Genomic DNA, 144,179 nt, shown 5'->3' with positions numbered 1-144,179 from the left:
CCGCAGACATTGTGTTACCGTGCTTGGTAACATCCTCAGTGCAGCCTCTGATGAAGTGCCGGTGTGTTTTCCAGCCTGGTTTTTAAACTCTGGGGTCCATTGTGATGGATTGCCTCACTTCCGGGTTTCCTCCGTAAAGGAATGTAAAAGGGGTCAAGTTCAATGTGTTTATTAATAGCATGTATCATGGAGTGCCATGCTTCCAGGAATTCTCGTGCCTGTCTCTGCCTAGCATGTCCCAGGGTCTTGGTGTTGTCCCAGTCAAAGTTGTGGTTCTCCTTGTCCATGTGGATTGAGATGAGTGAGTATTGGTCGTGTCTTTTTGTAGCCAGTTGGTGTTCATGTACTGTTGTTGTTAGTTTCCTTCCTGTTTGTCTGATGTAGTGTTTCTCCCAGTCTCTGCAGGGGATCTTGTTGCTGACATTGGTCCTGTCCATGGCGGGGAGCGGGTCTTTAGTTCGGGTGAGCACTTGTTGTAGGATTGATGTGGGCTTGTGTGTCACTCTGATGCCCAGTGGTCGTAGGAGTCTTGTGGTGAGCGCTGATGCGTTCCTGATATAGGGTCGTGTGATGATTGTGTCAGACAGTGTAGAATCTTTCTGATACTGTTCCTGTAGGCATCTCCTGACCCACTCCTTTGGATATCTATTATCCTTGAACACTTGGAAGAGGTATTCGTCCTCCTCTTGGCATAGTTCCATGTTGCTGCAGTGTGTTGTTGCCCCTTTAAATAGTGTTTGCACGCAGCTTCATTTGTGTGTGCTGGGATGGTTACTATTGAAGCTCAATACTTGGTCTGTGTGTGTGGTTTGTCAGTGTACTTTTGTTTGCAGCTCCCCATTTGTCTTGTGCTCTACTGTGACGTCCAGGAATGGGAGTTGTTTGTTCTTCTCCTCCTCTCTGGTGAATTTTATTCTGGTGATCCCTTCTGGAGCCTACAGAGGTACAAAGCCATTCAATTTCCAACCAGTGCTCAGGTACAGAAATACCAAGCATTCCACACTGTTGTGCTACCTGCAAACCTGTTTTACCTTTGGATGTAAGAACATTCACACCACTTGTTATACTTAACAAATACCCATTCAAGGGTGGGACTGGACATTGCAAACCATTCAAAACTAGTCAGCTTAATCGAAAAGCCATTCACACCAACCTTAGTGATCAGGAAGCTCATTCAGAACTGAGAGGAGGAACAATAGTTCGGCAGCCAAAACCAGATGTGGCAGGAGATGAGGCAGCCTGCAGTTGGGTACAACTGGAGACCCCGAGCCCAGAAATATGCGTTGTGTTATCAGTAACACGCCCCCATTCCAACTAGATGTGTGCTTTGAGCTGGACTGTGCGCACTCCCAGTGTGAACAGTTTGTGAGAGGAGTTCAAGAATCCAAACAGGCAGCAGACCCTACATATGAAGGAATGTTTGAGCCAAAGACACAAGGAAGGGGAAGGAGATTGGTCCAACTTGCCAACCCAGAGGAAAGTTCTCACAGTTGCCTCTGAATCAGGGACCCTCCACACCAACATCATCAACCGACCATGAACCTCCCATGAACCTGCTTTATGTTTGTTCAGTCTGTTTTCTGTGGTCTGATCTGATTCTTATTGAATCAATATGCTTCCTGGTTTCTTATTGGATCAGTCTGATTCCTGTTAGTCCTGAGGTAGGGTCAACATATCTCAAATATTAAGTCCACTTTGTTTCCTCATTTGCTGCCATACCTACTGAGTTTCTCTTCAAATGCTGTTTTGGTTTCAGATCGTCTACATCTGCACTTCTTTCTTTAATTTTAGTTTCAATTGCTTCATCTATTTCACTCTGCCTCCAGCTGGTTTCCTCTCTTCTTTAGGTTCACTCCCCAAACTGTTTTTGAGGCCTGACTCCTGTTGTTTCACTTAACCTCTTGTTGTTCACTTTGCCCACTGTTGGTTCAGTGCTTCCTGTTGCTTCCAGTTGCCTCCAATTTGCTTCCTGTTTGTTCAGTTTGTTCACTATTAACCTGATCTAGTTCTTATTGAATCAATACATTTCCAATTGGTACTGTTTGTCTACGGTTGATTCAGTTCAATACCTAATGGTTCAGCTTGCTATATGTTGTTTCAGATCACTTCCTTTTGGTTCAGCCTTAATCCTGGTGGATCAGTTTTCCTTCAGTTGGTTCAGTCTATTTCCTGTTGATTCAGTCTGACTCCCATTGTTTCATTCCACTTCCTGTTGGTTCATTGTATTTCCTGGTTTTTCTTTTCACCTCCGATTTGACAGCACAGTGGCACAGTGGTTAGCACAGCTGCCTCACAGCACCAGGGACCTGGGTTTGATTCCGCCCTCGGATGACTGTCTGTGTGGAGCTTGCACATTGTCCCTGTCCCTGTGTGGGTTTCCTCCTGACGCTCCGCTTTCCTCCCACCATTCAAAAATGTGCATACCTGGTGGATTGGCCATGGTAAATTGCCCATAGTGTTCAGGGATGTGTAGATTGGTTGGGTTACAGGGGGATGGGTCTGGATGGGATGCCCTCAGGGTTGGTGTGGACTTGTTGGGCTGAGGGGCCTGTTTCCATTGCAGGGTTTCTATGATCTTGACCAATCTGCCTCCGATTAGTTCAGATTGGACCAAAAGAAGACAATCTCCCTCACATTAGAGGGTGATACAAGAATGTAGGTCAGTGAGTAGAAGATGATAGAAGAATCTTGGTTAGTGAGTAGAGGGTAATGGGAGAACATAGCTCAGTGAGTAAAGGATGATGGGGGAAATGTAGGTCAACGAATAGACAGTGATAGATGAATGTAGGTCAGTGAGTTGAAGGTGATAGAAGAATGTAGGGTAGTGACAGTAGGGTAATAATGGGAAACTAAGTCAGTGAGTAGAGGGTGAGAGAGAAATATAGGTCACGAAGTGGAGAGTGATAGCGTGGCAGGTCAGGAGGTAGAGGGTGATGGGGCAATGTAGGTCATTAAGTAGCAAGTGAGAGGGAAATATAGATCTGTGAGTGGAGGGTGTTCAGGACTTGTAGGTCAATGAGTGAAAGGTGATAGAGTAATGTAGATTAGTGACGGGGTGATAGGGGAATGTGGTAGGTTGAATAGAAATAGATAGAGAAATGGACCTCTATATTGAGCAGAGGATATGAGGGAATGTAGGTCAGTGAATACAAGATGTTAGGGGAAACATAGGTCACTGAGTAGAATGTGATAGAGCAAGGCAGTTCAGTGAATATTTATTATAGAGTAATGCACGTTAGTGATTCAAGAGTGTTATGGTAATGTAGATTTGTGAAGAGGTTGGTCAAAGACGTTCAGAGTGCGAAGGTTGATAGAGTAATGTGAGAGATCAGTGAATGGAGGTTTTTTTTTAAAATTTACTCATAGTATATAGATATTGTTGACTGGCCAGCTAACTGTTGCCTATCCTTGATGAGCTACCTTCTTGGCCCACTGTAGTCAAAACATTGACCAAGAACACCATTAGTGAGGAATTCCAGGATTTTGACCCAGCTACAATGAAGGAGCAGCAATATATTTCCCAGATAGGACAGTGATTGGCTTGGAGGTGAACTTGCAGCTGGTTGTGTTCCCACATATCTGCTGCCCATGTCTTTCTGGATGGTAGTAGTTGTGCAATTGGAAAGTGCTGGCAGGGAATCTTTGGGGAATTTGCAGCAGTGGTGTACAAAATTGCAAAGTGCATCAACAACTTGATTGAGCCACATTCTGCTGACGGTTATTGCAGCTTTGCCCATTCAGTCAGCACTGTCACAGAAAATGATGCAACTATTGGGGTACTCCAAGTTAGGCCAACAAAAATGACAGAGATTTTGACAGGGGGAAATCCGTACTGAGGCAGAACATTCCATTAGCAGTGAAGTCCCAAGTGGTAACTCTTATTTTATAAGAATGGTGCACATAACTGGGTAAACTATTAATTCTCCTGAAGTAATTGTCCCTGCTGGGAAATGGCTATCAGAAAGATGTTATTACGTTCCTCAACTAAACTTTCTGGATTTTCTGTGCAGGACTGGTTTGTTTGGGTATTCTTCATTGCAGTCTCTCATCATGTGAAAGTGGAACAGAAATTGAAAATAGCAAACAACAGGTTAGCTATCAGCCAGGAAACCCGAGAAGGACCTCGCGTCATTACAGTAAGGAGAGTGATATGTCTCCAAAAGCCTCCCTGGAGAGAAGGGACTGACTTTCAAAAGGCTGTCCAACTGGTTCCCTATAATGTCAGGGGAGCAGGAAAGCTGACGTTTTGGGAAAGGGTCCAGACTCGATCCCCTGATGCTGCCTGGCCTGCTGTGTTCCTCCAGGTCCACACCATGTTGTCTCAGACTTCAGCATCAGTGGTTCCTACTATCCCTGTAATGTCAGTTGGACATTGCCAGCAAACATAATTGACTTTGGGATTAATTGTGCACTAGAGAGAGAGAATGAGAAAATAATGCTTGTCACAAATATGCCTGTGAAAGAAAAGTATATCATTCAACACCTTTCATATCAAATCTTTATTTTTGCTATACATATCCTTTTCACATTACAAACGTACCTTGACACCCAGATATTGAAATGAATGTATTTCATCCATATTGCATATATTTAATAAAAAATACTTGGTCCCAGCAATAAACAATACAAATTAGAATTAGCTTCTCTATAGAACAGCACATACCAGATCAAAAGTTTAGTGACTGATCACTCTGGTTCATAAGGGATATGTTATTTAAAATCAGAGAACAGGACAGTGCTGGATGGCAGCTCAGACCTCTTTCAGGGCATCCATGCTTGAAGGAGTCTCCTTCCAGTGAGGGGGCCAGGTTGCCTGGATACTGGGTCGCTCCTTCACTCGATTGTAATAATCGAGCAGATATGGATATCTCTTCCGCGACAGTCTATAATCCAAAGTTTAAAAACAAAAAAGTTAAGAGTTTTGGTATTACAGGTTTTAAATCAAGTCATCTGGTCTTCAGAATTAAGACATTTCCTGCCTGTTCATGTGAATGCCTAAATGCCTTTTAAAACTTTGCTATTGGTCCTGCTTCTACCACCTCCTCACAGCACATCACAGGCACCTATCACTCCGAGTGTGGAAAACTTTCCTTGCACACATCCTTTAAACAGTCCTTCCCGCTCCTGCGCGCGCCCCCCCCCCCGCCCCACCCACCCACCCCCACCTCAAACCTATGCACACTAGTATCTGACATTCTCCCCAGAGTGGCAAAGCAACTGACTGTCCACCCAATCCATGCATCAAATAATTTTATACACTTCAATCAGGTCATCACTCAGATGACCTCAGCCTCCACTGCTCTACCAGGAACGTTGTGCACTAGAGAATGAGAAAATAGTGCTCGTCACAAATATGCCTGTGAAAGAAAAGTATATAATTCAACACCTTGGGGGCGGCACGGTGGCTCAGTGGTTAGCACTGCAGCTTCAGTGCCAGGGACCCAGGTTCGATTCCAGCCTCAGGTGACTGTGTGTGGAGTTTGCACATTCTCCCCGTGTCTGCATGGGTTTCCTCCGGGTGCTCCGGTTTCCTCCCACAGTCCAAAGATGTGTAGGCTAGGTGGATTGGCCATGCCAAATTGCCCATAGTGTTCAAGGGTGTGTGGGTTATAGGGAGATGGGTCTGGGTGGGATGTTTCAAGGGGCAGTGTGGACTTGTTGGGCCAAAGGGCCTGTTTCCACACTGTAGGGAATCTAATCTAAAAAAGAATCTTTATTTTTGCCATACATTTCCTTTTCGCATTACAAACATACCTTGACACCCAGATATTGAAATGAATGTAGCTCATCCATATAGCATATATTTAATTAAAAAAAAACTTAACAGTCCCAGCAGTAAACAATACAAATTAGAATTAGCTTCTCTCTACGGAACAGCACATACCAGATCAAAAGTTTGAGCGACAATGATTGCTCTCGTTTGTCCAACCTGTCCTTATAGCTAAAACATTCCAATCCATGCAACATCCTGATAAACCTCTTTTGCAATCTCCCCAAAGTCTCCATGTCCTTCACGTAGTGATTGTTGTGAGGTCAACCAAGTGGATCTCAGAATGGGAGTTCCCTGTTCAAACCAGATTAACATCCCCAATCAGGGATCCCTGGCAGACAGATAAAAGCAGGAGTGGCAGACATCCAATTCACTCTGACAGCTTGCTCTGAAGGAGCTAGATCTGTGTCATGTACTGTGCACATGTAAATAAAAGGGTGACTTGGTGACAGGAAACTGGCCTCTGGAGTGATCTCAATGGCAATAAGTGTAAAGTATTCTCCTGAAGGTATTTGCTTGCAACAGTCATCTTTGAGTTAGGATAAGCATTTCTGGCATCATACTGTTATTTGGGAAGCTTGACTCATTCAATCCTGCTGAAGACTGACTCAGTATGTGGAAAGGAAGTGCTATTTTTGCCAGGCAAATGAAAAGTAACAAGTAATTCTCCTGATTGCTCGTGGACCCACAGTTTTTTCCATTATTAGGAGGCCACCTTTCCGAGGCATGGGATTACTAAAACCTTAAGAGTTTATGGATTTAGTTAAGGAATATTACGATTCAAAACCTCCTCTCATTCTGAAACACTAATCAATTTTACTCAATAAAACCAGAAATAGCTGAATCCATATCAGGAATTTTGAGCAATTTAAAATCAACTGGCAGAAGCATGTGCCTTTGGTTTAACCCTTAACAAGATGCTGAGAAACTCTTTGGTATGTAAGATGAATGACATAGCCATGCAAAAGCACCTACTATTTTATCAATGGAAAATGCGGCAAGTCGAGCCAACGAATTGCAGGATTTCTGATGCAAATAGATACCCTTACCAGTCTGACTAAACTTGGGGAATACCACTTGGGTGAAGGCAATTGCAGTCCCACTCAGGACATACCCTGAATAGAGGGACTCTAGATCAGCCCAAGTAAAACCCCAAAATAAAGCCAAGCCTTGGCTAAATGATTAAAATTTAGATTCAGGCAGGCAAGACATTGTAGTTGCTGCCAGTAAACGAATGAGACAGCAAAAATAAAAAGTCCCACACAGACACAAGTAGAGTAAGAAAACTTACAGGCTGATATCTAGGAGAGCACGCTCCTTGGAGAATCCACCAACATCTGGTTTGCAACAGTTAAATTGCTTAACAACATCCACATCAGAACCAATATCTGATTGAAATGGTGACCTGGTTCTAATGGAAGTTGATACTGTTTCAGTGATGGCAGAAACAATCTTTAACAAAATTCGTTCTAGACTCCAACCCTCGAGCTTGTGCAAGACCTTAGCTAGACTGAATACTGTATTGGGGAACCTTTATAAGAGAAGAGTAGAAATTTTGTTCCATTCTCTTACGAGAAGCAGCCAGTTCAGTTACCACCGATTGTTGTAAAAGGCTCGGGCTCAAGCTTGGAGTGAAATTGGTTGGTAAAGAGTCACCGAAGGGAGCACAGTGGCTCAGTCGTTAGCACTTCTGCCTCACAGCACCAGGGACCTGGGTTTGATGCCACACACGGGTGACTGTGTGAAGAGTTTGTACGTTGTCCCAACATTTGTATTTCCTCTAGGTACTCCAGTTTCCTCCCTGAGTCCAAAGATGTGCAGGTTAGGTGGATTGACTATGGGAAATATGGTGTTACGAGGATAGGGTTGGGGATTGGGTGGGGGGGGGCGGGGTGGTGAGGAGGTGTTGTCTGGATGGGATGTTCTTTGGAAGATCAGTGTGGACTCGATGGGCCTACTTCCACACTGTAGGTTTTCGATGATTCTAGATTGGATCAACATTTATCAATTAAAAAATGGCTACCTGAGTAAAGTCCTCAATAAATACCCATGAGGATTTTCAGGAAGGTCTAGGGACTATCAAAGGAAACGGCCACCTTGCATGCTGACCAGGAAATAATCCCACAATTCTGCAAGGCCCACCCACTATTTGCCAGAGGCAGAAATCAGGAGGCTGGAAAGCAAAAGAATCATCAAACTCGTCAGTTTGCGAAATGGGCAGTACTGATCATACTGACTGTGAAGCCTGGATTGGTTCACCTTTGAGGATTTTAAACAAGCAGTAGAACCCTTTTACAGCTGGATAAATACCCAACCCCTTGTCTAGAGGAGTATATGCAAAATTGGCAGAATGGCTGTCCTTCACAAAACTGGATATGAACCCCTCCCCACACTGCATCCCAAAACCAGCCCAGCCTGTCTCCGCTTCCCTAACGTGTTCTTCCTCTCACCCATCCCTTCCTCCCACCTCAATCCGCACCTCCATTTCCTACCTACCGCCTCATCCCACCTCCTTGACCTGTCAGCCTTCCCTGGACTGACCCATCCCCTCCCCACCTCCTCACCTATACTCTCCTCTCTACCTATCTTCTTTTCTCCCCATATTCGGTCTGCCTCCCCCTCTCTCCCTATTTATTCCAGTTCCCTCTCCCCATCCCCCTCGCTGATGAAGGGTCTAGGCCCAAAACGTCAGCTTTTGTGCTCCTGAGATGCTGCTTGGCCTGTGTTCATCCAGCTCCACACTTTGTTATCTTGGAATATGAACCATGTTTAGTTGCAATAACATTTAGATGAGGATTCCTGGAAGTCTGTCACAATTGATACCCATAAGGATTTGTACCAATATACAAGACTGCCATTTGAGATATCATTAGCCTGTGCCATTTTTCAGCAGACAATGGAAAACATTTTACAAGGTCTACTCCATGTCACCAAAAAGTTTCTCCCAGGCAGGTGTGCATGTTACAAAGGAAAAATGAGATTTCCAGGCACCCCAAGTGCCTCATTTGGCTACAGAGTTGACAAGACCAGGTTACACCCGTTGGAAGATAAAGTGAGGGCAATCAATGGTGCATCCCACATCTTTCCTTGGGCTGGTGAATTATTGCAGAGAGCTCACACATAAACTAGCCTCCAAGATAACAAAGTGTGAAGCTGAATGAGCACAGCAGGCCAAGCAGCATCTCAGCAGCACAAAAGCTGATGTTTTGGGCCTAGACCCTTCATCAGAGAACCTTCACCACTGTCTCCTGGCACCTTTGAATGAACACTTTTTTCAAAATGTCAGCCTTGGAAATGGTCATGTACCCAGTCCATAGCTGCTTTTTCACTTACATGAAAACTATCATCCTCTAAGGTGTTGGGCACAATATGATCCCAAGCATGATCTCATATTGACACGTGATGCCTCCCCATCCAAATTATTTCACATAAATGACAAAAAGCAGTGGGCCTAGCACCAATCCTCCAGTCTGAAAAGCTTGGCAGTGGGGTGGTTTTAACTCAGGTGGCCCAACAGAAAGGAATGGCCAGTAGTGTATGCGTTCAGGACTTCAGCTAATGCAGAGCATAAATACGCCCAGATAAAGGAAGGAAGGTTTGGCAGTCACATTTCAAGTCAAAGTTCCACCTATGCCTTTACTGATGCAAATCTGTAATAGCAGCAGATGGCAAACCCTTGCTAGATCTACTTAAGCATGACAAGGTTGCGCTGGCCAGGGTTTAAGGCCAAATTCAGTTGTGGGCTCTAATACTAAATGCATCTAATTACAAGTTGGAACACCATCTGGGAGGCCACGTAGCAAATGCAAATGCATTGAGCTGCCTCCCACTGGCAGATAACACCACTGGTGGTACCGCCACTGGAAAGTCTGTGATGGTTTCAAATTTTCTGGACCCACTTCCAGTCATAGCTGACAATATCATACTGTGGATGCAAAAATAGTTGGTCATGGCAAAACTGGTGGCAATGGGGGGAAAACAAAAGAGCCACCACAATCAAAGTCAAGATCTTTCTGGATCCGGTGGGACCAGTTCACAGTAGAAGATGGCATATTATTATGAGGAGCAAAAGTGATTGTCCTGAGCAAACATTGCCGCCATATACTGGCTGGACTCCACCAGGATTATCCAGGGATTTTCAAAATGAAGATGTTGACAAGGCGTTATGTCTGGTGGCCAGGATTGGATGAGGCATTGGCGAGGCAATGTCTAGAATGCTAACAAGAACAAAATTACCACCAGCAGCTCCCACAGTCATGGGAATGGCCGGGTAAACATGCACTTGGTGGCAAAGTTCAGGACAATCACTTTTGCTCCTTTTGTGGACTCAATGGTCTTAGTCATCATGAACATCCACTCAAAGTAGCTGGGCATGCATAGAATTCATTCGTCAAACACTTCTTTCAATACACTGACTCCTGGAAGTGTGGGTCACAAATAATAGACCATCATTTACTAGAAATGCTCAAAATCCCTGCTAAAGTCAAATAGTAGAAATTGTTTAAGGACACTCCAGACCATCCATCATCCAATGGTCTAGCAGAAATATCAGTCCAAACTTTGAAGGCAGGCTTTAAAAAAAAAACAAACATTCTACAGCTTCATGTGATACCAAACTGTCCTGGTTCCTATTTGATCTATGGACCCTCCCTTTTGCAACTACAGGGATAGCTCCAGTAGAGTTGCTAATGGGGATTAGACTTAAACTTAATTGACATTTTTTAAAATAAATAACAAGGAGGATTGAGGAGGGCAGGGAGACCAGAATTGAATGCAGCATTCCAAAAGTGGCTGAACCAATGCCCTGTACAGCTGCAATAAGACCTCTCGATGGACTTCAGTTTGGCATTGAACAAGTTTCTGCAAAGTAAACTGGTTAGCAAGGTTAGATTATACAGAATATGGTAAGAGACTATCCACTTGGATATAGAACTAGCTCAAAAGTTAGAAGACAGAGGGTAGTGGTGAAGGGTTGCTTTTCAGACTGGAGGTCTGCGACCAGCTCTGTGCAAAAAGGATTGGTGCTGGGTCCACTGCTTTTTGTCATTTATATAATATGATCTGGATGGGAATATCAGAGGTATGGTTAGTATGTTTGCAGCTAACACCAAAATCGGTGGTGTAGTGAACAACAAAGAAGGTTACCTCAGAGTGCAACGGGACCTTGATCAGATGGGCCAGTGGGCCAAGGATTTTGCAGATGGAGTTTAATTTAGATAAATGAGGGGTATGGAAAGGCAAATCAAGGCAGGGCTTATACACTTACTGGTAAGGTCCTGGAGACTGTCGCTGAACAAACAGACCCCGAGTGCAGGTTGATAGTTCCTTGAAAGTAGAGTAGCAGGTAGACAGGGTAGTGAAGGCGGCGTTTGGGATGCTTGCCTTTATTGTTCAGTGCATTGAGTACATGAGTTGGGAGGTCATGCTGCAGCTGTACAGGACATTGGTTCAGCTACTTTTGGAATGCTGCATTCAATTCTGGTCTCCCTGCTGTAGGGAGGATGTTGTTAAACTTGATAGGGTTCAGAAACTATTTACAACGATGTTGCCAGGGTTGGAGGGTTTGAGCTAAAGGAACAGGCTGAATAAATGGGGCTTTTGTCCTTGGAGTGTTGGAGGCAGAGGTGTGACCTTAGTTTATAAAATCATGAGGGGCATAGATAGGGTGAATAGTCAATGTCTCTTCTCCAGGATAGCAGAGTCCATAACAAGATAGCATAGGTTTAAGATGAGGGAGGAAAGATTGAAGAGAAACCGAAGGAGCAACATTTTCACACAGAGGATGGTGCATGTTTGGAATGAGGTGCCAGAGGAAGTGGAGGAGGCTAGTACAATTACTCAGCACCAGGTTAAATTTGAGCTTCCTGAACATGGTGGGGGGAAGAAGGGTTGGGTGGTGGTTGGTTGTGGCAATGAAACAGCATCGTAAACACCAATGCTGGGCAGAGGACACTGCTAAGTCAGAGAGAAAGTTTACTTCAGGGGACCAAGTCCAGTGAAGGAGCTACAGGAATGGCCCTGCATGAGTCAGAGGCAGGGTCGACACGTGCACAGGTCCAATGATAGATGATGTTCAGTAGGTGCAACAGTCCTGAACAAGCACGCGGCCTAAATGTAAGCTGCAAACTTGCAAATGGTGCCTGGTTCTATAACAGGCTATCCAAGTGTCCCCCAAACCATGGGTTCTCCCCCTCTATCAAGCATTGAAGTTGCCTCAGCATCTGAGATGGGCATGGCAGACATCACTGCCTCAATGCTTTTACCATTTGAAGAATACATTGAATTCCGTGACCCCCCCCCCCCCCCCCCACTCCCCCCCACCACCACAAGATGCTCCGGGCGCAAGAGGTGAGCTATTGTGCGTTACACACCACCCATATCTGAGGCAGAGTTGGAGGAATCTGGCCCAGTGCTAAAACACCCCAGAAGAAGCTACAAAACAAAAAAAAACTGACCTATGTCCTTAGACTCAGAAGGGGAAAGATGTATTGATTGTAGCAAGGTCATCAAGTGAACCTCATAGGAGTTCCCCGATTGGGCCAGATTAACAGCCCCAGTCAGGAAGCCCTGTCTGCAAGGAGTTCACTCAGTTTCTTTACCATCTTACCCACTTGTGTTGGCACTTGTAGGGAGCTCCAGGCTTGCGCCCAGAGATTCCTCTATGTGTCATTGCTCCTACAGATTATGCCATTTACTGTACACTTTCCTCCTACATTTTGCAAGGCCAAATGCATCACTTCACACTTGCCTAGATTAAACTCAAATTGCCATTTCTCTGCCCAACTTTCCAAATGATTTATATCCTGCTAATCTTCCTCATTATCCAACTGTTCCCCAAACCATGGGTTCTCCATGGCTTTCATATCGTCTGCTAACTTATGAATCAGACCACTGAAATTTTCATTGAAATTATTTATGTGTTACAATTACAGGAGGTCCCAGCACTGATCTTGGTAGAACATCACTGGTGACAGGACTCCAGTCAGAAAAACACTGCTCCACAACTACCCTTGGTTTTCTATCACCAAGCCAGTTTTGTATCCAACCCGCCATCTCACCATGTGGAATACTATTCTGGACCAGCCAACCATGAGAGTCATAGTGTCCTACAGCATGGGAGACAGGCCCTTCAGCCCAAATGGGTCCATGCCAATCAAACTGTCCATCCACACTAACCCCATTTCCCTGCACTTGGCCCATATCATTCTATACCATGTATTTGTCCAAGTGCCTTTTAAATGTTGTTAATGTACCTGTTCTAACCACTTCCACTGGCAGCTCATTCCATATGCATAACACCCTCTGTATAAAAAAAGTTGACCCTCAAGTTCCCAATGTATTCTTTCCCCTCATACCTTAAACTGATGCCCTCTAGTCCTCAATTTCTCAACCCTGGGAAAAAAACTGAGTGCATTCACCCTATGCATGCCTCTCACGTTCATAGACATTTCTATAAGATTCCACCACCCCCAACCTCTATCTCCTGCACTAGAAAGATAAAAGGTCCTAACTTGTTCAACCTCTCCCTGGATTCATGCAATCTAACCTTCCAGAACAGCCTACTATGTGGAATCTTATCAAACACCTTACTGAAATACACGCAGGCTACATCTACAACCTTGCCCTCAAAGGACTGTAATAAGTTTGCGAGGCATTATCTCCGACGCACAAAGCTACCCTGCTTACTTCCAACTTACTCCTGTCTTTCAAAATACATGCAAATCTTATCCCTCAATCTTCTCAAGTAACTTACCTACTCCAGATGTTAAGCTTACTGTCTATAATTCAGAGATAGTTAGACGCTAGAGGTGGTGTAGAGCTGGATGAACACAGCAGGCCACGTAGCATCAGAGGAGCAGGAAAGCTGACCTTTCAGGTCTAGACCCTTCTTCAGAAATGGGGGGAGGGGAATGGGATTCTGAAATAAATAGGGAGGGCAAGGGGGCAGATAGAAGATGGATAAAGGAGAAGATAGGTGGAGAGGAAACAGACAGGTCGAAGGCAGGGATGGAGCCAGTAAAGGTGAGTGTAAGTGAGAAGTTAGGGATGGGCTAGGTCAGGTCAGAGAGGACAGGGCAGGTCAAGGAGACAGGATGAGGCTGTTAGGTTGGACATGAGGGTTGGACTTGAGGTGGGAGTGGATAGGTGGGAGGACAGACAGGTTAGGGAGGCACGGTCAAGGAGGGCTGGTCTTGGGATGCGATCGGGGGAGGGGAGATTTTGAAGCTTGTGAAGTCCACATTGCAGCCCAATAGTATCAGGGTTCCCAAGCGAAACATGAGGTGCTGTTCCTGCAACCTTCGGGTGGCATCACTGTGGCACTACGGGAGGCCCACGATGGACATGTTGTCCAAGGAGTGGGAGGGGGAGTTGAAATGGTTCATGGCTGGGAGGTGCAGTCATTTGTCGCAAACCAAGCATAGGTATTTCACAAAGCGGTCCCCAAGCCTCTGCTTGGTTTCCCAGATGTAGAGGAGGCCACAACGGGAACAGTGGATACAGTATACCATATTAGCAGATGCGCAGATCTATAATTCCTAGGTTTTTCTTTGCAGCCCTTCTTGAGTAAGGGTACAACATTCGCCACCCTCCAGTCTTCTGGGCCCTCACCTGTGGCGAATGATGCAAATATATCAGCCAGGGTCCCCGCAATTTCTTCTCTAGCCTCTTGCAGTGTCCCTGTCAAATGTTCTTGTAAAGTCTACGTAGACAAAATCTACTGCCCTACCCTCAAACTATCTTAATTTCATCAAAACAAATAATCAAGTTTGAGAGACAAAACCTCCCAATGTAAAGCCATGCTGACTGTCCCTAAAGTCTTTTCTTCTCCAAATCAGAATAAATCCTATCCCTGAATAATCTACTCCAATAATTTCCTGGCCACTGATGTAGTGCTTGCTGGCCTGTAATTTCCTGGATTATCCCTGTTGCTCTTCTTTAACAAAGCAGCAATACTTGCTATTCACCAGTCTTCTGGGACGTCACACGGCTAAAGAGGAGTCAAAGATATCAGTCAAAACGCCAGTAATCTCTTCCCTTACCTCCCTCAGTATCCTGGGATAGATCCCATCAGGCCCTGGGGGATTTAGCTACCTTAATGTTTTTCAAGATACTCAACACCTCCTCGTTCTTAATGTCGGCATACCCCAGAATTTCAACAGACAACTCCCCAATCTCACCATGTACGTCCTTCTCCTTGGTGAATACCAATGTGACGTACTCATTAAGGACTTCACCCACCTCCTCTGCCTTGTTGTGGACCCACCCTTTCCCCAGTTACTCTCTTGCTCCTAATGAACATATAAAATGCCTGGGTAGTCTCCTTACTCCTATTTGCCAAGTACACTCATTGGCTCCTTCTAGTCTTCCTAATTTCTTGTTTAAATTATTTTCTGCTTCCTTCATATTCCTTGAGACCCTTGCCAACAATGTGTACTCTAGCTAACCCACTGAAACACTGATCCAAGACAGGCGTTTCTATGGAGATATTTCACATTCAACGATAAAACAAACACAGTCAGTGACTTACCCAAATCGGACACAGAGGGCCAGGTGTGGGAACAGCATGACATCAGCCATGGTGAAGTTTTTCCCTGCTATATATGATTGGGGTCCCATCTGAAAACAAAACAAAGAGATTATATTTGTTCACTGACAAACCTAAAACATTAGCTCTCTCTGTCAGACAGTTCCAATTCTAAGCATAAGTTCAAGTGTAAGTTAAAAATGTGAAGTGATTCATTTGGAAGGTTGAATTTGAATGCAGAATACACAGAGTTAATGCCAGGATTCTAGGCAGGATGGAGGAACAGAGGGATCTTGGGGTCCCTGCCCACAGACCCCTCAAAATTGCTAACAATGTTGATAGGGTTGTAAAGAAGGTACATGGTGTGTTGGCTTTCATTGGCAGGGGAATTGAGTTTAAGAGCCAGAAGATTATGCTACACCTCTATAAAACCCTGCATAGGTCACACTTGGAATATGGTATTCAGTTCAGGTCGCCTCATTATAGGATGTGGAAGCTTGAGAGAGGGTGCAGAAGAGATATATCAGGATGCTGCCTGGACTGGAGGGGAGGTCTAATGAGGGAAGGTTGAGGGAGCTGGGGCTTTTTCAATTGGAGTGAAGAAAGATGAGAGGAGAACAAATAATGACAGGCATTGATAGAGTGGGTAGTCAGGGACTTTTTCCCAAGGGCAGAAATGGCTATTACGAGGGGGCATAATTTTAAAGTGATTGTGGAAGGTATAGGGGAGATGTCAGAGGACGTGTGTCTATTTCAATGCCAGGAGTATCCAGAATAAGGTGCATGAACTTGCAGCATGGGTTAGTACCTGGGACTTCGATGTTGTGGCCATTTCGGAGATGTGGATAGAGCAGGGACAGGAATGGTTGCTGCAGGTTCCGGGATTTAGATGTTTCAGTAAGAACAGAGAAGATGGTAAAGAGGGGGGGGTGGGGGGGGGGGGGGGAGGGGGGGAAGGAGGTGTGGCATTGTTGGTCAAGGACAGTATTACAGTTGCAGAAAGGATGTTTGGGGACTTGTCAACTGAGGTAGTATGGGCTGAGGTTAGAAACAGGAAAGGAGAGGTCACCCTGTTGGGAGTTTTCTATAGGCCTCCGAATAGTTCCAGAGATGTAGAGGAAAGGATAGCAAAAGATGATTCTCAATAGGAGGGAGAGACACAGGGTAGTTGTCATGGGGGACTTCAACTTTCCAAATATTGACTGGGAACACTATAGTTCGAGTACTATAGATGGGTCAGTTTTTGTTCAGTGTGTGTAGGAGGGCTTCCTGACACAGTACGTAGACAGGCCAACAAGGGGCGAAGCCACATTAGATTTGGTACTGGGTAATGAGCCCGGCCAGGTGTTAGATTTGGAAATAGGTGAGCACTTTGGTGATAGCAATCACAGTTCTGTTATGTTTACTTTAGTGATGGAAAGGGATAGGTGGATACCACTGGGCAAGAGTTATAGCTGGGGAACGGCAATGACAATGAGATTAGAACATAGAACATAGAACATAGAACATAGAACAGTACAGCACAGAACAGGCCCTTCAGCCCACAATGTTGTGCCGACCATTGATCCTCATGTATGCACCCTCAAATTTCTGTGACCATATGCATGTCCAGCAGTCTCTTAAATGACCCCAATGACCTTGCTTCCACAACTGCTGCTGGCAACGCATTCCATGCTCTCACAACTCTCTGCGTAAAGAACCTGCCTCTGACATCCCCTCTATACTTTCCACCAACCAGCTTAAAACTATGACCCCTCGTGCTAGCCATTTAGGTAAGAGATTAGGTAAGATTTAGGGAGCATAGGATGGGGAAGGAAACTGCAGGGGATGGACACATTAGAAATGTGGAGCTTATTCAAGGAAAAGCTCCTGTCTGTCCTCGATAAGTATGTACCTGTCAGGCAGGGAGGAAGCGGTAGAGCACGGGAGCCTTGGTTTACGAAGGAGGTGGAATCTCTGGTCAAGAGGAAGAAGGCGGCTTATGTTAGGATGAGATGTGATGGCTCAGTTAAGGCACGTGAGGGCTACGAGGTAGCCAGGAAAGACCTAAAGAGAGAGCTCAGAAGAGCCAGGAGGAGACATGAGAAGTTGTTGGCAGATAGGATCAGGGTAAACCCTAAGGCTTTCTATAGGTATTTAAAGAATAAAATAATGACGAAAGTAAGATTAGGGCCAATCAAGGATAGTAGTGGTAAGTTGTGTGTGGAGTCAGAGGAGGTAGGGGAAGCACTAAATGAATATTTTTCAACAGTATTCACTCTAGAAAACTACAATATTGTCGAGGAGAATACTGAGATACAGGTTACTAGACTAGGTGGGATTGAGGTTCACAAGGAAGAGGTATTAGAAATCCTACAGAGCGTGAAGATAGATAAGTCCCCTGGGCTGGGTGGGATTTATCCTAGGATCCTCTGAGAAGCCAGGGAGGAGATTGCCGAGCCTTTGGCATTGATCTTTAACTCGTCATTGTCTACAGGAATAGTGCCAGATGACTGGAGGATTGCTAATGTGGTTCCCCTGTTCAAGAAGTGGAGTAGAGACAACCCTGGTAATTATACACCAGTGAGCCTTACCTCAGTTGTTGGTAAAGTGTTGGAAAAGGTTATAAGGGATAGGATTTATAATCATCTAGAAAAGAATAAATTGATTAGGGATAGTCAGCACGGTTTTGTGAAGGGAAGGTCGTGCCTCACAAACCTTATTGAGTTCTTTGAGAAGGTGACCAAACAGGTAGATGAGAGTAAACCGGTTGATGTGGTGTATATGGATTTCAGCAAGGCGTTCGATAAGGTTCACCACAATAGGCTATTGTACAAAATGCGGAGGAATGGAATTGTGGGAGATAATGCAGTTTGGATCGGAAATTGGCTTGCTGAAAGAAGACAGAGGGTGGTAGTTGATGGGAAATGTTCATCCTGGACAGCAGTTACTAGTGGTGTACAGCAAGGGTCAGTGTTGGGTCCACTGCTGTTTGTCATTTTTATAAATGACCTGGATGAGGGCGCAGAAGGATGGGTCAGTAAATTTGCAGACGACACTAAGGTCGGTGGAGTTGTGGGTAGTGACGAAGGATGTTGTAGGTTGCAGAGAGACATAGATAAGTTGCAGGGCTGGGCTGAGAGGTGGCAAATGGAGTTTAATGCAGACAAGTGTGAGGTGATGCACTTTGGTAGGAGTAACCGGAAGGCAAAGTACACGGCTAATGGTAAGATTCTTAGTAGTGTAGATGAGCAGAGAGATCTCGGTGTCTATGTACACAGATCCTTGAAAGTTGCCACCCAGGTTGACAGGGCTGTTAAGAAGGCATACAGTGTTTTAGCTTTTATTAATAGAGGGATCGAGTTCCAGAACCAAGAGGTTATGGTGAAAGTGTACAAAACTCTGGTGCGGCCGCACTTGGAGTATTGCGTACAGTTCTGGTCATCACATTATAAGGAGGATGTGGAAGCTTTGGAGAGGGTGCAGAGGAGATTTACTAGGATGTTGCCTGGTATGGAGGGAAGGTCTTATGAGGAAAGGCTGAGGGACTTGAGGCTGTTTTCATTAGAGAGAAGTTTGAGAGGTGACTTAACTGAAACATATAAGATAATCAGAGGGTGAGATAGGGTGGATAGGGAGAGCCTTTTTCCTCGGATGGTGATGGAGAGCACGAGGGGGCATATTTTTAAATTGAGGGGTGAAAGATATAGGACAGATGTCAGAGGTGGTTTCTTTACTCAGAGAGTAGTAAGGGTATAGAACGCTCTGCCTGCAACGGTTGTAGATTCGCCAACTTTAGGTACATTTAAGTCGTCATTGGGTGAGCATATGGATGTACATGGAATAGTGTAGGTTAGATGGACTTCAGATCGGTATGACAGGTCGGCACAACATTGAGGGCCGAAGGGCCTGTACTGTGCTGTAATGTTCTATATTCTATATATACAGAGAGTGTTGGTTGCGTGGAATGTGCTGCCAGCAGCGGTAGTGCAGTCAGATATGTTGTAGACATTTAGGCGCCTCTCTGACAGGCACATGGATGATAGTATAATGTAGGGTACACAGCGTAGTTTGAACTTCATAGGATAAGAGGGACAACAGCGTGGGCTGAAGGGCCTGTACTGTGCTGTTCTATGTTCTAAAACCTGAGGATTTGCTGCCATCAGTTTTGCTTGGAACTGCTTATAGAATGACCCTAGCAGAGGGGAATGGAATCAGATGGAACAGACAGTAACAGAACCCAGTTTGCCAACAATTAGTTCAAAGGCAATTCCTATTCCCTCTGCAGTTGAATGCAAAGAGCAAACAGAAGGAGCGTTATCACCGTTTTATTCAACGCAGAAACTGATAAGCTCCCAGAAGATTCCATCCATAATTATATACACGCATCAGTAAAATGAAAATGAAGGCAAGTTTAAATTTAAAGCAAAACATTAAAAGATGGTAACAATCTGCCATCGTACACTAGATAGATTGCAGGTTAATGAAGATAATGATTCAAGCCCCAGTTACTGTGCCACCAAGGTTCAGCCTGCAAAACTACAACAGAATTTTGGGTTCGTATATGGGAATACTACAGCACGTGTAACTGAATGACATAAGAGTTACTCTCATTAGTTAGGCCACATTTGGAATATTGCACGTAGTTCTGGCCACCACACTACCAGAAGAATATGGATATTTTGGAAGGGATGTAGAAAATGTCTACCAGGATGTTGCCTGGTCAGGAGGGTTTTAGTTGCAAGGAGAAGTTGGATTAACTCAGATTGATTGTTTTCATGGAAAGACAGAAGCTGAGGGGCAAACTGATCGCGGGCTACAAAATTCTGAGAGCCATAGATAGGGTACATGGTCAGAGGCTTTTGACCAGGGTGGAAAGGTCAACTACAAGAGCACAGATGCAAGGTGAGAGGGGTTAAATTTAAGAAAGAAGTGCAGGTAAATCTTTTTCATAGAGAGGGTGTTGGATGCCTGGAATGCACTCTCAGTGGTGATGTAAGCAGGCACATTAGCAGTGTTTAAGATGTATTTTGATAGACACACGAACAGGAGGTGAACACAGGAATGGAAACCACATTTGGGCAATAAGTAGTAGGTTTAAATAAGGATTAGAAATCGATGCAGGCATGGTTGGCCAAAGAGTCCGTTCCTGTGCTGCATTGTATTGTACTATATTATATTGTGCCAATCATATCCAAGACATTGTTTTGAAGTCAGTCCAGGCCAATGGGATGAAAGTCTCTTGCCAACTGACTGTAGGAAACTTAGTCTAATACAATTGTTCAGTTTCAAATCACATTCCTCTTGCTGTGTGAAACAGGATTGGTCAATCTCAGACCCATTGCGAGAAACAAGATTGGTCAGTCCCCATTTCTGACCTCTCACTGGGTGAAATAGGATTGGTCAGTCTAGATCCCTTGTTATCAGAGATAATGGGAACTACAGATGCTGGAGAATCCAAGATAAAGTGTGGAGCTGGATGAATACAGCAGGCCAAGCTTTTGTGCTCCTAAGATGCTGCTTGGCCTGCTGTGTTCATCCAGCTCCACACTTTGTTATCTCTAAGTCCCTTGGTGCCCAGTTTTGAGATGTGAGATCTGTTCTGAATCTATCCCATTCAACAACAGCACAATGGAAAGGGGGTCTTCATCTCCGGGCTGTGATGTTAATCACTCCTTTAGTGTCCAAAGCTGGCAAAGGTGATGGCTGAGGATAAATAGCTCTCTGTGGCAAACTAGACATTCACATATTATCCAACTAACTGGCGTTCATCCACCTCATTCACTTCCTCCACCACTGATGCTCAGTACCAGCAGTCTGTACCATCTACAAGATGCACTGCAGTGAGTCACCAAGGGTCCTTTGACAGTACCTTCCAAACCAATGACCACTATCATCTAGAAGAACAAGAGCAATTGATACATGGGAATGCCCACCCCATGAAAATTCCCTTCCCATTAACACATCATCCTGACTTGGGTCAAAATCCTGCAAGTTCTACCCCGAATGACATTTTGGGTGTCCCTAACTAAAAGGCCACAGTGGCTCAAGGAGGAAGCTTCAGTCCAACTAGGAATGGACAATAAATCATCTGCCATAAGTATCCATAAGCAAATCTAAAACAAACCAAGCTCAGCTAAAATTTTGCAATCTCAGTTTGGAAAACGTAAAATGAAGTCTTGCCTTATTTCATTCCGAAATGGCTAACTTTGATCTGAAAAATGGACAGCATGGTGGCTCAGTGGTTAGCACTGCTGCCTCACAGTATCAGGGACTGGGTTCAATTCCATCCTCTGGCGACTGCCTGTGTGGAGTTTGCACATTCTCCACGTGTCTGCATGTGTTTTCTCTGGGTGCTCCAGTTTCCTCCCAGAATCCAACGATGTGCAGGTTAGGTGGATTGGCTATGCTAAATTGCCCATAGTGTTTGAAAATGAGTCTTTGGGGCTGCTCTTCAGAGAGTTAGTGCGGACTTGTTGGGTTGAATGGCCTATTTCCACTGTTGGAATTCTATATTTAAAAAAAGAAATGCACCACCTCATTTTCAACTCTCTGTACACAGGATACCCTCTCTCTCACCTCCTTTTCTGATTTTAGACCCTTCAGTTATTTCAGCCTTCTAAGGTCTCAGTTATGGGGGGTACGGGCCTTGTTTGTGCAGTCAGTCCTTGTAACATCATCCACTAACCCTGAATATCATTTAATTGAATCAGTGCTAAGTATCTTCCAAAGCTCATCTCTCCTTCCTAAGGTGTGGTGTGTCAAGCTGAATACAATACTACAGGTCAGTTATAATTCCCACTCTATACTGACACATCACATGCTGCTCATTGCATTGCAGTTTCTTTTGAGATAAGGAACCTACCTTCCCCAGATATCCTTCCCAGAGGGTAAACTCCGACGTCAATGCAGCTTTATTTCTTGCCAGTGCACTTTCGTGTCGCTCTGGTTCTGGGACCCTCCAATTGTAGAAAGCATAATCAGCTGCAGATACAATAACAATCAAGTTAGCATGGGTTCTGCTCCCCAGAACACTGAGAAAGCCGTTCCCCACTAGATACTGTCAAACTGTAACAGTTTCATTGTTACGTGTTTAAGTTACTCATCGCTTACTGTCAAATTAGAACAATTCCTGCAATAGGGACCAGGATAAACAAGTCTCTTGCCTTTTCTAATAAAAGAACTCCCAACTGGGAAGGCCGTGTTCACCCAAATACAATTTTCTGGACCAGAAATGTTTGCTGAGCATTGCTGAGAAAAGTTGTATGAGGGACTGCTGAGGCCTGACAGGCTGGAGCTAGATCTAGCTTCAAGGAATTGGTGGAGACAGGACTATGTCAGATGAACCATTTCATAGATTCATAGCTTCATACAGTGCAGAACAAGTTTTCGGCCGATCGAGTCAGCCACGAAACAACCACGAAAGGGACACAATCCCAATTTCCTGTACTTGGCCCATCTTTCCTCGGAGTCCCTTTCCCTTTTTCCTAAAACAATGCCTTCTCGCAACTGACCTCTCAACCAAAGGAAACAGCTGTTCTCTATTCGCCCTGTGCATACCCATTAATCTTTCATACCTCAATCATGCGAACATCACCACCACCACATCCTCCCCATCCTCCCCAGTCTCTGTTCTAAAAGAAAACAGTCCATGCCTATATAGTCTTTCCTTACAGCTCAATTTCTCCACCACAGGCAACATTCTGGTAAGCCTCCTCTCACCCCATCTAGTGCTATCACATCCTTCATGTAGTGAAGTGAACAGAATTGCACACTGTGCTCCAGCTGTGGTCTGACCAATGCACTGTACAAATCCAACATGACCTCGTTGCTCTTATAGGATCCTTACTTCATGGAATCTCTTCTTGTTCTCATTCTGAACAAAGCGTGTTTTGTGCAGTCACCATGCAAGTGGGTTTCTGAATACCCCTCCACTTCATGTTCATTATCCTCCCTTCCCCTTCTATCTTGTTCCACCACTTTACCCTCCCTCACCATCCTATGCTCCCCATCCCTATATGCTTCTTTGCCACTTTACCCTCCTTTCCTTCTGCTTGACCATCCTCTGCTTTTTGTACCCCACTTTCCCAGTCCCCTTCACCTTCATCCTGGCTCATTCACTCCTTGTTTCCCCCTCACCTGCCTTTTCTCCATCACTCTTTGCTTCCTCCAACCCACACCTCATCATCCTCTCAACAATATCCAGCACCACCCACCCTCCCAACACATGTTCCTTCCACCTCATCACCCTTGTTAACAATATTCCAGTTCCCACAACAACTCCACCACTGCCTCCAACCCCTGACCAGAACACAAGCGAGTTGCCCAGGCTGAAAGAACTGCAACAGTGACAATGGCTCAGGATGAGGAACTTACCCATCTTCTGATGCAGAGTTATAACCTCAAACATTCTCTGGTAGACCAGAGCCTGTTCTGCTGGTGCATCTGGGATCAGTTGGTTGCCTTGGGATTTGTACTGACTCTAAAAGGTGGAGGAGGAGAGAAATGAGAAATAAAGGTCAGATAAGTATGCAAGGCAATCCGGAGGAATTTTTTTTTAAGAGCTATTTGAATACATGTGCTTTCCAGTTCATGCAGTGAGCTAGGACACAAACTCAGACAACTGGATATTTCTGCACCAGGACCTGGTTTATCTGGCAGTGGTTAAATTGACAGAGATGAAGTTGCCAACTCTACAAGATATGTTTCACAAAGTATCATCTATTGGTCTGATGACTTCAAGAACTGTTGAAATTTGTACATTTAGATCACACAGAATTAATAATTTCTTATATAAGCACAGGAATATTCCAGCCAGTTTTAATCAGGTTTCAAAACTAATTTGGATGTTGGTCTATGATTTGATGTAACATTAAAAAAGCAATCAATTTATGAGTGATAATGGGAACCTCAGATGCTGGAGAATCCAGAATAACAAAGTGAGAAGCTGGATGAACACAGCAGGCCGAGCAACATCTCAGGAGCACAAAAGCTGACGTTTCGGGCCTAGACCCTTAATCAGAGAGGAGGATGGGGAGAGGGAACTGGAATAAATACGGAGAGTGGGGGAACCAGACCGAAGATGGAGAGAAAAGAAGATAGGTAGAGAGGAGAGTATAGGTGAGGAGGTAGGGAGGGGATGGGTCAGTCCAGGGAAGGCGGGCAGGTCAAGGAGGTGGGATGAGGTGGTAGGTAGGAAATGGAGGTGCAGATTGAGGTGGGAGGAAGGGATGGGTGAGAGGAAGAACAGGTTAGGGAGGCGGAGACAGGCTGGGCTGGTTTTGGGATGCAGTGCGGGGAGGGGACGAGCTGCGCTGGTTTTGTGATGCAGTGGGGGGAGGGGAAGAACTAGGCTGGTTTTGAGATGCAGTGGGGGAAGGGGAGATTTTGAAGCTTGTGAAGTCCACATTGATACCATTGGGCTGCAGGGTTCCCAGGCGGAATATGAGTTGCTGTTCTTGCAACCTTCAGGTGGCATCATTGTGGCACTGCAGGAGGCCCATGATGGACATGTCGTCTGAGGAGTGGGAGGGGGAGATAAAATGGTTCGTGACTGGGAGGTGCAGTTGTTTGTTGCGAACCGAGCGGAGGTGTTCTGCAAAGCGGTCCCTAACCCTCCGCTTGGTTTCCCTAATGTAGAAGAAGCCACAGTGGGTGCAATGGATACAGTATACCACATTGGCAGATGTGCAGGTGAACATCTGCTTAATATGGAAGGTCATCTTGGGGCCTGGGATGGTGGGGAGGGAGGAGGTGTGAGGACAAATGTAGCACTTCCTGCGGTTGCAGGAGAAGGTGCCGGGTGTCGTGAGGTAGGAGTTAAGTGTGGAGCGGACAAGGGAGTCACGGAGAGAGTGGTCTCTCTGGAAGGCAAACAAGGGTGGGGATGGAAAGATGGCTTGGGTGGTGGTGTCGGGTTGTAGATGGCGGAAGTGTCGGAGGATGATGCGTTGTATCTGGAGGTTGGTGGGGTGGTATGTGAGAATGAGGGGGATCCTCTTGGAACGGCTGTGGCGTGGGCGGGGTGTGAGGGATGTGTTGCGGGAAATGTGGGAGACGCAGTCAAGGGCGTTCTCGGCCACTGCGGGGGGAAGTTGCGATCCTTGAAGAACGTGGGCATCTGGGACGTGCGGGAGTGGAATGCCTTATCCTGTGAGCAGATGCGGCGGAGGCGGAGGAATTGGGAGTAGGGGATGGAATTTTTACAGGAGTGAGGGTGGGAGGAGGTGTATTCTAGGTAGCTGTGGGAGTCAGTGGGCTTGAAATGGACATCAGTTACTAGCATCTGCAGTTCTCATTATCACTGATACAATTGTAACCTCACTGCGAAACCTCTTCCAGGGATGCCTAACCTGAAGAAGTTACCCTCCGGACCAACCTCAGGGAATCTCTCTCCCACTGCAACACTCTTGTAATCTCGACAGCCTTGAAACTGCTCGACCATGTCCTGAAGCCAACCAGGTACCACAGTCACATCACCTTCCTCAGCACCTGCCTACGGAACTGGATCATCCCCAGTGGACTACAGACTACATTCAAGTCTTCCCAGTTTGGTCCCAACCGTGACCACCTCTACACCCAGAACATTCAGACCCTTCAGAAGCGTTTCTCCCTGCGAGTCCTGAAACAGACACTCGCAGCCATGCGCCAGCATCTCCAGGCACTACAATCCGGCCTGCCCCAGCTCAGAGTCTCCCTCTCCCAGACCTGCAAAGGACCTTTCCTGTTTTTTTATCCTCTGCAGGATCCACGGACTGAACACCCAGTTCCACTCAGCTTTACTGGACACCAAAAACGCTAAGTACAACAAACTCACTGGCTCCTGCCACCTTAAAAAGGATTCCTGCACCTCCCTAATCCCGAGCATGTCCCTGCCCCTCCCCCACCATTGACCATGAGGACACGGTCGGTGACCCCACCGATGATGTCACATCCGCCACCGCCGGGCACACCACTTCCAGGACCACGAACGCGGCCGCTGCTGTAGTCACCACCTCCACTTCCAGAACCCACACCACAAACATCTCCCTCACCCCTGCTGCTGCCTCTCATCCCGCTTCTCCTGATGCCGACGGAGCCCCGCCCACAACCTCCACAGCCTGCAACCCCAGAGAAGACAGCCACACTGAGCCCTGCCGCATCTTCACCATCCCCCCAGACCTCCCACTGACTGAGGACGAACGGTCAGTCCTAAGCAAGGGGCTCACGTTTGTCCCTCTCCACCCACACATCAACGAATACCAGTCACATTTGGACATAGGCGGCTGAAAAACTGCTCTTCACCTCCACGCTTACTTCTTTAACCGGGAGCCTAACCCTCCCTCCACTGACCCCTTCACCCGCTTCCAACACAAGTCCTCCTCCTGGACACCACCCCCAGGCCTCCCTCCCTCGACCTCTTCATCTCCAACTGCCGTCGAGACATCAACTGCCTCAACCTCTCCACCCCCTCACCCACTCCAACCTCTCCCCTGCAGAATGGGCAGCCCTCCGCTCCCTCCGCTCCAACCCCAACCTCACCATCAAACCCGCAGACAAGGGAGGCACAGTGGTAGTATGGCGCACTGACCTCTACATCGCCGAGGCCAGACGCCAACTCTCCGACACGTCCTCCTACTGCCTCCTTGATCATGACCCCGCCCCCGAGCAGCAAACCATCATCTCCAACACCATCCATGACCTCATCACCTCAGGGACCTCCCACCCACAGCCTCCAACCTCATTGTTCCCCAACCCCGCACGGCCCATTTCTATCTCCTTCCCAAAATCCACAAACCTGCCTGCCCTGGTCAACCCATTGTCTCAGCCTGTTCCTGCCCCACCGAACTCATCTCCACCTATCTGGACTCCATTTTCTCCCTTTTGGTCCAGGAACTCCCTACCTACGTCCGTGACACCACCCACGCCCTCCACCTCCTCCAGAACTTCCAATTCCCTGGCCCCCAACACCTCATTTTCACCATGGACGTCCAGTCCCTGTACACCTGTATTCCTCATGCAGATGGCCTCAAGGCCCTCCGCTTCTTCCTGTCCCGCAGGCCCGACCAATCCCCCTCCACCGACACCCTCATCCGCCCAGCCGAACTCATCCTCACCCTCAACTTCTCTTTCAATTCCTCCCACTTCCTACAGATAAAGGGGGTGGCCATGGGTACCTGCATGGGCCCAAGCTATGCCTGCCTTTTTGTCGGTTACGTGGAGCAGTCCCTCTTCCGCACCTACACAGGCCCCAAGCCCCACCTCTTCCTCCATTACATTGATGACTGTATCGGCGCCGCCTCTTGCTCCCCAGAAGAGCTCGAACAGTTCATCCACTTCAACACCTTCCACCCCAACCTCAAGTTCACCTGGGCCATCTCCAACACATCCCTCACCTTCCTGGACCTCTCAGTTTCCATCTCAGGCAACCAGCTAGAAACCGATGTCCATTTCAAGCCCACTGACTCCCACAGCTACCTCGAATACAACTCCTCCCACCCACCCTCCTGCAAAAATTCCATCCCCTATTCCCAATTCCTCCGCCTCCGCCTCATCTGCTCACAGGATGAGGCATTCCACTCCCGCACGTCCCAGATGCCCACGTTCTTCAAGGGCCGCAACTTTCCCCCTGCAGTGGTCGAGAACGCCGTTGATCGCGTCTCCCGCATTTCCCGCAACACATCCCTCACACCCCGCCCACACCACAACAGCCCAATGAGGAACCCCCTCATTCTCACATACCACCCCACCAACCTCCAGATACAACGCATCATCCTCCGACACTTCCGCCATCTACAATCCGACCCCACCAACCAAGCCATTTTTCCATCCCCACCCTTGTCTGCCTTCCAGAGAGACCACTCTCTCTGCAACTCCCTGGTCCACTCCACACTCCCTTCCAACTCCACCACACCCGGCACCTTCTCCTGCAACCGCAGGAAGTGCTACATTTGTCCCCACACCTCCTCCCTCACCCCCATTCCAGGCCCCAGATGACCTTCCATATTAAGCAGATGTTCACCTGCACATCTGCCAATGTGGTATATTGTATCCACTGCACCCAGTGTGGCTTCCTCTACATTGGGGAAACCAAGCGGAGGGTTAGGGACCGCTTGGCAGCACACCTCCGCTCGGTTCGCAACAAACAACTGCACCTCCCAGTCACGAACCATTTTAACTCCCCCTCCCACTCCTCAGACAACATGTCCATCATGGGCCTCCTGCAGTGCCACAATGATGCCATCTGAAGGATGCAAGAACAGCAACTCATATTCCGCTTGGGAATTCTGCAGTCCAATGGTATCAATGTGGATTTCACAAGCTTCAAAATCTTCCCTTCCCCCACTGCATCTCAAAAACCACCCTAGTTCTTCCCCTCTCCCCCACTGCATCACAAAACCAGCGCAGCTCGTCCCCTCCCCGCACTGCATCCCAAAACTAGCCCAGCCTGCCTCCGCCTTCCTAACCTGTTCTTCCTCTCACCCATCCCTTCCTCCCACCTCAATCTGCACCTCCATTTCCTACCTACCACCTCATCCCGCCTCCTTGACCTGTCCGTCTTCCCTGGACTGACCTAACTCCCTCCCTACCTCCTCACCTATACTCTCCTCTCTACCTATCTTCTTTTCTCTCCATTTTCGGTCTGCCTCCCCCTCGCTCCCTATTTATTCCAGTTCCCTCTCCCTCAGCCTTCCTGCTCCGCTGATGCGGCTTGGCCTGCTGTGTTCATCCAGCTCTACACCTTGTTAACTATAACTTCAAATCAGCTCTGATGAAGAGTCACCTAGACTTGAAAAGTTAGCTTGCTGTCTCTGCATAGATGCTGCCTGACCCACTGTGATCTTCAGCATCTGTTGTTTTCAGAAAAGGCAACTATAGCTCAGTTAGGCTAATATTTGCCAGAGCCTATTATAAAGGATATAATAACATTTAGAAATATATAATATGACCAGGGTCAGCATGACTTCATGAAGGAGAAAACATGCCTAACAAATTTATTGGGGTTATTGGAGGAACCAGGGAATAAAAGAGAAAACAACAAAAGGGAACCAGTAGACATTATATTTGGATTTCCAAAAGGCATTCCGTAAAGATATTGCGCATAAGGTTACTTACTAAGTTCGAACCCATGGTGTTTCTTTATTCATTCATGGGATGACGGCATAGCAAGCAGCATTTATTGCCCATTCCTAATTGCCCAGAGGCAGTTTTATAGACAGCCACATTTGTGTGGGTCTGGAGTCACATGTACTTCAGACCAGGTAAGGATGGCAGTTTCCTTCCCTAAAAGTGCATTAGTGAACCAGATGGGGTTTTTCCTGACAATCAACAGTGGATTCACAGTCATCGTTAGATCCCTAATTCCAGATATTTATTGAGTTCAAATTCCACTATCTGCCATGGCAGGATTTGAACGCAGGTCCTCAGAACATTCCGTGAGACTCCAGATTAATAGTCCAGCATTAAAACCACTAGGCCATTGCCTCCCTTAGGGTAGGGGGTAATAGATTAGTACGGATGGAGGATTAGCTAACTAACTGAAGACACAAATTTGGGATAAAATGGGCAGATTTAGGATGGCAACCTGTAATTAATGGGGCCATAGGATTGAGCTGGGGACAAAATTGTTTACAAAATGCGAATGAATTGGATAAGGGAAGTAAGTGAATGGTTGTCAAGTTTACAGATGGCACAAAACAATAGGTGGGAAAGCAAGTGGTTAGTACACCACAAGTAGCATTCAGATGGATACAAACAACCAAAGCAAGTAGGCAAGTGCTTGGCAGATGAAACACTGAGGGAAAATGTGAAGTTATGCATTTTGGCAGGAAGAATTTTAAAAAGCTAATTATTTTAACTGAAGGCAGACAATAGGAAGCTTCCACACAAAAAGGATTTAGGGGTCCTCGTGAATGAATCATAAAAAAAAACAACATCCAAGTTCAGTAGATGAACTGCAGTCAACAGGGAAGGCAAGTGGAATTTTGGCCTTTAATGTAGAGGAAATGGAATTCAAAAAATACATCTTGGTCAAACTATACTAGTTAGACTAAATCTGGAATACTGTGAAGAATGTTTTGTCCCATATCTAGGTAAAGACATGCTGGCTTAAGAGGCGTTCCAGAGAAGGTTCAATAGGCTGATATCAGGCATGGAAGAATTTTCTTACAATAGAGAGATTAAGTTGGGTTTGTATTCATTGGAGGGCAGAAGATGAGAGGCAAACTTAATGAAACATGAAATATTCTTAGATGGTTTTGACAGGGTAGATGTAGAAAGGCTGTTTTCTTTTTGAAAGGGTCTAGGACCAGTGAGCATAATCTCTGAGCAAGCCCATTTAAGACACAGATGAAGAAGAATTTCTACTCTCAGAGGGCAGTGAATCAGTGGAATTCTTCACCACTGAGGGATATTGAAGCTGGGCAATTAAGTATATTCAAGGCTGAGACAAACATTTTTTAAATAATAGGAAAAAGATAGAAGAGTGGGCCAGGATCATCAGGTCAGCCATAATCTCACTGAAAGGAAAAAGAAAACAGATTTGATGGAGCAAGTAGCTTAGTTCTGCTTTACCAGAGGTTGACAAATATCTGAACCCGATTTTGATATAAAGACTAATAAAGATATTAGACTCCAAATTCAGACTCCTACCTGTATCTTCATACAGGCCTTTAATTTGGACCTGCTGTCCAACATAAACACTCTCCATGGTAGGTCAGTCCTCCGCAGAAGATTGTGCTGGCACCATAGTACAAAACTCATTCCCATTGAGCTACCAGTGCAGTTCAACATCAGAAAACATCAGAAATAGTCAGTAGGCCAGGAAGTGCTCTCAGGAAGGGAAAGAGAAAGACAGGAACACTGTTCAAGTTTCAGGTCATCAGGGCAAACAAAATTTAGAAAGTGAACAGGTCTAAACCTAAAGAGAGAGTTCAAAAGAGCCAGGAGGAGACATGAGAAGTTGTTGGCAGATAGGATTAGGGTAAACCCTAAGGCTTTCTATAGGTATTTAAGGAACAAAAGAATGACGAAAGTAAGATTAGGCCCAATCAAGGATACTAGTGGTAAGTTGTGTGTGGAGTCAGATGAGATAGGGGAAGCGCTAAATGAATATTTTTCAAAAGTATTCACCCTAGAAAACGACAATGTTGTCGAGGTGAATACTGAGATACAGGCTACTAGGCTAGGTGGGATTGAGGTTCACAAGGAAGAGGTATTAGAAATCCTTCAGAGGGTGAAGATAGATAGGTCCCCTGGGCTGGATGGGATGTATCCTCAGATCGTCTGGGAAGCCAGGGAGGAGATTGCCGAGCCTTTGGCATTGATCTTTAACTCGTCATTGTCTACAGGAATAGTGCCAGATGACTGGAGGATAGCAAACGTGGTTCTCCTGTTCAAGGAGGGAAGTAGAGACAACCCTGGTCATTATACACCAGTGAGCCTTACCTCAGTTGTTGGTAAAGTGTTGGAAAAGGTTATAAGGGACAGGATTTATAATCATCTAGAAAAGAATAAAATGATTGGGGATAGTCAGCACGATTTTGTGAAGGGAAGGTCGTGCCTCACAAACCTTATTGAGTTCTTTGAGAAGGTGACCAAACAGGTAGATGAGAGTAAACCGGTTGATGTGGTGTATATGGATTTCAGCAAGGCGTTCGATAAGGTTCACCACAATAGGCTATTGTACAAAATGCGGAGGAATGGAATTGTGGGAGATATAGCAGTTTGGATCGGAAATTGGCTTGCTGAAAGAAGACAGAGGGTGGTAGTTGATGGGAAATGTTCATCCTGGACAGCAGTTACTAGTGGTGTACCGCAAGGGTCGGTGTTGGGTCCACTGCTGTTTGTCATTTTTATAAATGACCTGGATGAGGGCGTAGAAGGATGGGTTAGTAAATTTGCAGATGACACTAAGGTCGGTGGAGTTGTGGATAGTGACGAAGGATGTTGTAGGTTTCAGAGAGACATAGATAAGCTGCAGAGCTGGGCTGAGAGGTGGCAAATGGAGTTTAATGCAGACAAGTGTGAGGTGATGCACTTTGGTAGGAATAACCGGAAGGCAAAGTACAGGGCTAATGGTAAGATTCTTAGTAGTGTAGATGAGCAGAGAGATCTCGGAGTCTATGTACACAGATCCTTGAAAGTTGCCACCCAGGTTGACAGGGCTGTTAAGAAGGCATACAGTGTTTCAGCTTTTATTAATAGAGGGTTCGAGTTCCGGAACCAAGAGGTTATGGTGAAGCTGTACAACTCTGGTGCGGCCGCACTTGGAGTATTGCGTACAGTTCTGGTCACCGCATTATAAGAAGGATGTGGAAGCTTTGGAAAGGGTGCAGAGGAGATTTACTAGGATGTTGCCTGGTATGGAGGGAAGGTCTTACGAGGAAAGGCTGAGGGACTTGAGGCTGTTTTCATTAGAGAGAAGAAGGTTGAGAGGTGACTTAACTGAAACATATAAAATAATCAGAGGGTTAGATAGGGTGGATAGGGAGAGCCTTTTTCCTAGGATGGTGACGACGAGCACGAGGGGGCATAGCTTTAAATTGAGGGGTGAAAGATATAGGACAGATGTCAGAGGTAGTTTCTTTACTCAGAGAGTAGTCAGGGAATGGAACACTTTGCCTGCAACAGTAGTAGATTCGCCAACTTTAGGTACATTTAAGGCGTCATTGGATAAGCATATGGATGTACGTGGAATAGTGTAGGTTAGATGGGCTTGAGATCAGTCTGACAGGTCGGCACAACATTGAGGGCCGAAGGGCCTGTACTGTGCTGTAATGTTCTATGTTCTATGTAAACCATGTACCGAGGCAGGGAAGTAGAGAATGAAATACAAGAGAAGCTCAGTGATAGGTAGAAGGCTGGAAGGACTAAATAATAAAAAGGAAACATAGAAATGATGCAGAGGTGCCAGTGTTGGACTGGGCTGGACAAGGTCAGAAATCACACCAGGTTACAATCCAACAGGTTTATTTGGAGCGTAGTCCCATTATCAGATGAAGTGAGAAGAAAAGCACAGAACACTGAATGTATTCAATAAACCGAAGATGCTGCTAAATCTTTAATCAGTTAGAAGGTTTTAATTGATTGTTATGTATATGTAAATCTCTGACTTCCTTTCAATTCACTGTCCTGAGAGGACTGAAAAGGTTTTATCAGGGTAAAGAAGAGGTGACATATTAGGTCAGATAATGCATGTTAGCTGTGAGGACTTGTTTAGAATTGGTTTGTTTTCTGATTTGGAGTCAGGCTGGTTTGATTTCTAAAGTAGGAATTTTTAAAATGCCACATGACTGTTTATAAATTGTGCGCTTTTTGAACAAATTTTTAAAAAAATGCAAATATAAATTCACCCCACAGATTTATATACGTGTGTGCATGTGTGTTTGGGGGGAGTGGGGAAGAGAACGAGTGTAGGTGACCTCAGTTGTTACCTCTTTTTTACACTGATAAAACCTTCAGTTCTCTCAGGGCAGTGACTTGAAAGAAATTTGGGGATTTATACGTACATATTAATTGATTAAAGCATTCTAACTGATTAAAGATTTAACAGCATCTTATGTTTTTTGAATACATCCTTAAAAGTTGTGTGACCTTTTAACTTAGAACTTCTGTGTTCTGTGTGCTTCTCACTTCACCTGATGAAGAGGCTACACTCTGAAAGCTTTTGTTTTCAAACAAACCTGTTGACTTTAACCTGAAATAAAAACATGCTTTGATATTTCTATGAATGATAGCACCGGGCAAAAGACAGACAAGATGAGGGTGGAAGAGGAATAAACGGGAAAACAGTATAATTGTCAAGAGCTGCAATGTCAGCTACTATAAGAGAGAGGCCGAACACTAAACTCCCTGACACCGCCTCCTAATTCTCTCAGGGCGTGGCCAAGGATCAAGCCATTGTTTCTAGTCCCAGAGGATCATACAGCTGCTGTCTCATGAGAAAGAGATGAGCCGATGGTGGATGAACCCAAGGGTCACCATGTCTCAGGTGAGAGTTGAGACTGAGATGTTGGGAGTCCTTCATGGTGAGCTCAGTCAGGATGTGAACTGAACTCACTCTTTGGTGTCAGTCTCTATTACAAATCAGCCATCCAGCTGATTGAGCTAACCTGACCCCATGTTGTTTCGAAGGAACTGTCAGTGCTCTCATCTCCTGTGGTCATCTGCCTCCAACACAACAGACCCTAATTTCACTTCAACCTTCTTCCCAAGGTCATAAACAGGGCTGGTGTGGCACTTCCACAATTTCAACCTGTTTTCTCTAGTGACAAGATTCTTTTTCTACCTCAACTCCCACCTCACTTCCTGTCCAGACTCATTCTGCCAATATCCCAGGATCTTCCAAAATATTCCAGCACGTTTTCTTTGTTTCCATACCACTGACACCCCCACTCCCTCACTTGTGTCCCCAGTCCACTGACTGTATCAGCACCACATCTCACCTTGAACTGAAAAATTTCACCAACTTTGATTCCAGTTTCAGGAAGAGAAGCAAAGCATGAAAACTCGAAAGTGACGTGCTGTTATTCTACGAGCAATTCAATAGGAGGGCCAGCAGTATGTTATAGAAACAAGGAACTGCAGATGCTGGAGAATCTGAGATAACAAGCTGTAAAGCTGGATGAACACAGCAGGCCAAGCAGCATCAGAGGGGCAGGAAAGCTTTTTGAAGAAGGGTCTAGGCCCGAAACGTCAGCTTTCCTGCTCCTCTGATGCTGCTTGGCCTGCTGTGTTCATCCAGCTTTACAGCTTGTTATTTCATGCTATTTTTCCTCCGTAGATGTGTGTCCACTTTTCGACCAATAGCTAGGAGAAGCTCAATGACAGCCTTAGTTATTCCCACTTGGAGTATTTCCAGCAATTCCCGACTTACATTACAGATTTCCGGCAATCTGCGCATTTCACTTTCGTGCAATTTTAAGACTTCCGGGTTCGCGTGTATCGAGTGAACCATCAGGGAGCCTTGTATGGTCTCGGAACGAAAAAAAAATCGCAGATCGTCTAAGCGTGAGACGACTGGCAATTGACGCTGTGACTTCTCGTTTTGGTCTAGTTGACTCTTACCTCCAGGTACATGCAGGCTGCGAAAGACTCGTTCACGATGTTCCCGTTATGCTTGAAGCTTGGGAGCTGAAATATATTTTTGAAAAAGGGTACAGATTGGAACTAATTACTTTACAAGGCCGAAAATCCCGCACAGGTTTCAACGAAAGAATGGCTAGAAAGTTGTACCTCCCGATTTAAAAAGTTTCGCAACAGCGAGCTGGGGCGGATATACTGGATTAAAAGTGACTATATCTTTTCACAGGCTATGAATTGATGAGAGAATTCTGCCGAGGTTATTAAGATGGTTATTACTTGTCCTCTGGGGTTTATAGCCAGCACGTCCGGTGACTTATGCTCCTGTTTGTCAAAACTCAGCAATTTCTGCGGGATCCCAAATAGTTTCTTCTCTTGCAAGGCGATCATGATTCTCCAGCAGGGAGGGGAGCCCGAGCCCCAGTAAAAGATAGTATTTTTGTCGGCCATTATGCAACTCACGCACACTGTCTCCACGCTAAACCCTTTTGTGCACTGTTATCACTGCACCAACCGTTTTATCTCAGCCTAAAGTCAGCTGATCAGCAACAATATCGCAATTCAGGAAATGACATTGCAAAAATAAATCAAAAAAGTAGTGTGCCCATTCACCTGGATTAAATATTGCAAAAAACTTGGCTTCCATTGATCAGATCGTTTTGCTGACAGTGACTAAGTCTCTGTGAGAGAGACTAGGACTACCTGTTGGCCCACAATAATATAAGAGCAAGGAACAGAAGCCCTTTAGCCCATTGATGCCATTCAATGATGGCATAGTTGATCTGATAATCCTCAACTACACTGTCCTTCTTTTCCCCTTCACCCTTGATATCATTATTATTAAAAATCGATCTCAGACATGAAAATAATTAATTACTCCAGCTTCAGCAATCCTCTGCAGTGATGAATTCCACAGATTCACGATGCCAAGAGAGGAAATTAGTCATCTCTATTTTAAATGGGCAACCCCTTATCCGAGATTATGCCCTCTGGTCCTAGGCTCTCCTAAAAGAAAAAGCAACCTTTCCATATCTACCATGTCAAATCCTCGAAAAACCTGGAAAGTTCCAATGATGTCATCTCTCATCCTTCTAGATCTCAATGAATACAGGACCAATGTACTCAAACTCTCCTTATAAGGCAATCTGACCATCAATGAACCTTCTCTGGACTGCTTCCACTGCTAGTGTTTCTTTCTTGGCATAAGGGGCCCAAAACAATTTGCAGTATTCCAGATGTAGTATAGGAACTCCCTACCTATGTCCATGACACCACCCATGCCCTTCATGTCCTCCAGAACTTCCAATTCCCCAGTCCCCAACACCTCATTTTTACCACGGATGTCCAGTCCCTATACACCTGCATTCCCCATACAGATGGCCTAAAGGCCCTCCGCTTTTTCCTGTCCTGCAGGCCCGACCAGTCCCCCTCCACCGACACCCTCATCCGCCTTGCTGAACTCATCTTCACCCTCAACAACTTCTCTTTTGATTCCTCCCACTTGCTACAGACAAAGGGGGTGGCCATGGGTACCCTCATGGGCCCAAGTTATGCCTGCCTCTTTGTAGGTTACATGGAACAATCCCTCTTCCATAGCTACACTGGCCCTCCGTTACATTGATGACTGTATCGGCGCGCCTCGTGCACCCATAAAGAGCTCGAACAGTTCATCCACTTCACCAACACCTTCCACCCCAACCTCAAGTTCACCTGGACTATCTCTAACACCTCCCTCACCTTCCTGGACCTCTCTGTTTCCATCTCAGGTAACCACCTAGAAACCGATGTTCATTTCAAGCCCATCGACTCACACAGTTACCTAGAATACACTTCTTCCCACCCACCTTCCTGCAAAAATGCCATCGGCTATTCCCAATTCCTTCACCTCCACTGCATCTGCTCCCAGGATGAGGCATTCCACTCCCGTACATCTCAGATGTCCTCGTTTGTCGAGGACCGCAACTTACGCCTGGCAGTGGTCAAGAACACCCTTGACCATGTCTCCCGCATTTCCCGCGACTCATCCCTCACACCCACTCCCTGCAATAACCACCAAAAGAGAATCCCACTCATCCTCACGTACCATCCCATCAACCTCCAGATCCAAAACATCATCCTCTGACACTTCAGCCATCTGCAGTCCCGATCCCACCACCAAAGACGTTTTTCCCTCCCACCCTTGTCTGCCTTCTGGAGGGACCACTCCCTCTATGACTCCCTTGTCTGCTCCACAATTCCCTCCAACCCCACCACACCCGGCACTTTCCCCTGCAACTGCAGGAAGTGCCACACCTGTCCCCATACCTCCCCCCTCACCTGCATCCCAGGCCCCAAGAACACTTTCCATATCAAGCAGATGTTCACCTGCACAGCTGCCAATGTGGTATACTGCATCCGCTGTTCCCATTGTGGCCTCCTGTACATTGGGGAAAACAAGTGGAGGCTTGGGGACCGCATTGCAGAACACCTACACTTGGCTCGCAACAAGCAACTGCATCTCCCAGTCGCAAACCATTTCAACTTTCCCTCCCATTCCGTAGACGACGTGTCCATCCTGTGCCTCCTGCAGTGCCACAACGATGCCACCTGAAGGTTGCAGGAACAGCAACTCGTATTCTGTTTGGGTACCCTGCAGCCCAATAGTATCAATGTGGATTTCACAAGCTTCAAAATCTCTCCTCCCCCTACTGCATTCCAAAACCAGCCCAGCTCATCCCCGCCTCCCTAATCTGTTCTTCCTCTCACCTATCCCCTCCTCCCACCTCAAGTCACACCCCCATTTCATTCCTACTAGCCTCATCCCGCTCCTTTGACCTGTCCGTCCTCCCGGACTGACCTACCCCCTCCCTACCTCCCCACCTACACTCACCTCTACTGACTCCATCCCTGACTCCTTAACCTGTCTGTCTCCTCTCCACTATCTTCCCCTCTCTCCATCTGCGATCCACCTCCCCCTCTCTCCCTATTTATTTCAGAACCCTCTCCATCTCCCCCTTTCCTGGTGGAGGGTCTCGGCCCGAAATGTCATCTTTTGTGGTCCTAAGATGCTGCTTGGCCTCCTGTGTTCATCCAGGTCTACACTTTGTTATCACGGATTTTCCAGCATCTGCAGTTCCCATTATCTCTGATTAGCGCCTTGTATCATTTTGGCAACCTGCCCTACTTTCATATTCCATTCCCCATGAAATAAAAACAAACATTCCATTTGCCATCCCTGTTACCTGGTGAACTTGCACTACATGCATGCTGAAGACTTTACAATTAATCAAAATGTTTGACTTTGAATATCATGCAATAAGCAATTATTACCTTCTGTCATCAAAATAGGGACACTTCCTATGCGTCATAAGACCCCTGATTACTTTGTATGAACTTGCTCAGACTTGTTATGACCCACCCCTGGAGACCTGAACCTGGACCTTCTGGGCCCAGAGGTAGGAAGATTATGATTGCATCACAAAACCATTTACCACCTCCTGCTCCTCTCTTCCACCCCTAGGCAAGATTTACACAGGAGTGCAGCACAGTTCTGCATGATTACTAGCTCATGTTACATAGAAAAACTAAACTGAAATGGTCTCACACGGGTAGAGAATTACACAACTCTCTACAAATACTGGCAAATTGTGTTAGGGACCAATGTTTTGAGAAGAAGCAGTCTGTCTGTCTCTGTGACAACTGAGTGTTTGAAGGTTTGCCCAAGCTTTCTGGAGGTAACAGAAATGCATTCCAGCCTGTACACTGGTTTTCAGTTAACAATGACAGGAACAGTGGGCTACTGCATCAATGAGGAAATGGATACTCAAGGAAAGAAATAAAACTATTGCGAGCATTTAAACTTGACCAAATTAAAGGACACATAACATCCAAATCACGTAATCAAAGCAACATGTAACAATTACGCTGGGTTTAAGGTGGATCTGTGGAAAGAGAAACAAAGTTCACATTTCAGGTCTGGAGATAGTAGGAACTGCACATGCTGGAGAATCTGAGATAACAAGGTGTAGAGCTGGATGAACACAGCAGGCCAAGCAGCATCAGAGGAGCAGGGTCTAGTTGAAACTTCAGCCTTCCTGCTCCTCCGATGCTGCTTGATCTAATGTGTTCACCTTGTTATCTCACATTTCAGGTCAATGTCTTTTCATCAGATTGGAAGAGTGAGATAGGTTTTATAACACAACTGGAAAAATGGGAGGGGGAAAAGGAAGAAGAAATTAAATCATAAACAAGCAAGACAAAAGGAGGTGGTAACAGAATAGGTAAAGGAGGTGTTCATGGGGGAAAAATTTGAAGATATTCCTAAAAACTGTGGAAGTAAATGTTCAATCCCAATGGAATCCTCATCATTAACTTGCTACATAAGTCAATGTGGAGTCAGCAAACCCTTTTCTAAATTCTGGCACAGGTTGTGGGCAAGGCTGGCATTTGTTATCCATACCTAACTGCCCTAGAACTGATTGGCCATGTCAGAGGTCAGTCATCAGTTAACTACACCATTGTGGAGTGGGAGTCAAATATAGGCCAGATCAGCTAAGGACAGCAGATTTTTTTTCCCTTAATGGATATTTGTGAATCACGGTGGCTCAGTAATTAGCACCGCTGCCTCACAGTGCCAGGAACCTGGGTTCAATTTCACTGCTGGGCAACTGCCTGTATGGAGTTTGCGCATTCTCTGTGTGTGTGTGTTTCCTCCCATAGTCCAAAGATGTGCAGGCTAGATAGATTGGCCATGCTAATTTGCCCATAGTGTTCAGGGATCTGCAGGTTAGATGTGTTAGCTATGGGAACTGTCGGGTTACAGGGAAAGGGGTGGGGGATTTGCTCTATCTGGGATGCTCTTCGGATGGTCAGTGTGGACTTGCTCGGCTGGTGGGCCTGTCCCATCACAGTGGGGATTCTATGTTTGTTCTCTACATTAGGCAATGGCTATATGGTCGCCATTAGATAAGCTTTATTTTTTATTCCAGATTTTTAAATCAACTTCAAAGTTCACTACCTATGACAGCGGGATTCAAACACACTTCCCAGAACATTAGGTTTCGGTTCTGGATTATTTGTCCAGTGACTCAACCATGTCGCCACTGCATCCCCTAGACTAAAACGCGTGAAAAACGCTGCCTTTTAAAGGTGTACAAATGAAATTTTAAAAAGCCACAAGCATAAAAGAAAGCAAAAAAAAATTATAGGAATAAATAATTGTGTCAATAACCACTGCACACTCCAGTCCCTGTCATACCTACAGCTCATGCAAGTGTGAATTGTAACAGAGACATTGGCATTGCAACTCGACTTCAGAAGAGGTAGGCAACCAGAAGGATCCCTTCACCTCCCAGCAGGCCTGTCCAATATGCAATTGGAAGTTGACATGCATGGTTTCATGATCCCCACTCCAAACAAGGTTACTAACTACATGGAGAATAGGCTGCTGATGGGAGTGGTGCTGTTGATGTCTGGTGTGCTAAACACTACCTTGCAGAGGTTGAGTGCCAACACTCGCCAACCACGGGTCCATAACTCCACCAGCAAACATCAGGCTGTTGATTCCAGAACTATCACTGACTTCACCTTGTTTAGAAACTTCCTCTTTGTAGCTTCCCACATTGTTGTGCCCCAACCTGCACAGACTGCTTCTACCTCCTTACTAAAATCCACAAACAGGATTGTGGCAGACCCAGGATTTCAACATGTTTCTGTTTCACTGAGATAACAAGGTGTAGAGCTGGATGAACACAGCAGGCCAAGCAACATCCCAGGAGCAGGAAAGCTGATGTTTCGGGCCTAGACCCTTCTTCAGAAATGGGGGAGGGGAAGGGGGTTCTAAAATAAATAGGGAGAGAGGGGGAGGTGGATAGAAAATGGATAGAGGAGAAGATAGGTGGAGAGGAGACAGACAGGTCAACGAGGTGGGGGTGGAGCCAGTAAAGGTGAGTGTAGGTGGGGAGGTAGGGAGTAGTTGGGTCAGTCAAGGGAGGGTCCAGTTCCCGTTGTGGCCTTCTCTACATCGGGGAAACCAAGTGGAGGCTTGGGGACCTCTTTGCAGAACACCTACGCTCGCTTCACACTAAACAACTGTACCTCCCAGTCGCGAACCATTTCACCTCCCCCTGCCATTCTGCAGCTGACATGTCCATCCTGGACCTCCTGCAGTGCCACAATGATGCTACCCGAAGGTTGTGGGAACAGCAACTCATATTCCACTTGGGAACCTTGCAGCCCAATGGTAGCAATGCGGACTTCACAAGCTTCAAAATCTCCCCACCCCCAAACACATCCCAAAACCAGCACAGCTCATCCCCACCTCCCTAACCTGTCCTTCCTTCCACCTATCCCCCCCATCTCAAGCCGCACCCCTAACTCCTACCTACTAACCTCATCCCGCCCCCTTGACTTGTCTGTCCTCCATGAACTGACCTAACTCCTCACCTACACTCATCTTTACTGGCTCCATCCCTGCCGCTTTGACCTGTCTCCTCTCCACCTATCTTCTCCTCTGTCCATTTTCTATCCGCCTTCTGCTCTCTCCCTATTTATTTCAGAACCCCCTTGCCCTCCCCCATTTCTGATGAAGGGTCTAGGCCCGAAACATCAGCCTTCCTGCTCCTCTGTTGCTGGTTGGCCTGCTGTGTTCATCCAGCTCTACCCCTTGTTATCTCAGATTCTCCAGCATGTGCAGTTCCAACAGTCTCTGTTTCACTGAACTTATTTATTCCTAACCTACTCTTTTCGTCCACATATCATCCAGACATTTCCCACTTAGGTTCATGACTGTTCTGATACATTATATTGAAAATTGCAGAACCTCCTGAGTGCCCTTTTCATGCAATCCTTCAACAAGTCCTCTTCCATCAATGTTCTTGATGAACTTAGAAATAAATTGCAGGCCTAACATGAAGTACTGAGAATATTGGCTTTTGAATGAGTACAGAAAGCATATGAACAGATCAAATATGTAGGTGGGGAGAAACAATGTCACTGCAAGTGAATACAGTTGAGATCAAGGGTCATAAATATGGATAGGAACAGGGCATGAAACTAACTCCTGAAATGAATGTGCATGGATCTAAAGAACTAAAGTTCAGAAAATATCCAAGTGCAGAAGCTCTGGAATCAACAAACCCACAAAGATACTAATAATAAGACCATAAGACATAGGAGTGGAAGTAAGGCCATTTGGCCCATCAAGTCCACTCCGCCATTTAAATCATGGCTGATGGGCATTTCAACTCCACTTCCCTGCATTCTCCCTGTAGCCCTTGATTCCTTCTGAGATCAAGAATTTTGTCGATCTCTGCCTTGAAGGCATCCAACGTCCCAGCCTCCACTGCACTCTGTGGCACTGAATTCCACAAGCCCACCACTCTCTGGCTGAAGAAATCTCGTCTCATTTCAGTTTTAAATTTACCCCCTCTAATTTTAAGGCTGTGCTCACGGGTCCTAGTCTCCCCACCTAACGGAAACAACTTCCTAGCATCCACCCCTTCTAAGCCATTCATTATCTTGTAAGTTTCTATTAGATCTCCCCTCAACCTTCTAAACTCTAATGAGTATAATCCCAGGATCCTTAGCCGTTCATCATACGTTAACAGAAGACCAACAGAAGACAGCGAGTGGTAGTAGAAGGAAAATATTCTGCCTGGAAGTCAGTGGTGAGTGGAGTTCCACAGGGCTCTGTCCTTGGGCCTCTACTGTTTGTAATTTTTATTAATGACTTGGACGAGGGAATTGAAGGATGGGTCAGCAAGTTTGCAGACGACACAAAGGTCGGAGGTGTCGTTGACAGTGTAGAGGGCTGTTGTAGGCTGCAGCGGGACATTGACAGGATGCAGAGATGGGCTGAGAGGTGGCAGATGGAGTTCAACCTGGATAAATGCGAGGTGATGCATTTTGGAAGGTCGAATTTGAAAGCTGAGTACAGGATTAAGGATAGGATTCTTGGCAGCGTGGAGGAACAGAGGGATCTTGGTGTGCAGATACATAGATCCCTTAAAATGGCCACCCAAGTGGACAGGGTTGTTAAGAAAGCATATGGTGTTTTGGCTTTCATTAACAGGGGGATTGAGTTTAAGAGTCGTGAGATCTTGTTGCAGCTCTATAAAACTTTGGTTAGACCGCACTTGGAATACTGCGTCCAGTTCTGGGCGCCCTATTATAGGAAAGATGTGGATGCTTTGGAGAGGGTTCAGACGAGGTTTACCAGGATGCTGCCTGGACTGGAGGGCTTATCTTATGAAGAGAGGTTGACTGAGCTCGGTCTCTTTTCATTGGAGAAAAGGAGGAGGAGAGGGGACCTAATTGAGGTATACAAGATAATGAGAGGCATAGATAGAGTTGATAGCCAGAGACTATTTCCCAGGGCAGAAATGGCTAGCACGAGGGGTCATAGTTTTAAGCTGGTTGGTGGAAAGTATAGAGGGGATGTCAGAGGCAGGTTCTTTACGCAGAGAGTTGTGAGAGCATGGAATGCGTTGCCAGCAGCAGTTGTGGAAGCAAGGTCATTGGGGTCATTTAAGAGACTGCTGGACATGTATATGGTCACAGGAATTTGAGGGTGCATACATGAGGATCAATGGTCGGCACAACATTGTGGGCTGAAGGGCCTGTTCTGTGCTGTACTGTTCTATGTTCTATGTTCTATGTTCTAAACCTACCATTCCAGGGATCATCCGTGTGAATCTCCGCTGGACCTGCTCCAGGGCTAGTATGTCCTTCCTGAGGTGTGGGGCCCAAAATTGGACACAGTATTCTAAATGGGGCCTAACTAGAGCTTTATAAAACCTCAGAAGCACATCGCTGCTTTTATATTCCAACGCTCTTGAGATAAACGACAGATCTCTGCGGGTAATGATGATGCGGGCGGTATAATGGAAATTAGATCAAATACTCATCAAAATAGATAGGACATTAAACATGGTGTTTACACCAGTAAGTATTCAGTGAGGTTTATGAACAGATAACCACATGCTAAAATCATTGGAAAGCCTGCAAAGATTTACAACTGTTTTACTGAATTGCAGTTCAGTAAACACCCGTTTCTACCCTTCTCTTTTGGGTCCTTTACCTATCCAGAAGTCAATTCCCCGATTGCGAAAAATCCGATCACTTTATTGAGAGATCCGGAGAGATACAAAATTGCTCAGTTGTCAGCAGTTTTTAATGTGTTGATGATACAAAGAGAGTCCAGTAGAGGGCAGTGTGTGAAAGCGACCTCGAAGAGAAAGTCGAACCTGTCACTGAGTAGCAACTGAGTAGCAGAAGCAAGTCCATAACGATCATTGTTGATGAGGTGTATCTTACGACGGTGGCATGATACTAGACAAAGCAGCAATCGATCTTAAGAAGGGTCACTGGATCCAAAATGGTAACTCTGCTTTTTCTCCACAGATTCTGTCAGACCTACTGAGTTTTCCCAGAAATTTCTATTTTGTTTCTGATCTTCAGCATCTGCAGCTTTTATTTGTTCAGTAATCGATCATGCTGATTGTGATGAGTCATGAAGGAAGACAAGGAAGTAGTCATTTACGACTGTAACCAGGATAACATCAGTGCTGTACGGGTGGTCTGAACATATTTAACGTACTGTTATCCACATAGTGAATCAGGCAGAAGATATTTCTAGATTTACAGTTGTTGTATTATTATTGTTGTAAAATATAGTTCAATGTCAATATCAGTTTCCATCAGAAGCCAACTGCCATACTGGGGAAAAAACCATGCTCTTTAGTAAATATGATGGAGAGGTGCCGGTGTTGGACTGGGGTGGACAAAGGTTATGGTCTAACAGGTTTATTTGAATCACACAAACTTTTGGAGCACAGCCCCTTGGTCAGGCGCAGTGAAAGAGAAGACCACACAGACACAGAGTTTATGGGTAGAGATCTAACCTCACCAGTCAGGTTGTTAAACTCCTTAAAATATTAGTACAGTTTTTAATTGTTTGTAGTACTTCCATCTACTAACCACTTTCATATCTATCAGCACACTCGTAATACCTGTCATCATCAGTTCTGAGGAAGGTTCACTGAACCCGAAATGTTAACTCTGTTTTCTCCTTCACAGATGCTGCCAGACCTGCCGAGCTTTTCCAGCAACTTTGTTTTTATTCTTGATTTATAGCATCCACACTTCTTTGGTTTCTACCTGTCATCATTATCTCCACACAATGACCCTCTTATGGCACAGTGGTGGTCTAAGAAGCCCAGGTTTCAGTTTCACCTGCTCCAGAAGTGTGAAATAACATTTCTGAACAGGTTGATTAGAAAAATAGGTTAAATGAAAAATTGAAGTCTGTACCAACTGTCTGGCTGGATTCACGGTGTCCTGACCTTACCTTTACCTTGTCCATGACCTTGGTAACTGTCATTTTCAACTGTTGATCTTGTTCTATGCCCTTAACTGCCTGTTTATCCTTGACTTCATTCCAGATCAGGTGCAACTGTTTACTCAATTCCCCGACATATACACTGATTTTACTGTTAAGTGGTCCCACATCAGCCACACTGGTAATTATTCTTTCTAGAAATTAAATGGCTTGACCAGTCATTAATTCCAAGGGTATGATTCCCGTAATCTTATTTCGGATAGAACATAGAACATAGAAAAGTACAGCACAGTACAGGCCCTTCAGCCCACAATGTTGTGCCGTGGAATAATCCTAATCCAAAAGTAAAATAACCTAACCTATATTCCCCTCAATTCACTGCTGTCCATGTGCATGTCCAGCAGTCGCTGAAATGTCACTAATGACTCTGCTTCCAAAATACTGGAAAGAATAACTGGGATAACTGGAAAGAGTATCCAAATACATAGCAGGAATGTTACCCACTATTCCCGACTCTTGGATGATCTTTGTAATGGAGGTTTAATATTCTATTCATTCTTTAAACCATGGCAGAGCTGCATGGATATGGCATAATTTTTGTTCAATTTCCATTTGCTTGCATACTTCCTTAACAACTTTACCCATGAAATGGATCCTTTGGTCTGAATCCATTTGGGTGAGAACTCCCAATCTGGGTATGATTTCCTCTGCTAATATTTTTGCTACATATCGGACAGAGTATATAGAATTGGAATTTTCCATTTAGTGGATAAATGGAATTACGGTCTTTATAAAGTAGATGTCAAGTAATTGATTCAGAGATAGTAGGAACTGCCGATGTTGGAGAATCTGAGATAACAAGATGTAGAGCTGGATGAACACAGCAGGCCAAGCAGCATCAGAGGAGCGGGAAAGCTGACATTTTGGGCCTGGACCCTTCTTCGCAGTCTGAAGAAGGGTCCAGACCTGAAACGTCAGCTTTCCTGCTCCTCTGATGCTGTTGGGCCTGCTGTGTTCATTCCATCTCTACACATTGTATTCTCTGTAAAGTAATTGATACTCATTTTTCAGCCCTATTTTTACCCATTCTTTGTACCAGTCTATTTTGAAGTGATTTCAGGATATTCTCACACATCTATGCAGTATCCCAATAACATGCCACACATTCTTGATTCTTTCACGATGTCATCAACAGATGTGAAGTTTTTACTTATCTCTTCCTGGATGGTCCCAATGCCTCGGGGTTAGCTCGATTTTCAAATTCAGGTTTCTTAAAAAGACAAGGACACCAAGAGAAAGCTGAGGTAACAAGGTGTAGAGCTGGATGAACACAGCAGGCCAAGCAGCATCAGAGGAGCAGGAAGGCTGACTTTTCGGGCCTAGAACCTCCTGCTCCTCTGATGCTGTTTGGCCTGCTGCGTTTATCCAGCTCTACACCCTGTTATCTCAGATTCTCCAGCATCTGCAGTTCCTACTATCCAAGAGAAAGCTATCAGTTTAGTACTCTCATTTCATTATTTTCTGGAATCCTTTTAAATCCCAAGTAACTGTTCTCTTTAAATATTTTAGAATGCAATAATATAACTTTTTTTCGTGTGTCCAGACTTTGAACTTCTAAAATACCTGACACTCAGTCTGTTCTATGTTTTCACGGTAGTGTCCTATATTGAGGTATATTGTTAACAAACAACTTGGTGGGTTAAGGATAATTTATTTTCAAAGGGATATGGTGTTTTTAATCCATCATTGTGCCGTGACACTGAAATTAACAGGCAGACTCGGGAGTTCTTCAACTGCCTTGCTGTATCTGAAAACAAAAATCAAAATCCATTCATCTTGCTTGAGGAAGAATGGGTTAATTAATCATGTCAAAAATTCAGAAACTCCAAATTTATAAATTATTGAGCACTGTATGTTCTCAAGTCTTTCGAAGTCAATTCTCTGCTGATTTAAACATGATGAGGCAAAAGTATTGGACGTAATTACATCATCACTCTCTTCCTTCCGTAATGAGACAGAAGCCATATGTTGTAGTTTTTCAGAACAAGGGGGAAACTACATTCATTGTAGGTTTGAATTTTATTTTCAAACTCTTTGACAGATTTTTTTTCAAAGAATAAAATGTTGCAAAATTTCAGCTTTTTCTTATTTTGTCTCGAGAATCAGTTCACACCAATGGACATACAATACGAGCAAAATTTTATTATCCAGAATTATCTCCAAGGCAACCAGGGATTATTCACCTTCCATCATCACCTCCCCCTCTCTCTATTTATTTCAGAGTTCCCTTCCCCTCCCCCATTTCTGAAGAAGGGTCCAGACCCGAAACGTCAGCTTTCCTGCTCCTCTGATGCTGCCTGGCCTGTTATGTTCATCCAGCTCTACACCTTGTTATCTCAGACTCCAGCATTGGCACTTCCTACTATCTCCTCATGGCTAATAAATTCTGGCCAGCCAGTGATGCCCACGTCCCACAAGTAAATAAAATAATATTAAAATAATATTTGGAAGTTCACTCTGACCAGAGAATGAAATTTTAAACTTGCCAATTCAATCTTAATAATTTTGAAGATCGTTATTTATTTAAAACACTTCCCTTAAACTAAATAGAAAGCAAATTGCACAGCATTGTAAGGCAGAGGAAATAAATTTGCTTCATTTGTTGGATCTTTTTTCTTCAATTGACTTTATACAAATGTAATTAAAGAAGTAAATTTTCACCTGATTTCAAATAAACGTTTTGCAGCAGTTTTTTTTAAACGATCACACTTAGCTCCTTAAAGGGATACATCACTACAACCTCAAAATTTTAATCAATTTGCCTTTCACGACATTTTTTTTAATCTTGGAGTATCATAATAACATGTTAAAATTCCAATGCTGAATGTGTCAGTGAAATCTGCAATTTATCTTTGTATTTTTTTTAAACTGACACAGTCACATTACAATCACATCCACACTTTCATATCTCCATTCCCCACTGCGCTATGAACCCCTATAAGTTACAAACAAAAGGTACAAACACATCTCCAGATCTCGAGCTCCAGAAAAGAAGCACAAGTTACATCTAAAGCATTTGACAACTAAGGAGCAGAAACAAATACAAAACCAGATCACAAGGGGTTAATATTCAGTTCATTGACTGCAGGGACTCAAGATATTCATATTCAAACAGGACAGATATATTACGGCAACAAAAAACAAGAACATTCTTGTGATTTTTTTTCTTTTTTTCTTCAGCGAAGCCTTCTAGACACTTTCTTCCAATTTCAGATTTTAACTTTATGCTTCAATCTTTGTTATTGCTGGAAAGGTACAGAAATGTTTATATTTATAATTAGAAACACCAAGCAAAAGTACAGAAGCAAAACAAGAGCTTGCCTCCTCCATCGTGGCTGTAGCAGTCAAGAAATTGAGGTTGGAGCATCAGAAATTAGAATTTCAAGATAAGAGAAAGTTAGAGAGTGAAGGAGGAGATGGGACAGACAGGACAGGGAGAGGGAGGAATGGGGAAAAAAGAAACAGAAAGAAAGGGAATTTCATGAAAAACAGCAGAAATGGGAGTTTGAACAAGGATAGCTTGAGCTCAGAACAGCCTTCTACCAGGTGTCTTGATGACACTAATGTCACAGACTTCAGGGAAAAGGCACCTCAATCATTTAGTTTTTAAATTTGGAGAGGCAGAGGAGGAAGCCTTCTTCATCTCTTCCAAGTGGTAGCACAACAGTTAAAGTGGGCAGAACAACGTTGGTCATTTTTGGGGAGAAGGTCTTCTGGAAAAAGCATAAGGTTTCATCAAGGGGATAGTACCACTGATTAGGAGGCAGTAAAAAAAGGATATCATAAGTGCCGGTTTGTGCCAAAGGCATAGCATCTAAAATTCTATACCCTCAGGAAATATTCTGAACAGATGTAACTAGAATTTGAAAAGCTTAAGCAGCTTGCTTTCGACCAGTAAGTATGGCGCTGAAGACAGAGCCTCTCACAAAAAACACTCCGCAAAATGGTTGGGCCCTGGGGAGGGCTGCTGAACAGAAACACCTGGAGTTGCAAGTGCATAGTTCCTTGAAAGTGGTAGACCGAGTGGTGAAGAAGGCATATGGCACATTTCTGAAGAAGGGTCCCGACCCAAAATGTAAATTTTCCTGCTCCTCTGATGCTTCCTGCCTTGCTGTGTTCCTCCAGCTCCACACTGTGTTATATTTGGTACACTTGCCTTTATTGATCAGTGCATTGAGTGTAGGAGTTGGGATGTGACTTTACGACAGTACAGCTAAGGCCTCTTTTAGTAAACCACATTCAATTGTGGTCTCTCTGCTTTGGAAAAGATGGTGTTAAACTTGACAGGGTTCAGGCAAGATTTACAAGGATGTTGGGAGAGTTTGAGCTGGAGGGAGAGACTGAATATGAATCATAGAATCCCTAAAGTGTGGAAACAGACCCATCGGCCCAAGCAATCCCCACAGTATCCTATCCAGCTATAACCCACCTAATCTACACATCCCTGAACACAATGGGCAAATTAGCATGGCCAATCCACCTAGCCATGGACATCTTTGGACTGTGGGAGGAAACCAGAGCACCTAGAGGAAACCCACACAGGAGAATGTGCAAACTCCACACAGACAGTCGCCTGAGGGTGGTATCAAACCCAGGTCCCTGGCGCTGTGAGGCAGCAGTGCTAACTACTGAGCCACCGAACCACCCCTCCTGGTATGCTGGGGATGTCTTCCCTGGAGAGTCAAAGGCTGAGGGGTGACCGTTTAGGAGTTTATAAAATCAAGAGGGGCATGGTTAGGGTGACTAGACAAGGTGTTTTTCTCCCAAGGGTACGGGAGTTCAAAACAAAAGGGCATAAGTTTAAGGTGAGAAGGCAACGATTTAAAAGGGACCCGAGGAGCAACTTTTGCACGCACATGGTGGTGCATGTATAGAATGAACTGCCAGGGGAAGTGGTGGAGGCGGATACAATAACATTTATAAAGCATTTGAATGGATGTATGAATAGGAAGGGTATAGATGGCTATGGGACAAATTGGGCTAGATTATTTAGGATATCAGGTTGACATTGATGATTTGGACTGAAAGGTCTATTTCTAAACTGTATGACTCTATAAATGATTGGCATTGAGTAATTTAAAAACTCTTGTTCCTTCCGTTAACAAAACACTTGAGGAACAGAGACTGAGTGAGTCGAGGCAGGGTGCCACACTTTCTGATGATTATGAGTTGATCCACAAACCACCCTGTTCGAGAAGAAATCCTCCCCAGCCACCGCAAACAGACTGGAAAAGATAAAGATGGGGGCCAGTGATAGAAAACCGATCTTACAGCCAGAAATCTGCTTGATGTGAAAAGTCTTCTTGGGGCCTGGGATGGGGGTGAGGGTGGAGGTATGGGGGCTTGTGTAGCACTTCCAGCGGTTGCAGGGGAAAGTGCTGGGTGTGGTGGAGTTGGAGGGGAGTGTGGAGCGGACAAGGGAGTCATGGAGAGAGTACGCCCTCCAGAAAGCAGACAAAGGTGGGGAGGGAAAAATGACTTTGGTGGTGGGGTCAGATTGCAGATGGCGGAAGTGTCGGAGGATGATGCTTTGGATCCAAAGGTTGATGGGGTGGTATGTGAGGACAAGGGGGATTCTCTTTTGGTGGTTATTGCGGGTTTGGGGTGTGCCACATCAAGCAGATGTTGACCAGCACATCTGCCAATGTGGTATACTACATCCGCTGTATCCATTGTGGCCTCCTCTACATTGGGGAAACCAAGCGGAAGCTTGGGGACCACTTTGCAGTACACCTACGCTCGGTTCGCAATAAACAACTGCACCTCCCAGTCGCGAACCATTTCAACTCCCCCTCCCATTCCTCAGACAACATGTCCATCCTGGGCGTCCTGCAGTGCCACAACGTTGCCACCCGAAGTTGCAGGAACAGCAACTCATATTCCGCTTGGGAACCCTGCAGCCCAATGGTATCAATGTGGATTTCACCAGCTTCAAAATCTCCCCTTTCCCCACTGCATCACAAAACCAGCCCAGCCTGTCTCCTCTTCCCAAACCTGTTCTTCCTCTCACCCATCCCCTTCACCCACCCCAAGCCACACCTCCATTTCCTACCTACCAACCTCATCCCACCTCCTTGACCTGTCCATCCTCCATGGACTGACATATGCCCTCCCCACCTCCCGTCCTATACTCTCCTCTCCACCTATCTTCTCCTTTATCCATCTTCGGTCCGCCTCCCCCTCTCTCCTTATTTATTTCCGAAACCTCAACCTTCCCCATTTCTGATGAACGGTCTAGGCCCGACACGTCAGCTTTTGTGCTCCTAAGATGCCGCTTGGCCTGCTGTGTACACCCAGCTCGACACCTTGTTGTCTCGGATTCTTCAGCATCTGCAGTTCTCCTCATCGCGGATGTTTTGACTGTTTGTTAACCCGGCAACCGGCAGTGCGCATGTGCATGGTGAAATGCCGGCGTTCGTTTCGGGGTGGGAACTGACAGAGAGAGGGAGAAAAAAAAGGTGCCGCGGGGCACTGTGGGTTGCTTGACGGTTTGTTTCCCCAGCAACCGGCAGCGTCCTGCGCTTCGAGAGCGACGGTTAAACAGTGAGTGTGAGGGGGAAGAAGAGGGCCGGGGGTGGGGAGTGGTGGTGATGGTGGAGTAGTGGGGAGGAGGGCATTATGTGTAGGGGGGAGTGATGGAGGAGGGCATTATGTGTAGGGGGGAGTGATGGAGGAGTAGTGGGGAGGAGGAGATTGTGTGTAGGGGGAGTGATGGAGGAGTAGTGTGGGAGGAGGGCATTATATGTAGGGGGAGTGATGGAGGAGTAGTGGGGAGGAGGAGATTGTGTGTAGGGGGAGTGATGGAGGATTAGTGGGGAGGAGGGGATAGTGTGTAGGGGGAGTGATGGAGGAGTAGTGGGGAGGAGGGGATAGTGTGTAGGGGGAGTGATGGAGGAGTAGTGGGGAGGAGGGCATTATGTGTAGGGGGAGTGATGGAGGAGTAGTGTGGGAGGAGGGCATTATATGTAGGGGGAGTGATGGAGGATTAGTGGGGAGGAGGGGATAGTGTGTAGGGGGAGTGATGGAGGAGTAGTGGGGAGGAGGGGATTGTGTGTAGGGGGAATGATGGAGGAGTAGTGGCGAGGAGGGGATTGTGTGTAGGGGGAGTGATGGAGGAGTAGTGGGGAGGAGGGGATAGTGTGTAGGGGGAGTGATGGAGGAGTAGTGGGGAGGAGGGGATTGTGTGTAGGGGGAGTGATGGAGGAGTAGTGGGGAGGAGGGGATTGTGTGTAGGGGGAGTGATGGAGGAGTAGTGGGGAGGAGGGCATTATGTGTAGGGGGAGTGATGGAGGAGTAGTGGGGAGGAGGGGATTGTGTGTAGGGGGAGTGATGGAGGAGTAGTGGGGAGGAGGGGATTGTGTGTAGGGGGAGTGATGGAGGAGTAGTGGGGAGGAGGGGATTGTGTGTAGGGGGAATGGTGGAGGAGTAGTGGTGAGGAGGGGATTGTGTGTAGGGGGAGTGATGGAGGAGTAGTGGCGAGGAGGGGATTGTATGTAGGGGGAGTGATGGAGGAGTAGTGGCGAGGAGGGGATTTGTGTGTGAGGGGGAGTGATGGAGGAGGGGATTGTGTGTAGGGGGGTGGATGCGTAGTGGGGAGTAGGGGATTGTGTGTGGGGTGGTGGTTGAAGATAAGTGGGGAAGGGGATTGTATGTGAGGGGCAGTGATGGAGGAGTAGTGGGGAGGAGGGGATTGTATGTAGGGGGAGTGATGGTGGAGTAGTGGGGAGGAGGGGATTGTGTGCAGGGGGGAGTGATGGAGGAGTAGTGGGGAGGAGGGGATTGTGTGTAGGGGGAGTGATGGAGGAGTAGTGGGGAGGAGGGGATTGTGTGTAGGGGGAATGATGGAGGAGTAGTGGGGAGGAGGGGATTGTGTGTAGGGGGAGTGATGGAGGAGTAGTGGGGAGGAGGGGATTGTATGTAGGGGGAGTGATGGAGGAGTAGTGGGGAGGAGGGGATTGTGTGTAGGGGGAGTGATGGAGGAGTAGTGGGGAGGAGGGGATTGTATGTAGGGGGAGTGATGGTGGAGTAGTGGGGAGGAGGGGATTGTGTGTAGTGGGGAGTGATGGAGGGGATTGTGTGTAGGGGGAGTGATGGAGGAGTAGTGGGGAGGAGGGGATAGTGTGTAGGGGGAGTGATGGAGGAGTAGTGGGGAGGAGGGGAATGTGTGTAGGGGGAGTGATGGAGGAGTAGTGGGGAGAAGGGGATTGTGTGTAGGGGGAGTGATGGAGGAGTAGTGGGGAGGAGACGATTGTATGTAGGGGGAGTGATGGAGGAGTAGTGGGGAGGAGGGGATTGTGTGTAGGGGGAGTGATGGAGGAGTAGTGGGGAGGAGGGGATTGTGTGTAGGGGGTATGATGGAGGAGTAGTGGGGAGGAGGGGATTGTGTGTAGGGGGAGTGATGGAGGAGTAGTGGGGAGGAGGGGATTGTGTGTAGGGGGAGTGATGGAGGAGTAGTGGGGAGGAGGGGATTGTGTGTAGGGGGAGTGATGGAGGAGTAGTGGGGAGGAGGGGATTGTGTGTGAGGGGGAGTGATGGAGGAGGGATTGTGTGTAGGGGGGGTGGATGCGTAGTGGGGAGTAGGGGATTGTGTGTGGGGTGGTGGTTGAAGATAAGTGGGGAAGGGGATTGTATGTGAGGGGCAGTGATGGAGGAGTAGTGGGGAGGAGGGGATTGTATGTAGGGGGAGTGATGGTGGAGTAGTGGGGAGGAGGGGATTGTGTGTAGGGGGGAGTGATGGAGGAGTAGTGGGGAGGAGGGGATTGTGTGTAGGGGGAGTGATGGAGGAGTAGTGGGGAGGAGGGGATAGTGTGTAGGGGGAGTGATGGAGGAGTAGTGGGGAGGAGGGGATTGTGTGTAGGGGGAGTGATGGAGGAGTAGTGGGGAGAAGGGGATTGTGTGTAGGGGGAGTGATGGAGGAGTAGTGGGGAGGAGACGATTGTATGTAGGGGGAGTGATGGAGGAGTAGTGGGGAGGAGGGGATTGTGTGTAGGGGGAGTGATGGAGGAGTAGTGGGGAGGAGGGGATTGTATGTAGGGGGAGTGATGGAGGAGTAGTGGCGAGGAGGGGATTTGTGTGTGAGGGGGAGTGATGGAGGAGGGATTGTGTGTAGGGGGGTGGATGCGTAGTGGGGAGTAGGGGATTGTGTGTGGGGTGGTGGTTGAAGATAAGTGGGGAAGGGGATTGTATGTGAGGGGCAGTGATGGAGCAGTAGTGGGGAGGAGGGGATTGTATGTCGGGGGAGTGATGGTGGAGTAGTGGGGAGGAGGGCATGATGTGTAGGGGGGAGTGATGGAGGAGTAGTGGGGAGGAGGGGATTGTGTGTAGGGGGAGTGATGGAGGAGTAGTGAGGAGGAGGGGATTGTGTGTAGGGGGAGTGATGGAGGAGTAGTGGGGAGGAGGGGATTGTGTGTAGGGGGAGTGATGGAGGAGTAGTGGGGAGGAGGGGATTGTGTGTAGCGGGAGTGATGGAGGAGTAGTGGGGAGGAGGGGATTGTGTGTAGGGGGAATGATGGAGGAGTAGTGGGGAGGAGGGGATTGTGTGTAGGGGGGAGTGATGGAGGAGTAGTGTGGGAGGAGGGCATTATATGTAGGGGGAGTGATGGAGGATTAGTGGGGAGGAGGGGATAGTGTGTAGGGGGAGTGATGGAGGAGTAGTGGGGTGGAGGGGATTGTGTGTAGGGGGAATGATGGAGGAGTAGTGGCGAGGAGGGGATTGTGTGTAGGGGGAGTGATGGAGGAGTAGTGGGGAGGAGGGGATAGTGTGTAGGGGGAGTGATGGAGGAGTAGTGGGGAGGAGGGGATTGTGTGTAGGGGGAGTGATGGAGGAGTAGTGGGGAGGAGGGGATTGTGTGTAGGGGGGAGTGATGGAGGAGTAGTGGGGAGGAGGGCATTATGTGTAGGGGGAGTGATGGAGGAGTAGTGGGGAGGAGGGGATTGTGTGTAGGGGGAGTGATGGAGGAGTAGTGGGGAGGAGGGGATTGTGTGTAGGGGGAGTGATGGAGGAGTAGTGGGGAGGAGGGGATTGTGTGTAGGGGGAATGGTGGAGGAGTAGTGGTGAGGAGGGGATTGTGTGTAGGGGGAGTGATGGAGGAGTAGTGGCGAGGAGGGGATTGTATGTAGGGGGAGTGATGGAGGAGTAGTGGCGAGGAGGGGATTTGTGTGTGAGGGGGAGTGATGGAGGAGGGGATTGTGTGTAGGGGGGTGGATGCGTAGTGGGGAGTAGGGGATTGTGTGTGGGGTGGTGGTTGAAGATAAGTGGGGAAGGGGATTGTATGTGAGGGGCAGTGATGGAGGAGTAGTGGGGAGGAGGGGATTGTGTGTAGGGGGAGTGATGGAGGAGTAGTGGGGAGGAGGGGATTGTATGTAGGGGGAGTGATGGAGGAGTAGTGGGGAGGAGGGGATTGTGTGTAGGGGGAGTGATGGAGGAGTAGTGGGGAGGAGGGGATTGTGTGTAGGGGGAGTGATGGAGGAGTAGTGGGGAGGAGGGGATTGTGTGTAGGGGGGAGTGATGGAGGAGTAGTGGGGAGGAGGGCATTATGTGTAGGGGGAGTGATGGAGGAGTAGTGGGGAGGAGGGGATTGTGTGTAGGGGGAGTGATGGAGGAGTAGTGGGGAGGAGGGGATTGTGTGTAGGGGGAGTGATGGAGGAGTAGTGGGGAGGAGGGGATTGTGTGTAGGGGGAATGGTGGAGGAGTAGTGGTGAGGAGGGGATTGTGTGTAGGGGGAGTGATGGAGGAGTAGTGGCGAGGAGGGGATTGTATGTAGGGGGAGTGATGGAGGAGTAGTGGCGAGGAGGGGATTTGTGTGTGAGGGGGAGTGATGGAGGAGGGGATTGTGTGTAGGGGGGTGGATGCGTAGTGGGGAGTAGGGGATTGTGTGTGGGGTGGTGGTTGAAGATAAGTGGGGAAGGGGATTGTATGTGAGGGGCAGTGATGGAGGAGTAGTGGGGAGGAGGGGATTGTGTGTAGGGGGAGTGATGGAGGAGTAGTGGGGAGGAGGGGATTGTATGTAGGGGGAGTGATGGAGGAGTAGTGGGGAGGAGGGGATTGTGTGTAGGGGGAGTGATGGAGGAGTAGTGGGGAGGAGGGGATTGTATGTAGGGGGAGTGATGGAGGAGTAGTGGGGAGGAGGGGATTGTGTGTAGGGGGAGTGATGGAGGAGTAGTGGGGAGGAGGGGATTGTGTGTAGGGGGAGTGATGGAGGAGTAGTGGGGAGGAGGCGATTGTATGTAGTGGGAGTGATGGAGGAGTAGTGGGGAGGAGGGGATTGTATGTAGGGGGAGTGATGGAGGAGTAGTGGCGAGGAGGGGATTTGTGTGTGAGGGGGAGTGATGGAGGAGGGATTGTGTGTAAGGGGGTGGATGTGTAGTGGGGAGTAGGGGATTGTGTGTGGGGTGGTGGTTGAAGATAAGTGGGGAAGGGGATTGTATGTGAGGGGCAGTGATGGAGCAGTAGTGGGGAGGATGGGATTGTATGTAGGGGGAGTGATGGTGGAGTAGTGGGGAGGAGGGGATTGTGTGTATGGGGGAGTGATGGAGGAGTAGTGGGGAGGAGGGGATTGTGTGTAGGGGGAGTGATGGAGGAGTAGTGGGGAGGAGGGGTTTGTGTGTAGGGGGAGTGATGGAGGAGTAGTGGGGAGGAGGCGATTGTATGTAGGGGGAGTGATGGAGGAGTAGTGGGGAGGAGGGGATTGTGTGTAGGGGGAATGATGGAGGAGTAGTGGGGAGGAGGGGATTGTGTGTAGGGGGAGTGATGGAGGAGTAGTGGGGAGGAGGGGATTGTGTGTAGGGGGAATGATGGAGGAGTAGTGGGGAGGAGGGGATTGTGTGTAGCGGGAGTGATGGAGGAGTAGTGGGGAGGAGGGGATTGTGTGTAGGGGGAATGATGGTGGAGTAGTGGGGAGGAGGGGATTGTGTGTAGCGGGAGTGATGGAGGAGTAGTGGGGAGGAGGGGATTGTATGTCGGGGGAGTGATGGAGGAGTAGTGGCGAGGAGGGGATTTGTGTGTGAGGGGGAGTGATGGAGGAGGGGATTGTGTGTAGGGGGGTGGATGCGTAGTGGGGAGTAGGGGATTGTGTGTGGGGTGGTGGTTGAAGATAAGTGGGGAAGGGGATTGTATGTGAGGGGCAGTGATGGAGGAGTAGTGGGGAGGAGGGGATTGTATGTAGGGGGAGTGATGGTGGAGTAGTGGGGAGGAGGGGATTTTTGTGTGTAGTGGGAATGATGGAGGAGTAGTGGGGAGGAGGGGATTTTGTATGTGGGGAGTGAAGGATGAGGAGTGGGGAGGAGGGCATTTTTGTCGGGAGTGGTGGAGGAGTAGTGGGGAAGGGGATTCTCTGTGAGGGTGTGATGGAGGAGCTGGGAAGGAGAGGAATCTGTTGTTGGTGGATGAGTATTGGGGAGGAGTGGATTGTGTGTGTGGGTTTGGAGGAATCGTGGGAAGGAGGCGATTGTGTCGGGGGAGTGGAGGAGGGGATTGTTTGGTGGGGTGGGGGAACAGTGGGTAGGAATGGATTATGTCGGGGTGAAGTTGTGAACTGGGGAGGTAGGTGAGTGGATTGGCTTGGAATGGACAGGAGTGGAGGGATGTAAATTGGAGAGAGGGGCAATAGAATAGACATGGCAAGGAGAGTAAAGTGGAAGGGGTGTCATTATGAGGACAGGCATGTAAAGGCAAGGATGGGGTGTGATAGGGAGGAGGGGAAGGCAATGGTGAGAGGTGATGTGGAGAGGTGGCTAATGGGGAGAAGGAGGGGTTTAATGGGAGGGGTATAATGAGAAGAAGGGATGTACGTCAATTGCTTAGAAAGGAGGAGCAGGTGGATATAGGCGAGGAGGGTAATCATCAGGCGTGTAGGGATTGATGCAGTTGTAACAGAGGAGGAAAGGGGAGAGGTGTAACATGTACAAGGGTACAGTATGAGGTTAATGTGAAGGAAAGGAGTGGAGGAGGTAATGTGGCGGAGGAGGAGGGTCGGGGTCTAATGGGGACCAGTTGCAGCATGGTAATGAGAGGGATGGGGAAGGTGGGGTGCAGTTGGCAGGAGGAGGGATCAGTTTGGAGGTAATGGAGGGTGTGGAGTGGAGGGTTATTTATTGGTTGATGGGTAGGGAGGGGAGGAGGGTAATGGCAAGAAGGAGCGGTAGGTAATGTTGAGGAGAGGTGTGGCCTTTGTTAATGGGGGAGAGAATAGGAAGAAGAGGGTTGTAGGTGAATGTATAGTAAAGAGGAGGTGGGAAGGAGCAGTGGTCGGAACTGGTGGGAAATTGGGTCTTGGGAATAGGAGTGGTAAGAGACGATGGTGTAATGGAGTGAAGGGGATAGGAACTGAGGCAAGAATAGGAAGGGGAGGCGGTTAATAGGGAGGAGGATGGAGGAGTTAATTGGGAGGGAAGGCTGACAATGAAGAGCAGGGGTGGTGGTGAAGAAGGCAGAAGAGGGGATTAATCGGTAGCATGGGAGGGGTGTACAGGGTTGGAAGGATGGAATGTAATGGCAGGAGGTAATGGGTCGGGTGGGAGTCTTAATGTAGGGAAGGGCCAGATGATTAATGTGGAGGAGAGGAATGGGAAAAAGGGAAACAGAGAGGATAATGTAATGGCATTAGGAGGAGGGCAGGATACAGGAGTACTGGGAAGGAAGTGGGGTGAAGGGATGGGTTGGTAACAAAGAGGAGTGAATTGGTGTGTAATGGGGAGGTGGGCAGTGGAGGTGAGGGGTTAATGGGGGCGAAGAGAGCAGGGGACAGCAGGTGGCCAATAGAAATGGGAAGGGCGGGGAAAAATGGGAGTGGAGGGAAGGGGGATTGATGGGGAGAGTACGGAAGGGGGTTAATGGGGAGAGGGGTATTTAATGGTTGAAGGGTTTGGCTAGTGGGAGAGGAGAAAATAGGGAGAGGATGGGAGAGGGTGTGTGGGGAGGATGGGAAGAATATAATGGGAAATAGAGACGACGGTCAATGGGTAGGAAAGGAGGGGTGGTGGTTAAGGGGAGGGGAGAGGAGGATGGTTAATGGGGTGAGGAGAGGAGGGGCGTTAATGGGGTGAGGAGGGGGGGTTAATGGGGTGAGGGGGAGGGGTGTTAATGGGGTGCGGAGGGGAGGGGGCTTATTGGGGTGTGGAGGGGAGGCATGTTAATGGACTGAGGAGGGGAAGGGGTTCAAGAGGCAAGGAGGGGAGGGGGTTAACGGGGTTAACAGGTGAGGAAGGAAGGGGGTTAACAGGTGAGATGGGGAGGCGGTTTACAGGGTGAGGATGGGAGGAGGTTAACAGGGTGTGGAGGGGAAGGTGTTAACAGCATAAGGATTGGGACAAGAGAGGAGAGGAGGCGAAGGAACATGACGGGGAGAGGAGAGAAGGCAAAAAAGCACGATGGGGACAGGAGAGGAGGGGAAGGAGCATGATGGGGTGACGAGTGGAGAGAAAGGATCACAACGGGGACAGGATAGGGGAGAAGGACAAGGGACACAACAGGGACAGGATAGGGGAGAAGCAAAGAGGACAGCACCGACAGGGACAGGATAGGGGAGAAGGGCAAGGGGCACCGACGAGGACAGGATAGAGGAGAAGGGCAAGGGGCACCGACGGGGACAGGATAGGGGAGAAGGGCAAGGGCCACCGACGGGGACAGGATAGGGGAGAAGGGCAAGGGGCACCGACGGTTACAGGAGTGGAGAGGAGGGATATGACAAGGAGAGGAGAAGAGTGGTATGACAAGGACAGGTGGGAAGGATTAAGATGAGACAGGGAGGGGATGGTTATGACAGGGCAAGGAGGGGATGGGGTGGGCAGGGCTACAACAGGTCAAGGAGGGATGGGTTGGGAAGGTGTACAACGGGGCAAGGAGGGTTGGTGAGGGGTACCACAGGGCAAGGAGGGGAGGGGTATTGCAGGGAAAGGAGGGCAGGGGTGGGGAACGACAAGGAGAGGAGGGGAGGGAGAGGTATGACAGGGAAAGGATGGGAGGGTGTATAACTGGGAGGGGAGGGGTTACTCGGGGAGGATAAGACTTGGAGGGGATATGACAGGGACTGGAGTTGGGGGGGCACGACAGAGAGAGGTTTGGAGAGGAGGCGATGCATTATGACGGGACGAGGAGGAGAGGAGGGGTTACAATGGGGAGGGGAGGGTTTAATGAGTGAGGCAGGAAGGTGACGGTTTTAATGGAGACAACAGGGGTGTGGAGGGGAGAGAGTTAATCTGGAGGGGAGAGGAGGGGAGGGGATGATTAGGGAGGTGGGAACAGGTATAACTTGCAGATAGGATGAGTGTAATTGATAGGAGGAGATGAAGATAATGTGGAGGGAGGTGCAGATGGGTAAAAGGGAGGAGGGTGACTATGAGGTTGGGAGTGGATTTCGCGGGGGGGGGCGTGGGTAAATTATGGGGTAGTGGTAATAAGGGGAAGCAAGGTAATAGGAGGAATTGAGGTGATAATGTCGCAGAAGCCTGGAGATATAATCGGGATGAAGGGAGGGTAAATGAGGGTTAATTTTCAGGTGGGGAGGAGACAAGGTTAATGGGAGGAAGGGGAGGTGAAAGAGTGTAGAGGAGTTTGTGGTGATGGGAAGGTGGGGAGAGAATGGATTTAATTGGGAGGAAGGAAGTTGGTTATGGGGAGGAGAAGGGAGGCAAGGAGAGTAATGGAGAGGCAAGGGTGATAACAAAGAGGAAGTGGAGGGGTTTGATCGGAAAAGAAAGGCGTGGTTTGGAAGTGGGAGGAGGATAATGCGTAACTAATAGAATTGTTGGAGACAGCTGGAAGGAGAGAGGCAGACAAAGGGAATGAAGTCACAGAGTGAGGGATGGGGACATGGGTGGGATCAAGGAAGGGAAATGGACAGAATGAGGTGGGATGAGGGCAGAGGTAAGAAGGGTGTGGGGGCAAGGTTGGGAGGAGGGGGTCAGAGGGAGAAAGAGTGGACAATAGAAGGAATTACATACAATGAGGATAGCAAGGGAGCAGATGTCAGAATATTCAAAAAGACTGGTTTAGCCTCCGGCATTAGCCATGGAATGGGACAAAGTTGGTGATCAGGGAACTGACCACATAGTTGGGAATGAAGACAGTAGCTTCAGTCTTCCAAATATTTAATTGAATATGATTTCTATATTATGACCATATAAGTTAGGAGTTGTCATTGGACCCTTTGCACTACCGTTTGATAAGATCACAACTGAACTGATTGTGGTTTCTACTTTCACCTTCTTCCTTTATGTCTGCCACCCATAGCGTGTAACTCCTACTTCAATCAATAATTTACTTAATTCAACCCTAGAAATATTCAGTACCCAACCTCTTCCACATTCTCTTTCATGTGTCAATATCCACCCTGTCAAAACCTGTCAACATGTTAGACCATAGAGCAGTACAGCGCAGTACCCTTTGGCCCATGGTAACAAAGTGTGGTACAGGAGGAACACGGCAGGTCATGGCTTTGACCCATGTTGTTGTGCTGAACATGACACCAAACTAAACTGATCCATTCTATGCACAATCTTGTGCGTCTCTAAAATCCCCTTGAACATTTAATTAGCTTAAATGAATCCTCTCTAGTATTAGACATTTCAACTCTTGGAAAAAGATTCTGGCTGTCAACCTTATCTGTGCCTGTCATAATTTTGTAACCTTCTTTGATATCTCCCTTCAGCTTCTGCCAGTCCAGAGAAAACAACCCGAGTTTGGCCAGCCTTTCCATGTTCTGTGTTTTAGTAAGGTTACTGCTGTTTCATCTGAACTCAATTGGATACTGGCCCGATCTTTGTAATCTGTGAGGAGGACAGTGTGGAACTTCAAAAGGACCTTGACAGGTTGGTTGAGTGGGCAGATAGGTGATAGATTAGAGATAATGGGAACTGCAGATGCTGGAGAATCCAAGATAACAAAGTGTGGAGCTGGATGAACACAGCAGGCCAAGGGTGTGATATTGAAGCAGCATTTTAGGACCACAAAAGCTGACGTTTCGGACTTCAATCCTTCAAGGGTCTAGATCTGAAATGTCAGCTTTTGTGCTCCTAAGATGCTTGGCCTGCTGTGTTCATCCATCTCCTCACTTTGTTATCTAGGTGACAGATTAGGTTCATTGAAAGACAATATAAAATATGGGTACAAGTCTAAAAGGGGGTGCAAGAGCAGAGAGGCCGGGGCGATTATGTGCACAGATTATTGAGGATTGCAGGATAGGCACAGTGAGCATTTAATAAAGCAGACACTCTTCTTGAATTTATTAGTTGGGGCACGAAGCTCCAGTGCAAGGGGGTGATATTGAACTTGTGCAAGACATGTTAGGCTACAGCTGAGGCTGAGAGGAGATTTCATGGAGATTTTCAAAATCAGGAGCAAGCTGAATAGAATAGATAGAGAGAAATTGCTCCCACTTTTAAAAGGGAAAAGAAAGAGTGAGCATAGATTTAAAGTGATGTGGCAACAAAGCAAGCGTCACGTGAGAGAAAAAAAACTTAACACATGGAGTAGTTAGGGTGTTTAATGCCCTGATTGGAAATGTGATGGAGGCAGGTTCATTTGAGGCATTCAAGAGAGCACTGGGTGATTATTTGCATAGTAATGGTGTGCATGGATATGAGGAAAAGTCAGGAGATTGTGTTAGTTAATACATCAAGTGCAGGCATGATGGGTCAAATAGTCCCCTTCTGCATTGTTGCAATTCTGTGATTCTTCCCTCATAAGACAACTTTTCTATTACTTCAGGAAGCAGTCGAGTGAACTTTCTCTGAACAGCTGTGTATCTGTTTGTCTTTGCAGTATTGGTATATCTGATTGCTGGTGTTGCAGTAGATGTGGATCTGACTGCTTTCTTTTCAGTATTCATGTATCTGATGTTATCTTTTCGGTATTGGCGCATCTGCCTATTGTCTTTTCACTACTTCTGAATCTGACTGCTAGCTTTGCAGTATTGATGTATTTGATTGGAGTCTTTGTAATATTGGTGTATCTGACTGCAGTCTTTGCTGAATGGTTCTATCTGATTGTTTCCTCTGCAATATTGGTGTGTTTAATTGCAGTCTTTGCAGATTTGGTGGATTTGATGGCAGTCATTGCAGCATTGGTGCATTTGTCTGTCCCCTTTTCAATATTGGTGTGCGTAAGTGTAATATGGTCTCAGTGGATATGATTGCAGTCTTAGTGGATCCTACCGCAGCCTTGCAGTATCGGTGGATCTGGTTGAGATGCTGAAGTTACACAGCTGGTTTTGATTAAAAAAAGTAATACTTCATAAAACATTATTTGAAAATCAACTTAATGCTCCTTTTGTTTTGTTGTTGACTCAGTTACAGATAATTTATTTTGATGCAAATGTCAACAATGGGAGACGGCACAGATCAAACAGAGTTTGAGGATTACCAGGGTGAGTAAAAGGGAGCAGCTTTTAGAAATGGTGGACACCTTTGGATCTAAGCAGTTGCTGCACACTAGTTTGTGTCAAAGCACAACTATCTCCAATGACATCTTTTCAATAATGTAACTCTGATGTGAGAACATTCCCAATAGACCTACAAACAGATTGCTGAAGAAACTGCGTTGGTTTAGCAGCAGCTGTGGAGAGACAGTTCTGAGTCCAGAACTGCAAAGAACAATATTAGTTTCATCTCACTCTGGAACATTTTTCTAATTTTGTAAACAGTCTTAATTTAGAACATAAATTTGTAATTGTGCGCTTGCGCATTAAGTCATTTCAACAAGCCATTTTTGAAAATATATTTTGTATCTAGAAAAAGATTAGGATCATATTTTCTACTTTTAACTGGACTATTTTCATGGTGAGAACTAACTGTTGGAGCATTTAAATCTTTCTGCTGATGAAACTGCATCATTCGGAAACATGTATTCCAAATATGCGTGTCTGCTATAATTCAGATGACTGATATTTTTTTAAGAGTGAACAAAATGCACGAAAAGTTAGTGGAAGAATTTTCTGTGGTAACATTCAAAAAGGAATTGAATGAAAACGGGAAATATAATGAACCTATGCTGTAACCTAATTGAACTCAGTTCTGAAGAAGAGTCACACTGGACTCAAAATGTTAACTCTGTTTCTCTGTCCACAGCTGCTGCCAGACCCATTGGGTTTTTACACTATCTGATTTATCTTTAGTTCAGTCTTCAGCTTCTGCAGTATTTTGCTTTTTTCCTGACAGGTATTCCATTATTTACCCAGTATTCCTGCAACATTGATATTGTGTATAGTGCGGTCATCAGCTCTTCTGCATTTCTGAACAAAAGGAAATTGATTGATGATTGCAGAGCTCCTAGAGATGCAAAAAAAATCTATAATCTTACAGCACTGTAATAGGTAGCAGTGTTACAATCAAGCCTAACATTTCAGGAACAATAAACACCATAGGGTGGTCCCACAATTAGTTAAGATATAATCCATAGTCCATTCAATACTAATCTATCCGACCTCCTACACAGGAACACACTTCTGGATTAGCTGAAATTTGCAGTACAGAAGGAGGCAATTCTGCCCAACATGTCCATAGAGTCATACAGTGCAGAAAAGGCCATTCTATCCATTGAGTGTTCACAACATAACTACCACTAAAGGCATGATAATCCGAATTTCCTGCACTTGACCCATATCCTTGAATGTTATGATGTTTCAAGTGCTCAGCCGAATACTTTTTAAAGTTCATAAGGTTTCTATCCCCCGCTACCTTCTCAGGCAGTGTTTTCCAGATTCCTACCACCCTCTGAGTAAAAAGGTTTTTTCTCAAACCCCCTCTGAATTTCCTGCCCCTTACCCTAAAACTATGCCCCCTTCTGACTGACCCCCTCAATGAAGAGAAATAGCTGCACTCTATTGACACTGTCAATATCACTCATAATCTTATACATCTCAATCCAGTCAAGTCAATGAAGATCTGAATAGACTACTCCCATTTCATAGCTTTCAATTCATCCCTGGAGGCTACAGCAATGCAAGAGAGTACATGCATGCTGCTTAAATGTTATGGGAGCTTCTGACTCAAGCATCCTTTCAGGCAGTGAGTTCCAGACTTCTACCTTCTTCTGAGTGAAAACTTTTCCTCAAATTTCCTCTAAAATTTAAATTTAAAATTAAAATTTCCTCTTAAATTTAAATGCCCTGTTAATTGGCGCCTCTGCTAATGAAAAATGTGCCTTCCTGTGCTCCTCATAATCTTATACTCCTCTATTGTATCACTTCTCAACCTTGCAAAAGCAACTCCAATCTTTCTTTGTAGGTCAGGCCTGGCTGTCCAGCCAGGCAGTATCCTGGTATATCTCCTCTGCACCTCCTCCACTGCAATCACATTTTACTTACAGTGTGGTGGTCAGGACTGCACATAGTTTGGCAGTTGTGGTCTAACCAGCAGTTTACAAATTTTATAACCCTAACTCTAACCTCCTTGCTCTTGTATTCTGTATCTTGGCTAATGAAGGCAAGTATGCTATATGCCATTTTAATCCACATCTACCTGCAATGTCTGGGGATTTGAGTAAATTCCTCTAATTTTCAGTACTTTCCAGAATTTTTCCAGTCATAGGCTAATCTCTTGCCTTGTTAGTCCTCCCCAAGTATATTACCTCACACTTACTGCTGTGTCCATCTGAGCGGTATGTTGATTTCCTTTTGCAGTTTACAGCTATTCTTCTCACTATTTACCACTCTACCAGATATTCTGTCATTGGTGAACTCCTTGATTATGCCTTTCATGTTTTAGTCCAAATCATTAATGAACACAAACAGCAGAAGTCTCAGCTTTCAGCACCAAACCCTGCTGAACCCCACGGTTAACAGATGTCCAGTCACAGAAACATCTGCTTCCTGTCTTTCAGCCAGTTTTGGATCCACTGTGCCACTTCATCTTGCATCCCACCGGCTCTTACTTCCTTAACCAGTCTGTCATGAGGGGCATTATCAAAAGCTTTGCTAAATAAAAGTTTGTGAAAACCGTATCAAATGCATTATCTTCATTAACACTTTTACTTCCTCAAAAACTTAATCAAATTTGTCAAGCGCAGATGTTGCTGGGTACGGAAGGTTTGAGTAATAAAGAAAATATGGATAGCCTGGAAGCCTAGGAGGTTGAGAGGTGACCTTACAGAAGTTTATACAATCATGAGGGGTATAGCTAAGGTTAATGGTAGGTGTCTTTTTCCATAGAGTGGGGATTTCAAATCTAGAGAGCACATCTTTAAGAAGAGAGATGTAAAAAAGATGAGGGGCAATTTTTTTTACATGTGGAATGCACTTCCTGAGGAATTGATGAACGTGGCACAATTACGTTTAAAAGACCAAAAGAATTGTCGATACTGTAAATCAGAAACAAAAACAGAAGTTGCTGAAAAAGCTCAGCAGGTCTGGCAGCATCTGTGAAGAAAAAATCTGAGTTAACATTTCGGGCCTGGTGACCCTTCCTCAGAACTGATGGTAGGTGGTGAAACGTCAGGTTATATGCAGAATATAGGAACAGGGCTGGGTTCGGGAGTAAACGATAGGATACTGTCTAAAGAGAGAGAAGAACAGTTGGACGCAAAGGAGTTGATAATGATCTGGCTGCGAGGTTGAGTAGTTGTTAATGGGGACTGTTGGTGACTAACAACAGGTGGTGCGTAATGGCAGGGCATGTGATAACAAGGCCTGGTGTGTGAGGTAGGGGGCTAGGACATGGGGGAGTTTAGGCCCTAAAATACTCAAACTTGATATTGAGTCCGGAGGGGTGTAGGGTCCCCAAGCGGAAAATGAGGTGGTGTTCTTCCAGCTGGCGTTGAGCTTAGCTAGAACACTGCAGCAAGCCAGAGACAGAGATTTTGGCCAGGGAACAGGGTGGTCTGTTGAAGTGGCAGGCAACAGGTAGCCTAGGGCCTTTTTTGTGAGCAGAATGTAGGTGGTATGGTGGCTCAGTGGTTAGCACTGCTGCCTCACGGTGCCAGGGACCTGGGTTCACTTTCACCACTGGGTGACTGCCTGTGTGGAGTTTGCGCATTCTCCTTGTGTCTGCTGGGCCCTCCAGTTTCCTCCCACAGTCCAAAGAAGTGCAGGCTATGTGAATTAGCCATATTAAATTGTCCACCTGTAGATTAGGTGGGTTGTGGGGGATGAGTCTGGGTGGAATGTTGTGAGGATTGGTGTGGACTTGTTGGGCCAAAGGACCTGTTTCCACACTGTAGGGATTCTATGATTCTATGTTCTGCGAAGTGGTCAACCAGTTTACACTTAATTTCCCCAGTGTAGAGAAGACCACATTGTGAGCAGCAAATGTAATAAACCAGATTCTGGGAAGTGCAGGTGAAGTGTTGCTTCACCTGGAAGGTATCTGGACCAGGAGCAGGTAGGTGGGACTAGTTTAGTTAAGGATTATGCTCAGCATGGATTGGTTGTACCGAAGGGTCAGTTACTGTGATGGCTGACTCCATTTTTCTATGACCTTCACTTAACACTCTGACATATACCCTTCATTTTGCAATGATATTTGTAACATATTGCATTTCTTTCCCAGGGAGACACTTCACCTCGTATCTTGTCACAATAACTCTATAATATACATCATAATCTGGTAGATTAACATTCGAGATCTCTCATACATTTTTGAAATGTTGTCTGATAGCTATTAGAGAGCACTACAACAGTAAACACGACATTTCCAACACTCCTTTCAGGAAAAGAGCCAAACATACCCCTTGACTCTGAATATAATGCATGGCACACTGATATGCTCACCCGCTCTGAGTAATATTTTCTAATACAACCCAATCTTGTCTCAATACCACTTTTTGATCTAGCATCCAATTCTATCAGTCATGTGAATAAAGCTTTCTGATATTTCCCACACCCTCTCAAATGACTGTAAGCTCTCTCACTTTTGTCAGCAGTACAGAAGTAGAATGGTAACAGATATGCTGATTACCTCTCTCATTCAGACTCCATCACTTATTCTGATTAGGAAGGGAGCAATACACAATACCCAGCTTCTGTCAGCTTCATGCTAATATATTTTTAGCAATTGAGCAACTGTCTTGCATTGAATACACAGAACCTTTGAGAAGTGAAGGAGAAGATAAACTGCAGAAAGGTGACGTGTTGCACGATCAGAAAGGAGCACTTTCTCTGGAGACACATGAACTCAACTCTGCAGAGCCTCAGGAGAAAGCCAAAGACTCAGAATCGAGGTGAGGAATTTGTCCTATTATGCTAATGTTGTGGAATAGATAAGACTATTATTTAACTTCAAAAGCGTTGTTGATTGTTCATCTTAACACATTTTCCGATTAAGTATTGAAGGTATAGTTTGCTATATCAGAGAATCATTTCCTACAGAAGCAGATATTCAGTCTATTATATCTGTTCTGGCACTTTGGAAGCTATTTCCAAAGTTGTCCCATTTTGTTTCTCTTTCCCCATTTCCTTGGAATTATTTTGCATTACCTATGCAATTATACAAGAATGTAAGAAATTGGAGCAGTAGGCCTCTTGGCCCTTTGGTTCTATGCCACTGTTTAATAAGATCACAGCTGTTTTGACTGTGGTCTCAACAGCACTTTCCTTCCTGGCCCCAGTGACTTTTGACCGCCCTGTCAGTATAAAATCTAGCTCAGCCTTGAATATTTTCAGTAACTGGGTTGTCAATAGTCTCTGAAGGGAGAATTCCAAAGTCTAATGATCCTCAGGAAAAAGAAATTCCTCCTCAGCTCCACTGTAAATGGGAGATCACCTCTTTTGAAAGTACGTCTTAGTTCTCTATTTGTCCGTAAGAAGAAACAACCTCTAGGTATCTACCCCGTTGGATCTTTTCAAAATCATATACATTTCAATGAGAGTTCCCTGAACTTAACCTGCTGAACCTTTCCTCACAAGGTATACCTTTATCTCAGGAATCACCCTAATGATCCTTCTCCGAACTACTTCCAATGCATACATATCCTCCTTTAAGTAAGGAGACCAAAACTGCATATAACACCCCAGCCATCATTCACGTTCCCAGTATAGTTGACCAAGACATCCCCATTTCTATACTTCATTCCCCTTACAATAAGGTCCAACATTCCATTTGTTTTTATGATTACTTGCTTTAGCTGCATACCAATTTTTTTGTGATTCAAATATAAGGACACCCTGTTTCACCATTTTCTCTCTATTAAAATAATGTGCACCTTTTCTATTCTCGCTGTAAAAGTGGGCAATCTTACATTATTGCATATTATTCTTCATCTGTCCAATTCTGCCCACTCACTTAAACGTTCAATATCCAACTGCAGACTCTTTACATCTTCCAAACAGATTGCTTTCTTAATTATACTTGTATAATCAAATGTGGCTGCAATACACCATATCCTTGCATCCAAGTCAGTAACATAGATTGTAAATATTTGAGGATGCCGCACGGATTTCTGTGGCACTCATAGTTACAATTAACCAATAAAATTGACACATTTATCCTGACTCTGCTTCCTTTTGGGTAGCCAAACTTCCACCCTTGCTAATGTACTACTTGCAATACCTTCAGCAGGTAAATTGTACACTTTATTAGGGACCTTATTGAATGCCTTTTGGAAAATCCAATTCCAAATACACTGCACCTACTTGTTTCCTGTTATCCATCCTGCTTGTTTTTATCCTCCATGAACTCTAACAAATTTGTCAAACAAGATTTCCCTTTCATAAAATAATGTGAAATAATATTGATTTGATCTATTTTAAAATGATCTTCTAAATAACCTACTACTGTTCCTTTGATATAAAAATAGAACCAGCTGCAACTTCTGAAGACAATTCTGTTCCTCCACCCGTCCCGTCCACAGATCCTGCCCGACCTGCTGAGTTTGTCCAACATTGCTTCTGCAGTATGTTGCTTTAATTTTATTGTTTCCTTTATCATGGATTCCAACATTTTTCCCAATGACAGAAGCTACATTAACTGGCCTATGGTTTACTGCTTGCCGTCTCCCTCCTTTCCTAAATGGTGGGGGGGGGGGGGGGGGGGGGGGGGGGGGGTGGGGTGGGGTGGTGTTCCATTGGCACTTTTCCAAACCATTGGAATATTACCAGTATTGCTCAGTATGTTTGTCATTTTCTCGTTTCTCGGTATTAATTCCCCAGACTCTCTAAGAAGCCAACACTTACTTTAACAGATCTTTTCCATTTTGACATTTTACTGTTACTTTTGTACTTCTTGCTACTTTACTCATACTTTAATTTCACACTCTGTCATTTTTGGTCATCCTTTGCTGCTTTCTAAATTTGGCCCATTCCTCTTTTTATCACTAATCTTTGCAGCATTGTTTGCTTTTTCTTTAAATTTATTACTATCATAATCATGGATGTAGCATCTATATCATAGTATTTCTTTATCAATATAAATTATCTTTGTTTCATTAAATTGTATGTCTCACTGGTTTTCTACAGAGCTATCTTTTAACCCACTTTCACTTTCACTTCAGCCAACGCTTTCTTCATATCCTTGCAATTGGCTTGCTTACGTTTTAGACACTAGCTTCAGATCCACATTTCCCATGCTAATACTGAATATGAATTTCAGATGTTATCATCATTCCTAACTAGAGGCTCCTTTGCAATGAGGTAATGAATTAATCTTCATCCGTTACACAAGAGCAGGTCTCAAACAGTCTATTCTCTGGTTGCTTCCGGAACATATTGTTTCAAAAGACTTTTCAAAATATGCTACATCCTCCAGACTACCTTTCCCAATTTGATTCATCAAATCTATGTGAAAAGTAAAATTGCTGTGTATTATTTTGGGGAATATCTTTCTTACAAGACCATGATTTCTTCATCTATTACTTATCATGTGATGTAGTTGCTGTCTGGCAACCTAGAAACCACTCTTACCAATGACAACACAGTGTGGAGTTGGAGGAACACAGCTCAGAGGAGCAGGAAAGTTGACATTTTGGATTGGGACCCTTCTTCAGAAAGAAATCTTACCAGTGACTTCTTTCCTTTGCTATTTCTTAACTCCAGTCAAACAAATTCTGCCTCTTGTCCTTCTGAGCCAAGATTATTTCTCACCATTGGGCTGATCCCACTTCAAGAAATTCCCTTTTGTGAGTTGCTATTCTGTAGAATCATAGAATGATTGGCACTTCTTGGTGCTGCAGCCAGTCTGTTTCACTATCGGCTTCCTGCACATGAAATTCACTTAGCTCTATCCCTGCACTTTTACTCACAGCCACACAATTTTCTTTTCTGTTTAGATAATTATCCTATTTTGTCTCAAAGGCCAAGACTGAAACTACTTTCACTAACTCTTGGGCAGTGCACTCCAGTTCCCAGACAGTTACTACATCGTTTTTTCTTGTGTTGCCTTTCCTTTTTTTGCCAATCACCTTAAATTGGTGTCCTCTGGGTCTCAGAGCTTCCACAAACGGGAACAGGTTTATTCTAATTTGAAATCACTGATGATTTTGAACACCTCTGACAAATGTCTACATAATCTTATCTTCACAGTGATGAACAATCTCCAAATTTTCCAATCTATCCACACTAACCTTCCTGGAACTGCACTTGTGATCTTTCTACAACAGCTTTGTTCTTTTCACATCTTTCCTAAAGTGTGCTGCCAGAAGCTGGGCGTAATGCTTTAGTTGATGCCGTACCAGGTTTTTATAAAATTCTTTCGTACCCTTTGTCTCCATTGTCCATCCTTGTCCAGCTATTTAGTAGTTTGTACATGTACAACTTAAGATTCTGCTTACTCTGGTAACCTCATTAGAATAATATCATTTTTTAAAAATATTGCCTCACCTTATTCTACCTACCAAAACTGAATCACTTTGCAGTTTTCTGTAATAATTTATCTCTCTTATTTTTCTGCCCATTCCACCTGCCTGTTCATGCCTTGCCGAAAGGATATTAGTGAACCAAGATAATAAAATGTGAGGCTGGATGAACACAGCAGGCCCAGCAGTATCTCGGGAGCACAAAAGCTAACGTTTCAGGCCTAGACCCTTCATCACAGAGGGGGATGGGGTGAGGGTTCTGGAATAAATAGGGAGAGAGGGGGACGAAGATGGAGAGAAAAGAAGTGAGGTGGAGAGGAGAGTATAGGTGGGGAGGTAGGGAGGGGATAGGTCAGTCCAGGGAAGACGGACAGGTCAAGGAGGTGGGATGAGGGAAGTAGGTAGGAGATAGAGGTGCGGCTTGGGGTGGGAGGAAGAGATGGGTGAGAGGAAGAACAAGTTAGGGAGGCAGAGACAGGCTGGACTGGTTTTGGGATGCACTGGGCTGGGGGGGGGGAAGAGCTGGGCTGGTTGTGTGGTGCAGTGGGGGGAGGGGACGAACTGGGCTGACGAACTGAACGAGCCCAGTTCGTCCCCTCCCCCCACTGCACCACACAACCAGCCCAGCTCTTCCCCTCCACCCACTGCATCCCAAAACCAGTCCAACCTGTCTCTGCCTCCCTAACCTGTTCTTCCTCTCACCCATCCCTTCCTCCCACCCCAAGCCGCACCTCCATCTCCTACCTACTAACCTCATCCCACCTCCTTGACCTGTCCGTCTTCCCTGGACTGACCTATCCCCTCCCTACCTCCCCACCTATACTCTCCACCTATCTTCTTTTTTCTCCATCTTCGGTCAGCCTCCCCCTGTCTCCCTACTTATTCCAGAACCCTCACCCCAACCCCTCTCTGATGAAGGGTCTAGGCCCGAAACGTCAGCTTTTGTGCTCCTGAGATGCTGCTTGGCCTGCTGTGTTCATCCAGCCTCACATTTTATTATCTTGGATTCTCCAGCATCTGCAGTTCCCATTATCACTATTAGTGAAACAGATGGTTTTTACAGTAATCTGTAATTGTTACACAGTCACCATAAGGCCAGCTTCGAATTCCAGACTTTTACTTGATTCTTGCCATGTATCATGGTGAGTTTTTGAATCCATGCTACCAGAACTTTACTTCGGGTTTCTGCATTATTAGTCTAGTGATGTTACCGCTACACTACTGCCTACCACAAGAGATGATGAAAGCATCAGAGGTGTGTTACGCATGTGTCAAATTTAGTAAGGACGTTGGATGAATTGAGGTTTGTGAATGATTGAGTTTTGGAGGTCAGCGTAAGGGCATTTGAAAAGAAAAGGCTTGAGTTGATGAAGAGTTTGATCAGTTATTTAAAAAGTCAAAACAAAAATCACAGCAAATGAGGTTAATTCAGATAGCCTAATGGAAATGTTTTGATAACAGCGGTGTTATTTACATCATTAATCAACCAAATAGACACAAAAGATTTGTGAAGCTGTGTAAGATTGTACTGAGATTAGCATCACTGATTGTTATTTAGTTCAAAGGTGTTAGACTGTCGATGATGAAAAGGAAATACTTGGTTTATGATTTAAATATTTTAACTTTCCTTTCATTGCTGTTTAAATCACAGCTCAGTTATTCCAGCATTCACTTTGTCAGCAATGGGAGATGGGACAGTGCAAACGGAATCTGAGGATCACCAGGGTGAGTAGAAAAAAACAGCTTTTGGAAGTGATGGTCACAGCTCTGGATTTAAGTGAATGCTGCATAGCAAAATGAGGCTGCAGTGTCCCTGGCAAGTCCAGCATTTGTTGCCTTGAACTAGGTGCTTTGCTGGGCCATTTCAGATGATAGTTAAGTGTCAACTATATTGCCGTGTATCTGAAGTGAGAGAAACTGCCAAGAATATGAATTGGTAATTGACAGGTGGCTGTGAGGCTGAAGCAGTTACAGAAAACATTTCCAACTTTGCATCTTTGGCCAAACAGCAAGATTGAAGTCAAGAAAATGACAAAGCCATAGCTGAGTTTCAGAAATTTCTGTTTGCTAAGTAAGCGAATGTTACTGTAACATGTTGTGATACGTCCCACAGTTCTCTTCCTACTTGCTCCTAACATATCTGTCAACACTCTGGATGAAATTGTACAACATATGCTACTAGTCTTCCTTATTCTCTCTGATATGTCCTACCCTGCTGTTAATATTGTTGATATTGCTTCCATTACTTTCTTATACTTTGACAATGAAAACATTGTCCATCACTGTTTATTCAGACACCAGCATGTAATCTGTCAGGGGCCTGAGAACAATCACAAAAGCCCAGCAATCTGTTAGCCTCCCAATTATGTATTTTCAGGAACTGAGCAGCTCCCCTGCAATGAAGAAGCAAAGCCTGTGGGAAGTGAGGGAGAAAGTAAATTGCAGACAGGTGAACAGCTGTGTGATCCGGAAGGAATGGAGAGACTGGAAATACCTGAACCCAACTTCAGAAAATCTCAGGAACAACCCAAGGAAGAATACAGGTGAGAGGCTTCTTCCATAAAACAGAGAGTAGATATAAATTGGTGATAAATGATTTTTCAAGATGTAATGTGTGGTGTACTGCAGGAGCCAGTGCAGAGGCCTCAACTGTTTAAAATTTCTCCAAATTTCTTTGCTGGGAGGACTGAAGACATGGTTACTAACTTTGCTAATAAGTACAAAAGGAGGCTACAAAAGGAGAAAGATAGGTTAAGTGAGTGGACAAAGATCTGGTAAATATGGAAAAATTGGAAACTATTTTGACAGGAAAAATAGAAAAGAAGCATTTCGTTTAAATGGTGTGAGGTTACAGAACTTTGAGATGCAAATGATCTGGGTATCTTTGTGCATGAATTACAAAAGGCTAGTATGTATATACAGCATGTAAATACGAAAACAATAAAATTTTACGATTTATTGAGAGAGAAATTAAATACAAAAGTAACGATGCTTTGGTTATACAGGACACTGAGACCACATAACTGTGTGCAGTGTTGCTGTCCTCATCTAAGGAAGGATGTAAACGTGTTAGTTGCCACTCACAAGATTTAATAGACTAATACATGGAATGAATGAATCCTCTTATTAGGAAAGATTGAACAGGCTAGGTTTGTGTTCACTAGTTTAGAAGTGGAGGAGTTGGCTTAATTGAAACTATAACATCCCAAAGTATCTTGATAGCAAGTACATGAAGAGGATGTTTCCACTTGTGGGAGAGTCCAGAACTAGGTGGCCAACATTTAAAAATAAGGGGCTGCTCATTTAAGACAGATGAAACCAAATATTTCTCTCAGCAAGTTGTAACTCTTTGGCACACTTTTCCTCAGAGCCAATGGAAGGAGAATCTTTTTTTAAGGCAGGGGTGACAAGGGGATGAAAGTTCTTGGAGTTGATGCTTTAAATATCTAAAAATGTCAAGGTGTATGGAGACAAAGTGAGATTGAGATAGCGGATCAGACACAATCATCTTGCATGGTTGAGCAGGCTCAAAGAGATCAATGGCCTATTCCTGCTTTTAGTTTCTCAGTTGCTATACAGGTGGGAATGTGGATTTGAGGTAACAATCAGATCAACCATGACCTTATTAACTGGTGAGCAGGCCCAAGGGTTCAAATGGCCTAGTCCTAACTCCTATGCTTATGTGTGTAGTTCTCGCATTTCAACAGTATCCAGTTGTGGGGGAGAGGTAAACCTTGTTGATTGCCTATTCTTCATCTATTCTTCAGTTGAACTGCTTTCCCTTTGCCTTGAATTTTGGTATTTTTTTGCAATTTCTATGTATAAGCTACTTTTTCCTCATTAGGTATGGAAGACTGGGAGTGCTGTAGTGATATTGATGGTCTCGTAGTGCAGAATAAGGGGGTGGAATGAGACTCTGCATTTCGTTCAAAATTAATATCAAACAGCAACAGTGAAGAAATCAGGATGAGTTGAGTTAGGGAGGCTTGTTTGAGGGCATTCGAAAAGTTGATGAAGGGATTGATCAAGGTTTAAAGAAAGAAGAGAGATGAGAATGGACAAGGTTAATTCACACAGTCTGAAAGTGTTCCTGATAAAAGCAGTGCTATTGTAATTATCAACAATCCAATACTTCCAGCAAGTCTGAGAAACCCTTGTAAAATCGTTCCGAAATTAGAATCACTGGAAAAAATTGGTCTCATCTGTCTTAAAGAGCAACCACTTTTAGAATTCTTTGTTTCAGCGATGTTAGCCTATTAAGATTAAAGAGCAAACACCAAACTTGTCATGAAATATTTTAATATACCTGTTGTTACTGTTTAAATCACAGCTCGATTATTCCAGTAGTCATGATATCAGCAATGGGTGATGATACAGTGCAAACAGACACTGAGAATCATCAGGGTAAGTAAAAGGGAGCAGCTTTTAGAACTAATCGTTGCACCTTTAGTCACGTTTAAGTGCCTCCTCTCTCACCCCTATCGTTTGTAGTGTTGTCAGAACATTTGTCAGAGACATTTCATTCACTACCCTAGTGTGTGTAAGCGTGGTCATCAGGTCTTTTGGATGTCCTAAAAACTGCAGGGAACATGAACTAAGAACTGACTGACAGTTTTGAAGTTGCATCAGTTACAAACTCCATTCTTGCAGTAGTAATTAAGCAACAAAATTACGAGTTACTCATATCAGGAACAACAAATCCCAATGCCTACTGTGTAAATAAATACTCCTAACCCCTCACAATAGTACTGCAGTGTATATTCCACTTCCAAGGAACTCATGTTAACTTACACCTTCACAATAGCACTGTATAACATACGTCATAGCTCTGTACAATAACATGTATATATCCAGCACCTATCCTTAGAATATTGCCTCATAGACCATATTTATTATAATAGTGTGCTCTGGTGTATCTTACAGTTCTCTCAGTTAAAGACACAAATATGCCCCATGACAACCTTGCAAAAGATCCATGAAATACACCACATGCTTGCTGATATACCTGCTTGCTGACACCCCTCCTTATTTTCATTAATACCTGCTGATATAGCCTAATTTTAACTTGGTAATTTGAGTAACATACTCTACACTAGTCTCTGTAAAGCTCCCTGATATAACCCACACGTCCCTCAATAACACTGTCATAGTGCATAGCTGCTCAGTAACACACTATTACATCCCAGGCCCTCTCACATTAAGACTGTTACTTCTCACTCTTTCCAACGTACTCACATTACACTCTTGTGCCAATTTCATTTCATCAAAAGTCTAGCACATGTTTTGAGTGGGTAGAATGCGACCGCAAAGCCCAGCATCTGTCAGTCTTCTGCTAATGTGCTTTCAGAAAACAAGCAGCTCTCAAGTCATGAGGAAACCAATCCTGTGAGAAGTGAAGATGAAAGTAAACTGCAGAAAGGTAACTTGCTACATAATCAAGAGGGAATGGACAGCTTAGAGATACATGAATTGAACTCCAGAAAACCTCAGAAGAAAGGCAAGAAGAACTCAGGATCCAGGTGAGGAGTTTGTCCTGGTAAACTTGAGTCATTAATGGATTGAATAATGTCCTGCGGTAGGGGATGGATAAAACTATTTGATAACTTCAAAAACTTTGTTGTGTGTTTTTATTTTGCTTCATTCTTGACAATACTTTTCATTATGCGTAAGATCATTGCCACAGAAGCGGTCCATTGTATCTACACTGGCTGTTTGATAAAGGTATTCAAAGTTGTTCTATTTCCATATTGTTTCACTATATTCTTGCATTTTTGTGTTTGTGTTTTAAGCAAATTTTTTGTAAGTTATAATTTCATTGTTAAAAATGAATAGTGCAAAGTGAAATATCAGTAGAACGATAAACATGTACAGCAATGGAAGAGGGGATGAAAGGAGCGTCTGTGAATTTTGGACTAAATACAGACAGCCACTGAGGGACAGTAGCAAAGGTGAGATGAAGAGTGAGTGTTGGGTTTGCTCAACTTGATAAGAATGTTGAACGTAGAGTTTTTGATGACTGAATTTGGAAGGTCAATGTGAGAGTGTTCAGAAGTTGATGAGTTAAGTAAGCATAGTTTCAAGAAGAGAAGCAAAATGAAAATGAGTGAAATTAATTCACAGTGGCTGATGAAAGTTTTTTGTTTTATTCTCTACTCCTCCTGGTGTCAACCAAAGAAACCAAACAGGCCTGGGAAACTACATAAAGGTGTTCTGAGATTAGCATCACTGATCATTCTTTAGTTCAGAGGCGTTGGACTGCTTATGATGAAGAGGAAACATCTAGTTTATCAATAAATGTTTTAATATTTCTTTTGTTGCTGTTTAAATCATAGCTCAGTTGTTCCAGCAATTGCCTTGTCAGCAATGGGAGATAGGACAGTGCAAACAGAGACTGAGGATCCCCAGGGTGAGTAAAGGAAGCAGCTTCTAGAAACAATGGTCACACCTTTGAAATTAATTGGATGCAGTAAAACTTTTGTCAAGGGTGCAAAGGCTTCTGTTGACACCATCTCTCCCTGAATTTGTTTATCATGTAAGCAGAGCATTTGCAACAGATACTCCATCATTTGCCCAGTCTTTCTTTAATCTTGATTGTGTGTGTAATGTGGATATTGACTTTCTGAATCTAAAAACAAAAGTGTTGCAAATGCTAGAAATTGACTCAGTTGTGGGACTATTATGACCTATGAAGTCATCTTTCAACCTTGCAGCTTGTGAACAGAAGTAGGCCATTTGGCACACATCTGCCATTTGGCTCCTCCAGCCTGCTTTGCCATTCAATAAGATCAGGGTTGATCTCTTGGTGTTTCAAATTCCATATTCCCACATACTCCCAATAATATTTGATTTCATTGCCTAATAAGAATCTATCTACCTCCCCATTGGAAAATTTTAATGACCCCACCTCCTCCTGAGACAGTGTTCCAATATTGCACAACTCTGCAGGAAAAAAAAGTGTCACCTCTGTCCTAAAAAAAGTGACCCATAATTTAAAACAGTGCCCCCTAATCTTGGACTCAGTTACAAGAGGAAACATCCTTTCCACTTCCACTTTGTCAAGACTCCTTTGAAACTTGATAAAGTCACCCCTCATGCTTCTGAACCATAGTGGAAACAAATTCAGTCTGTCCAACTTATCCCAAGGAGACAACCTGATGGTTCCAGGTATATCAATCTAGCAAACCTTTTCAGAAGTGTTTGCAGTATATTTACATCACATTTTCCAACATTATACTCCATCTGATGGACTTTTTTGTCCAATCATTCAACCTATCACTATCTATTACAAACAGCACAGGGATTCTTTACAACATATTTTCTGACCTATGTTTTTATCATGTGCAAATTTTGTTACCGTGCCTTCCTTTCTTCAGGTAAGTCATTGATATAAATTGTAAAAAGTTGAGGCGGTAGAAAAGACTGCTGTGGAACTCCACTCATTACATCTTGCCCATCAGATGAGGACCCAATTATGTATACAGTCTATTTTCTGAGGACCATAAGACATAGGAGTAGAAGTACGGCCATTCGGCCCATCGAGCCCACTCTGCCATTGAAATCATGGCTGATGGGCACTTCAACTGCACATCCCTGGCACTCTCCCCATAGCCCTTGATTCCTTGTAAGATCAAGAATTTATTGATCTCTGCCTTGAAGGCATCCAATGTCCTGGCCTCCACTGCACTCCGTGGCAATGAATCCGTAAGCCCACCACTCTCTTGCTGAAGAAATGTCTTCTCATTTCTGTTTTAAATTTACCCCCTCTCATTCTAAGGCTGTGCCCACGGGTCCTAGTCTCCCCGCCTAACGGAAACAACTTCCCAGCGTCCACCCTTTCTAAGCCATACATTAACTTGTAAGTTTCTATTAGATCTCCCCTCAACCTTCTAAACTCTAATGAATACAATCCCAGGATCCTGAGCCATTCATCATATGTTAAACTTACCATTCCAGGGATCTTCCGTGTGAATCTCCACTGGACACGCTCCAGGGCCAGTATGTCCTTCCTGAGGTGTGGGACCCAAAATTGGACACAGTATTCTAAATAGGGCCTAACTAGAGCTTTATAAAGCCTCAGAAGCACATCACTGTTTTTATATTCCGACCCTCGAGATAAACGACAACATTACATTCACTTTCTTAATCACGGACTCTACCTGCAAGTTAACTTTTAGAGAATCCTGGACCAACACTCCTAGATCCCTTTGTACTTCTGCTTTATGAATTTTCTCACCGTTTAGAAAATAGTCCATGCCTGTATTCCTTTTTCCAAAGTGCAAAACCTCACATTTGCTCACGTTGAATTTCATCCGCCATTTCCTGGACCAATTTCCTTAACTGTCTAAATCTTTCTGCAGCTTCCCCACCTCCTCAGTACTACCTGCCTGTCCACCTATCTCCGTATCATCGGCAAACTTCGCCAGAATGCCCCCAGTCCCTTCATCCAGATCATTAATATATAAAGTGAATAGCTGCGGCCCCAACACTGAACCCTGCGGAACACCACTCGTCACCGGTTGCCATTCCAAAAAAGAGCCTTTTATCCCAACTCTCTGCCTTCTGTCAGACGGCCAATCCTCAGTCCAAGCCAGTAGCTCACCTCGAACTCCATGGGCCCTCACCTTGCTCAGCAGCCTCCCGTGAGGCACCTTATCAAAGGCCTTTTGGAAGTCTAGATAGATAACATCTACTGGGTTTCCCTGGTCTAACATACTTGTTACCACTTCAAAGAATTCTAACAAGTTTGTCAGGCACGACGACCTCTTACTAAATCCATGCTGACTTGTTCTAATCTGACCCTGCACTTCCCAGAATTTAGAAATCTCATCCTTGACAATGGATTCTAGAATTTTACCAACAACCGAGGTTAGGCTAATCGACCTATAACTTTCCATCTTTTGCCTTGATCCTTTCTTAAACAAGGGGGTTACAACAACAATTTTCCAATCATCTTGGACCTTCCCAGACTCCAGCGACTTTTGAAAGATCACAACCAAAGCCTCCGCTTTTGCTTCAGCCACCTCCCTCAGAACTCTAGGATGTAGCCCATCGGGGCCAGGAGATTTATCAATTTTTAGACCTTTTAGCTTTTCTAGCACTTTCTCTTTTGTAATGCCTACCATACTCAACTCTTCCCCCGACTTTCCCTAATTGTTTTCCTATTACTCATGTCTTCCACTGTGAAAGCTGACACAAAGTACTTATTAAGTTCTTCAGCTATTTCCTTATCTCCCATCACGAGCCTTCCAGCATCAATTTGGAGCGGCCCAATGTCTATTTTTGCCTCTCGTTTGTTTCTTATGTATTGAAAGAAACTTTTACTATCATTTCTAATATTACTAACTAGCCTACCTTCATATTTGATCCTCTCCTTCCTTATTTCTCTCTTTGTTATCCTCTGTTTGTTTTTGTAGCCTTCCCAATCTTCTGATTTCCCAGTACTCGTGACCACTTTATAGGCTGTCCCTTTTTCTTTGATACAGTTCCTGACTTCCTTTGTCAGCCATGGCTGTCTAATCCCACCCCGGATAATCTTTCTTTCCTTTGCCGGGCAATCATCTGTCCAAAATCAAACACAAACTTCTATATCTACCCCCAAGCATCTTTGAATAAACTATTGTAATATATCCATAAACTATGCATGCATTTTGGTAAAAAGCAGTTGTTTTCATGTGCAACCCACTTTATGGCACTTGCTGAAATGCTTTATTTTTTATTCATTCACAAGACAGGGCATCGCTGGCTAGGCAGTATTTATTGCCTTGAGGGCATTTAAGAGTCAACCACATTGTTGTGGGTCTGGAATCACATGTAGGCCAGATCAGGTAAGGATGCCAGTTTCCTTCCCTAAAAGACAACAGTGAACCAGATGGAGTTTTCCTGACTGCCAATTCACAGTCATCATTAAACGTTTAATTCCAGATTTTTTAAAAATTCAAATTCCACCATCTGTCGTGGTGGGAATCGAACATGGGTCCCCAGAACATTAGCTGGATCTCTGGATTGACAGTCCAATGATAATACCACAAGGCCGTTGTCCCCTAACAATCTCTCAAAGCTTGCACATCCACCATGCAACCCATTAATTTTTTGGAACTCCTCACACCTCTGTCAGTCATACCAATATAGCTTTGACCTCTCTATAATCATTTGGAATTGCTCACACATTGTGAACATTCCATTTCAGCCAGGTAACAGCACACTGAGTGGGAAAGAGCGTTTGCCTTGTAACTTTTGTGCTGGTATATTTTTCAGTGGCTGAGCAAACCTACTTAAATAAAGGAACAGTCCCATTGAGAAGTGAAGGAGAATGTAAACTGCAGAAAGGTGACCAGCTGCATGATCAGGAAGGAACTAAAAGTCCAGAGCTACATGAACTGAACACCAGGAAACCTCAGGAAAAAGCCAGGAAGGACTCCGGACCCAGGTGAGAAGCTGTTCTGGAAAATATGATCAGTTGTGTTGATACAAGTTGTGTTGATGTAACAGATCCGTTATTGATTAGCTTGCAAACACGTGTGATAGCCCTTTTTTGACACCATTTTAGTTGACAGTTTCTTTCACAATGAATTGCCTTATAAAGGTAGAAGGTGCTTGTCCCATTCTGTCTGTGCAGACTTTGTGAAAGTGCTGACCAATTCATGTTTTCCTGACAGCTTTAGTGTTTCAAGTGTCCTTCCAACTCTGTTTTAGAAGTTCTTCAGATGGTATGATTTAAAAGAGTAATGGATGTGTGCAGCTCTGTTAGGAGTGCGGGCATGACTTGTAAAGATGGCTTGAAATTAGGTTTCCAGGCTGTTCAGCAATTGGTAGTTGTTTCTCAACCTTCTGTGGAGGAAAGTACATCATTTTCACTACCTACATTCCTTCTGCACGGCCATCACTTTCTGCTATCAGCCTTTTGGAATTGGTGAAGAAGAGGCAGTGGTTGAGAGCCTGGATGTACGAGTGTATTGATCAGTAAGGTCAGTGTTTGCTTCAAGGAAAAGCTGGAGATCTGAAGTAAAAGCAGCAAAGTGATGGATAAACTCTACAGGTTTGACAGCATCTGTGAAGAGAGAAACTGAATTGACATTTCTAAACATTGTTTCTATCTCCACAGATTTTGCAGATTGATGACTTTCTCCAACACTTCACTTTTATTTCAATGTATCCTTCAATTACTTTCCTAATGATGTGTATGATAAGAATTTGGTTAGTTGCCTCCACACTGATTAACGTCCAGTTAGATATTAGAAATGTCGAAGCTGTTGTTTTGGACACAATTTAACTTCATTTCTAGCCATCGATTTCATTATGCCTGAACCTGGTAACAATCTCAGATTATGTCTTCGTGATTGTACCATTATTAAAACTGCATATTTCCACCTCCAATGACATTGCTCTGACTTCATTTTTGTCTCAGTTCATCTGCTATGGAAACTCTCATCCATGCTTTTGATGTCTCGACTCGATTTATTCCAATGCATTCTTGGCTAGTCTTGCAATTCTACCTTCTGTAACTTTAATGCCACCCCAAATTCAGCTGCATTTACCTTAACTAGATAAATTAGCAAGACTAGTTCCTTATCATTTCTGTCCTCACTGAGCTACGTTACCTCAGTCAAGCAGACTCTTGATTTTAAAATTTTCACTTTCGTGTTCAGATTTATCCTCACCCTACCCTTCCTACATCTATAAAAATCTCCAACCCCATGATCCTACGATTTATCTTCTCAGAATCTGGGCTGTTTGTAATTCTGGCTTCTGAAGCTGTGCCTTCCAAGACCTGGAATTCCATCCTTATGTATCTTGATGTCTCTCAGTTGCTTTCTTCCTTCAAGACATTTCTTAAAACCTGCCTCTTTACTAAGCTTTTGATCATTTCACCTAATATCTCCTTATGTGGCTGTGTGTTTTGTTTTGGTTTGCAGTGCTCCTTGTGAAGTGCTCTTGGGTGCTTTATTATGTTAAAGGTGCAAATAACTCGAAGTTGTCGTTGCCCTTTGAAACAGTGGCTCAGTATGTAGCATCACAACTTGTAGACAGTACTGAAAGCTGGCATTGTCAGTCCAGAGCCTTTTACCAATTTGGCACCATTTGAAATCCACTTTTGTCACTTTTTCATAGTTTGTTGTTTGTAGCCACTCATGTTCATGTGTACTCAGTATTATCTATGATGACACTCTTCCTCTTCAGTTGTGTTTCCCTGGTACTAGTGAACTGTGGACAATCATTTCCTTTGGAGGGAAGTAGAGGAATTTTGGATTTTTGAATGACATGGGATTTCTGCCATATGAGCACTTGCTTACTGTAAAGATGAGTGATTGAAAAGAAGAATCATTCTATTTAATGTCTTGAAAGCTGAGATGAACCTCTTGAAGCAGGCAGTGTTACTTACTAGTGTGGTATTGACTGTTAGCAGTACATTGAGTAGCACTTTCCCTGACCTTGAGGTACTACTAGGGAATTGGTATGATTTTGTGTGAGACCTTCAAAAATTTTGAGTGGTAGAGAATGTAGATTGGAAAGAATGAATTGGCTTAGTTTCTTTTTGAATAGTGTGGCAGGTGTTTAGGTGGGAGAGGTTTCATTAAAAACTTCTTCCATCCCCAGACATGTTGAATAAATCTAAGAACTCCTGTCTTCAATGCTTGGGTCTATCCAGTCTAGCCCTCAATGCAGCCCAGCAACTCTCCCCTAATAGGTCATGATTTTGGAAGGCTTATGCTGCTGCTTATTCATTCCCTCCCCTGCAGGTGCAGCTCCTTCAAATACCTTGCATACTTCACTTCTGAAATGTCCTCATTCCCAACCCCCTTCAACTGCTGGCTTCTTTACAGAGGCGATAGCTAAACTGAACCTCCTTTGCTGCTCCAAACTAGACCTTCCTTTTTAATGAAAGTGGTAGGAGGAGAGGTCATTGAGTGAACAGCAGTGTCATATGAACTCATGACTTTGAGAGAAAAACCTCTACCATTCCATCTGCTCAGGGAACCTGCTAAATGTTATATTCATCATTTTCTTTCATAACTTGGTTGATTAGAACATAGTATGGGAAATTGTGAGAGGATATGCACTTTGATAGGAAGAATAGAGGAGCGAAATATTATTTAAGTACAAAAAGCTGCAGAAGGCTATACCATGGACAGATTTAAGAGTCACTGTTATAAATCACAAAAAAACTAGCATACAGGTTCAGCAGGTAATAGGGAAGACAGATGAATGTTGGCCTTCATTTCAAATGGAATTGAATGTATAACAAGGTAAGAAATAGGGAGAGAATGCATCTAAACACATGGCTACCAGGCTGTTGTAGGAGGAAGGGCTTCCATTATGTGGATAATTGGAGCACATTTTGGGGAAGGTGGGACCTTTACAGTAAGGATGGGTTGCACCTGAAACAGAAGGGCACAAACATTTTGGGAAGGAGGTTTTCTTGAGCTATACGGGATGGTTTAAATTAGATTGGCAGGAGGTGGGGAACCGGATTTGTAATTCAGAGGATGAGGTATTCAGCCTTCCAACAATAGGGAGTGAGGTTGTTAATAAAGAAATTGCGGTTGATGGAGCATAATTGTGGACACAGAGATGGTCTGAAGTGTGTATACTAGAAGTATCAGAAATAAGGTGGATGAACTTAGAGCATGGGTCAGTAAATGGAACTACGATGTTGTGGCCATTACAGAAACTTGGATAACTCAGTGACAGGAATGGTTGTTGGAAGTTCCAAGATTTAGATGCTTTAAACAAAATATGGAGAGTGGTAAAAGAGGTGGGGAGTAGCGTTGCTAGTCAGGACTAGTATAGCGGTAACCGAAAGGCAGTTTGAGAATGATATGTCTACAGAGTTGGCTTGGATTGAGGTCAGGTACAAGAAGGGAGCAGTCACTTTGTTAGGTTTGTTTTATAGGCCCCCAAATAGTTGCAGAGAAGTGGAGGAGCGCATTGGGAGGCAGATACTGGAAAGGTGCAGAAATCACGGGGTTGTTGTCAATGGGTGACTTCAACTTTCCAAACATTGATTGGAAACGTTTTAGTTGTAATAGTTTAGATGGAACAGATTTTGTCCAGTGTGTTCAGGAAGCATACTTAACACAGTATGTGGATTGACCAACATGAGGAGAGGCCACTTTGGATTTGGTGCTTGGCAATGAAATGGGCCAAGTATTAGACCTGTTGGTAGGAGAGCATTTTGACATTAGCAATCATAATTCTGTTACTTTTACAATAGCCGTGGAAAAGGATAGGCACATAGAGCAGGGTAATTATAACTTATAATTCGGGGAAGGGTAATTGAAATTCTGTTAAGTAAGAACTGGGTAACATAAAATGGGAACAGATGCTGTCAAGGAAGAACAGTATAGAAATGTGAAGATTGTTTAAGGAATGCATACTGCATATGCTCGATATGTTAGTCCCTAACAGGTAGGGAAGATGCGGTCAAGTGAGGGAGCCTTGGTTCTCAAGAGAGGTCAAATGACTAGTTAAGAGGAAGAAGGAAACAAGGATCAGAAAAGGTTCTAGAGGCTTACAAGTTAGCCAGGAAGGTGCTGAAGAAAGGGCTTAGGAGAGCTATAAGGGGACATGAGAAAACCTTGGCAAATGAGATCAAGGAAAACTCCAAGGCTTTTTACAAATACGTGAGGAATAAGAGAATGACCAGAGAAAGGATAGGGATGATCAAGGATTGTAAAGGGAATTTGTGCACGGTGGCTAAAGAGATAGGAGAGGTCCTTAATGAATACTTTTCTTCGGTATTCACAACTGAAAGGGACCTAGCTGTAGGGGACGGCAGTGTGAAACAGGCTGGTAGGCTCGAGGAGGTGGATTTTAGTAAGGAAGATGTACTAGGAATTTTGAGGAACTTGAAGGTAGATAAGTCCCCCAGGCCTGATGGGATTTATCCAAGGATTCTTTGGGAATCAAGGGAAGAGATCGCAGGGCCTTTGACAATGATCTTTTCATCCTCACTGTCCACGGGTATAGTGCCGGAAGAGTGGCAAACGTCATTCCCTGCTTCAAAAAAGGGAATGGGATAACCCCGGAAATTACAGGCCAGTTAGTCTTACATCAGTGGTGGGCAAATTATTGGAAAGGGCTCTGAGAGATAGGATTTATGATCACTTGGATAGGCACACTTTGACTTGTGATAGTCAGAATGGATTTGTGAGGGGCAGGCCATGCCTCACAACCTTATTGAATTCTTTGAAGAGATGACCAAACACGTGGATGAAGGTAGAGCAATGGATGTGGTATACATGGATTTAAGTAACATGTTTGATAAGGTTCCCCATTGTAGGCTCTTGCAGAAAGTAAGGAGGCATAGGATGGGGGAAATGTGGCAGATTGGATTCAGAATTGGCTGACCCTTAGAAGACAAAGGGTGGTCGTGATCGGAAAATATTCAACATGGTGCTCAGTTACGAGTGGTGTACCACAAGGATCAGTTCTGGGTCCTCTTCTATTTGAGATTTTTGTAAATGATTTGGATTTAGGAATGGAAGGGTGGATTAGTAAGTTCGCGGACAATACGAAGGTGGATTGAGTTATGGATAGTGCGGAGGCCAGTTCTAGGTTTCAAAGGGACATTGATAGGATGCAGAGCTGGGCTGAGGAGTGGCAGATGGAGTTTAACCCTCAAAAGTGTGAAGTGATTCATTTTGGAAAGACAAACTTGAAAGCAGAGTACAGGGTGAACGGAAAGATTCTTGGCAGCGTGGACGAACAGACTTTGGGGTTCATTTCCACAGTTCCCTGAAAGCTACCACCCAGGTGGATAGAGTTGTTAAGAAGGCATATGGTGTGTTAGCTTTCATTAATAGACCAATTGAGTTCAAGTGCTGTAAAGTTATGCTCCAGCTATACAAAATCCTGGTTCAACCTCATCTAGAGTTTTGTGCCCAGGTCTGGGTCACCTCATTTACAGGAAAGATGTGGAAGCGTTGGTAAAGGTGCAGAGGAGATTTACCAGGATGTTTCCTGGAATGGAGTGAAGGTCTGACGAGGAAAGGTTGAGAGAGCTACGGCTTTTCTCTTTAGAACGACTAAGGATGAGAGGTGACTTGATAGAGATGTACAAAATGATCAGAGGTATAGAGTGGCCAGCCAGAGACTTTTTCCTCGGGTGGAGATAGCTCTTATGAGGATAGTTTTAAAGTGAGCGGAGGAAGATACAGGGGAGACGTCAGAGGTAGGTTCTTCACTCAGAGAGTGGTAGGGGCGTGGAATGCATTGCCAGAGAGGGTAGTGGAGTTAACCTTATTCGGGGCATTTAAGCAGCTATTGGATAGGCATATGGATGATAGTATAAGGTCGGGGTGGAGGTTAAATAGACCTTAGGTTTAGAGTAAACGTTTGGCACAGTATCGTGGGCCGAAGGATCTGTACTGTGCTGTACTGTTCTATGTTTTATTGTAAAATAGGGAGGTCTTGCTAAGACCATATAAGTTCACTTTGGTCCCCTTATCTGAGGAGATGTGTACTGGCTTTGGAGACAGTTCAGAGTTTACTAGCTTGATCTTGGGATGGAGGAATTGTCTAATGATGGAAGGTTGAGTAGTTTGGGCTTGTACTCATCGGAATTTAGAAGTTTTACGGACTTGAAAGAATCGATGTAGAGAGATTGCCTCCCCTGTGGGAGTGTGCAGGACCAGAGGACATAAACTCAGTATAAGAAGACATTGAGAATAGAAATGAGGAAAGATTTCTTCTCCCCAAAGATAGTGAATCTGTGGAATACTTTACTGCAGAGGGCTGTTGAGGTTATGATGCTCAATATATTTTAGACAGATTTTGAATCAATAACAGAACCAAAGGTTATATGGCAAAGACAGGAATGTAGAGTTGAGGGTTATCACATCAAATGGGGCGGCACAGTGGCTCAGCGGTTAGCACTGCAGCCTCACAGCACCAGGGATCCAGGTCTGATTCCTCCCTCAGGCAACTGTCTGTGTGGCATTTGCACATTCTCCCTGTGTCTGCATGGGTTTCCTCCGGGTGCTCCGGTTTCCTCCCACAGTCCAAAGATGTGCAGGCCATGGGATTGGCCATGCTAAATTGCCCATAGTGTTCAGGGTGTGTGGGTTATAAAGGATGGGTCTGGGTGGGATGCTTTAAGGGAGCGGTGTGGACTTGTTGGGCTGAAGGGCCTGTTTCCACACTGTAGGGAATCTAATCTAATCTAATCTCATGAAATAGCAGGAGAAACTGAATGGCTTTCTTCTCTTCTTGCATCTTGTGATCTTATAACCAAGCTTTTCCATGTTCATCTGAGGCTATATTTTGTTGATGACATTCAAAACTTGACCACATTACCTAGTCTGACATTTTAAATGCTATATTCAAGTATTGGTAAAAAGCATCCGATAGTACTGTTTGAAGAGCAGTTTGCTTTCTTGGTGTCCAGTACTTCTTCATGAACCAAGATTGATAAACAAAATATCAGACACTTATCCATTGTTCTTTGTGGACACTCACCACATGCAGATTAAGAAAAAAGAAATAAGAGCAGAAGTAGAGCGTTTCACCACTTGAGCTGCTCCCCTATTCAATATGATCATGACCGTTCTTACTGCATGGTTCCATTTAACCCTCTCCTCCCAATATTGCTCAATTCTTTGTGAATTCAAAAATATCTGTTTCAGCTTTAAATTTATTCTCAGTTATGGTCATCCAAAACCATTTAGAGTGGACAGTTCCATAGTTTCAGAACTCTCTGACTGAAGTGATTCTCTTCATCTCAGTTGTAAATCATCATTCTTTATCTTGAAGAGGCTGTGCCTTTGTGTTTTAGATGCCCAAGTTAAGGGAAAGAGACATGTGTCTAATCTGTCAAATCCTTCACAATCTTCCATATTTCAACAAGATAACCACATAAGAGAAAGTTATTCACCCTGTTGTCGTAGGAATTTATTGAGTGAATCTTCTACATTACTATTTCTTTCATTATAAGTACATCCTTCCTTAGATCGGAAAATCAAAGCTGTGCACAGTGCTCCAGATGTCATCTTACCAAAGTTATGTACAATTGTAGCAAAATTTCCTTTTCTTGGACTTCAGTGCCCTTGAAATGAAGGCCAACAGGCTATTGTCTTCCTCTGACAAAACAAGAGAACTGTGGATTCTGGAAGTCTGAAATGAACACCCAAGATACTGGAGAAACTCAGCAAGTCTAGCAGCATCTGTAGAGATTAACATGGTGTTATCATTTTAAGTCCAGTGACATTTGTCAGAACTCACTGAAGGGGCAGTGAACTTGAAGCGTTATCATGCTTTTGTCTCTACAGATACTGTCATACCCCTATTAAGTTTCTCTGGCATTTTTGATTTTATTTGTCTTCTCTCTTGCTTGTTGTATTTGCAAGATAATATTTAATGTTGTGTTATATTCAAAACTTGTTGAACATTAATATTTAAAAGTCTCACACCTTTTAAAGACATATACTGCTTTGGTATTATTACAAGCAAAATGAATAGGCTCGCACCTTGTTGTCCTCTCACTTAACCTGAGTACAGTCACAGTTTTTATTTTTTCCTATCAAATATGGATCTACTTGTGTTGGAGGCACAACAAAACAGATATATAAATTCACGAAAGTTCCTTCTACTGCACGTTTTCAACCATTTAGAGAGACATGAAGAGCAGAATGGAACATCACCACCTGCAAGTTCCTCACCAAGCCACTCACCATTCAGCCTTGGAAATATATTGCTGTGCCTTTGATGACACTGGGCCATTCCTGGACATTTGTGCTCAACAGCATTGTGAATTCCCACACCAAATGGACTGCAGTCGTTCAAGAAGGCAGCTTACCACCACTACCACCTCAGGAGTAGCTTGGGATGGACAATAAAGATAGTTAAGCCAAAAAAGTTCAAGTCCGATTAAATGAGTTTAAAACGTGTCCTCGTGTAGCCTTTTACCATTCCTGCTCTGTTTAAAACTCAGCAAAGTTTCAATGTGCACACCAAACCACTCTTGCTGTGACTATCGCTTTAGATTTATAAATGTCCCTTTACCTGATTCCTTCCCTCCTCTATCTATTAGTTTACAGCTTTGCCCTATTAGTACAATTCACCAAAATACTGATCTAATTCCAGATTAAGCGGAAAACATCCCAATAGAACAGCTGTTTTATAACTAGTGCCAATGCCCCGTGAATCAAACCTCTTCTTACTACAACACTCTGAGCTATTTTAAATTCTCTGAACTGATTTATCCCTATGCCAATTAGCATGTGACCGGCTTATGCAATAATCTAGAAATGATTAACTTTGTGATTCTGTGTTTAATTTGGACCCTAATTCCTTAAATTCCCTCAGCAAAACTTCATTTTTTGCTCTACCTATGTCATTGGTTCACAAACTTTGATACGCCCAGATATGACTGCAGAGGATAGTGCCTGCCCATTAATCTATCTAACTCATCTATTCATTTAATGGATGGAAAGCAATGTGTGTGTATAAATGGGTCATTTTCAAATTGGTGGGCAATAAGTAGTGGAGTGCTGGCCTCAGCTATGTACAATTCATTTTAAAGACTTGGATGAAGAGTCTGTCGGTAATATATCTCAGTTTGCTATTGATACACAGCTGGATGGAGAAGTAAACTGTGAGGAGGATGCAGGGAAGTTACAGGGAGATATAGACAGGCTCAGTTAGTGAGCAGGTAGGAAATGTGAGGTTGTTAACATTAGTCGTAAAAAGAAAACAAGAGTATATTCACACTTTTCAACTTGCAAACGTTGATGCTTAGAGGATGTACTTGTGCAGGGAGCACTGAATATTAGCATGTAGGTCCAGCAAGCAACTAGAAAGATAAATGACATATTGGCCTTTATTACAAGGGGATTGAAGTACCTGGAATGAAGAAGCCTTGTTAAAATTATATGGGACTTTGAGACCACATGGAAGACTATGTGCAGTTGTGATGTCCATGATTGAAGAAAGATGTATTTCCATTGAAAGCAGTACAGCGAAGGGTCATTTGATTCGTGTTTGGAATGAGAAGGTTGTTTTACGGTAATAAGCTGGCTAAACTGGGCTGCTACTCTGAAGTTCAGAAAAATTAGATACAATCTGAAACATACAACATTCTGATAAGGTTTAACAGATGAGATGCTGAGACATTGTTCGGCTTGTTATACAGTCTGAAGCACTAGCACAGTGACGGGATAAGAGATAATCGTTAAAGACAGAGAGGAGAAATTTCTTCACTCAGAGTTCTAAAATCTTCCAAAATACCCTGGATTCCCGAATGGTCCCTAGCAAATTGAACAATCACAAGGAGAACATTTCTGCTCAAAAAAGGAGGCAGCCAAAAAGTAGGAAACTGTTGAAAAGTTAAAAGCTAGACCACATTACTAAAAAAGCAGTGGCAGAATATTTAGAAAACCAAAAAACCATCAGGCAGAGTCAACATAGTTTTGTAGAAAGGAAATTGTGTTTGACAAATTTATTAAGGTGCTTTAAGTTGGAACAAACAAGGTGGATAAAGCAGAGCCAATAGTTCAGTGTATTTGGATTTCTAGAAAAAGGATATATTAAGTAGCACATAAAAGCTCAATTTAAGAGATTCATGCTGATAAGATTGAAATATAGGCATACGTAAGGATTGACTGACTACCAGGGAACAAAGTTAGAATAAATGTATTTTTTAAGGACGATAGACTATAATGGAGTGCCCAGGGCTTAGAAATCTTCAACCATTTACAATTTACATTAATGGCTTAGATGAATGTATTGTGACCAAATTTGCTGGTGATACAAGAATACAAAGAAGTACACAGGATCAGGGGACTACGATGTCCATGTTCTATAGATCCTTGAAGGCAGCAGGACAGTAGATAAGGTGGTGAAGGTGACATATGGGTTTTTTTGTCTTTATTAGTCAAGGCAACGAATATAAGAGCAAGGAGATTATAATGGATCTGTATAGTACTTAGTTAGGCCACAGGTGGTGGGCTGTGTGCAGCTTTGGTTGCCACACTAGAGGAAGGATGTGATTGCACTGAAGACATTCACCAGAGGCAAGAACTCTCAAAACATTTAAGATGTATATATTTGAAACACTTAAAATGCAACATGAGACAAGACTGCAGGTGAAGTGCTGGAAAATGGGGTTACAATAGATAGATGCTTAATAATAACTGCAGAGCCATATGGCCATAGAACCTTTTGCTCTGCTGTCAAATTTTTTTGATTCTGAGTTCAGAGATTTTATCAACCTACATCCTGGGATAAAATCCCACAAGGAAAGATTGAGAAGATTGGCATACATGTATTGGGGTTTAGACGATTGAGAGATGATCTTATAGAAACATCAGATTTTAAGGACCCTACCAGAGATTATATTTCCTTTTATGCATGATTCTAGAGTTAAGAAGTACAGTTTTTAAAAATAAGGCCTCCCATTTAAGTGAAGATGAGTAGAAATTTCTCCTCTCAAAGAAATTCAAATGCAGGCTAAACGCTTTGAGTAAGCAGTGGAGGCACGGTCATTGATTTATTCAAGGTTGAATTAGACAGATTTTTGATTCACAAAGGAGTCAACGTATGTGGAGACAGTGAGAAAAATGAAGTTAAAGTCAGAATCATATCAGACATATTCTTGAAAGATTGGTGGAACAGACAGAAGGCCCAATAGTTTAATTCTGTTTCCATTCCTGATGATCTGATGACATTTGCTCAGGTACCTTCCACCTTCTAAAGGATTTCTTCTTTCAGTCTTATCATTGTGATTTCTAATTTCTTGAAATGGAACATACTTTTCTACATCAATTAAAGTTACCCCAAAAACATCCAACTTTAGTTCTGTTCCTACTTTACATGCTTACATTTCAAAAATACTTCAGTGCCTGTGAATTCCTCTGAGACACCGGTGGTTATGAAAGTCCCATAAATAAATGTATGTCTTTTGTTTCTTCAGTTTGAAGGTACAGTAAATCCTCTGAATCCGTGAATTTGCAAATCGCGAATTCGCGTATCCAAGCCAAAAAATAAGTAACAACGAAACTCAACATCCATGGGAAAAAAATTACATATGCGATTTTCAACTTATTTTAAACAATACCCATACTCACGAATTTCAAGATTTGTGGGGTTTCACAGGAACAGAAACCTTGCAAATACGGAGGAATGTATTATGTTTCATTCAAGTTTCTTTGACTGTTTTGCAAGACCACTCAATTTGCTTCTCGGAACACTTGCACCAAAATCTTTTTGTTTTTGCACTCAACTTTCACTGCTTAAATCTCTACCCATGACACTCACCAAATTTCTCGGGCGTCCCAAACTCAAGCATGAAGCAAACTCTGATGAATTACTCAATACAAATGAGACTCTGCCATCGCGGCTTCACCAACATTTGTGTGAGAAGTAATTCCTGCTTGTTTCAACATTTTCTCTCCTTCTCACCAGATGTTGGACCTACACAAATTGTTAAAAATAGTGCATTTTAATATGAAGAAGCTACACACAACAGAAAAATGTGCCAGGACATTGGTTACTTTCTCTCCTTCCTGTTTGATCTATGAATCAAGGCTCTGGTGCGAACCTGAAATATTCTTATCCTTAACTCGGCAGAATGACAAAGCAGTTCCTACGACAGCACTGTAAGGAGCAGAAGCTCTACCAGACACCTTACCTGAATGACACACTCTATTTGCACTTTAAAGGTTAGTGGAATTTTCAGTATCTTCAAATATTCGTAGCTACTAATTTCACAACTTGGAGTTTCCTTCATTGGCACAGCCTAGAGATTGGACCCAGAAATGTACCAATGTTGTCCTCATTTCACATCAGTCACAGCAAGTTTAACACCTGCACTCAGGAAAACCTTTCAGTTCTTGATTTAGCTTTTACTTTATGTAAGGACTGTAGATTGCCTGTAAAACTTGTTACTCCAAATTCCATGGCATTTTAAGCCATGTCATTGATCGGGGCCCAGACAATAGTGTACCCTTCCTACCACTTATGACAAGCACATTAGTGTGAATATTATCTGTCTACTTTGCTTGAATGCTGCTATACTCTGATACCACTGTATAAAACTGCCGTAGATCACAAATAAATTTAACAAGATTCTATACAATGCAACAAACTTAGTGGGCACTAAATATAAACAGTCACCCTACGCCACTTAGAATCATTGAATCCCTAAAGTGTGGAAATAGGCCCTTTGGCCCAATAAGTCCACACCTACCCATTCCCTTATAACCCACCTAATCCCCACATCCCTGAACAGAATAGGCAATTTACACGGATAATCCACCTAGCCTGCACATCTTTGGACTGTGGGAGGAAACTGGAGCACCTGGAGGAAACCTATGCAGACACGGGGAGAATGTGCGAATTCCACACAGACAGATGTTCAGCAGTGGAATCAAATCTGGGTGCCTGGCACTGTGAGTCTGCAGTGCTAACCACTAAGCTACCGTGCCACCCAAATGGAGTAGAAGGGTTCAAGTTATAAAATGTGATTAAATATTAACCCATTTTTATTCACTTGTTGATTGTCTTTTATGTTGATTTCAGGATTGATGATGAAATCGTGAGTTTGAGTTTACAAATACCCATCCCACTTTAAAGCGGCTGTCGGTTTTCACATTCAGTGCAAACTTAACTGTTTCTGCCTGAGATAAATGAAGCACTGAAGGTGCTGGAATGAAAAGTTTAAAATGGGCATTAATGCAAAAAGGTCATCATTTACCTATCGTAGTAAATCTTTGCCCAGTTTGTGTGACTGCTTGAAGTCTCATTGTGATTGTATCTGACAAAAATGTTGAAATTGCAAGCTCAGAAATTCAGGGGCGGCATGGTGGCTCATTGGTTAGCACTGCTGCCTCACAGCACCAGGGAGCCAGGTGATTCCACCCTCTGGCAACTGTCTGTGTGGACTTTGCACATTCTCCACGTATCTGTGTAAGTTTCCTCTGGGTGCTCCAGTTTTCACCCACAGTCCAAAGACATGCAGCCTCAGTGGTTTGGTCATGCTAAATTGCCCGTTTTATTTAGGGATGTGTAGCTTAGGTGGGTTATCAGGGGATGGGTCTGGGTGGGATGTTCCAAGGGTTGGTGTGGATTTATTGGTCAAAAGGACTGTTTCCACACTGTAGGGATTCTATTATTCACCTTCAAATGGCCAAGTTTGATATGAGTATGCTTTCAATATTTAAGAGATTTAAATGGTCAAGGTCAAAACTGACCTGAAAAGTATGTTTGCAGAAAGAACGTCAGAATTGTGTTCCCGTTTGTTAAATTTATGTGATTGATATAGCCAAGATAAATTGTACTTATCCAGGTATTAATCTTGTGGTGATTCAATTGCACCTCATTTCCATCAAAAGTGGAGGCTAATCTGACTCATGTAGAAGTTAATTTTTATGTATTTAAGACTGCATCAGAAGACAGCTGAAAAAATAATCTGAAAACAGTATAATCATAAATGATGGGGGTGGGGTTTGGTCTTCATGCTGCAGTGGTAGCGTCCCAATGTATGGTTCAGGAGGCCTGGCTTCAAGAGCCATCCTGCTCCAGAGATGTACAATATTGTTCCTGAATAGATTGCTCAGAAAAACATAAATAATCACAAATGAGGGGGCTTTGGTGGTGCAATTGTAGTGTCCCCACCTCTGAGCCAAGAGTCCTGGATTCAAATTTCAGTTGCTGTCGCCATGTTTAATAAAATTTCTGAACAGGTTTGTTGGTAAATATCTGCAATCACAAAAGACTGTCAAGCCACTGGACTTGTAAAGCCATGGTTATGGTGTGAATGATGTCTTAGAATGTAGAAACAGTCACCAGAATCATTAAGCGGTGAAAGTGAATTCCCAACTGTGTATTTATTTAACTTTTTTAGTAGTAGCCTTTTTGATGGCATGTTAATTCTGATAATTATAGAGGAATATAATTAAAATTTTGCTCATTTTGTATTTTTTGCATGGGGACATGGATGTGTCAAACATTTCAGTTGTGTAATAAATCTAATATTTTAATCAAAATTTTGAGAAATTTGTTTAAACAAAGGAAAGTCCTAGCTCTGTTCTCTCTCAGGTTATTTTTCCCCTCCTTCCTGCTGTTATTAAGGGGTGATTGAAGAACTAATAGCAGATAGTGGGAGTTGAATTCATTAAAAGAAACACTGGAATTAAGAATCAAATGATGACCATGAATCCATTGTCGACTGTTAAGAAAAAACCCATCTGGTCCACTAATGTCCTTTAAGGAAGGAAATTTGCCAACCTTACCTCATCTGACCTACATGTGACTCCAGACCTACATCAATGTGGTTGACTCTAAACTGCCTTCTGGGTAATTAGGAATAGGCAATAAATGCTGGCCTAGCCGGCGACGCCCTCAGCTGTGAATGAATAATTTAAACAAAAAATAAATAAAGCTCTTGCCTGTTTGTTTTAATGAATTTCAGTTGGAGGTAGGTGTAGTGGAATAAGGTAATGGAGTTCCCCAGTGGTCAGCTTTGGGATCCTTGCTTTTCCTGACATTTATTGATGATCGAAATGTTAATGTACAGGAAACAACTTCAAAACTGGGAAGCACTGCAAACTGTGAGGAGGATCAAGTAGAACTTCAAAGGGGCATTGACAAGTTGGTACAGAGGGCAAATAGTTGACAGATAAAGTTCAATGCAGAGAAGTGTGAGATGATATATTTTGCTAGAAAAATCATGAAGACAAAATATGAAAAATTGGGTAGAACCCCAAAGAAGCAAAGAAATCTGGGTGTATATGTGTATAAGTCATTAATGTTGGCCAGACAGGTGGAAGAGTAGTTAGTAAAACATAAAGTGCCCCAGGCTTTATTAAGAAGGAGGTGGAATACAAAAGCAAAGAGATCATGCTGAAGTTGGATAAGATACTACTTAGATGCTACCTAGCTAGAGAATTATGTACATTTTGGGCATCACATATCAGAAATGATATGAATGTATTGGAGAGAATGCAGACGTTTTCTAAGAATGGTTCTGAGAATTAGAAATGTCAGTTATATTGTCATAGAGATCCAAAGCATAAAAACACTCCCCAGCCCATCACGTCATGTAGGTCAAAAACGATCATCTCACCTGACTGTTCTAATCGCTTTTTCCAGCACTTGACCTATAGTTTTCTTGCAAAGATTGATTGGAGAATTTGGACTGCATACCTTGGAGAGGAGAAGACTAAGTGGAAATTTTCCGGAGGTTTTCAAAGATATGGTCAAAATATATATGGTAAAACTATTCCCACTTGTGAAAGGATTGAGAACAAGAGGGAACAGATTTGCAAAAGAAGCAAATGTAAACTTTTTCACATGGCAAAAGGTTAGGGTCTGGAATACAACACATGGAATCTTAATGGAAACAAGTTCAATCTCCACTTTCAAAAGGGCATTGGATGCATGTAAGTTATTCATTTATTTTCCATCCACTCTGAATATTGAGGGTGGAGAAAGCTGTTTATTTAAGGAAAGAACAGTTGCTCAGAAGATGCCTGATCTAACTGAAGTTTTTAGTATAGATTTCTCTTTAGTTTAACAACAATAATAATTTTTAATTGTCACAGTTAGAGGTTACCTACGTGTTTAAGATGTGACAGAGTCCAAAGTTGCACTATTCAGTTTTTAAATTTTCATCCAGGGTTATCTTGTCATACCAGATTTGACTTTCAGTTTGATGAGTCTTTTTTTCTGTACTGCCTGTTGTAGGCTTCTCCTGCATTGAGAATCTGGAGGAGTACACTGGCCTGAGGTGCCTGTGGCTGGAGAGTAATGGATTGTTACGGATTGAGAACCTGGATGCTCAGACTGAGCTGCGTTGCCTCTTCCTGCATCAAAACCTCATTCATAAAATAGAGAACTTGGAGCCACTGCAGAAGTTGGACTCTCTCAACCTGAGCAACAACTACATCAAAAGCATTGAGAATCTCTGTAAGTAAAGGTCAGGGGTCTGTCTGTCTGTTGCCATAGATATGAAGTGCGTGTAATATAAAGCGGGTGTTCACATCTCATTATTGCACTGTTCCTTGTCACACAGACTGTGTCTCATTTTGAAACCAGAGGAGAAAATCTAAATGGAAGTGAATATCAGTCCCACTCTAACGTGTGACAGAGTTTCCATCACATTAATGCAAGTGAGAATGCAAGTAAAAATGGTTTCCAAACTGGTTCCAATTTCTCAGTGTTCAGTTGTATGGAAGCTGTGAATGAGTGCAGGGCAGATGATGTCTGTACTGATGGGAGAGGCATAGGGAAAGTATGCACTGTGTATGGGAAAAAGAACAGGCTGAAGTATGCACGGTTGGGAACCGGCAGGGATGGTGAGAAAAGCCACTGTGTGATGGCAGGTGAGCAGGAGGATTGGTGCCAGACTGGGAGTGGCAGGAATAGGAGTGCATGGTGGTACTGTGGAGGAGGTCATTAAAGGTGTATGCAGTGGGTAGTGGAGCATAAGGTATGGGTGAAATGCAAGTACCAGATTACAAATTACAACCTGTGTGGTTAGTGTATTTCCTCTTTATAATGTTTTAGCACAGCTTCTCTCCCAGACTTCAGTTAAAACCAGCGAGTGAACTGAGTCAGCTCCTCTCCATCTCACATTTAGTCTTTCTCTCCCACACACAATCACTTATTTACTCACTGACTCTGCCTTGCTCCTTACCAAAGATCTCTATTTGACTCTGTCCTTTTCATCATTTTACAAAAGAATATAAAATGATAAGGAGCAGGAGTGGACCAAACAAATCCTGCAGCTACGCCAATTCCACTTCTGATCATCACATAACAAGTATTTGCAATATTGGAATGCTTTTCTATGTTTAAAAGTGGATGTTGTTACTGAGTTCTGGACATATCAAGATAAATAGCAACCGGCTTGTCTGTTTCCCAGGTTGGGCTTTTGACTACTGTACTTTAATATTAAAGAGAACAATCGATCCTTGGTAAATTGATGCACATCATCTGAAACTGCCTTCCCTGTGGTATTACGTGGACAATTGTAACTCCTTAATTCAGCCTGATCTTCTGCCTTCTTAGCCTGCCTGCCAGCACTCAAAACACTGCAGCTGGCTCACAACCGTTTGAGCACAGTGAAAGACATTGAACATCTTAAACAGTGCCCTAGCCTGAGTGTCCTTGACCTCTCGCACAACAAACTGACTGACCCTGACATCATCACTGTCTTTGAGGTGATGCCTGATCTGGTAAGTAAAGCGTATCTGTTAGTTCTGTAAATGTTGAATGCTTTGTACTTTGACAATGCAATGTGCAAAGTCAAAAATCACATGACACTAGGTTACAGCCCTGATGGAGGGTCCCTACATGAAATGTCGACCTTCCTGCTCCTTGGATGCTGTCTGATCTGTTGGCTCCTCCAGTTCCACATTTTATTAACTCTGACTTCCAGCATTTACAGTCCTTGCTATCTCATAGTACAACAGGCTTATTTGAAGACACAAGCTTTCAGAGTCTCGCCCCTTCTTCAGGTGTCAGAAGGAGCAAGACTCCAAAAGCTTGCGTCTTCAAATAACCCTGTTGGACTATAACTTGGTATTGTGTGATTTTTGGCCTTGTCCACTCCAGTCCAACATTGGTACCTCCACATCAATGCAATGTACAGCCCAGGTCTTAACAATGTGGATTGAGAATTATTTGCACTGAATGCAGAATTTAAATTTTCAATACCACATAAAATCTAGAAGAATATGGATGCTGAACTGATATCCTCTCTGGTGACAAGATGGTAAGATGTGTGAAAACTCTTTCGGTCAAGGATCTCAATTTTAATTCAGATCATCCTGTTAAATTTAAATAATCCTACCTGAATTGAAAGACGGCAAGGCAGAGGTGAACCACTTTGTGATTTTCATTTACCCAATGCTTAATTTCACATGGGTCAGCCACATTAGGGGCATTTAAACAGTCCTTGGATAAGCATATGGATAATGATGGGATCGTGTAGGGGGAGGGGCTTAGATTGGTTCACAGGTCGGTGCAACATCAAGGGCCGAAGGCCGTCTTCTGCGCTGTATTGTTCTATGTTCTATGTTCAGACTATTGCTGCACACCCTATACACCACCAGCTCCTGTGTTCAGACTGTCGCTGAACTTTTCCTTCATACTACAAACTGACCTATGCTAAGACGGTCAAAGAGCTGTTCCCTACACACCATAACCTCTTTTGTTTCTGTCACTGGGCTGTGCCCTATACACCCTTAGCTGCCATGTTTAGACTGTCACTGAACCATTCCCAAGAATGCATCAGCTCCTGTGCTCAGATTGTTATTCAATTGTTTGCTGTACAAGACCATTTCCAAGACTGACCTTTATCAATAGCAGATGCAAAACTGCCAGGATGAAGGCCAGGTTACAAATGAGCTTTCTGTAATAATTGACAAATCCTAACAAAGACCTAAGCTCCGCTACAGGCATGGAACTGTGGCACCTTTGATTGCCCTAACTTTACCTTCCAATGGGTGTAACCAGTCTTGTCAACACCTCTTCCATGTTCAATATTAAATGTGATTCTGTTATTGGTTAGCATTTACTTAATAATCCCAACTGCGCTAAGAAGTACATCAGAAACCAATTTAAGTTTATTTGTCAGTCTTGCGGTAACTGAGTGATTGGTGAAGGGAAATGGAACTGATCTATACATAGTATGACTTCTTCATCGAGGAAAGGGTCATGGTAACTGCCGATCCCTGCTGAATCACCCAAAGTAAAACTTTGACCATTCAGATTCCACCTGCTTGGCCTGAGTATTTTTCTATCCCCCAGCTAACTAGGATTGACAATTAAGTTTCTGCTGCATCTCCATGCCAATCCTCGTTCAATCAGTCCACACCTTCTCATACTGTACAAACTGGTGCTCCCTTATCAGGTTGCTGTCAATCTAAATGGTGCAATACCGAAAGCTTTGGCTTTGTATCTCCTCGTAACAATTTTTTCAAACTAACATGGAGAATACCACAAATAGACCAAACAGCATTTTACCAGATTTATGAGTATTATAAAAAGACAGTAACCAAATCATGCAGCAAGATATTCAATCAGTTATTAATATTGGAGTCTGTCTAGACAGAAAAGTTGAGCAAGAAGTAATGACAGAAGGAAATGAAAAGTGAGAGAGATGAACAAAAGGCCCGATTGAAGCTGGTATGTACATGCACACCTGGAACCAGTGCCAGTGTGTACATGCAGATCTGGAGTCTGTGCTGGGGGTTAGGTACAGACCTGGAACCGTGCTGGTATAAATGTGCAGATCTGGAGCCTGCACTGGTATATATGTGAAGATCTGCAACCCGTGGCGGTGTCTGCGCAGACCTGCAGCCCGTGGCAGTGTCTGTGCGCAGACCTACAGCCTGTGTTAATGTGTACCATATGCTGATACATAAGTCACAAGAAGTTAGTATGCAGTTACATAAATGGTTAGGATAACAAGTGGGATGTTGTATTTGATGTACGGGAATCAAATGCAATAGTGATGTTTTGCTGCATTTATAAATAGCGTTGATGAGATCACAGTCTTTGGTCTAAGGTATGAGACTTATTTGATGAGGAAAGGTTGGACAAATTGGGTCTGTACCAGTGCGACACACACAATTCCCCTGTAACCCGTCAACCCCAGAGCCACAATACTAAACCTCACCTGAACACCCTCCCAAGCTGTCTGGTACCCAGCATTGGAAACCATAGTCACATTGCGTGGAGCTATTTTATTATATGGCAGCAGAAGTTCTTCATTTTTGTTTGCCTCTTTTTATGAAGCCTGTCAAGTGCTTAGATTTCAGTGTGATACACGTCTGACCGCAGTTTTGTCAGACAATTGCATATAAATTGATTGTTGGCTTTTTGGGACAGAATTCGCAGTCTGAAGTTGGTGAACTCCATGTTGAGTCCAGAGGCTGTAAAGTACCCAATCAGAAGGTGAGAAATTGCTCCCTCAGCTTATGTTGTGGAGGTGCCAGTGTTAGACTGGGGTGGACAAAGTCAGAAATCACACAACAACAGGTTATAATCCAACAGGTTCATTTGAAATCACAAGCTTCTGGAGCATTGCTGTTTTGTCAGGTGAAGATTTCACCTGATCCGGGCTGGCAAGCCATTATAGTTGCTATTGGTATGCTAACTCGAGACAACAATAGACTCCCACTAGGCCTGAATTAAGTAAAAGAACTTGTAGGCTGGTGTCCAGGAGAATGCACGCCCCGGAAAGTGCACCTACATCTGGCTTAGAACAGTTAAATTGCTTAGCAACATCCAAATCAAAACCAGTCAAAATAAATGTCTGGTTAAATGGGCATCTGGTTGTAATGGAGGTTGACACCGGCGTGGCTGTATTAGTGATTGCAGAGTCAGCCTTAAACAAAATTCACTCTGGACTCCACACTTCAAGCTTGTGTGAGACCATGGCTAGACTGAGAATCTATATAGGAGAACCTTTACGCATTAACGGCACAATTTTGGTTCCTGTCTCATATGAGAAGTAGTTGGTTTAGTTTCCACTGATTCTAGTAAAAGGCCCAAGCCTGATGAGGTGAAATTGGTTGAGAAAGATTTGCCTTCATTGATTCAACATTTTTCGATTAGAAAATGGCTGTCCAGTGAAGTTCTAATTAAATATCTAGAGATTTTTCAGGAAGATCTATGGACTTTCAAGGGAGACAAGACCTCCTTACATGTTGACCAGGAAGCAATTCCACAATTCTACGTGGCCCACCCAGTGCCATCCGCCTCGTGTGCAAAATTAGATGCACAGATCAGGAGGTTGGAACGGAATCATCAAACCAGTACAGTTTGCAGAATGGGCAGCACTAGACATCCCAGTTGTGAAGCTTGATAGGTTGGTTTGCCTTTGTGGGGATTTTAAATAAATGGTAAACCACCTCTCACAGCTGGATAAATATCCAATCCCTCACATGCAGGACTTGTATGCAAAGCTGGCAGCGGGGAGCTATCTTTCACAAAGCAGGACGTGAACAATGCCTACTTACTGATGTGGTCAGTTAAGGACTCCCAGAAATATAGAACATAGAACAATACAACGTAGAACAGGCCCTTCGGCCCTCGATGTTGCGCCGACCTGTGAACTAATCCAAGCCCCTCCCCCTACACTATCCTATATGCTTTAATTAATACCCATAAGGGTTTGTACCAATATACAAGACTGCTTTTTCTGGTAGTTTCAGACTATGCCATTATTCAGCAGATGATGGAGAGTATTTTACAAGGACTACCTCCCAATCACAGTTTATCTGGATGTTCATACATGGAAGATCGATAAAGAGCACTTAGACATTTCTCCAAGGCGGGTGCCCACCTTAGAAGGGAAAATGCATGTTCCAGGCACCCCAAGTGACCTACTTGGGCTGCGGTGTTGACAAGACTGGTTACACCCATTGGAAGGTAAAGTTAGGGCAATCAAAGGTGCCACAGTTCCCATGCCTGTAGCGGAGCTTAGGTCTTTGTTAGGATTTGTCAATTATTACAGAAAGCTCATTTGTAACCCGGCCTTCATCCTGGCAGTTTTGCATCTGCTATTGATAAAGATCAGTCTTGGAAATGGTCTTGTAGCCAAGATATAGCCTTTGGAGAAATGAAGAAGTAGCTATCACCACTAATGTGTTGGCACACTATGATCTCATGCAAGATCTGGTGCTGACATGCAATGCCTCCCCATGCAGCATTGGGCTAGTAGTGGCTCAAAGATGGCCCAATGCTTTAGGAAACAAGATATGGTGGCTTGCTGTCCAGTCTTGTCTATACCAGTGACCAGAAAATGTGGTACATACCATCTCTACTGTATCGTTAACCACATTGCTTTTCTCCTTTAACACATTGGAGGAGGGAGACAGAAAAAGAATATATATGTGCAAGGAATTTGGAAAATTCAAAGACGTTGGTAGAGAAGAAAGGAAGGATAGAGGTATAAAAGGAAAGAGACTTAATAGCTCGAACAGTTCATCCACTTCACCAACACCTTCCACCCCAACCTTCAGTTCACCTGGGCCATCTCCAGCACGTCCCTCACCTTCCTGGACCTCTCAGTCTCCATCTCAGGCAACCAGCTTGTAACTGATGTCCATTTCAAGCCCACCGACTCCCACAGCTACCTAGAATACACCTCTTCCCACCCACCCTCCTGCAAAAATTCCATCCCCTATTCCCAATTCCTCCGCCCCGCCGCGTCTGGTCCCTGGATGAGGCATTCCACTCCCGCTCATCCCAGATGTCCAAGTTCTTCAAGGACCGCAACTTTCCCCCCCGCAGTGGTCGAGAACGCCCTTGACCGCGTCTCCCGCATTTCCCGCAACACATCCCTCACACCCTGCCCCCGCCACAACCGCCCAAAGAGGATCCCCCTCGTTCTCACACACCACCCCACCAACCTCCGGATACAACACATCATCCTCCGACACTTCCGCCATCTACAATCCGACCCCACCACCCAAGACATTTTTCCATCCCCACCCTTGTCTGCTTTCCGGAGAGACCACTCTCTCCGTGACTCCCTTGTTCGCTCCACACTGCCCTCCAACCCCACCACACCCGGCACCTTCCCCTGCAACCGCAGGAAATGCTACACTTGCCCCCACACCTCCTCCCTCACCCCTATCCCAGGCCCCAAGATGACTTCCATATTAAGCAGAGGTTCACGTGCACATCTGCTAATGTGGTATACTGCATCCATTGTAATTGGGGAAACCAAGCGGAGACTTGGGGACCACTTTGCAGAACACCTCTGCTCAGTTCGCAATAAACAACTGCACCTTCCCAGTCGCAAACCATTTCCACTCCCCCTCCCATTCTTTAGATGACATGTCCATCATGGGCCTCCTGCAGTGCCACAATGATGCCACCCGAAGGTTGCAGGAACAGCAACTCATATTCCACTTGGGCACCCTGCAGCCCAATGGTATCAATGTGGACTTCACCAGCTTCAAAATCTCCCCTTCCCCCACCACATCCCAAAACTAGCCCAGTTCGTCCCCTCCCCCCACTGCACCACACAACCAGCCCAGCTCTTCCCCTCCACCCACTGCATCCCAAAACCAATCCAACCTGTCTCTGCCTCCCTAACTTGTTCTTCCTCTCACCCATCCCTTCCTCCCACCCCAAGCCGCACCTCCATCTCCTACCTACTATCCTCACCCCATCTCCTTGACCTGTCCGTCTTCCCTGGACTGACCTGTCCCCTCCCTACCACCCCACCTATACTCTCCTTTCCACCTATCTTCTTTTCTCTCCATCTTCGGTCCGCCTCCCCCTCTCTCCCTATTTATTCCAGAACCCTCACCCCATCCCCCTCTCTGATGAAGGGTCTAGGCCCAAAACGTCAGCTTTTGTGCTCCTGAGATGCTGCTTGGCCTGCTGTGTTCATCCAGCTTCACACTTTGTTATCTTGGATTCTCCAGCATCTGCAGTTCCTATTATCTCAGACTTAATAACAGCCTCACTGTGAAAACAGCAAACAAGAAGAGTGAAGCACATTGAAATGCTGAGCAGATCTGACAGCATCTGTGGAGATAGAAACAGAGTTAAAGTCTCAAGTCAACTGTGACTCTTTTACAGTTCCGTGTTGTCTGATTCACCAAGAGCTGTACCAAAAAGATCATTCATATTCAATAGATGTACTTTTAAAACATAGAACACATTCACAAATTGGTATTATGTGTCCAAAGAAATGCTAGAATGTTTGTTCTATAATGTTTATTTCATGACCTCGCGAAAATCTCTGGCTGCTGATATATTCCCTTGTTGCAATGTTTCCATTAATTTCAGATGTGCTACAAGTGATGACATGCTGTGGAGACTGACATGTTGCCAGACTCGTCATTAAATATCGTTTTTATTCTGTTTTCCACAGCACGTGTTGAATCTGATGGGCAATGAAGTCATTAGGAAAATCTCAAACTATAGGAAGGTTGTGACTGTGCGCTTGCATCATCTGACCTACCTGGATGACAGACCAGTTTTTCCAAAAGACAGGTAGATGTCTGAATGGCACTTGAGTTAGCTAAAGCCATGTTTAATCACTGCAAGAGTTAGCAGGAAAATCAAAAGAATGACCATAGGGCAGTCTGGTGAGGACCGCACTGCTATCTAATTGTAATGAGGAGATGAGGCGTAAATAGATGTAGCACAGACTCATTATGTTTAAATACTTCTATCAAATGTCTTCTCAACCTTTTTTGGGAACATGCAGCTATACTGATCTATCCATGGAACTAAGGTTCTTCATTTCTGGGCCATTGTAGTGAATCTTTCCTGCACTGTCTTGAAAACATTGGAATTCTTTATAAGGTGTAGTGCCCAGAACTAGACACAATCCTCCAATTTCTGAGCCAGACCAGTATTATATAAAGATTCATCATAACTTACTGTCTCAATTTGTAAAACTGATGATTGCGTATGCCTTTCGTGCCACCTTCAGAGATTGTGCACTTATATCCCAGGTTTCTCTGTTGTTGCAGCTGTTTTAGAATTGTATCCTTTCATTTGTATTGTTTCTCCTTTCTTCTCCTACCAAGAGGTATTATTTCACACTTCTCTACATTAAATGTCATCTACCATGTGTCTTCCAATTTTACCAAACTGACTATGCCCTCCTGAACTCCACATCTATCCTTCTTTTAGTGCACGATACTTCCAAGTTTTGTCCCATCTGCAAACTTCAAATTTGAGCATCCAAGTTTAGATTATCAATATGAATCCATAAACTGTGGTTTTGAACCTGACCCCAAACTAACAATTGCACCCATCCTACTCCTAACAGTGTCACCCATTCTGACCCTTCACAGTGTCACTTATCCAGCCCCCTTACAGTGATACCTATCCTGAACCATTTTGGGTGCCATCCTACAGTTTAACAAATAACTGTTGAAGATTCTGTTTCCCATTACTTAGCAACATTGTCACTGCCTCACTTATTCATTGGTTTTAAATTTGTTGAAATGCTCAATTATTTAGCACTATATTACATTTCTCAAATCCAGGTACACTGCATCAACTGCACTTCCCTCATCATTCTTCTCAACATTTCATAATAAGCTCGACAAGATGGTTAGAGACAACTGGCCTGTAAATGATCACTGCCAGCTTTCTTTACAGCTTCCATCCTTGCTGAGGTCACTATTAATTTTGTTCTGAATTAACATGTCTGAAAGCTTTCCTACTGGTTAAACTGACTGGGCTATAATTGATGGGATTATGTTTAAACCCTTTTCGAAAAAAGGCTGTGACATTTTCAATTTGAGCCTCATACAAAAGGAGAACTGGAAAATTTTGGCCAATACCTCAGCTATTTCCTCCCTTTGCTCCTTCATTATCCTCAAGCCACCTTAACCAAATCAAATTTATTTATCAGCTGCTAGGACCTCTCTACCCTTACTGCTCCTTTAAGCCCAAATTGCCACCACTGCAGACCATATCTCAGGTACACTGTTAGTGTGTCTACTCTTGGGATAGGTCCACTCTGTTGTTCCTTTTAACCTCACTGCTACTGCTCCTGAATCCCATACAGATTCATAATTGGTCTTCGATCTCTCTGCTGGTGTGGCTCTTTTTAACCTCACTACAACCATTCCAGAACCCTTCACAGGTTTGCCAACGGATAGTATATTCTCCCTTGGAGCTTTAATCATTATAAGACCTCAAGAAAAGGTATCTGGCCTAATTTGAATGGCCACACTATTCATTTGCCCAGTAAGACTTCACCAGTTCAGTTTTGGAAGCTGCTGCATCTTTTCTCAGATCCAAAGTTGCTTGAGTTACAAACACTTGCTACAGATGTTTTTCCTCTGTATCACCTTGGTGTCCAGCAGCTCCTACATGCTGCTGCTGCCACACATCACCTGACTTGCTATTGCTATTGTATTTCATTTAATTTATTAATAATCACTCTAGTATCTGTGCATTTTTATGCTATAATGCTGTAGTCCCAATTGTTTTAAGCACTAGACCACTTTTTGATTTTAAGTGCAGCCCAGGGTCTACCTTTAAGAAAATACTGAATAAACAGTTTATTTTTAGTGCTACATGTATCTAAAATCACAAATAGAATTCTTCATTTTGTCCTCTACTATCAAGTCCCTGTGTGACATCTATGACTGCACGCTATCTGGAGTGGGTAATTTTCTCCATTTAGAAGTCCCCCAAAACAATCACTGTCATTGACCTGAGTTTCATGTCAACATTACTTTGTGTAGTAAATATTTTCATTTTATTTCAACTACATTGGAAATCAAAACTTTGAAAGAATTTGACAGCCCACCCATCAATGTCTGCTTGAAGGAATGGATCAGAGACAAATAAGATGATTTATATCATCACATTTCCTGAAATTGTTGAATCCCTCTGCTAACTTTCTCAAGTGGGCACAGAGGTTTTCCCATGAAACAATTTTTCTTTGTCTTTGTTTCTATTAATTTTGCTCCAGAATTGAGAAGGATAGGAGTATTTTATTTTTTAACAGGGAGGACCCAGCTTCAATTTCAATGCCTTCACAATACGAGTCAGAAGCACAAAGTCTCTTTCCTTTCTTTGCAGTTCAAAGTTCAGTTCCACGATACATTGACTGATAGCTCACAGCATACTTCATTCCTTGATTTTGGGTCAGTGGTGAATTTGGACATTAGATCAAAAAATCTTAGCAGGACCTTCTCTCGACTTAACTACATCACAGCAGCTTGGAGGGCTGTCACTGTTAACAGCATCAAGTTCAATAATAAGGATTTGAACAAGTGATGCTGAAGGGAACTTACTTGAATTGAGCTTATAATCTCAACAGGAACTTTCATTACATGAGAAAGCCCCATAATTTTACCCACCAATCTTGCTAGTACACTTCACAATGGTAATTGACAAAAGAGGGGAAATCAGATTAATTCCTGAAAAATGCAACAAAGCCCACGTTGGTGCCGAACATGTCTGATGTGCCATTAGCTGTGATGAAAAATTAGTGCCTTAATTCGAATGTTTTTCTCAGCCACATACCTTTCGAATTTGTTGTAAATATCCTACCTTTTGTTTTCTTTAAGGGCAAAAAGTCCTAACAGTCATCTTTAGTTGTCATGTCCTTAAACACCATGCACACAAAAACGATCAGCTAGACTGTCAATCAAGTTAACGGCTTCATCAAACTTCAGCGGGAATCCTTTCACAATCCTTCACGTCCCACTTTTGTTTGCTGAAAGACATCTTCAGTCAAAGATTCCACATGGCTTGCTATTGTAGAATCACCAAGTGACATGCTGTAGGTTGTCTTATTATTTCATCTTTGTTCATAAAGTCTTTGATGAAGAGTCAATAACAGCAGCCATTTCTACTTTAATTACTTTACTATCTGTGAATGATTTCTTGTGGCTTGCCAGACGTTTGCAGATGATTAATCCAGAAACTCAGCTATATTCTGGGGACCCGTGTTCAGATCCCACCCCAGCAGATGGTGGAATTTGAATTCAATAAAACATATCAGGAATTAAGAAGCTACTGATGATCTTTTTCAATTGTCAAAAAAACATAATATCCTTTAGGGATGGAAATCGGCCATCCTCACCTGATCTGCTCTATATTTGATTCTAGACCCATGGTAATGTGGGTGACTCTCAATTGCCCTCTAAATGGCGCAACAAGCCACTCAGTTGTATTAATTGCTACAAAGTCTCAGTGAAGGAGTGAAACCTGATGGACCACCTGGCATTGACCTAGGCACCAGAAAAAACAATGGGAGAAACAGCCGTGTCAATCCTGCAAAGTCCTCCTTACTAACATCTGAGGGGCTGGTGCTAAAATTGGGAGAGCAACAGCCTGCAATAGTCAGGGTCACAGAATCATACAGACACCAGACACCACTATCACTATCCCTGGATATATCTGGTCTCACCAGACCTAGCAGAGGTGGAGGCACAATGGTATATAGTTGGGCGGGAATTGCCGTGGGAGTCCTCAACATTGACTCCAGACCTCACGAAGTCTCATGGCTTCAGATTAACATGAGTAAGGAAACCTCCTGCTGATTACCATGTAGCGCCATCCAATACCTAATGAATCAGTGTTCCTCCAGGTTCAGCAACTTTTGGAGGAAGCATGGAGAGTAGCAAGGACACAAAATGTATTCTGGGAGGGGATTTCAAGTTCCATCACCAAGAATGTATCAGCATCCGCACCACTGTTCGAGCTGGTTGGGTCCAGAAGGACATTGCTGCCAGACCAAATCTGCAGCAGGCAGTGAGAGAACAAAACATACTTGACCTCAGCCTCACCAATCTGCCGACTGCAGATGCATTTATCTGTGACAGTGCCAGTAAGAATAACTGCCACACGGTTCTCATGGAAACGAAGTCCCGCTTCACACCAAGAATACCCTTCATTGTGTTGCGTGGCACTTTCTCTGTGCTAAATGGGACAGACTTCAAACAGATCTAGCAACACAAGACTGAGCAAGTATGAGATGTTAGATCAGGTGGCATGGTAGCACAGTGGTGAGCACAGCTGCTTCACAGCACCAGGGACCTGGGTTTGATTACAGCCTTGGGGGACTGTGTTTGCATGTTCTGTCTGTGTCTACGTGGGTTTTCCACTAGGTGCTCCAGTTTCCTCCCACAGTCGGTGGATTAGCCGTGGATGCTCTTTGGAAGATCAATACCTGTTGGGCTGAATGACCTATTTTTGCACCAAAGTGATTCTGTGTTGTGGGCCATCAACTGCAGGAGAATTGTACTCCAGCACAACCTGCACCTCATGGTCCAGCATATCCCCCACTAAATGATTAGCATCAAGCTAGGGGATCAACCTACAAAAGAGCTGAATTCCAGAGGTCACGTGGTAGTGACAGCCCTTGACATGAAGGCTTCCTTTGACTACATCTGGCATCAAGAAGCCCCAGCAAAATTGGAATCAGTGGGTGTCAGGGGCAAACTCTGGTCTCGTTGGAGTCATACCTGACATACAGAAAGATGGTTGTATTTGTTGAAGGCCAGTCACTTAGCTCCAGGATATCTCTGCAGGAGTTCCTTAGTGTACTGTCTCTGGTGCAATCATCTTCAGCTGCTTCATCAATGACCTTCCCTCCATCATTAGGTCAGAAGGGGGGATGTTCATCGTTGATTGCACAATGTTCAGCACCATTCTCTACTCCTCAAATGCTGAAGCAGTCCATGTTGATATGTAACAAGAACTAGACAAATATCCAGGCAGTCATGTTTTCATCATACAAATGCCAGGCAGTGACAATCTCCAATAATCTAACCACTGGTCCTTAACATTTCACTGGTGTTACCATCATTTGAATTCCCCACTATCATGGTTCTTGGGGTTACCATTGAATAGAAACTCAGTTGGACTCCCCATATAAACACAGTGGCCACCAGAGCAAATCAGATGCTAAGAATACTGTGGAAAGTAACTCAGCTCCTGACTTACCAAAGTCCGTCATCAACATGGTACAAGTCAGGATTCCCACTTGCCTGGATGAATGCAACTCCAACAGCACTGAAGAAGCTTGACATCATCTAGGACAAAGTGACCCTCTCGAATGACACCACATCCACAAGCATCCACTCCCTCCAGCACTGACACTCTGTAGCAGCAGTGTGTATTGTCTAAAAGATGCACTGCAGAAATTCACCAATGATCCTTACAAACTCACGATCACTACCATCTGGAAGGCAGCAGATGCATGGGAATACCACCACCTGCAAGTTCCCCTCCATGCCACTCACCACCCTATCTTGAAAATATTTCTCCATTCCTTCATAGTTGCTGGGTCAAAATCAGTCAAACCTGGGCGGTAGGAGTGGCAGCACCAAATACCAACATGTTCAGTTCAAACACAAGAGATTTTAACCTGATGAACATGAACCTGACTGTACACTGAGGAGAATTAGTGCCATGAACTGCAGGTGGACAACCTTCAATTTCCTAAACCCACCAAACTCATTAATATGCCTCCTCTGAAACTCAAGATGAATATTGACCCTTTATGAGGTGCTGTTCCCAAAACAACACCTAGCCCTCCCATTGTGAAATAACCAGGGCTTTGCACAGCTGCTGCAAACCTTTTACTCATTTTTTGTAATTGTTCCTGTAACAGGTAAAACTACACTGAAAATGACAGGGATAAATTAATGCATGCCTGATCTGAATAAAATACATCTTTTGAACAATAAATTTGAAAACAACATCATAAATGCATGCTTGTTATTATTTTCAAAAACAGTATCACACAACAATGCAGCTCTTTGTTTCATTGGGTCAGGGAAATTTGGCAATTGTGTCACACTTTGCACACACAATGCAAAAATTCATAATTGGATCACAAATTTTAACTTTCTGGCTCACCTCAATGGTTGAACTTCTCTCAAAGGCTCTTGAATTTGTGGAATTTTTTAGTGCAGAGGACCATTAGAGGCTGCATCATTAAGTGTAGTCAAGACTGAGATCGACAGATTTTTAATTAGTAAGGTAATTAAGGGTTTTGAGAGAAAAGGCAGGAAAGTGGTGTTGAGGAGTATCAGACGAGCCATGATCTGATTGAATGGTAGAGCAGCTGGCCTGAATGGCCTATTTCTGCTTCTATGTCTTTGAAAACAAGTTGTAACCATAGGAGTGACCTCCCACCTGAAAGCTGTAACATTCTGGATGTTCAAGATATGCAGACCCAAAAGCCAACCTTTAGAGTGATCAACAACAGAGTGATTTCATGATCTTCAAGATGAACCATTAATGATGAGTGATGAACTTGGTTCACCTGATAAGAAACAAAAAATGTATAGCTTTGACATGGAATAGGAAAATTAATTTCTGTTCACAACTGCAAAAGACAATAGTATTTGGCTTTGTACACTACCAATGGATATTGATAATTAAGAAGGGAAATCTTGAGAATCACCATATAAGGATGCGCTGTAAATTCATGAATAAGTTTCCCTTGAACAGCATGCTTTGGACAAAGAAAGTTGGCCATTTTGAAAACTTAACAGTCATTTTGTTTCCAAAATGAAAGGCCTGCACTGAAGCATCACTTCAATTTTGCCATCTTTTCTTTTCACTCATGTGACATGGGTATCACTGGCTGGGCCAGCATTTATTTCCCCTTCTGTAGTTCCCCTTGGAAAGGTTGTGGTGAGTTGCCTTGAGCCTCTGCAGTCTGTGTGCTGTAGCTTGACCCACAATGCTGTTAAGGAGTAAATTCCAGGTTCTTGACCCTGCAACAATGAACCAGTCATATTTCACTCAATGGAATGATTTAACTTCCCAAGTTGAACAACTATTGTAGAGTGTGTTAGGAGATGGTGATTTTTTTTGCAAAAAAAGTATTCATTTTGTTCATGATTATTGGACTGCCACTCGAAAAAAGCCACTTCTGTTCTGTCCTTGTTTCCTATTTGCTAACTAATTCTCTACCCATGTCAGTGGACTATCTCTAGTCTTATGTGCTTTTACTTTACTTTTATTTTCTCATTTGGGACTTATCAAAAGTTTTCTGATGCTCCAAGTAAATCACATCAACTAACTTCCCCTTTACCAATTGACTAGTTACACCCCCTCAAATATCCATGCTGACTCTGTCTGATCCTGTCACTGTTTTCCAACTGCTCTACTATTAAATCTTTTATGATGGATTCAAGCGTTTTCCCCAGGATCAGACAGCGTCAGCATGGATGTCTGAGGGGGTGTAACTAGTCAGTTGGTAAAGGGGAAGTTAGTTGATGTGATTTACTTGGACCATCAGAAGACTTTTGATAAGGTCCCCATTATCAATGTCACACCAATTAGCCTATATTTCCCTGTTTTCTCTCTACCAGTTCGTTTAAGTAGTAGTGTTATATTAGCTACCCTTCACTTCAAGGAACTGTTTCAGAGTCTATCCAACTACAAAACTTTGTTCTGACGTCCTCTGTTCTGTGGAAGGGTCACTGAACTCAAAACTGTGATCTTTATCCACAGATGCTTCCAGACCTGCTGAGCTTTTCCACCAATTTCAGTTTTTGTTATCACCAGATAACATTAGGAGCCTGGATACTTCGACACTTAAGTCTAATAACGTAAATGCCAGCTCAGATTGGGGAATCTTAACTAGAATTTTTGCAATCTTGCATAAAACTACTGAATTCTGATATGTATTCTTATGTGGAAGTATTTTCATTACGTAAGTTTAATCATGCATCATGAGTAAACCATATTTTTAATAGATCTTTTACATATAAGTTGATAATGTATCCAAATCTTAATCTGTGTTTAAACTGTCAGCCTCCAACTCTGAAATCTTTGTTTCTTACCTTAATATTATATCATAATGAAACTGCCAAAGCCTTGTTTCTTCTTTGGAAAACAAGTCTACAGTTTGCTTTCAGAAAACAGGCATGGATAATCACACCCTGCTACATTGCGTTTAGATTGGATCTTTCTAAAGATTTTCTGAAACAACTTGATGGCACAGTGGCACAGTGGTTAGCAGTGCTGCCTCACAGTGCCAGGGACCTGGGTTCAATTCCATCCTCAGGTGACTGTGTGGAGTTTATATATTCTCCCTGTGTCTGTATGGGTTTCCTCTGGGTGCTTCAGTTTTCTCCCACAGTCCAAAGATTTGCAGGTTAGGTGGATTGGCCATGCTAAATTCATAGAATCATAGAATCCCTACAGTGTGGAAGCAAGCCAATCGGCCCAACAAGCCAATAGCGCCCTCCGCAACAGCATCTCACCCAGACTCATACCCCTACCCCCTTCCCCATAATCCTGCGTTTCTCATGGGTAATTCATCTAATTCTCACACCCCTGTACATTACAGGCAATTTAGCATGGCCAAAATACCTAATCTGTACATTTTTTGATTGATGATAGTGTGCAGGGATTTACAGGCTAGGTGGATTAGCCGTGTGAAATGCAGGGTTACAGGGACTGGATAGGGTGTGGGTCTGGTTAGGAACTTTGGAGGGTCTGTGTGGACTCACTAGGCAAAATAGCCTGCTTCCACACTGTCCGGGTTTTATGGTACTTTGATTAAAGTACTGCTTGGTTTTCAATCCTTGATTTACAAACAGTTAACTACCTTCTTTTACGATTGATAAATACCAGAAGTTGAAATGCTGGTTAGATGAGTCCAGTCATATACTTTTCTCGTCAAAATCAAAGAACACAAATGCCAACACCATGATTACATATTCTCCACATGGCATACCCAATCAAATGCTCACCCGATTACCCCTGAGTTAATGTATAACCATTACCTATTTCCTGGTTGCATCAGTCTGAGGCATCCATAACAGACCCTAGATGATAGCAGTGAGTCAGAGTAGTAGGTACTCTTCTCCAAAGGCCGTTCATGAATAAGTTGGACTTCTATAATAGTTCAAGTAGTTTATGTGCTCTTTCTATGTGGTGCCAGCCTGTAAATCACAAGTTATCTCTTTCAATATTTAGCTATATAACAGGGCAAATACAGCAAGGATGTGGGCATATCAGTACGTCCGAGTTCTTTTCCAAGTCACATTTCATCCTGTCTTGGAACTATATTGTTATTCCTTCATTTGTTAAAGTAAGTCAACTCTTTAAAATTCTCTACATAACCACCGTGGGCGAACTTTCATTACACAGTCTGCAGCAATTTGAGAAGGCAGCTCACATCCATTTCTTAGGAACATCTATGGATGGGTAGTAAATGCTGGACACATCTTTAATGGATTTTATAAACAATCTGTAGGAATGAGAAGCAGAATCACACAGTGAAGAGGAGAGAGAAGGGAAAGAAATCAAGTGGGAAGTGGGGAAAGGTAGTGACATAAGGTAAGAAATTCTTGTCAGCCTATGGCATGTACTGTTGTGAAAAAGAGCATTTGTTATGATAGATATTGAACTCTCAATCTTTTGGCTTTGTGGTATTCTGTTTGCATTTGTATGGAAATACTGAGAAGTTACAACATGGAAGGTTGCCATTTGGTCCAACTAGCTCCCACTAGTCTTCTCCATCTGTATGCCTAAATAGGCCTAATCATTCTACCATTGATTTTCTGTCAGGGCATGTGCAGAAGCCTGGGCTCGAGGTGGGTGGAAAGCTGAGAAGGAAGAGCGAATGCAGTGGGAAACGAGCGAGCGTAAGAAGATTCAAGACAGTCTTGATGCTTTATCAGCGATCAAGAGAAAAGCTGAGGAGAAACGTAGACTTCAAGAAATGGAAGAAAGAGGTAGAATCTAGGTTGATGTTGTCTGAGTTTCTTTAAAACAGTTGCATGATTTTCACTTTTCGTACTTCGCACATGAAAACATTAAAGCCTAAGGTAATAATTGTTGTCTCCATTGTAGAGCATACACACATTTCATGATTTAGATCACTGAGACTGACAAACTCTGAATGGTTTCCAATATTCATGAATATTTGAAGAATCATTTACAATGTGCTTACCTTAGTCACAAATTCCTGTCAAATACGGCACTCCCTAGGATACTAACTGTAAAAGATCCAGTCCACCTCCCCAACCAGTTTGAGCTAAAGGCAAAGTTGACACAGTCTTAGCAGAATGAAGGGCTGTTGTCAATGGAAAAGGACAACTGGTAGTGCTTTACCAAGGAGTCACCATGCCTCAGGCAAATGGATAGGTTGAGAACAAGAGTCCTTCATGGCCTCAGCCAGTGTGGGAATTGAATCGACAATGTTGGCATCATTCTACATCACAAACCAACTGAACTAACTGGGTCCCATCCATTTTGAGATATGAATGTTTCTATCAATGGCATTATCTACAACTAGTGCCACATTGATCTCTCTCCATTTCATCCAGGACCCGTCACAATGACTCATTTTTCCTCTATGACAAGCTGTGCTCTCTGTTAGCATTGTTTATTTGGTTCTAGGATTCCATTTGCCCTGTACATTAGACTGGAATTTTGAGATGGTGCTGGTAGCAGTTCCACACTTTAATTCCAATATAAATTGCCCAGCCCTTTAGTCTGGGTGGGAGATTTTACACCAGGGTTGCCCCACAAGGAAATGAGCCACTGACTCATGAAACTATCATGGTCATAAAGGAGCCTTCCAATAGCAGCCTGGTGGGAACTCTGAGATAGCAAGAACGTCACATGCTGGAGTCAGAGACAAGACAGAGTGGAGCTGGAGGAATGTGGTAGGCAGGGCAGCATCAGAGGAGCAGGAAGATTGACGTTTCAGGGTCCCGACCTGAAACGTTGGCTTTCCTGCTCCTCGGCTGCCTGGCCTGCTACATTCCTCTGGCACCATTCTGTGTTGTCTCTGATGGGCACTCTATTGGCATATCAACCTTACCCTTTGTCACCCCACCAGAAGTGCTGGTATAAATTGTATCTCACTATCCCACAAAAAAAAGCACTACCCAATCACTCCTTTTACGAAGAAAGTAGTTTAGAAAACTCCTTCTGCCAGACATTTGGGTGAGCCTACCCTCCCTGCTCACCAACGCACTTGTATCAGGGATTCCAGGTGAGCCATACTTCCCTGTGCTGCAGGTCCAGGGTGAGGCACCATTTTGGTGGTTCACGTGAGCCCTACTGTCCAATGTCTAGGTGAGTCACATCAGTCAGTATGGGGTATTGGGAGAAGCCCATTTCCACTGTTTGAATTCAAGAGAGCCCTGTGGGGTCTCGACCGCAAAGCTTGCATCTGATGTCCATTGACCAGATGGACCAGATAGCTCCTTTATATGTTTGGATGAGATGGAAACATGGTTACAAGCAGGACTCGGAGTCTTTTTATAACCACCTAGCCAACCAATTTGCAAAAAACAGCCAAGGATCCTATTCCATGTTTCCAACATTGTCAATAGAAATAAAAGAGATCTGTTGTGGTTGTTCTTCACTCAATAGCTCATGGTCAATGTTTAACTTCAAAAAAGTGACTCAGAAGAGGAGTTTCAACTCAATATTGCACACTGCTATCACAGACCTCTCTCTTTCTCCATAAAATTACGATGTGTTTGTGGAGATGTTGAAAACTTTTAGAAATAACATTCCCTCAAGATTTTCTTTTATACATTCACAGGATGTGGGCATCACTGGCCAGGTCAGCATTTATTGACCATCTCTATTTACCTGTGAGAGGGTAGTGGTGAGATACATTCTTTGACGATTGCAGTCCATTTCCTGTAAGTAGACCCACAGTGCCAAGAGAAAGGAATTCCAAGATTTTGACCCAGCAACACTGAAGGAGCAGTGATATATTTCCCAAGTCTGATGGTGAGTGGCTTGGAAAGGAACTGGTGCTGGTGTTCACATGTATCTGCTGCCCTTATCCTTCTGGAAGTGACTAGTCAAGGATAGGAAGTTGTTGAATAAGAAATCTAGGTGAATTTCTACAGTACATCTTGTAGATGGTACACGTTGCTGCTACTGAGTGCCGGCAGTAGAATGAGTAAATGTTTGTGGATGTTGTGTCAATCAAGTGGCTTACTTTGACCTTCGTGGTGTCAAGCTTCTTGAATGTTGCTGGAACTGTACTCATTTGTGCACGCAAGGAGTATTCCATCATACTCTTGACATGTGTCTTTTAGATGGTGGATAGGCTTTAAGGAGGCATATGAGGTAAGTTACTCATTGCAAGATTCCTAGTCTCTGCTTTTAGCCACTATAGTTATACAGCTCGTCCAGTTCAGTTTCTGATGAAATGATAACTCCTAGGAAGTTGATAGTGAGGATTTGGTGATAGTGATCCATTGAATGTCAAAGAATAAAGTTACATACTCCTTTGTTGGAGATGGCCATTGCCTCGCACTTGTGTGATGTGAATTTAACTTGTCACTTGTCTGCCCAAACCTATACACAGTCCAGACCTTGCTGCCTTTGGACAACGAATGCTTAAGTATCTGATGAGTTGCGAATGGTGCTGAGCATTGTGCACTTGTTGGTGGACACCCCCAGTTCTGACATGAATGTGATTGGACCATGAGTACTGTCCTGAGGAACTCTTGCAGAGATGTCCTGGAGCTGAGATGACTGACTTCCAATAAGCACAACCATTTTTCTTTGTGCCACATATGATTCCAAGTCAGATAAACTACATCCCAAGTTGACCAGATGATATTAAATATCTCAGTGAAACTTAAGTCAACTGTTTTCAGGCAGACCCATTTGAAAATTACATTCTGCAAGCTGAAGAAAGGCCTGCAGATTCCATAGGAGAAGACAGACAAATAAAATAGCAGGAAATACTGATATATTGCATGGCTACAAAAAAGCATAGAAAATTATCAGGTTACTAAGAAGTGACTTCACTAAACTACAACACACAATGGGAGATCATGCCATATCAAATCACTCGTCAGCCCCTCTTGGGAAGGCAGGGAAACCCAACTTATTATCCCAGCAGGATTAGGTCTCCAAGACCTACAGAATATACTGACTTTACAAACTACAAGCAAGCAATTGTTCATTGTCAAGATGTTAAAAAGTGACAAAGCAGGTGGACTCAGGTATGTTAGATGAACAAATCGGCGCCTTTTGCAATTCATCAAATATTGAAGCAGCCCATGTTCAAATGCGACAAGATTTGGACAACATCCATGCTTGGGCTGACAAGTGGCAAATTACATTCATGCCACACAAATGCCAGACAATGACCATCTTCAATAAGAGACAATCTAATCACTGCATCTTGACATTAAGTGGTGTTACCTTCACTCAGTCCCCTACTATCAACATTCTTGGGCTTACCATTAACCAGAAACTCAACTGGACTCACCACATAAACTCAGTATCTAACAAGAGCAGGTCATTGGTTAGGAATACAACAGTTGAAAACTTCCAATCCCTCGACCATCAATGCTCAGTAACAGCAGTGTGTTTGATCTACAGGATGCACTGCAGAAATACATCAAAAATCCTCAGACAGCACCTTCCAAATCCATGCCCACTCCCATGAAGAAGGTCAAGGGCAGCAGATATATGGGAACACATCCACCTGCAAAATCTCCTCCAAGTCAATCACCATTCTGATTTGGAAATATATTCACTGTTCCTAAGAGCATTGTGGGTCAACCTACTATACATGAACTGCAGTGTTTCAAGAAGGCAGCTTGCCTCCAGCTTCTCAAGGGCAACAGGGATGGGAAATAAATGCTGGCCAGCCAGCAGTGCCCACATCCCATGAGTGGATTAAAAAGAAAATTGGACCTATGGCTGTACAGGATATATAGTACTTCCCAACAATTGCTTAGCAGCTAACAAACTTTAGCCTGTAGAAATGAGCAAGATACTTGCAATTCTGAAGCCTGGGCCAATTATCCCGTTAGTTCACAGCTACAAACTGTTCAAAAAACTTGATCCAAAATATCCGGCACCCTTTGGAGATGAACATGTCATCATTGATTAAGCAACATTCAGACCAGCAATATCCTAAACAGTCCCACTTCTAAACCTCACCTAATTTATTAAGGAGGGCAACGTGACTGGCCAGCTTTTGTGACTTATCCACAGCATATAATAGGATCACTCATGTCATTCTTGCTCAGAAATTTTTTTTAGATTAGATTAGACTCCCTGCAGTGTGGAAACAGGCCCTTTGGCCCAACAGGTCCACACTGCCACTTGAAGCATCCCACCCAGACCCATCCTCCCTAATAACCCACACACCCCTGAACACTATGGGCAGTTTAGCATGGTCAATCCACCTACCCTGCACATCTTTGGACTGTGGGAGGAAACTAGAGCACCCGGAGGAAACGCACGCAGACACAGGGAGAATGTGCAAACGCCACACAGACAGTCACCCAAGGCTGGAATCGAACCCGGATCCCTGGCACTGTGAGACTGCAGTGCTAACCACTGAGCCACCATGCTGCCCTTGTTATTCCATGTAACCAAAGATATCAGATTAACGGAGCTCTTGGGTAATATGCTAGTCATCAGATGTTTATTTTTTGATTGGAATGGAAAGAAAAGCAAATGACACAGAAAAATACCTCACCTTAATGTAATGTTCTCAAACTTGCTGTTCCATGTTTATACCAACAACCTATCCATTCCTTAAGCACGAGAGATAAAAACAGAAATTGCTGATGAAATTCAAGCCTGGAAAAATCTGTGGGAAGAAAGCAGAGTTAATGTTTCGAGTCCAGTGACTCTTCATGAGAACTGTTAGCAGCTAGGAATATTCATTCGGCCACCAACACTCCTCCTCAGAGGTTGCAAAGCTCTTACTGGCTGTCTGAAGCCTGTTAGACTGAATGATCTGTACCTGCACCATCGCTCCACCTGTTGTAAGAAGACAATTTACATTACGAGTAGAACAGCCAAAGCTCACTTTCATCAACCTCTCTTCCACGAAAATGTTCAACTCCAGGAGACAACTTCTTACATATTGTCCAGTCCCTGGATTGTAACCCCACAACTGTTACCTTGTTGATTGGACAAAGCCTCTACAAACAAAGGCACATAAATTCTCCAATGACCTCGACAATGCCTCTTGCCAGCAGCCAGTGAAATGTAACTTGACTGTGCAACACACGCCTTGGGACTGGTGTCAGCCACTGCAAGACCTTATGTACTGATGCAAGGATGCAGCCAAATTAATTCTGTCAACAGTGATTATGAGAAGGCAATATTTCCTAGAATGCCTTCTACTGGCAGAAATTTTTGCAAGTTTGAAAGTACTCAATTCTCAAGCTAAAGCTTGTACAGAATATTGGTGAGAGAGGATATGGAAACATGACAAGAAGAATCCATCATGCTTATACTTGCTGATCAGGAATCACATCCACTTGTAAAATTCTCATCTGTGTACTTGAACCCCTCCATTACCTTGCTTCTCCCTATCCCTGCAACCTACTTTAGAACTACGATCTTTAAGAATACTACAGTTCTGCTTTATACTTTTTCTAGTTTGCTCATCCCCACTTTTGCAGTTGTGTCTTCGACTATCAAAGCTCTAACTTCTGTAAATCCCTCCCTAAACCTAATCTACATTTGTCCTCTTCTCAGTCATTCCATAAAACCTATGTGTTTGACCAAGTTTTTAGTAACTTGTGTTAGTACCCTGTTTACACGTCTCATTGCCAATTTTTGTCTGATTAAACTCTCATAGGGTATGTTGGAATGTTTGATCATACAAATAGTGTTGTATGAATCTGGATATTACAATGAGATTTTCACATGGCCCCTCCACTTTGCCTCTGAATTCAAAATTTCACAGATCTTTGAAAGCTTGTTTGTCTTTCACCCTGTAATCCCACTTTTTAAATTCTAGGTGAAAACTCAACTTCAGAGTCCAGTGAGGCTGAGATAATTCCCCATTATTCAAGTGCCAAAAGCCAGCAAAAGATTGAAAAGTTTGTGAATGATGTAGTGAAAATCCAGGAGGAGACCGTGAAAGACCGACAGCAAAATGCTGGAAGAAAATCTGAGATGGCTACTGAGAACCTGCAAAATGGATCCAATACAGATATAGTAGACCAAGCTACTTTACCATTGAGTTTGGACAGAGGGGGTAATGCTGAGTTTGTGCAGTCAGAAGAAGAGATTTTCTCACCATCACTGGATACTTCTGACCAGTTGCGGAGCACAGTCTTCAACAGTGATTTTGCAGGTTAAAGTATTGTCAAATTACTTCTTAATGGTATTTTTAAAATAGTTTTAAGTGAAATATGCAAACATTTGATTAACAGCAAAAATCAGAGTATTTAAGGTTTTAAATGCCAACATTAATCAATATGAGATACAGCATGGTAAGGAATGTTTACTTGGCTAATCAGCCACTTCTTTCTCACTATCCTTTGCAATTGGACCAAGGTACGTTGGCAAGCACAAAAGTGATAGGTGAACAAAATTTGATGTAAGAATATTAGTGGCAGAATTTGAATGATTTCGGCTTTATGGCAGCTTGAAAATGGAATACTGCCACAGAGTGCTCTGGAGTCATCAGGGCAAGAGATAACATAAGAAGAGATGGGGATTCAGCAGCAGAGTGAGGAACATGCAGTGTAAGGCACAAATATTGAACTTGCAAGGTTGCATGTTGCCCATATTTTTAAATCAATGGCATGGTGTTCCACCAATGTAAATATCACTTGAGAAGTAACAAATGATTGTATCTGTGTGGCCTCATCTATGGATAGTGAACCATAGTCAACTTATTGAGTCTGATATGATTAGATTCCCTACAGTGTGGAAACAAGCCCTTCGGCCCAATAAGTCCACACCACCCCTTGAAGCATCCCACCCAGACCCATCCCCCTATAACTCATGCACCCCTGAACAATACGGGCAATTTAGCATGGCTGATCCACCTAGCCTGCACATCTTTGGACTGTGGGAGGAAACCAGAGCACCCAGAGGAAACCCACGCAGACATGGGGAGAATGTGCAAACTGCACACAGACAATCGCCCGAGGCTGGTATCGAACCTGGGTCCCTGGCGCTGTGAGGCTGCAGTGCTAACCACTGAGCCGCCATGCTGCCCTTGTCATATCAGGTTTGAAACATTAATTCTGTTTCTGCCTCTGTAAATGCTGTGTGGCCTGTTGAGTTTCTGCAGCACTTTCTGGTTTAAATCAAATTTCCAGCATCTGTAGCATTTTGCATTGATTTGACTTTATCTGTCCTAAATTCGTGACAACAATTACACTTGCTCAAGTCTGTAATTTTACACTACTCATGCGTCTTCACGTGTCTTTTTGATCCTTGTTCTCAGATTTATCATCAAACAAGGTGCCTGCTGAGAGGGTTCTAGTGACAGAACTGGTAAAGGCAAACACCATAGACACCATCTGCTTAGAAGAGGAGAGGAAATTATGTATTGACGTGAGTCAAATGCAAATGCAGCAATGATCAAAGTTCACAAAATTGAAAGAGTTGTTTGGAAACGTTTTCTGATATTACAGAATCTTACAAAACAGAAGGTTCTGAAGGAGTGTTTCTTGATTTCACTCCTAAATGTCGAGAGGTAGACCTGTTGTGTTTTAGTGGCTTTGGGCACTTTTAATTCTGTTAGTTTATTTTTATTTTTCAGTGTTTTCAAGATTGAATTCAGCTTCTCAAACTAATAGAATTCAAAATGGTATTCTTAACAATGTTAGTACAGAGCTATCTTGAATGTTCAAATTTGGAGATGCAAAGAGATGTATTAGGTTTTCTGCAATGAGGTGTGGTAGGCTTGGAGGCAGATAATGTTGTGGCAATGGAGGTAAGCCTAATAAAGAAAGTGTGGTGCGAAAACCCAACTTGTATAAAATCAGAGCAGCAGAAATTTGTCCTTCACAATACTTTGTGTGAGTAAGAGCATTGTTTTTAAATATATTGCTACTTTTTGATTCTAATCAATTCATATATCAGGTGATGGCACATGCATTTAAAATCCTCTCCTTGTATTCCTTGTATGAGTGTGGTAACATATTTAAATATCATACATTTATCCAGATTCACATGTCTGTATTCAATTTTATAGTCTCCAGCTTCCTGCTTCTTTACAGGATCTACCTGACCTGGAAGATGTAGATGTGAGTAACTCATCAGAACCTGAACAGACCTCAAGCTGCAAGGTAAACTATCACGTTCTCTCCACTTCGCTTCTATTTGTGCATTTTTTGCAATTGAATTTTAACAGCTTATTATATTTTTGTCTGGTCTGCCTGCACAGCCGTCAAATGTCTGACAAACAAACTTAGTTCCTCTAGCCTGTTCCACCAATCAGTAAGATTATAGTGGTTCCATAACCTAATGTGTCCCGTATCCATTAATATCTTTGCTGTCTGGAGTTATGGCACATGCCTGCAGATATCAAATAACAAATTCAGATACTTGGATTTTAGCAGTGTGCTTCCAGCATATATTAGAAAATGAGCAAGGATACATAAGATTCGACAGCTCAATGATTGAGGCAGCCTTACGGTAGTAAACTGGACTGGTAATGAGCAGGATCTCATAGAGCAGAGGCCTACCGTCCAAGCTGGAGGGTTCACACTGTATCTGCAGAATATAAATGTGGGGTGTGCAGGCTTGGTAGATTAGCCATGGGGATTTCAGGGTTACAGGGATAGGGTAGGTGGGAGGGAGGGCAGTCTCGGTGAGATGCTCGGTGTGGACTTGATGAACCAAATGGCTTGTTTCCACACTATAGGGATTCTATTCTATGACGTCTGGGATCTCTCCCAGGAAACTGAAGGAGGCAAGGTAGGAGACAGCCGGGACCTTGTGAGAAATCTTTTGTATCCTCATTTGCCACAGATGAGGTCCTAGAAAACTTGAGAATAGCCAATTTTCTTCCTTTATTTAAGAAGGGAAACCAGGGATTATCCAAAAAGTTATAGACCAGTGAGCTTTACATCAGTGTAGGAAGATTATTGAGAAGATTCTGAGGGACTGGATTTATTCGCATTCGTAACATAGATGGAGGCCATTCACCTTTGGAAGATCTATCCGATTATTCCCATATCCCCCTAGTGCTTTATATTCCTGCATATTTTCCCCCATCAAGTGTATATTCCAGTTCTGTTTTTGAAATGAGCCTCTACTGCATATTCAGATTATTAGAATATTCTGACTGAAAAGACTCATCTCCCTTGATTGCTTTTGTGAATTATCTTAATCTCTTCTAATTTCATAAGAGATTTAATTTGCTGCTATTAAATCTACAGTGTCCTGTTACTCTGAATTCCCTGAATTATTTTCTCTGTATTGAACACAGCAATACATCCAGTTGATCTTTGCTTTGGTAGCATTTAAAGCTAATGGTTTTGTCTAGAATTTCTTCAGTTCACACCTCAAGTCTTTATAGAGCCATAGAGCAATACAGCATGGAAGCAGGCCCTTCGACCCAAACTGGTCCATTCTGACCATGGTGCCCCACTCAGCTAGTTCCAATTGTCTGCATTTAGTCCATATCCCTTTAAACCCTTCCAATCCATGTACCTATCCAAATGTTTTTTTTTAAATGTTGCTGTTGTACCTGCCTCAACCACTTTCCCTGGCAGCCCATTTCTGTATACACACCACTGTGTGAAGTTGCCCTCAAGTCCTTCTTTCCCCTCTCACTTTAAAACCTACGCCCTCTAGTGTTCAATTCCCCATTGCTGGGAAAAAGACAATATGCATTCATCCTATCCATGCCCATCCATAACTTTATACACCTCAATAAAGTCACCCCTCAATCTCCCACGTTCCAAGGAATAAAGTCCTATTCTGGCCAATGTCTCCCTATAACTCAGGCCTGCTAGCCCTGGCAACATGCTGCTAAGTCTTCTTTGTACACTTTCCAGTTTAACTGCGTCTTTCCTATAACAGAGTGACCAAAACTGTACACAATACTCCATGTACGGCCTCACCGATGATTTATACAACAGTAACATAACATCCCAACTCCTATACTCAATGCCTCGACTGATGAAGGCCAGCATGTTAAATGCCCTCTTCACCACTCTGCCCACCTGTGACACCGCTTTCAACGAACTATGTACTTATACTTCTATGTCTCTTTGTACCACAACACTCCTCAGGACTTTACCACCTACTGTACAAGTCCTACCTTGGTTTGACTTTCCAAAGTGCAGCAGCTCATACTTACCTTTACTGAATTGCATTTCGCAATCCTCAGCCCACTTCCCCACCTGATCAAGGTCCATTTGTAACTTTTCATAACCTTCCTCGCTATCAACTATACCTCCTAATTTTGTATCATCTGCACACTTACTAATCACACCTTGTACATTCATATCCAGATCATTTATGTAAATAACAAATAACAAAGGTCCTAGCACTGAGCTCTGTGGCATACCACTAGTCACACGACTCCAGTCTGAGAATCAACCTTCAACCATCACCCTCAGCTTCCTACTTTTAAGCCAGTTTTGAATCCAATTAGCCAGGTCTCCTGGGATCCCATCTCAACCTAACATTCATGACTTGCCTGCTGTTCAATAACTTGGCAAAGGCCTTACTAAAGTCCATATCAACAACATCCACTGCTCTACTCTCATCTATGTTCTCGGTTACCCTTCAAAAAACTCTAAAAGATTTGTCAAACACAAATCTATGCTGACTATCCCTAATAAGACCTTGGCTATCGATATCAGAGATGATGGGAGCTGCAGATGCTGGAGAATCCGAGATAACCAAGTGTGGAGCAGGCCAAGCAGCATCTGAGGAGCACAAAAGCTGACTAAAGACATTTTTCCATCCCCACCCTTGTCTGTCTTCCGGAGAGACCACTCTCTCCGGGAGTCCGCTCCACACTCCCTTCCAATCCCACCACACCCAGCACTTTCCCCTGCAACCGCAGGAAGTGCTACACTTGCCCCCACACCTCCTCCCTCAACCCCATCCCAGACCCCAAGATGACTTTCCACATCAAGCAGATGTTCACCTGCATATTCGCCAATGTGGTATACTGCATCCGATGTACCCATTGTGGCTTCCTGTACATTGGGGAAACCAAACGGTGGTTTGGGGACCACTTTGCAGAACATCTATGCTCGGTTCACGAAAAACAACTGCACCTCCCAGTCACAAACCATTTCAACTCCCCCTTCCATTCCTAGACGACATGTCCATTCTGGGCCTCCTGCAGTGCCATAATGATGCCAACCAAAGGTTGCAGGAACTGTAATTCATATTCCGCTTGGGAACCCTGCAGCCCAATGGTATCAATGTGGATTTCACAAGCTTCAAAATCTCCCCTCCCCACTGCATCCCAAAACGAGTCCAGCTCGTCCCCTCCTCCCTAACCTGCTCTTCCTCTCACCTATCCCCTCCTCCCACCTCAAGCTGCACCTCCATTTCCTACCTACTACCCTCATACTGCACCCTTGACCTGTCCGTACTCCCCGGACTGACCTGTCCCCTCCCTACCTCACCACCTATACTCTCCTCTCCATCTATCTTCTCCTCTATGCATCTTCGGTCCGCCTCCCTCTCTCTCCCTATTTATTCCGGAATCCCCTCCCCATCCCCCTTTTCTGATGAAGAGTCTGGGCCCGAAACATCAGCTTTTGTGCACCTAAGATGCTGTTTTGCCTGCTGTGTTCATCCAGCTCCACGCTTTGTTATCTTGGCTATACACATGTTGGTTGATCCTGTCCCTCAGTATCCTCTCCAACAACTTGCCTACCACTGATAACAGGCTCATTGGCCTATAGTTCCCTGGCTTGTCTTTGCTACCTTTCTTAAACAATGGAACATTAGTCACCCTCCACTCTTCTGTAACTTCAGTGGCAAAAGAAGAGGCAGAATTCTCTGCAAGAACCTTGGTAATTTCTTCCCTCGCCTCCCACAATGTCCAAGGATGGACTTGATTGGGCTTAGAGGATTTATCCACCTTCATACGATCTAAGGCTGCAAACACCTCGTCTCTGGTAATACATCTAAAACATCCTCACTTGTTTCCCTTATTTCCTTAGCATCCATGATTCTGTCCTCAGTAAACACTGACGAGAAATATTCATTAAAAATCTCCCCCAATTCCTGTGGCTCCACACATGGATGGCCATGCTGATCTTTAGTGGGACCTATTCTCTCCCTGGCCACCATTTTATTCTTAATCTTCATCTCTTCCTTACTTATAATTGACTATATCCGTCTTTGTTAGCACCTTCATTTTATGTACTGTTTTTATTCATGTACGTTCATCAATTTCTACTTTCCATACCATGGTCTTTCTTACTTGAATCCTTGCTGCTCACCATCCTGCATCTTTGCCCCCAGCTATTAAACCATTCCACCAGTTCATTCATTTTCTTATGGTTCAAATGCAGAGCTCCCAACTTCACCAGAACTGGTGCCAGTGCTCTTAAAACAAACTGAATGTCCCTTTCTTCCCCCACCCAACTCCCATTCCCCCACCAACTCACTTTGAGCCCAACAAATCCTTTACCCAAATGTTGGCTACAAATTCTAAGTAGATTATTTGTCACCAACACCTCCACTCCCGGATGCTTCTATCTTACAAGCGAGGAATGTGGTTTAATATGACGTTCTGATCATTGTTTTACTTAATGTATCATTAATAGCCATTTTGGCTAAAGTGCGATCAAGGGTCCCAGTGGTCAACAGATATATCTGGGAGACAATAACGTTCTCAAACGTGTAGCATAAAACTGAACACTTTCCCCTCTTTTCTCAGATCTTTCGGCCAAAGATTGAGATCATTGCTGCTGGATGTGATGATAGTGAGTTAGACATGGAGGAAGATATAGGAGTTCTCTTACAGGAGGTTCAAGATGAAATAAATGAAGAAAGTTCAGATAATCAAAAAGAGAATGAATGTGGAGATACAACTAGCCAAAATAAACCAATTGGAACTTTAGACGAAAAGTGTGCGATACAACTAACTACTAGCACAACAGGAAGCTTGTTAACGAATGAGAGAAATGTAGAAATAACAACACTTGAACCGAATATCAGCAGCACTCCACCAGGGACGCTTGAGGAAGACCAACCTACAAGAATACTCATAGAGGAAATCTCCAGCCAATCCGTAGCTGAGAGCACAAAGCAAATTACATCACTGATTCAAGGTAAAAATACTGAGAGTGGGTAATGCTTTATCCCTGTACTATTTTCCATGAGTCTTTTATGGACCATATATCTGATGGCTATTACAGCAGATGAAAGGCTAATTAATCTGTAACCAATGTGCTACTTCCCACCCCTCAATTTTCCATCAACTTCCTAGACAGCCATAAGTCAGAAATGCTTTCCTACTTGCAATACAACTCTCAAACTTGATACTGTTCAGCATAAAGTAGTCTACCTGATTGGCATCATATCATGACCTGAAACAAAATATCCCCTCCATCATTGGTACACGGCCCCTTTTGTGTGTGCTATCAACAGTGTGTAGGAATTCTCTAAGGCTTCATCAGCAGCTACTTCCAAATTCCCCACCACAGTACAACAGGATAGAACAGCTGATCGATTTGAATAACATCCTTCATGTACTTAGCATTTATTCACTGTTATTGGGCTATGAACCTGGAATTCACTTGACTGACTATATCATAGGATTAGCTCACTAAGTTGATTGAAACATTTTATGGGGAAGACATACCACCACCACCAGCTCTAACTCTGTCAAAAGAACTAGAGATGAGCAACTAATACCAGCCTCACCCCCAATAAAACTCACATTCTGAGAATGTAAAACTAATATCAGAGAGGAAAAAAAGTTAGTGCCCTTTGACTCACACTTTCAGCCCATTTCTTGTAAGAACTCCATCTATTATGGTAATTTCTCCATTTCCATAATATCGGTTCCAATGAAGGTACCTTCATTGTAAAGAGGATTTTCCCTTCACTTGGTTGATATTCCCAACATTTTTGCTTTTACCCAATACCTTACTCTGAGAACCATGCGAGGCTTACCATTGTCTCCACCAGTCATTATATTTGATCAGTTCTCTGTCACCATTTGTGTAATCTTGAATGCAATGCCATTACTAATGCATTTTCATCTTTCGTCATCTGTAACTGGAATAACCATTTCATCATTCTTTTTGTGATACCAAAGTGTGGAGCTGTATGAACACAGCAGGCCAAGCAGCATCTTAGGAGCACAAAAGCTGATGTTTTGGGCCTAGACCCTTCATCAGAAAAGGGGGATGAGGAGAGGATTCTGAAACAAATAGGGAGAGAAGGGGAGGCGGACCGAAGATGCATAGAAGAGAAGATAGGTGGAGAGGGAAGTATAGGTGGTGAGGTAGAGAGGGGATAGATCAGTCCAGAGAGAACGGACAGGTCAAGGGGACAGGATGAGGTTAGTAGGTAGGAAATGGAGGTGCGGCTTGAGATGGGAGGAGGGGATAGGTGAGAGAAAGAGCAGGTTAGGGAGGCGGGGATGAGCTGGGCTGGTTTTGGGATGCAGTGGAGGGAGGGGAGATTTTGAAGCTTGTGAAATCCACATTGATACCATTGGGCTGCAGAGTTCCGAAGTGGAATACGAGTTGCAGTTCCTGCAACCTTCGGGTGGCATCATTATGGCACTGCAAGAGGCCCAGAATGGACATGTCATCCAAGGCATGGGAGGGTGAGTCGAAATGGTTCATGACTGCGAGGTGCAGTTGTTTATTGCAAACTGAGCATAGATGTTCTGCAAAGCGGTCCCCAAGCCTCTCCTTGGTTTCCCCAATGTAGAAGAAGCCACAACGGGTACAGCAGATGCAGTATACCACATTTGCAGATGTACAGGTGAACATCTGCTTGATGTGGAAAATCAGCTTGGGGCCTGGGATGGGGTTGAGGGAGGAGGTGTGGGGGCAAGTGTAGCACTTGTGGCGGTTGCAGGGGAAAGTGCCAGGTGTGGTGGGGTTGGAGGGGAGTGTGGAGCAGACAAGGGAGTCCCGGAGAGAGTGGTCTCTCCGGAAGGCAGACAAAGGTGGGGATGGAAAAATGTCATTGGTGATGGGGTCTGATTGTAGATGGCGGAAGTATCGGAGGATGATGCATCATTCTTTTTGTACAGCTTCATTCATTTTTAAACACCCCAACACTTCCCATAGAACTTTACTATGCAAATCCAGTAGATGCAATACCTATCCTTTCAGCGGCTCTTTGACTAGGATCCCAAAAATTTCCTCAAGATGAAATAGCAATTTACTTGTACTTCTTCCTGTCTGGTATATTGTATTCACTGTTTATTTTAAACTAAATTATTTTATTCTAAACTAATGGGACTAAACACAATTTGGTTGATCGTTTTTGATATAAACCTTTGTTCAGCATGCAAACATTGTTAAGAGATTCAAAGCCCGTTGACGAGATTGAAACCAAGACGTACACTGTTTCTTTTGTGTAAAGTGCTTGACTTTCTCAATCCTCTCATCCTTCATCACATCACACCCCCAATGTCCCAGTTACACCTCAGTTATGGATATTTTCTAATTAACCTTTCAGCGATGTTATTACACATCTCTGAAGCAGATGGGACTTGAACGCAGGCCTCCTGGTCCAGAGGTAAGGACATACCACTACACATAGACAAAGTTAGGTACTTTTCGTCAAAGTGTTCAGACAGGTTATGATGCAGCTCTGGAGCAGATGGTACCTGAAACCAGCCCTTCTAGCTCAGAGATGGAACACTTACAAAAACCCTTAACTCTCTATTTATGGATGTTTTCTGACACTCTTCGGAGCTGTTATTACACACACCTCTGGGACTTGAACACAGGCCTCCTGGCTCAGAGGTAGAGACACAACCACTGTACCACATGATCTCCCAACTCCCTATTTATGCGTTTTTTCATATCCAGAAGTTCTGTTACACACAACTGAATGTTTTTTTTTCCCCACCACCAAATCATCTGTGGTACTTTCCACCTCTTATTCGCCATCACTAAATTACCCTTGTTTCTATCTAATCAAAGACTATTAACGGCAATGCAATAATATCAAATGTGTGAGAAAGGTGAAACGAGAGAGAAGGGATAAAATCAAAATGGACTTGAAAGGGTAATAAGGCATTCCACCTCCTGTGGTGCCCACCTGTCTCTAAACGTATCAAAACACTCCCTTTCCATTAACACCCCTCCATAAACTTAGCCACACAAGGGGGGCCGACATCAGCAACTGTTACCCCTCCACCGCCGACTACTTGGACCTATTAATAGCCAATTTGAGCAGGCCCAAGTGCACCCACTCATTCCAAGTATCAATCTAGTAAACCTCCTTTGAACCTCTTCCAGGCATTTCCATCCTTCTTTAAATAAAGAGACCAAAACCACACACACATCCAGATGTGATCGCACCAGTGTCTCATAAATTCCTTCAGTTTATGTTCAATTCTCCTCATATAGATAGAGCATACCCATAGATTTCCTGATCATGTGCTGTACTTGAATGCTAACCTTTGGTGACTCATGCACCAAAACATTGTAATCCCTTTGCACCTGGGAATTCTGTTATTGTTTTCCATTTAAGTAATACTCCAGTTCTTTATTCTTCGTACCAATGTGAACAATTTCACTTTTCCTCACAGTATAATCCATCTGCCAAATGTTTGCCCAATTATTCATCTGTCTACATTCTTCTGCAACTTTCTACCCACTTCTTCACAACATTTTTTCCTACCTATTTTGGTATCTTCAGTGAATCCAACTACTATGACTTTGCTCCCTCATCTAAGTAATTGGTGCAAATTGTTAAAAAGCCACAACACAAACTTCTACTCATCATATCCTGATAGTAAGAGAACGACCCATTTTTACATAGATATAGTAGGAACTGTCGATGTTGGAGAATCTGAGATAACACGATGTGAAGCTGGATGAACACAGCAGGCCAAGCAGCATCAGAGGAGCAGGAAAGCTTGACGTTTCGGGTCAGGACCCTTTTTCTGAAGAACGGTCCTGACCCAAACGTCAAGCTTTCTTGCTCCTCTGATGCTGCTTGGCCTGCTGTGTTCATTCAGCTTCACACCATGTTGTCCCATTTTTGCATACTCTGTTTTCTGCCAGTCAGCCACAAACCTCTGTCCATGCTAGTATGTTACCTCCTACATCATGAGCTTTTATTTTCTGCAGTAACTTTTCATGTGGTGCCTTGTGACAGGCTTTCTAGAAATCCAAGTATGGAAGACCTATAGGATCCCGTTTATCCACAACATAATGTTCCTCCTTCAAAGAATGCCAATAATTTAGTTAAACATGATTTTCCTTGAAGACACCATGCCTTCTCTTCCTGAATATTTTGAGGTTTTTGAAATGTGCTTGCATAATTTTGTAAATGATATTCTAACATTCTCCCACAACTGCCATAAAGCTAACTGGTCTACAGTTTCCTGTTTTTCTCCCTCCTTGAATAGTGGGATAATGTTTGCTACTTTCCAATCAAATGGAACATTTTTAGAATTTATTAAATTTTGAAAAATAACATCAAGCTTCTACAACCTCACTAGCCACTTGCTTTAAGATTCTGAGCTGAAGTCCATTAAGACTTAAAGACTTATTAGTCTGCAGCTCCATCAGTTTTCACTTGTGATTGTAAATTTGCTACCTTCACCTTCTGCTCTACAGCTGTTACTGGAGTGTTTGTTACGTCCACTCGTGATGAAAGAGGCAAAATATTTGTTCATTTCACCCACAATTTTCCTATTTTCTATGGTTAATTCATCGTTCTCACTCTCCAGAAGGTCATCATTCACTTTATTTCCTACCCGTAGAAACTTTTGACATCTGTTTTTGTGTCTTTGCTTCAATTTCTTTCATAATTTAGTTTCTTCCTCCAATCTGACCAACCATCTGACGTATCATTCATCATTGTGCAGTTACTTTCTTTCTTTCTTAAGTTGAAAGTTTTCCCTAATTTCAGTAGTTAACCACAGATTGTGGGTCCTACCTTTAGAAAATTTATTTATAGGTCAAATATACATATTCTGATTACTTTGAAAAATCTCTTAAAATGTCTGCCATTGTGTCTCGATGTATCTACCCCCTAGCCTAGTATTCCAGTTCACAGCCAGCTCAGATATCGTGCCCACGTAGTTGCCTAATTCATGTATGAAATGTTATGTCATAGCCCATACCTTCTCCCTTTAAAACTGGATGTAAAATTTATATTGTGGTCACAGCTGTCCAGGCTCCTTTAAATCTGAGGTCATTAACTAATCATAAAAAATAACTTTGTACTTTTTGTTTTTAATGTGCATTAGAAACTTTTTATCACGAGAATCAATTGCTTAAAATGTGTAGAACAAAGTTGAAGTCTCCCTTTAAGATTATTTTGTTGACAAAATGATAGTAAAACAGAATCACCAAATTACTACGGTGCATAAGAACGCCATTCAGCCTGGTATGCCTGGACCCTCTGTATTATCTCGTGCCAATCTCCTGCATTTTCCCTATATCCCTGCATACCATTACTATCTAAATAACCATCCAATGCCATCTTTAATGCTTGAATTGAACCTGCCTCCGCCACATTTCCAGGCATGCATTCCCTGCCCTAACAATTTGCTGTATGAAAATGTTTTTTCTCACATCATTCTGCTTCATTTATGCATCACTTTAAATCCACACCTTTTTGTTCTTGGTTCTTTTAAAAGTAGAAACAGCTTCAGTTAGAAGCTAACAAACCTACAGTTTCCTGTTTTCTGTCTCCCTCCCTTTTTGAAATTGAATTTACCTTCTTAATCATTTGTGATTTTTGATTTGCACCCCAGAAAACCTAGATCCCTCTATATCTCATGGTTTTGCATGCTGGCCAATTTGCAGATAGGAAGATTCCACAAGTAAGTGTGTGATAGATTTTAATTATCAAAGGCACCAACCTCAGCTGTGCTTCTTCAAAGTAGTGCCTTACAATCTTTCATGGCTATTTAAGAAAGCAACTCTGGTCTAACTGTGGTTAAACATTTCATCCAAAAGATGCAACATTCTTTCAGTATTCTCAAATGGGTTAGGAACTCTTAAGCTTTGATTCAGAGCCGAGATTAGTCTCTCCTGACATATTGCCATTACCATCGTGTTGATTCTGGATTCTGGTGCTGATACTCCATAGTTGGAATTTCATATCAATTATTGTCAGCCATCCCTGAAATTAAGGATGATGGATTGTGGTTTTTCAGCCATGCATCTTCATGTGACTGAATATGTTGATTCTCAATCCATAGACCTTTGCATAAAAGTGGAAGGATTACCATTAGGCTGTAGTAAGCTCCTTCCAATCATTGACATAATTATTGCCATTCTTGAGTGAGAGCATCAGGGTATCTTTGTAGCAATTTCTTTGTCCTCCCATGGAATGCTGGCCATTTGGCAATCTTTAAAATCAGTTCCATTTTCTCAATTCCAAAACACATTTTTACTCTTATACAATTCAGCACTGGGGAGGCCTGTGTGCATTAATGATATGATGTCGAGCAAAATGCTGAGAATTATTATTTAACGTTAGTGCTGAGCTGTGAAACAATCATTGGCGAGGTGTTTCCTTTCCTGATCAAATGTGAAACTCAATCTTACAATGTTAATATTTTCTAAGGAAATTTCACTCGTTGTGGTCCAGAAGGCGAAAAAGTTGAAGAAGAATTAGAAGTTTTGGAGCTTGATCAGGTTCACACTGAAGACATTGAGTTTGGCCTGGACTGAAGAGACCAAATATTTAATTGGTGATATTAACCAGTGAGAAAAGACTCCAGTTTACGGGAGATTTATTTAACAGTTGTAACTGCTTTGGTAAATTACTGTGTTTTAAGGTGTTCTAAAATGTGCTGTTAAGTCTATTTTTGACTTATTATTTCAATAAATTACTTTATTCCTTTTAGAGGCCTGCAATATAACTGAGGTGGAAACTCGTTCACCTCCCCTTACCTTTGGTTGTTTTATTTCTATGCATCAACCTTCACTTGTCCATTGTTGCTGCCTTCAACCACTAGTAACTACAGGTGCACAACTCACCCAAATCTCACTGCATATTATGTACCAGACTCTGCCAACTGAATCAATGCCTGAACCAATCAGGACAATGGAAAAGCTGCATATTGCTATTCAAGATTATTTGATTTTGCTGAAGCAACAGAATTGGTAAGCTACCATGTCAAGGGTTAATAGGAGGGAAACATGAATTCTTCCTGTGAACGTGCATCAAAAACCATCGCCATCTCTCTCCTCACCCTTTCCAACAAGTTACTTCAGTGTTGATTATTCATGATTGCTTGCCTCCAATCATTATCCCGAGTGACAATTCTCAATTAGACCCTTATTAATTATTAATCCTGCAACAGGGACAACTTTCTTTTCATAACCATTGCAATATCACTTCATCAGACGTCTTGTTCAACTGGTCCCATAGTGGGAAAATGACTAAGCCCTCAGTAGGAATGTGACTGGTTCAGTAGTTTCTAATCTTTCAGTGAGAGAGTGAGTAATCTCCTGTGTGTGTGCTCCTACAAGGAAAGAATGACTGGCTCCCGGATGTTAGGTCCCCAAGTGAGAGTGGGACTGTTCTCTGAGTGACTGATCCCTGCGTGTCTAGTCCCTAAATGACTGGTCTCTGAGTGAGTAGTCATCTGTCCCTGAGTGACTGATGTAGTGATTGTAATGAGGTCAGCTGGGTAGACCTCCTGGAATATGAGTTCCTTGATTTGGGCTATTAATCTGGTGCAGTTAGGGAGCCCTGGCTGACAAATATAAACAGAAACGATAGAAGTTCTTTTCGCGAGTTTTGAGAAGATTTGTAGCTCAGGTTGAGGTTCTGGATGTAAATTTGCTCACTGAGCTGGAAGGTTCATTTTCAGACGATTCGTCACCATTCTAGGTAACATCATCAGTGAGCCTCCGGTGAAGTGCTGGTGTTAAGTCCCGCTTTCTATTTATGTGTTTAGGTTTCCTTGGGTTGGTGATATCATTTCCTGGGTTGGTGATGTCATTTCCTGTTCTTTTTCTCAGAGGGTGGTAGATGGGCTCCAAATCAATGTGTTTGTTGATGGAGTTCCGGTTGGAATGCTATGCTTCTAGGAATTCTCGTGCGTGTCTCTGTTTGGCTTGTTCTGGGATGAATGTGTTGTCCCAATCAAAGTGGTATCCTTCCTCATCTGTATGTAAGGATACCAGTGATAGTGGGTCATGTCTTTTTGTGGCTAGTTGATGTTCATGTATCCTGGTGGCTAGCTTTCTGCCTGTTTGTCCAATGTAGTGTTTGTCACAGTTCTTGCAAAATTAAAACTACCCAAAATTCACAAACCAGGAGCCCCCCTCAGACCCATAGTCTCGCTAATGGAACACCAACGTACAGATTAGCCAAGGAACTACACCAAAGACTAAAACACCTCGTAGAAGACTCACGCCACTCGATTCACTCCACCCAAGAATTCCTGAACACCATCAAAGACACCAAGATAGAAGAGGATCAAATAATGGTCTCCTTTGACGTAACAGACCTGTTCACATCCATCAACATCAACCTGGCCAAAAAAACACTGACTACACTATTAGAAGAACCAAAGACACATACACCAGACACCACCAACCTCATCAGCAAGGACAACATCTTCAAGCTAATGGACCTATGCCTTACCACCCACTTCACTTTCAATAACAAAATCTGCAGACAAACCAACGGAACACCCATGGGATCTCCAATATCAGGGTTCTTAGCAGAGGCAGTAATGCAGAGACTCGAACAAACAGCTCTGTCAATCATCCAACCCAAACTTTGGGTCCGCTACATGGATGACACCTTTGTTATCACTGAACAAAACAAATTAGAGGAAACCTTCAAGACCATCAATAATACCCTTACTGGCAGAACATTCACAAAAGAGGAGGAAAACAACAAACTGCCATTCCTAGATGTCACAGTCGAGCGAACAGTCAATGGGGAACTTCAAACCAGCGCCTACAGGAAAACAACACATACGGACCAAATACTGAACTACAGAAGCAACCATCCCAACACCCACAAACGAAGCTGCATTAGAACATTATTTCAACGAGCCACCACACACTGCAGCACAGCAGAACTGAAGAGCAGAAGAAAATCACCTATACAGCATATTCAAAAAGAACGGGTACCCAATGAACACAGCCCGCTGATTTCTCAGCAACAAACCCAAACAAACAGTCAAAAACATACCCAGAAACCATAACCACTCTCCCCTACATCAAAGACATCTCAGAAATGACTGCCAGACTACTCAGACCTCTTGGCATCATGGTAGCCCACCAACACACTAAAACAGCAGCTAATGAACTTAAAAGACCCTATTACAGACAACAAGCAAAATGAACATCATTTACAAAATACCTTGCAAGAACTGTCCTTCCTCAAATATGGAGACCAAAACTGAACACAATACTCCAGGTGCGGTCTCACATGGGCCCTGTACAGCTGTAGAAGGACCTCTTTGCTCCTATACTCAATTCGTCTTGTTATGAAGGCCAGCATGCCATTAGCTTTCTTCACTGCCTGCTGTAGTGATAGGCAGCATGGTTTTGTGCAGGGGAGGTCATGTCTTACCAACTTGATAGAATTCTTTCAGGAAGTGACAAAGTTGATAGATGAGGGAAGGACTGTAGATGTCATATACATGGACTTCAGTAAGGCATTTGATAACCTATGTGGTAAGCTGATGGAGAAAGTGAAGTCGCATGGGGTCCAGCGTGTACTAGCTAGATGGATAGAGAACTGGCTGGGCAACAGGAGACAGAGAGTTGTAGTGGAAGGGAGTTTCTCAAAATGGAGAACTGTGACCAGTAGTCTTCCATAGGGATCTATGTTGGCCCACTGTTGTTTGTGATAAATTATCTGGAGGAAGATATAGCTGGTCTGACTAGCAAGTTTGCAGATGACACTGAGATTGATGGAGTAGCAGATAGTGAAGGGGACTGTCATAGAATGCGGCAGAATATAGATAGATTGAAGAGTTGGGCGGAGAAATGGCAGATGGAGTTCAATCCAGGCAAATGCGAGGTGATGCATTTTGGAAGATCCAATTCAAGACCAAACTATACGGTAAATGGAAATGTCCTGGGGAAAGTTAATGCGCAGAGCGATCTGTGTGTTCAGGTCCATTGTACCCTGAAGGTGGCAGTGCAGATGGATAGAGTGGTTAAGAAGATATACTTTCATTCATTCGACGAGGTATTGAGTACAAGAGTTGGCAGGTCATATTCCAGTTGTATCGGACTTTGGTTTGACCACATTTGGAATACTGCATGCAGTTCTGGTCACCACATTACCAAAAGGATGTGGATGCTTTGGAGAAGGTGCAGAAGTGGTTGACCACGATGTTGCCTGGTATGGTCGGCGCTCGCTATGAAGAGAGGTTGAGTAGATTAGGATTATTTATATTAAAAAGACGGAGGTTGATGGAGGACCTGATTGTGGTCTAGAAAATCATGAGAGGTATAAACAGGATGGATAGCAAGAAGCTTTTTCCCAGAGTGGGAAACTCAATTATGAGGGGTCACTATTTCAAGGTGAGAGGGGAAAAGTTTGAGGGAGATGTGCGTGGACGTTCTTAACGAAGAGAGTGGTGGGTGCCTGGAACATGTTGCCAGTGGAGGTGGTAGAGGCGGGCACGATAGCATCATTTAAGATATATCTGGACAGATACATGAATGGCGGGGGCAGAAGGATACAGATCCTTGGAAAATAGGGGACAGGTTTAGACAGAGGATCTGGATCAGCGCAGTCTAGGAGGGCTGAAGGGTCTGTTCCTGTGCTGTAATTTTCTTTGTTCTTTGTTCTATACTAAAACCTTTCAAGAGTAGATAGATTTAATTAATGAATATTATGACCCCAAGCCTTCTCTAATTCTGAGACACAATAGGTTTTACTTGGCAGTTTGAGAACCAGGACAGTCTATGTTAGAATTTTTGATGGGGTTAAGATGACTAGCAGAGGCAGTTAAACATTTTGACTTCATAATAAATGAGATGTTGAGAGGCCGTTTGGTGTGTTGAATTAATGATGTCACTATGCATTCAAGATTTTTGAGAAGATTTGTAGCTCAGGCCTTTGATGCTGTCGTTGACTTTCTTACCGAACTAGCAAATTTGTTTGCAAACGTTTTGTCACCATGCGAGGTAACGTAATCACTGTGCTTCTGGTGAAGTGTCAGTGTTCTGTCCTGCTATACCAACCATTAAAAAACAAATTCGGAAGTAACGCCACCCACCCCAGCAAACCAAAACACATTAATAGCAAACAAGACAGAACACTGATGCTTCACCACAGGCGCACTAATAATGTTACCTCGCATGGTGATAAAACGTTTGCGAACAAACTTACCAGCTCAGTGAGCAAGTTAACCACCATAACCATGCATACCTACGTGCAGTCAGACAAGATTCCCAGAAGTATGCTACAATTAATACCAATAAAGGTTTGTACCAATCTACAAGACTGCCTTTAGAGATATCATCAAGCTGTGCCAATTTTAGCGGACAATGGAGAAACATTTTACAAGGCCTACCCCAGGTCGTCCTTTTTCTAAATGATATGCTTATAACATGTAAGACCAATAAAGGACACTTGGAGAACTTTGACATAGTGCTGAGATATTTCACCAAGCCGGGTGTAAGCCTTAGGAAGAAAAAGTGTGTGTTCCAGGCAGCCCAAGTGCTCTACTTGGGCTGCAGAGTCGACAAGACTGTGTCACACCCATTGGAAAATAAAGTGAGATCAATCAAAGGTACCCCAGCTTTCACATCTGTACCAGAGCTTCGGTCTTTTCTCGGATTGGTGAATTATTACAGAAAGTTAAATGTAACATAGTCTCCGTCCTACCACCCTTACGTTTGCTATTAATGAGAGGCCAGCATTGGAAATGGTCTTATGGCCAAAATGTAACCTCAAAGAAATTGAAGAAGCAGCTGTCATCATCTAAGGTTGGCACACTGCAATCCCAAGCGAGATCTGGTGCTGACATGCAATGCATCCCTGTATGGTACTGGGGTAGTGTTCGCTCACAGTGGAGAGGAACACTCACTGTATTATTCTTCCCAGATTTTGGCTTTGGCGAATATAGATAGAGAAGGAAGGTTTATCAGTCATCTTTGATGTGAGAAAGTTCTACCAATACGTTTATTGACATAAATTTGTCAAGGCATCAGACCGCAAACCCTGGCTAGGCCTATTCAAAGAGGACAAGGCTGTGCTATCCATAGCTTCAGGTCGAATTCCACAGTGGGCTTTCATTCCAATTGTGTACAATTACAAGTTGGAACTCTGTCTGGGAGGCCAATAGCATATGAAGGTGCCTTGAGACCCCTCCCACTGTGGCACTACAGGAAGAGTCCATTCTGGTTTTAAACATTTTGGATACCTTCTGGCCACCCCTGCCAATGTCAGACTATGGACGTGAAAAGATTCCATCTTGGCAAAACTAAAACAGCTGGTGTTGTTGGGGTAAACAAAGGGGCCGTCACAATCAGAATTGAAACTTTTCTGGATCCAGCAAGACCAGATCACCATAGAGGACAGCATTTTATTATGGGGTAGCAAGAGTAATTGTCCCAAGTAAAGGTTGCTGCCAGATACTGGCGGAACTCCACCAGGATCATCCAGGGGTGTCTAAAATGAACATACTGATGAGAAGTTATGTCTGGTGGCCAGGACTGGATGTTGACATCGCTGCATTGGTGGGGCAGTGCCCAGTGTTTCAATAGAGACAAAGATTACCACCAGCAGCTCCCTTACATTCATGGGAATGGCCAGGTAAACCCTCGACACAGTTATGTGTTGACTATGCCGGCCTTTTCAGGGGATCAACATTCTTAGTCACTGAGGACACCCAATCAAAGTCGTTGGATGTGCATAGAGTTCATTCATCAAACATGGGATGATAATAGAAAAGCTGTGAGCATCTTTTGCAACACACGGTCTTCCGGAAGTGTTGGTCACAGACAATGGGCCGTCATTTGCCAGCAGGGAATTTAAACGTCCTAAAGTCCAATGGCATTTGGCGTGTAAGGGCAACTCCATACTCTCCATCATCCAATGGTCTGGCAGAAACAACAGTCCAAGTTTTGAAGGCAGGCTCAAAGTACCAGCCTACAGCTTCACTTGATACCAAACTGTCTGGTTCCTATTTGATAATTAGATTACCCCTCATGCAACTACAAGGATAGCTCCAGCAGAGTCGCTAATGAGACAAGACTCTGCACCAGGTTAAATCTGATCCCCCCAGAGCTGGGAGGGGCTAAAATGGCATCAGGAATGCCAATGCCTGATACAAGATTCCTCCACAAGAGAGACAGTTTACTTTAGGGCACAATGTTTGGTGCTGAAATCACCGAAATGGCCTTGCATGATTTTGAGGCTTGGTGGATGTGAAGTCAGGTCCCATGACGTACAAATTTCGGGTAGGTGAGATGGTAGTGAACATGCATGAGGACCA

The 144,179-nt window shown here is 43.8% G+C and overlaps 2 protein-coding genes across 4 annotated transcripts; one reads left to right on the top strand and one right to left on the bottom strand.

Moving 5' to 3' along the window:
• Positions 1-4,484: 4,484 nt before the first annotated feature.
• LOC125460116 (glutathione S-transferase A-like) lies at positions 4,485-35,855 on the bottom strand. The gene is made up of 6 exons (XM_048547234.2): positions 35,616-35,855; positions 35,322-35,387; positions 23,652-23,757; positions 22,141-22,259; positions 15,300-15,388; positions 4,485-4,883 (listed from the first exon to the last, which is right to left on the bottom strand). Exons 1-6 carry the CDS (start codon positions 35,784-35,786, stop codon positions 4,751-4,753), a joined length of 684 nt encoding a protein of 227 aa, XP_048403191.2. The 5' UTR covers positions 35,787-35,855; the 3' UTR covers positions 4,485-4,750.
• A 16,008-nt stretch (positions 35,856-51,863) lies between these two features.
• On the top strand, positions 51,864-137,599 carry dnaaf1 (dynein axonemal assembly factor 1). 3 transcript variants are annotated; one of them, XM_048546212.2, is made up of 20 exons: positions 51,864-52,257; positions 62,361-62,520; positions 64,000-64,076; positions 68,728-68,863; positions 74,082-74,155; positions 74,808-74,973; positions 76,761-76,834; positions 77,778-77,949; positions 78,763-78,836; positions 82,685-82,856; positions 94,994-95,085; positions 99,110-99,331; positions 100,436-100,602; positions 107,268-107,389; positions 117,416-117,582; positions 123,606-123,944; positions 125,049-125,158; positions 125,827-125,895; positions 130,470-130,863; positions 137,318-137,599. In XM_048546212.2, exons 3-20 carry the CDS (start codon positions 64,019-64,021, stop codon positions 137,422-137,424), a joined length of 2,715 nt encoding a protein of 904 aa, XP_048402169.1. In that variant the 5' UTR covers positions 51,864-52,257; positions 62,361-62,520; positions 64,000-64,018; the 3' UTR covers positions 137,425-137,599. The 3 variants fall into 3 exon arrangements, with proteins under 3 accessions (XP_048402169.1, XP_048402170.1, XP_048402171.1); XM_048546213.2 differs by lacking the exon at positions 62,361-62,520; XM_048546214.2 differs by lacking the exons at positions 62,361-62,520; positions 64,000-64,076 and having other exon boundaries at positions 51,865-52,257.
• The last annotated feature ends 6,580 nt before the right edge of the window (positions 137,600-144,179 follow it).

The sequence above is a fragment of the Stegostoma tigrinum genome, chromosome 16, assembly GCF_030684315.1.
Source record: "Stegostoma tigrinum isolate sSteTig4 chromosome 16, sSteTig4.hap1, whole genome shotgun sequence".
Classification (NCBI taxonomy): Eukaryota; Metazoa; Chordata; class Chondrichthyes; order Orectolobiformes; family Stegostomatidae; genus Stegostoma; species Stegostoma tigrinum.
The sequence above is the reverse complement of the archived record's forward strand: the minus strand, read 5'-3'. Positions and strand labels throughout refer to the sequence as shown.

Bases quoted from the DNA above. Each gene is read 5' to 3' on its own strand.
- dnaaf1 (XM_048546213.2), top strand. From the start codon at position 64,019: ATGCAAATGTCAACAATGGGAGACGGCACAGATCAAACAGAGTTTGAG. The intron at 76,835-77,777 runs GTAAGTAAAAGG...ATGTGCTTTCAG, and splicing joins AGACACTGAGAATCATCAGG to AAAACAAGCAGCTCTCAAGT. The intron at 95,086-99,109 runs GTTAGTGGAATT...TGCCTGTTGTAG, and splicing joins ACTCTATTTGCACTTTAAAG to GCTTCTCCTGCATTGAGAAT.
- LOC125460116 (XM_048547234.2), bottom strand. From the start codon at position 35,786: ATGGCCGACAAAAATACTATCTTTTACTGGGGCTCGGGCTCCCCTCCC. The intron at 22,260-23,651 runs GTAAGTTCCTCA...TTGTATCTGCAG, and splicing joins AACTCTGCATCAGAAGATGG to CTGATTATGCTTTCTACAAT. The intron at 15,389-22,140 runs GTAGGTTCCTTA...TTTTGTTTTCAG, and splicing joins GGGAAGGATATCTGGGGAAG to ATGGGACCCCAATCATATAT.